Source organism: Argopecten irradians, chromosome 15, assembly GCF_041381155.1.
Source record: "Argopecten irradians isolate NY chromosome 15, Ai_NY, whole genome shotgun sequence".
NCBI lineage: Eukaryota > Metazoa > Mollusca > Bivalvia > Pectinida > Pectinidae > Argopecten > Argopecten irradians.
In genome coordinates, this window is record NC_091148.1 from 22,004,209 (window position 1) to 22,147,840 (window position 143,632).

General features: G+C 34.9%; 7 protein-coding genes across 13 annotated transcripts; 3 read left to right on the top strand and 4 right to left on the bottom strand.

Moving 5' to 3' along the window:
* Positions 1–16,141: 16,141 nt before the first annotated feature.
* Positions 16,142–18,997, top strand: LOC138309013 (uncharacterized). 2 transcript variants are annotated; one of them, XM_069250105.1, is made up of 2 exons: positions 16,142–16,373; positions 16,774–18,997. In XM_069250105.1, exon 2 carries the CDS (start codon positions 16,784–16,786, stop codon positions 18,611–18,613), a length of 1,830 nt encoding a protein of 609 aa, XP_069106206.1. In that variant the 5' UTR covers positions 16,142–16,373; positions 16,774–16,783; the 3' UTR covers positions 18,614–18,997. The 2 variants fall into 2 exon arrangements, with proteins under 2 accessions (XP_069106206.1, XP_069106207.1); XM_069250106.1 differs by having other exon boundaries at positions 16,142–16,299.
* Positions 18,998–24,071: 5,074 nt separating this feature from the next.
* Positions 24,072–39,405, top strand: LOC138309814 (uncharacterized). Of its 3 annotated transcripts, XR_011206328.1 has the most exons (3): positions 24,072–24,364; positions 38,557–38,807; positions 39,267–39,405. XR_011206328.1 is itself a non-coding variant. In XM_069251039.1 (2 exons), exon 2 carries the CDS (start codon positions 28,175–28,177, stop codon positions 30,656–30,658), a length of 2,484 nt encoding a protein of 827 aa, XP_069107140.1. In that variant the 5' UTR covers positions 24,072–24,368; positions 28,097–28,174; the 3' UTR covers positions 30,659–32,284. The 3 variants fall into 3 exon arrangements, 2 of the variants coding, with proteins under 2 accessions (XP_069107140.1, XP_069107138.1); XM_069251039.1 differs by lacking the exons at positions 38,557–38,807; positions 39,267–39,405 and adding an exon at positions 28,097–32,284 and having other exon boundaries at positions 24,072–24,368; XM_069251037.1 differs by lacking the exons at positions 38,557–38,807; positions 39,267–39,405 and adding an exon at positions 28,097–32,284.
* On the bottom strand, positions 36,163–51,220 carry LOC138309815 (peroxisomal acyl-coenzyme A oxidase 1-like). The gene is made up of 14 exons (XM_069251040.1): positions 51,063–51,220; positions 49,100–49,259; positions 45,147–45,307; positions 44,206–44,313; positions 43,448–43,567; positions 42,540–42,655; positions 42,281–42,450; positions 41,072–41,234; positions 40,274–40,464; positions 39,846–39,998; positions 39,265–39,370; positions 38,649–38,795; positions 38,023–38,229; positions 36,163–37,573 (listed from the first exon to the last, which is right to left on the bottom strand). Exons 1-14 carry the CDS (start codon positions 51,193–51,195, stop codon positions 37,499–37,501), a joined length of 2,010 nt encoding a protein of 669 aa, XP_069107141.1. The 5' UTR covers positions 51,196–51,220; the 3' UTR covers positions 36,163–37,498.
* Positions 51,221–58,025: 6,805 nt separating this feature from the next.
* LOC138309823 (peroxisomal acyl-coenzyme A oxidase 1-like) lies at positions 58,026–74,588 on the bottom strand. 2 transcript variants are annotated; one of them, XR_011206332.1, is made up of 13 exons: positions 74,397–74,588; positions 71,470–71,632; positions 68,156–68,316; positions 67,458–67,565; positions 66,970–67,089; positions 66,069–66,184; positions 63,978–64,147; positions 63,239–63,401; positions 62,507–62,697; positions 61,100–61,505; positions 59,253–59,459; positions 58,728–58,871; positions 58,026–58,686 (listed from the first exon to the last, which is right to left on the bottom strand). XR_011206332.1 is itself a non-coding variant. In XM_069251052.1 (12 exons), exons 1-12 carry the CDS (start codon positions 74,533–74,535, stop codon positions 58,794–58,796), a joined length of 2,022 nt encoding a protein of 673 aa, XP_069107153.1. In that variant the 5' UTR covers positions 74,536–74,588; the 3' UTR covers positions 58,026–58,793. The 2 variants fall into 2 exon arrangements, 1 of the variants encoding a protein (XP_069107153.1); XM_069251052.1 differs by having other exon boundaries at positions 58,026–58,871.
* A 47-nt stretch (positions 74,589–74,635) lies between these two features.
* Positions 74,636–90,723, top strand: LOC138309824 (NXPE family member 4-like). The gene is made up of 6 exons (XM_069251053.1): positions 74,636–74,852; positions 81,042–81,237; positions 81,783–81,863; positions 83,944–84,684; positions 87,704–87,750; positions 89,054–90,723. The coding sequence occupies exons 2-6, from the start codon at positions 81,176–81,178 to the stop codon at positions 89,854–89,856; spliced, it is 1,734 nt and encodes a 577-aa protein (XP_069107154.1). The 5' UTR covers positions 74,636–74,852; positions 81,042–81,175; the 3' UTR covers positions 89,857–90,723.
* On the bottom strand, positions 90,695–120,107 carry LOC138308670 (peroxisomal acyl-coenzyme A oxidase 1-like). The gene is made up of 7 exons (XM_069249706.1): positions 119,918–120,107; positions 94,499–94,567; positions 93,870–94,249; positions 92,566–92,721; positions 92,089–92,279; positions 91,294–91,699; positions 90,695–90,904 (listed from the first exon to the last, which is right to left on the bottom strand). Exons 1-7 carry the CDS (start codon positions 120,105–120,107, stop codon positions 90,695–90,697), a joined length of 1,602 nt encoding a protein of 533 aa, XP_069105807.1.
* A 10,374-nt stretch (positions 120,108–130,481) lies between these two features.
* On the bottom strand, positions 130,482–133,709 carry LOC138309447 (von Willebrand factor A domain-containing protein 5A-like). 3 transcript variants are annotated; one of them, XM_069250645.1, is made up of 3 exons: positions 133,630–133,701; positions 132,371–132,536; positions 130,482–131,531 (listed from the first exon to the last, which is right to left on the bottom strand). In XM_069250645.1, exons 2-3 carry the CDS (start codon positions 132,482–132,484, stop codon positions 131,346–131,348), a joined length of 300 nt encoding a protein of 99 aa, XP_069106746.1. In that variant the 5' UTR covers positions 132,485–132,536; positions 133,630–133,701; the 3' UTR covers positions 130,482–131,345. The 3 variants fall into 3 exon arrangements, with proteins under 3 accessions (XP_069106746.1, XP_069106744.1, XP_069106745.1); XM_069250644.1 differs by having other exon boundaries at positions 130,483–131,531; positions 132,371–132,546; positions 133,630–133,709; XM_069250643.1 differs by lacking the exon at positions 133,630–133,701 and having other exon boundaries at positions 132,371–133,090.
* Positions 133,710–143,632: the final 9,923 nt, after the last annotated feature.

Genomic DNA, 143,632 nt, shown 5'->3' on the forward strand with positions numbered 1-143,632 from the left:
CGGACGAAGGACAGCGGACGATTCGCAATGAACACAGACGACAGACGATAAACGAATTACAACACACGTACAAGTCCAGACGACGGACGTGGCACAGACAACTCACTTATACCAGTATACCACAATATATGGCGATCGCGGTGTTGTAGGACGACGATCTCGCCTAAATGGCTAGATCGGCGCCCTCCCAAACACCAATCGGATACAAAGCTGTCGTGCTGACCACTGGTCAACAAAACAATGACCAATTGGGTAGTGGTATTTCTTCTTTTCTCCATCGGGCGATGAGGCGTCTGATAAAGCTGTGACCGAGGATGCAGGTCTTCTTAGTGTCGCTGGACAGGTATCGGTAGGTTGCTTCTTGAAAGGTATTCATGTTGTATGATACAATAAGGATTGTGTGAGGGAGTATTTATAGCCTTGGCCACTGATATATTTTTTGTCGGAATGACAAAGACTATAAAATCAAAACAAGATTCCGGCAATTAAGAAGTTTAATTGGTCATTAAAAGGATCACTCTTTCTCACAATTGTTTTTTTTTATTTGATATTACATAATTACATGTTTGACTTAAATAAACAATGGTGATATACTGTCTTTGCTAATTAGTCAGTGTTATGGTAAAGGTTTTTACTACTACCCTAATTACGAGGCCATGCCCAGGCCTATGTTATTACAACGAAGCGAACTTAGCTTGGTCATGTATGATTTCTTTTGTGTCGTCAAAGAGAGGTACTCTGGATACGACCATAAGGAGAGTAGTATAGGGAGCTGTATTCATCGATTGGTTAAATGATAAAACGTGTACATTTCTTCATATTCCAGTTTACACGTAATGGTAGTGAGGTTTCAACGAATTTTTTAAAATCATTATTTCTTTGTCGATTAACTTATTGAATCTGAAACTTAACGACATACATTAATTTTTTATACGTTTCTGATTCAGTATGCATTTTTATACTCGTGACGTCGTTACACACCCTAAAAATATCTTTAAAAGGGTTTTTTCCTAATATTACTATCACTGGACAATATTAAAAACGTCTTTAAAAGCAACTGGTTAGCTGGGGATATTTGTTAGATCTATGTACAACTCGTTATAGGAAATGACATCGGGATATACCGGTGTCTGTATTAATCATCATATCTTATTTCTAAAAATGAGACACAAAAGTGAAAATAATATTGGTTTGAATAGATATCCTGATGAACCGTCATGGCAAGAATCGAATAAAGCACTAATAAGAAGGTCACATACAAGGACGTATATGAATTATAAATCCTTGGTCACATAATAACAGAATTTTCATACAATTTACAGTTTAAGAGCACACCTTTCGAAACCCAGTTACTGGGAGTTATCATAGCTGGCATGTTATTTATTACACCATAAAATACACATTTACATGGAATATTGTGTCAACACAAACCGACCAACGGCTAGCAATTTTTTCAAGGCTATATTTAGTGCGTGACGTAATCGATACACAACGTCACTATGATAAACATAAAATATCATATGAACGATCACTGTGCTATACATTTGTTAAAAATTATATACTCAAAATGCTAATCAACGAAAGACAGAGACTAGATTGTCAGTGAAGTTCGGGAAGACCCTTTTTAACCCAGTACACTTTAATGGGGGTTTACAAAGAATGAACTTTACAAAAAAAAAAAAAAACTTATTGCCAGTATATGTTCTTCTCTCTCTGTCAGGTGTCAGCTGGGATAAACGAGTGGAATCCATGTTAAATATACGGAACTTGAACTCTCTATTAGAACCTACCCCTTGTTATATATCAGGTCTCAATAATGCAAAACTAGTATTCAAACAGGAGGATGTAACTAACTGGTATAGACAAATGTGGAACGACTCCGGTCAAGACAACAGAAATAAGCTTAGGACCTACCGAACGTATAAAAATAATCTTGCTCCGGAACCATATGTGACGTTAATAATGAACTATAAACATCGACAAACCTTAGCCAAATTTCGCTGTGGAACTTGAAACTTAAAGTAGAGACGGGACGGTATTCTCATCCTGTTATACCTTTACAGGAGAGAAAATGTACTTTGTGCAATTCAGGCTCTATAGAAGATGAGACTCATTTTCTGATAGATTGTGACTTTTACTCAGATTTGAAACTTTCTCTATACAACAAAGCATCTTTTTATTTACCAAACTTCACAAACCTTGATTCTTCTCTTAAATTACAATTTCTTATGCAGAATACGAACCTTCAATCCACGTTAGCGGCCACATTATATAACATGTACAGACGAAGATTATGTTTTGATTTTGTTTAATAATAATATGTACTAGTACATGCTTTTAAGAATCCCAACCTATATAATGATACTGATCAGGTATCTCCTTACCGATATACGATAGAACAGGCACCATTTTACGATCGTGACGAATTTTTTAACTGGATAATTTGATACTTTTTAAATATATATATATTCTTTTAAGTGTCTCGTAAGTCAGATCTGGCTGGGCATTTTTATTCTAATTGGTAAATTATTTATCATGGCTGTTTTTTACCCTGTTGTAAAAATGTGTGACACTCTAATAAATAAAATATTGTATTGTATTGTATTGGTGAATTATATTACCTGTACATTTACTTATATGTTGTCGCTATAGATACACCTCTCAGGTGTACTGTGTACCGCACACGTGTCATCCGACTAATTAACTCCACAGATAACGGACGCCGTGGACAAATTTAGCTATATTGCTTGGGGCCATCCTGACACCACGGGTAGGAGCTAGCTAGCGGTACCCTGCGGGGTTACGAAGGGGATGCGTATGCATTTTGGGGAGCTCGAAGTGAGAAAAATGGCCGACGATAGTTGTATACACTTTTTCAATGCGATCATATGTGTATGATTTTTAACACCAGAAACACAGTCATACAGCTACCTAATAATTTAATGAGACCATAGTATATATAGTGTCATATGTAGTGTATGTCTAATTTCTGTGAGCACTTTTTCACACCGCGGTCGCTTATAATAAGATGATAATATGATACTAAGGATTTTTGTCTAAAATACATCCTTGATGATACCAAGGACGTATGTGAGGTGAATAAGTCACGCTGGGTTTTGGGCAAGTACGACGTAAGAGCTTTTGCGTTTGTGTACTGACCGTGACGTTGGGCGACGACTGATTTTCCGTTAATATCCGCCGGCGCAGCCTTTGATGTAGCTTGTGGGTGCGAGGGTTACCGTCTTACTTTCTGAAGCGTCATTTCATGAGTTGTTTTTTTTAACAAAAATTTAAGACATATCTTCTAAATCTTCCGTCCTTAAAGCAAGTACTAAACGTTGTGAAATTTTATTAACTTTACATTGGTGTTTCGTTGGACTCGATTTCCCGGTTCGTCTAGCCAAGGATTTTTAAGTGAGACTCATATACGTCCTTGGTCTAGCGTTACGCGTGGTGTTTAGTAGGGTAAAGAGACAGTTCTCACTTATAAATCCTTGATGATACTTTTGACGATGTTGGGATACAAAATGGGGGTGGTTTCAGTACCAAGTATTTATGAATTGGCATATATAATACATTCACTTGACTTTATATATATATAATCATTGACACACACGCCATATTGCAAGTCAGCACTTTTAGGAGATTCATGTAACAGTACATCCGGGTACTCGGTAATCTGTACACATTTACATTTTTGTTATGATAAAATGGTGCGTTAGTCCGATAACTATTAGGCCTAAATCAAGTTCAAAAAGTGTTAATAAAATACGGAACACGATTACATATATACAAGGATTTATAAGCATTTATAATTCCGTGATATATTTAAAGGATTTGTGTAGTCAAAAATGATAATTTTTTAGTTTATGCTGGAAATGGCTTTATTAGACCGTGTAGAAACCTCTCCGTGTCGCGCGCGACCGGATTAACCTGTAAACCGCCGATATCGAGGTCAAATTTTCTGACCGCCCGATTATGCATATTTTCTAGCCCTAAACCGTGTGACGTCACAATAGTCCGTGGCTTATTGCTGTACTTTAACTGATGTGCTATCACTTACATCGACGGTCACAGGAAAAGCCGATCAAAGATTTTTTTATGATTACTTTTGAGTGAAGTTAATCGTACAATAACTTTGTCTCGAATATACTCTAATTTATGCTCTAATAGCAGGTATCTTCGTGTAATTATCAAAGAAAATCCACACAGAAATAAAAGTTTCCGATTTTTTGTCGAGGAGTTCAGCAACGAATTCGCTTTAATTAAATAATATTTTCCTGTAATCTGTATCTTTGATACATTGTGAATTGCAAAGTTTGTGACTGTAGAATGAAATTTTACGTAACAGTTGAAGAAATTCTTGATTAAAGAATCAAGGATATGATGCTTGACATACGTACACACCGATGATTTATCATTACAAACATTGTGTTGTGTGTTGCTAACCGAATAAATCGAGATACATTTATTACAATACCGTAAAACGTTTCAACATGTGGTAGAAAGAATTTACTTTCGATATTATAAAAGATCTAAATATTGATATTAAGCAAAACAAACTATTTTTTCAGACCGTGCGGTCGCTTTCAATTTTTAATCGATATACTAGTAGATACACCGACATTATAGATATATAATTAGCCATGCCTTTGGTTTGATGGTTATGTAATACCTTGACCAGGATGTTATTTACCTGTACACAACGCCATTCATCGAACTCACCTGTAATTACCTGGCCGCGGGCAATTTGCTATTCGGTGGACTATATCGGGTATTTGCTATTGTCTTACTGTCAATCAGGTTAGGACATCCGTTAATTGGATTGTGATTTGAATTATGGAAACCCCGTACATCTATGCTAAAGGTTTTTTTATTGTCACCTCCATTTTTAGAATGAAGATGTAAAAGCAAATGGAAATAAAATATACCTGATCATACCTAGGAATATATATTACATATATATATGTCGTACACAGGTAAAACAAAAATGGAAGGTGACTTATTCAGAAACAAAAATGGTTCTAAGAACTAGCTCAACTAAAGGTTTAACCTTAAAAATTATTCCAGTCTAGACTGTAATTACGGAATCGTGGCATATAGCAATCTCCAGTAATTTTAAAGTATTAGTAAAAATTCTAAGCATGTATTTTCACCGTTTCGAATCTTAATGTACATGTATAGTCATACAAGAAGGGTTACAACATTATCACACTAAATATACTTATTTAAAGATCACTTAGTATATTTTTAAAAAGATACAAGATATTATATCTATTTTTAACGCCTGTATACGAATAATTTCAATTTTCATTTGAACACTGTATGTGGTTACTTTTTGGATTATACGATAAATGTTCATATATCATACTATTAAATCTCGGTATGATATACAAAACGGTCGACAATGAATATACTATTAAGGATTTAGTATAATTTTGAAATAATGAATTTAAATCTACACTTAAACTGTAATAAAGGAACATATATCAGAAATACCATTGATGTATTTCTGCTTTTTAGTAAAACGTTATGGATAAAGTTTCAAAGGCAACAATATAGATATACATATTATTTTCGGTATAAGTTCGGTACTGTAACTCCAAGGATTTATACGTCCTTGTGTAACTCCAATATCACATTTACTCAAAAACGGTGCCGTGTTTGCATCATATCATTATAGCAGAAGTTTGAATGAAATAAAAACACGGATTCTAGATATATTCATGCTAAATTTTGGGATTTTACTAGTAAAAAAGATAGTGTTACATTATACTTTTTTTTATTACACTGAAATTTACATCATATGCTATCTAAATCTCAGTCCAGACTGATCCGAACATCATTTTGATATCGCTATCAAATTGGACTGATTATCTAATCTAAAGTTAAATATATGCTTGTTTGAATTTTTGAAGTGGTGTAAATGGAATGTTTTGAAACTGAAAATATCTACATCATAAAGCTAGAATAACCATTTACTCGAAAAACTCAAATTGTAGATCTAACGTATACGTATTTATGCTGTATACATGTATAGTACTAGGCTTACCTTGCGTCACGGCTCGGCGCGCCCGCTCGATGTAAGCGACGAAATGTGTTGATATAAACGCAGAAACATTGAATATAAACGCAGAAATAAATAAATACTGGAATTACATGCAACAAAGTACATCAAATATTACCAGAATATGATATCAGTCGTTTTATGTATATCAAATCTATTCAGCAAACCTGAAAAGCAGATCATTATGTATAACACTTAATCAGCATTTTACAATTAAAGGCAACAGCAAAATATCTTTCAAAAATTTTATTATAGTCTCCCAGACACATTTAAATGTGTTACATGGATTATAAAAATACAAGTTACATTTTTAACTGCACGTGGCAGGATGGACAATATATGTATCATTACCAATTACTAAAATATGGACAATTAATTTGGAAATTAATACTTATACCGTACTACTATCATAGCTTTTATTCACATCTACAAAAATACCATCATTTTTCTAATGAATAGAGACACCTTCTTCAATAATTGGATATTACAAATACCTATAAGGCCACCCATTTTATGAAGACTGGGATTACTAGAATAATGCTGTGGGATATATTTAATACGTATATTTTTTATTTCTTCGTGTTTACATACAAAAAGATAGTGAAATTCATCCCCGATATTTTCATTGCATAAATGGCATATTCTTTCACGTTTCTCAACATTACACCATCTTCCAGTCTCAATTGGAATTTTTAAATTTGATGTACGGAATTTAGTTATATATACATTTCCGATAATTTTATAGATACTTTTCAAATCCAAATTTTTTTTTATATATTAGATAAGTTTGCCCTCTTGAGGAATTTTCCACATCTGAGAACCATTTTTGTGTGAACTGATCTTGAAGGCGCTGTTTCATAAAACTTTTATAAAAAACTATTAATCATTTGTATTTCATTGAGGAAGATATTTGACTGACCAGATTCATCAAAAATATTTTTAATGAAAGATCATGAAAAAAATGATGATCTTAATGAAAAAACTATCTTTAATATCGTCAACAATTCAAATTTGTGAGAAGAATATACATACATGTAATTGCACATAATCAAACACATAATTTGTTTGTCATAGTTAATCCCCGTGTATATACACATATTTTACACATAACCTAGACAGTTATTCATTTGTTACCGCTCGTATCGGAACTCATTCCGAAAAAAGGTGCAAAATGCATAGCTCAAATGACGAGACGCGGGAAAGAAAACAACAAAAGATAGTAGAATAGGATAATGAGGATATATGTATTTTTAAAGGGGAAAAGAGAATTGTAAACATAATTATTTTACAGGTACAATCGGCTGTACGTACTGTAAGTCTCGTTTCACAAGGTAAAGTTTACCTGTGTAAGCCGTGTGCTCGGCCGTCACGGCTCGGCGCGCCCGCTCGATGTAAGCGACGAAATGTGTTAATATTAGCGCAGAAACATTGAATATAAACGCAGAAACACTGAATATAAACGCAGAAACTCTTAATTCTATCGCCGAATCTGTTAATTTTACGTCGCAATCGAAAAGTTTGTCGATTCCCAACCTCCGTCAATGTAGCAATAAATAGCGTAACGAAGTTGGGTATATTGTGACTGAACCACGGGCAACGATTACGTTATTTACGGCAAGATTAAATACAGTTAAATCGAATTGGAATCTCTGAGAATAATGTCTTAATTAAAAGGGTTAATGCTCTTTTTCTAATCAGCAAAACAAGCCGAACATACTTATTCCTGCCGAAAACTATAAAACTAAAAAGTAAAAACATTTTATATTGTAAAAATAATAAGAATATAATAGTAGACACTGTGTATTTGAGTAAGTAAAAACGAATAACAATTATACAATAATATAACAATTTTATATAGAATAGCATACATACCAGATAAAAATATCAATACAATAAATATGACTTTGCACTAACACGTTTCATCACAAATTAAAAATGTAGGCAAGAACCAGTGTATTTGGCAGTAAAATAAATCTAACTTGTACAAGGTTTATCTAAATTCTATAATAAAAGATATATTGTTAGGATTATTACTGGGGTAGAAATTCAGTCCCTGATCTGTGCATAGTACATAAACTTGTATGGTATTATTTTATGAAAATGTTTAAATATCTCGTTAGCATGATGACATGGTTACTGTACATCTACCAATATTTAAGCAACAATCCTAACTGAAATTAAGTTTTAGAGAATAATTTGGCATACCATAAAAAAGACAATGAATGCCTCTAAACTCTGAGATCTAAAAAAAAAATCTGTCGAAAGTTCTAACCTTCTTTCGGAAGATCTTCCAAAATCCGGAAAATGAGTTTACGGAGAGTATCGAATAGGCTTCCCACATTCGGCAAACGAATATACGTAATGAATCGAAGGTCATACATTACATGTAATTAATAATTGCTAGAGATATATCTTGAATTTAGTTGATGACGACCATCTGTCAGAAATACTACGTCTGTCGTCCAGAGCTACGTCATCGCAGCTAGAAAATTATATGATTGATACAATCTACTGCTGTACAAACATTTGTAAATCTATGGTATTAATTACACAAAATATGTAATAAAATACAAATTTACACATTTAAAAGAAATTGATAGGAATTACAGGCATACGGAATGTAAGTAATTATACGGAATGCAATAATAAACTGTAAATTCGACAATTCTAGTACAGATGTTTTACAAAGTGTATATTAATCTAAATCTGAAAACTAAATTAAGTCAGAAAGTATAAGAAAATGATGAAATTGAATGATCTAGAATAGTATTTCTATAAAATATTTACACTTATAAAGCTTGAAAGTGTACAAATACAGGTCAAGTTGGTAATTTAACGTTCTATTCAAATATCATGGCAAGTATGATTTTTTCTGAAGTATGCCTCTGCAGCATCTTGAAAATAACAGTTACTGATTTGCTGATCACCTACCAGGTGAGTTGATTTACCTGAGATTTACCTGTGAACTTGCACTGAGAACAATTCTGAGATTGACTATAACTCCCTATCAACACACCTTAACCCCTATGAAAACACCCCACCCTACCCAGAGAGTTGGTGTTCGGGGAAGACCCCCTTGTCATCCATGACTGTCCGGTGTGTTCTCCATTTGCCCACTTTTTAGAGAACAAAGAAAAGTGTTGGTATAGGAGAACAATAAAAAACCAATTATAGTCAGTTTCAAAATAATTTTTACCTGTGCTTACCTGTATTCGTTTATCTGAGCTACCTATAGTTTGTCAAAAGTGGGGAAATAGAGAGATATCCATATATCCATAAGTGGGCATTTTGACAGATAATCATGCATAATATTTTATATGTTACATCTTTATAAATTTAAACATTGAGATAAGAATAAAGAACAAAATTGCAATTAAGTTTAAGGAGAAGTGGCACAGGAGGAGCAAATTGTTTTTTACTAACTGTTTCAATTTCAAGAATATTAGTTAAAATCATAAAAACTTATACATCTGTCATTTGTTATGAGAAACCAATCAAGACAACAATGCTTGTGATGCTGGCATGTGTACTTATGTAGCTATATAGAGAATAGGTCACAAGAAACTGTTCAATTCTATAGGATGATACATGTAACAATACACATGTAAATATGAATGTATCTGATTAATTTTATCATATACAGTTGTATTCCATATAGTACATTGTATATCAAACTTTACTGATGTCCCGACATTCCAATTCTACAGTAACAAGAAAGTCAAACATACATGTACTGTATATATTTGTATGTTAGACATTGAGAAAATCCAGCTATTTTTTCATCAGGATGATATTTTGACAATTTTTTGGAAACATCTAGATGGTCGCTAAAATATCCTTCATGAAATAATTACTAAGTATGAAATATTAATAAATTAAATATACATTTCAGTCAGAATGTAATATTTGGATTAATCAAGATATATTTTGTTTACAGTAACCTGCAACTTGAACTTAGTAAATTTGCATAATTTGATAATACATGTTATTGTATTATATATATATCAATGCGTATCACTTTTATCACACTATAACAAACCTAAGCATTTCTACAGAAGATAGACTTCTGCGGACTGCAAATTGTTTGAGAGAATGCGAATGTTATACTATAACCGAAGAACAATGAGAAATTGGTCAAAGTTTTGCTGATTTTGAAATTTCGTTAACTTATATACAGTAAACCTCCGGATAGTTTGAACACGCAATTTCCCCAGAAAAACATTAATTTCATAGCTAGTGATGACTTATGTAAATATATTCTACTTTGGATAGTTCGTACTTGTCCAATTATGAACGAAAAAGTAAGACTTTTGTCGGCAAATCGGCACAATGGGGTCCTAAAAATGACAATATATTGCACTATATTTCAGTAAAATTGCCAAAAAGGTGATTTCTAATGAAAAGAGGTTATATATATATGTTATAAAATGTATAATACATATTACCATAAACTATTTTTGTAGTTAGCATTGATGTGTATAAGTAGATGAAGTTTAATGTAGTTGTATTTATGTATATATATATATGTTTGTCAAAAAGATAGAATGAACTTTTGAAGTTAGTACCAAATATCAATTCTATGATTGATGTGTCCAATTAACATAAAATATCAAGAACGTAACTGAGATTACAAAAAGAGTAACATTTTATAAGGTGTTTCCATGTAATAAAATTTTCATACATGTACATGTTATGCATAAATGATACCCTTATGGAATAAGAAGCACAGGTGAAATTCACAGGTAAAACACAGGTAAATCCAGGTTAACTTCTCTGAAATAGATTATAATCCTTGTCATAACATTCTGCTAATTATCAGATTATAAAAAGTGGGCAAATGGAGATACAGCCGACTGTCCCTCCCCTAATCCTGTAATTAGCTATGAAGCCAGTTCAATTAACACAAAACTTACCTGAAAATACAGGTGAACAGGTGCCCTATGAGTTTTGATTTTTGAAAAGTTACAGAACTTTGTATTTTGTCTAGAGTCAACATTTTAACTGAAAAAAAAATAAGTTGAAATTTATTAAAGGGACATGAACCTTAAATAAGTTGTTCTGTATGCTTAGATATGGTTTTCAGTTGTCTATTGAATATTTTATTACAATGATTGCTATCTAAAACGACAGGAAAACGTGGGGAATACCTATCCCAAAAATGATAAAATTAGAACGTCATATTCTATTTTTGGAACACAAAACGAAAGCCAGGTTATAATGAACAACAAACTTGCTGATATAACAAGGAATATTAGTAGTTTTCCACATTTTAAGATTATTTTCTTATTCACGATGGTTGACAAATGAAGTTTAAGCCATATTTGTTAATATTTGTTATAAAACAATTTGTATTTAGCGTAAGAACGATAAGTCAAAAGTCAAACGAGACTTTTCATTCGACGGGGCATCGCGAAGGGAGGTTCTTGACTTATTGCACATATGTACATCACGCAAGTATAAAGTGGGACAGCGATCCATCCATATTTACCTACTTTCCCAATCGCGCACGTTACTGACTTTTTACGTACTCTGTTTATCGGAATTCGTTTGTGTTCACTTCGCCCAATTCGACCGAGCCGGTTAAAAATACAGAATGATGGAATTTCCATTATAATTATTTAATTTGACACATTTGCACAATATCTGATATATATTACTTAGTAAGGTACCTGTCACGTCTTAAATATGTATTTTACTCAAATTTACATGGTTTATTTAGGTTCATGTCCCTTTAAAAGATTCTTATTATTAGCTTCCTTTGTACCCAAATAACTCTGTCAGAGACATACAAATATAGATTTTATATGTCTCTAACTCTGTTTCTAGCAAGAAATGTATATGGTTATTCAAGGAGGTATATAAATCCTTGGGTTATTTAACAGCTGTGCGATTGGGACGATCAGTCAATCGAATTTGCGAAATCATTCCATATGATAATTAAACGGACCACGTTGATGAGTCTAATCATTCAAATCAAATCCTTATTTCTGTTTAAACTTATATTTCTACACATGTAATATTACATCATAATATTTGAAATATATTTTGATTGATATATTGAATTTTGACGTGTACATATTAATAATTTAATTGTTATCATATTTAATTGATGTGTAATTGGCACAAAAGTCTGTCACATACACTGATATACATGTAATGTACATTGTACACGAGGATACAGGTATACACTGTACCCGCATAAATGACTTGTTAGTGACGTAGGAAGATGAAACGTAATGGGGGGGGGGGGGGGGGGCAAAGGTCCTCAATATTTTGTAACTCCCCCCCCCCCCCGCCACACCTACAGGAGGAGATTAATTCAACTCCCAACCATATAATACATACTTAATATACATTTTTCACATATCACTAAATTTAATCCTTGTACACATTTATAGACAGTGGGGTCGGTAAAAGGAAATTAACGAATACGCAAATTGGCCAAATTAGCGTGTGAGCGTCGAAGGCGCGAGATTTTGGTGTTTTATGAGGGGTCTGAGGGTGACCCCCGGGATGAGTTTTATGTATTTTGATGATTTTGCGATCGCCCGAAAGCGCGAGATTTTGGTGCTCGGGGGGTCCGCGGGTCTCCCCCGGGAAAAAAAATTACGATTTAGAATGGCTTAGATGAGTTTTACGATAAAGTTTGATGATTATAAAGCGTTCTTAACATGGTAATTTTTCGATTTAAAGCTACCTGCATTTAGAAATGATAATTGTGTCGTCATAACATTATGCAACCCTACTCGATCTGAATATACCGGCTTCACACCATCGGCACATTGTTGTGTAACATAAAAAAAAAAATTAATTGTCTCGCTAAGACATAAACAAATTGATCTTTTAAGAGACATTTTTTTAAATAGTACATAGAATCCGTTAATGGGCATTTTTAGTCTAGTTTGTGTGTATTGAATATTTACTATTTAAGGTTTGACATTATGTGCTGGAACGTTTTAGGAAATGCGCCGCGCAGCGGAAAATTTTCTAGAATGAAGTACGAAAAATGTGCAGGAGAACCCTTTTTTCTTTCAAATAAGCATTTTTAGAAAATTTCAGTCGGCGAAAATGGGGGGGGGGCAAAAAGACATGTTTGCCCCCCCCCCCCCCCCCCGCTTCCTACGCCCCTGCTTGTATACTGTAAACTCTAGACACACAGGTCTGTCGTTTTGGTCACTAGGCCTAGGGCCCTTTAATTTTCTCCCTATTTCCCCATCCGACCACCAGAAGTGACACCTTACCGGAGATCAGTCGGGCGTCACAGGTAAGGTACACCTATTTTCTTTAACCCCAGGGGGTCCATTATGGCATTCAATTCAATAGATTTATATATAGCATGCTGTGACAGTCTCTGTACCTGATTAGTTTAGTAAAGTCTAACTGTCTACTTGACCCCATGTGGTTTTGTTTCATATAATAAAAATAAACTTATAGCTACTTTTTATCAAAATACGCCTATTCTTTCAATTGAGAATAATTGTTATAATATTGTTTTTTCCCTCAAAATGAAGATAATGTATTGTTTTGTATCTTGTTTTTATTTTATTTATATTTTTTGAGATGGAAAGGGGTTTTATTTATTATGTACTATATAGTTAAATTTATACTACATGTGTACATGGACATGTACATGTATATATGTGTATTCCAAACATGCTTCGGGACAATACCCCTTTAGCTCCTTTATACCCCAGCCCCACCCCAAACCTACCTACAATGTAGCTGTATTTCGCTACTCTGACACTTATTCTGCCCTCTGGACATGAATTGTTTTACCTGAAATTTAACTAACATGCTGGCTCAGGTATACAAACGACCAGCATTACATATACTAGTCCAAGAAAAGGATGTGATTACGTGAATGAACGTATGTAAAATCAGATATTTAGATAATATACTGTATAAATTTCTGGTAAAACCTATAATCTAGCTAGAATAAATGTAGCTTCATGAACACGGTATCTAAAAATGCAAGTTATTTAATTGACAATTTTTTATTGTCCATGCACACTGTTGGGATTACTTTCATCCCCCATTACAATATTTAATTTTTATAATTGTAAGGATCCATATGGTATCCGGAAAATTCTTTCATTTATTTATTTCAAAATGAATATAAGTTATACCACAAATTCGAATATACTTGTATTTGTAAGGTTAAACTGGAACATGTGTGTATCACGTACAGTCACTGCAAAACTGAAGTGCACTACGTAGTGCACTAGAGTTAATACTGTAGTGAACTGGAGTTCACATCGTGGTGCATTCTAGTGCATTCTACAATGTTTAGTCTAGTGCACTAAGTTGTTCACTACGTGTGCACTACAAGCCAAGTTTAGTTTGCTCCCAACTGTAGATCTACATTGTATGTTTTTGTTCAGACAAAAACAAAATTATTGAAATTTTAATAATACTGATACATGCATTGATTTATTCAATGGATGTTATTTAGAGCGTACATTATATATATTTTTTTACTTGGATGGATAACGCTCATCCGGAAACTATTAGAGAATACATGTACATGATCAGTGTCTTATATATAAGCTGTAAATATTCCGCCGGAGGCTCGCCATTTTTGTCTTTCTTAACCATCGCCAAAATACTACTTTTGAATTTCCGTGGTTTGCGTGAAGCGAAAAAGACGCAAATTATTTCGACGAAACGAAATAAAATAAGTGTGATGCATGTCATGATCAGTCAGGAGGCTTCGTAACAATTAAGACAGTGTATTATTGAAAGTTGAAATTTAAACATTTTTTATCAACCAAGGTACATTATAGCATTATAACACAAACAATGATTAAAATGTTAAAATTACATTTAGAAGTTACTTCTCTTGGTACACAAATTCAACGTCCCTTGGTCGAAAAGAAACCAGAATTACACACAGGATAAGTCCGCTAAACCTTCCTATAATATAAGGGTTTGGAAAAAAAACCATTTTGACAAGTAGGTAATAAATAAATAAATAAATAAATGAATGAATGAATGAATGAATGAATGAATGAATGAATGAGAATTCTATCCTCAGAAAAATCACTCGGCCGTATTGTTGTTGTAGGTTCCCATATTATTTTAAGCGTTTGCATGCATTTATATATTATTTATGTCTAAAACAAACATAACGACCATTCTTAATATCTGCTATACCGCTAACAATACATTATATAAGCTCCAATTACATAATATGTATGTAGACTTGCCGTAAACATGTAAAAAAATAATACCTTGCTGTGAATTTGATATTTTATAAGGTTCAGTTTTATTGCCTTGTATGTGAAAGATATGAAACAAGTACGATAAAATGCGTACAGACGTTTTGATACTGGTTTACACGATCATAACTCTGCTCCATATCAGTGATAGACAACAATGTAGCTCTAAAGACGACACCATTTTTGTTTAAAAGTCCGATTTCATAGCTACAATACTGCAGCACAAGGGGCCAACTCAATGAAAATGGATGTTGTCATACATTTTTTGTATTTGGAGGATGGACTGATGAGTATTCCTAATTTGCATATTACAGAGTTATCTGCACTTGCGGGTAGGTATTGATTGTGACGTCATGTGTTTGCGATCATAACGTCATACGTTTTAGAGAAAACGACGTGAATTGCGCTCACAAAATAATGACGTAAAAATCAATACCTACCCGCATGGGAGTTAACTCTGTAGTATGCAAATCGGGGTATTTACTGTTTTATAGTAAATATCCCGATTTTTTAATCGCTGCATTCAAGATTGTTTTATCGGAAATCGAGACTCTAAATGATTTTTGGTTGTCAAAAAAGTCACCACATTTTATCTATATATGAATGGATTACTACAAGCAAAGTTTAAACTTACTGAAACGGTATTGTTTTTTATTCAAACGGTTATATTTTACTGTGGGAGAAATTAAAATAAATAAAAATAAAAAACTAAATTAAAATACTGTAAACTGTACATATAGTATTTGTTTTACTAAATTGTACGTAATGTACACAGAACATTGTTGTATTTACATTTTTATTTCATGATCATTTCACCTAATAATGATCTGGGTTAGGGTGGTGCGTACAACTTTTTACCCTGGTTCGACGAAGAAAACTTACTTCCGGATAACAAGTAAACAAAATGTTTATGGTGTAAACATTATACATACACATTGAAGCTAGCTATAAACACTTTACTATAGCCAGTGGGATTAAAAGACGAACGTTTGGAGAGATGTAATGCTAATACAGGTTTATGTGGGAACATACATCTGTACAGTGTAATCGGAAACGAGAGAAGAATTTCAAGTCAAAAGATATTGGACGTAGGTTGTGATAACTTGCATTATGTTTGCTTTGAAGAAGAAGCTAATATCGGCTTGCTCGAGTCGTGCTATATCTGGCTCTTGCGGCAATATATAGACCTATATCAGTGTGTTGTTAAAGTAGATCGGCTGAGACCAAATTGGAATTTTGCGAGTAGGCATTTCATATGTTGAGTTAGATGTTTAAAGGGAAGTAACTGCTATAAAAAGTTGTAAATTTTTATGATACTACAATGATATTCCAAACCCCGGAGTACAATAAATTAATTACGTATTCCAAAATCTCTTCAAATCTCAAAAACTCGAATTCGAATTATTGCGATATCCTTACCAAATGCTTCTATACATTAAAATTTTGATGGTTGTATTTTTCTCTGTTACCAAATATTTTATGTTTCAGATACGGTTTAATGATGATAAGCGGGGCTGAATACGACAACTGTAAGCGATGGCAGCATTTTTTGTCAAGTCTTCAGAAATCACTCAAGGATTATAGATCAGAGAAGACAAATGACGTGTTTCTGGGTAGTATTGATTGTTTCTCGACCAATCTCAGCAGACGACTCTTGGCGAGGAGTGGTGAGGCCATAGCAGCAAAACTTCCGCATTCATCTATAAAAAAGATCAAAAGCACACCTGCATATATTAAGTATAGCGCTTTAGAGCGTTCCCTGAAAACCGAAGAAGAAGAAAAAGTCACCGGATCGACAGAGACAATATATAAACACGAATCTACGAAATCACGCGGAACGAAACTGAAAGAGGAATCCGAGGACAATGAAGCTTCAGATGATACAGATGGTGATGTACCCGATGCTCAATTTTCTTGGAAAGTGAAGAAAAAAGTTGTGAAATTGGAAGAGCGGGAGATGATTGATACGGAACAAATTTCGGATGATGATGCTACTGATGATGATGCTACTGATGATGATGCTACTGATGATGATGAATCACTTGCATTCTTTTGTGTGCCTGGGAAGAAGACGGTTACCAATTCTTCAAATGCATCGCAGGACACCAGGAATGAAGACACGAAATTTTCTTGGATGGCAAAGAAAAAAGTTGTGAAACCTTCAAATACGTCACAAAGTTCGAATAATGATGGTGATGATGATGATGAATCATTTGCATTCTTTTCTGCGACAGGTAAGAAAATGGTTACCAGTTCTTCAAGTGCATCGCAGGATACCAGCAGGAAAGACTTGGAATCAATACAGTCTATGGACACACCAGTTCCGAAAATAAATGAAGCATGTGCCACGCTGCCGTCAGGGGTATTCCCTTTTCTCAATGAAAATGTTAAGACAACTCGTCCTCGCAAACGCAACATATTCCCCAAATCAATTAAAAAGGATGTTGATATTCCAAGTTCAGAATGGACGGTGAAGATGCTTTCAGACTACGTGGACTTTGAAACATCAGTTGGCGAAATAAGATTTGAACAAAGGGTTGGAGGTTTGCCGGATGGCATTGAAAAAATTGTATCGCGAGCCTTAAAGCAAATAAAGTCTGTCCAGCGGGTGATTTTCCGCGGAAATACACCATGTCCTGAGACTGAGAGGAGCGATGTCTACAATTTGAGTCGGATCAGAGGCACCGAAGCAGATATCCGTATTCTGTTGGACGCTATTCTGATTCCTTTCGCAGAAGAAATGAAACTGACTATAAAAACAGAGAAATCGTACAAGAATAGCAATTTACCGGGTTGTAAATTTGATTATCGTCTGCATTACAGAGAAGATGTTGTTGGTTTGGTTGAAGCCAAAAGCAGGCTCCATGGAAATGGATTAGGACCAGAATCAGTTGTACAAGGGATTCTGCAACTAGCCGCGCTCCAAACAGAGGTCTACGGAAAGATGATCAAAACACGTGCCAAAGAGAAACTTAATCCTTTACCATTTTTCAACATAATTTCTGATGGATATCAATATGTCTTTGTTCAACTTGATCATCAGAAATTGCTTTTTGACCACCAGCCAGGAAGAACAGTGTACGGGGACGATTTGTCAGTCTTAAAATTTCACGTGATGGACAGCAAGGAATCGACAAGGAACATTTTGGAGCAAATGGCAAAACTTTTGTTTCAAACAGTACACAGCATGGACGTCCTAGACAAAAACAACGGAGAAGACCAAGATGAGGATGGCGATAAAGACGATGAAGAAAATGACGATGAAGACGATGAAGAGATGATAGAAATATACAAGACAGATGAAAATGGAACTATCATACTAGAATGAAGATAAATATCTTATTCTGTGATAACACGGTATACAATGTAACTTCAAAGGGGCCAAGTCATAATGACAGCGAGGTTAAGATGTGACGTTACTTTACGTCTAGTAGTAAATCCAGGCATAATATTCCTATAGTTAGAATTATTATTTTACTAATTGTAACCAAAGATTTACATATATAGGGATTGGCTGCTCCTCAGTCCTTCAAATATATCTTATTTATTTTGAAATAAAACTAACATTGTGCAGCTTATCAATGCAAGAAGGAATATGTTTTCCTTACCGAATCAAATGAAATGTTCAATAATCAAGTATCTGCTAATTGTTGACTGTTATACGTAAACAATATGTGATATTTTTAAAAGTTTGATAACGTAACAATAAATTTTTTTTGGATGTGTGGTGTTCTTTTTTTTATTTTTTTTTTAAAGATTTGATAACTTAAGTTAATCGTAAATTATATTTTCAAAAGTTTGATAACGTAACAATAAATTGTATTTTTTTATATGTTTAGCTTTTTGTTATTATTTCTGTAACAAAAATATTTTATATTTTTAATATCGAGATTTATTCGATATCTGATTGGTTTTGCCGAAATGATGTTCGGTGATTGATTAAATCAAAATATTTTCGGAGACGATCAAGAGGTTCAATTCCATGGACATATCAATGTGGTAGACTTTATTCAGAAACATTGCTAAACATTTCGTTTCAAGGATTTCTTTGGTTTTTATTTGTGTGCCACAAGGGTCAGTTCTTGGACCTTTGTTTTTAAAGGTTTGGTTTTGGTTTTATTACTCATTGTTGAAATTTTAATCACATTTAATTATGCATGACAATCTTGATATAGTCTCATGTAACAATAATCGAAATATACTGTCGCATTGAATACAATGTATTATTGTTTTAATGCTTATGCATTTACTTGAATGTAATATTCAAAACATTATACATTTGCAGTAACGTCGGCAATATTTGAGAGTGTACATTCAGTACTTAGATAAAACAGCATGTAGACGAAAATAAACTAAACAAGAGGCCCATCGGATTTAACAGTCACCTGACTATTGGCACAATACAACACCTCAAATAATATAGAAGTGATGCACAATAAGGCAATTCAAATGATATCTTTTTATAGAAGAAGTTCAGGCTCGGATATATTTGACGAATTATACCTTGAATGAAGGTCATTCGTTTTAATAAATATGGTGTTCCTTCATGAAAATATGTATCTAGGCCTATTAAACAATCTTTCTTCCGCAAAGACTTCTCTTTTAGTATATGAATTATTCATCCCCGACAGTTCATTGACATAATTGAACTGCCATATTCGAAGATATTTTCCCTAAATTTAAAATTGGGTTTTATTTTTACCATCAATACAATATTAATATATTCAACAATATTTGTCTTACACATGTTACATTAACAGCACAAAAGAGTCTTGAAAAAATGGCTTTACACTCAACACATTGAAAATACATATAACATAAAAAATGCAATGCTTCCCATTTCAGTCATTTTTGGTATTCTCTGCAGATTGGTGCCACAGCCCTCTGATCATCATGCCAATATATTTTTTAATACATCTACATTTACAGATGCTTATATGGCATTGGAGTATTGCATATATTTTTAATTGATATCGCATCAAACCTAACAAAAGTTCTATATAAATCCACAAAATAAAGAAGCTGCATTTTACAGAGCCACGTTGGTTTACTAACATTATACTAGGGATCTCTGAGACTAGCAATTTGTTGTTCTGTGAAGAGCAATATTAATTTTCATCTTTTGGATTTCAAATCAGGAGATATCCGTAACCAATCCAATTAAAGTAACACCGCATTACATATTTATTAAAAGTACCGGTACAGGAATTTTAAGTACTAGCTGAATTAATTCCACCAAAGCATATTTTAGTTGCATGTACATTTTGTCTGGACTCTAAGATGGACTTCAATTCAAAATTACAATAGGCACAATTATGTCTAATATAACACAGGTTTCATTGCCATGGTATTAAATGTTTATACACAAGCAATTGTACCAAGTACAAGATGTGTTGGTCGTTGTGGAAAAATGTGTACCACATACCAATCTACCGTAAGAGTTTTAGGTATCTAACTCACTTACACAAATAAATATGCATTTAATTGATTTGCAGTCAGCAGTTTGTTAATTACCACTTGTATTTTCCCAACCAAACAAATAATAAAGAAAAATGAGGTTGGATTAAATATATAGTTCACCGTGTCCAACCGTACTTTGGAGATTGCGGTTGAAGTAACGCAGAGTTTGCGGTTATCACCGGAAGGTGATGGAAAATTGAGAGGGTAGGTCCACGAAATTGTCAAATAACGAAATTCTAGAGAATCTATCAAAAACCTGAGTCGCTCACGGATTGTAGCACATATTGAAGAATTCAAGGCATGTTTCGCATATTGTCGATGTTTTTTTGTGGAGTTCAAACACTCCACGACAAAAATCGAAACCGAATTTTTTTGTAAACAAATCAAAATTTCATAATGTTTTAAGCCATATTATTTTATCTAAACACTTTCCATTTGTGTGTTGATGTTCTAAAAAACACCCCGACTGAATGACATTTGTTTGTGTCAAGAAATTTCCATGAAATACTGAATTTAATTTTTGAAGGATGAGGTTGCGGTTGCATAAAGTAAAAAATGGGGGTTGCGGTTTTTGGTTATTCAATAGCTATAATGGGCGGATGATATTTGCCATTTTCCATGACCTCAGAGTGTTTCGGAGATGTTAGCGTTTAATGTTATTATCACTATGACAATCAATTAAGTTTCCGTTCCGTATTGATCAGTTTTAATATTAGCAATGGTATGTATATGTAAGAATGGTATGTCAGCTTTAACTCTTCATTTGTTATTATAAAACTGTGTAGCAACAAACAGGAAAATTATATAAAATTATCATGAAGATCATGAAGCATTTTTCACCCCACGAAACACACCCGTACCCGTTATAAAAATACATGATGTGTATTGTGTTACTCTGTAGTCTTCGTAATCATATAAAATTTGCGTTTAATGTTATTATCACTAAGACAATCAAGGGTCGCTTTGGAGCTGCAGCTTTTCCCACAGTGTTGACATACCTGTGCCACAGCCTTGTGGGTTCTTTTTATGTGATCAACTAAATATCTATTTGCTGCAAACGTTTTGCCACAAGTAGAACATTTATAGCCCTCCATTCTCTGCGTTACTTCAACCGCAATTTCCAAAGTACGGTTGGACACGGTGTATAACATGTCTTTACTCCTTTTGAACTTAATCTTGGCACGTAAGGGAGGTAACTCCTGTTAATATATGCTGAGTTTTAAACAGACTTAGATGCCCCACCGCCGGTAAATCATAATCGATACTCATCAAAAATAACTGATGTATTATCGTATTTATACGTGTCTAAATAACACGAAAATGTATATAAAATAATTTATTTTGCTTTTAGTGCATGCACAATAAGTATTTAAATCAATATAGGGCGTGGTGCAATGGATTTGTTTTAATTAAAGACATAATGAATATTTTTTAAATAAGTTTTATCTTGAATGGAAATAAGAAGCTCAAACTTGTCAATGGTCATTATGGTGTAAAAGTAAGTAACTTTTGTAACTAAAGAAAAATACCAATTCGTCTACTCCTGTTTCGATAGAGAAAAAAATAAATACTATTCGTGGGCGGTGGAACATCTTTAACTAAGTTTTGGATTTAATTGTGTGTAGGCTGAGCATGCATGTGTATACAACCTTTTAAGAGTATTGTTAGAGCATTTTGTTATTGTATGTAAATCAGACTGGCCCCAGATACAAAAAAAATTACATTGCAGCCAACTGTAAAATATTAACTTTAAGAATTATAATTATAGTAGGCCTATATCATCATGCAACCCTCCTTATTTACATTTAAGCTCCCGATTTTAAAAGCTTGCCGATTTTAAAAGCTTGCCGTGCTAACACCCCCCCCCCCCTCTTTGTTTTTGAGTACAAATCTGGCCTGGAACTTGATAATAGGATCAGACCCCCTCTACATTTCCGAGTCTCGTTCAAACGAACTAATCAATCTGATTAAAATATATATCCTTAAAACCACTCCGTTCAATAAATGATCTGACAATTCAACATCCCATAAAGGTTTATGTTCGGATGACATTTCTACCACCTGTACTTCATATCAAAGGCATTTCCACCTTTTACTACATCAATTGAAAACGCCATTTTGTCTCAGTATTCATATACAATTAGTTTTGCTGTGCTCTTTGGGCGAGATGACTCAGTACACGAAAATAATTTTGACAGCTTTTTAAAACTGTTTCGTCCCACGACACGATTCTGGCAGCAGCAATTTGATTCGCCATTCCCAAAGGTTACTAGAACGTGACCCCTAATGGGATGTTGTGAGATCCTCTTTGATAACAAGGATCTGTATTTTAATCTGATTGTTAGACGGTGCGCATTAGCCATTTGTAGGTCGGCACCTAAACCAAATTCGTCTGAAAATATTTTTTTTTATTATCGTTAAAACATCTTGCAATTGTTTGCTTTCCTGATCGACAACGTACAGTTAGAGGTTGTGTATTTACTTTCATTTCTGTAGTTAGTTTACAATCAAGTTTTTCGAACTCTCTTCAATTACAAGCATAAGTTTTTTCAGCTCTTTGTTCGACACGTTACCGTCCGTCATTTTGTTTTCTAATCCCGTCTTTTTCGTTGATCTTGTCAGGTAGCCCTCGCGTTCGACAAAAATATCAGAAAGCCGCTGCACCTGAAATTTTAGCCCGTCATTATGTCCGTGACGTCATCGGAAGTCCATTGAATCGAATGATGTTCGTATCAATTTGAAATGAAAATTTTCTGTTTAAAATGTACCATATAGTTTTCGTGATGATCTAATAGCTTTTTCTAGTTTCGTTGTAAATTCACCCAACCAGCTGTTTACAGAAATGTACCAGTGCACATTCGTAGGCGCTCGCAGTTAACACACACTCGAGTTAAATGCCCTGACCTAGCTAGTACTGTATGTAAAGGAAAAGGCCTTTATACGACAACAAAGGGCACTTGGCAATACAAGTACACGCGTGATACACACTTAATAATATATAAACGCTTTGTGAAAACCATGGCATGCTTAATAGATTAAAATAACAACTAATAAAACAGTTAAAATTGATCACTTTTATTAATTTTAACGTTAATCGATTTCTTGTCTAAGTGATGTAGGTAGTAAACAATGGGAATCAAAGTCTACATATGTTGTTAGTCATATTTCGAAATTATTTAAATTACATAGTGATACAAAGCTAAGCTTACATTTAATTCATAATTTACTGAAACGTTTTGAGTAAAAACCTCATTTCTGTTCCGTTTTACTAACAGCTTATTATGTCAATAGCGGTAACATAGTTATCTACATATTTAACTATTTTATAATTTTTACACTTGAATGAACGTGTTACGATATCAACTTACAAATTTATACCGTAGTACTTGACAAGGGACACGCTGATCCCGACATACGCTCCAGCGGATATTAAAATATCGATCTGAAAACAATACTGCGGTTGTGTCAGATGCATTCATCCAATACACCGATCTAAAATTAGCTACAATGGAATTCCCAGTATTGGCTGTTTTCTTCGAAAGACAAGGATAAACAGCATATCAGAGCAAACATGAAAAGACGAAGGCAGTATTTCGAGGATTGATTTTCGTATCATGAGGTAGGTAAATATAAACAGTTTATCAAATACTGAGGTAGATATGGCGATAGGTTGGGGAGATACACTAATAATAATAATATGCATTCAAGACATGATATTAAATGCTAAAATATTTTGTTGACAATTGTACCATATCGGAATTGTTTAGAGATGGGTAATATAGGCTTTGCCTGATGCCAAATCCTTAAATCTAAAATATTAGTGTTAATACGTTTTGCGTATCAAATATTGAGGTAGATATTACAAGTGTTGATATGTTCTGCCTAAATATAGCATTGCTGTTATAGCGTGTTGCAATGCTGCATGCTTAATCGGGATACTTTTATCTGGACAGTAATAATATATCTATCAATGTGTATTTACAAACGAGGCAAACTTCGGTGTATTTCTTTGGCCTTACGACCAAGCATAAATATCAACATAACACGTGTATTTATAATTTACCAACTAACATAACTATGAAGAATTATTCTTTATTTACACAGGACTGCACACATTAAATAATAACTCAATTCATTGGGAACATTGCAAAACCCTCAACTCCCGTTTATGTTAGGGTTCTGTGTACCAAATTTTATTAAAATCTGTCCAGTAGTTTGCCGGACAAAGTTGTGTCTACAGAAACGGACGAACAGGACAACCCGATTCCAGTATACACCCATCTTAATTACGTCCCGGGGATATACATATTATTTTACTTTTACAATATACCACAAACAGACGTTCACCGCATTGCACAGCGTCCTTAAATGACACTGGCTGATAATGGAGCGTTTATCTGATAAAACAAACCAAATTTGAAGCTGTTGTATTTTCTAAATGTCTGAAAGATAATTAAATTCACGAACTTTGTTAAAAAGACAAAATATATTTCATAATTAAAGATATTGAAAGTTAATATTCTATGTTGCATATGGCGCGTTTAAAGAAATGACAGCAAAACTAAAAATTTGCTTTGATCGTAAAATCTATAGCAATGTTGGTTGCAACGATCCAAGCAAACAATCTCAAAATAACCAGAATGGGATTCCCAGTATTGAATATTACGACATCGAAAGCAGAGTAACGACCATACCTTAAATAAACATTTACTAAATCCGAGAGCTGGAAAATGACGTTTAAAGTCAATTTACGAAAATCAATAACCCGTATTGCTTAAGGGCCATGTATGTATGGAATAAGATTTTTAAATGAAATAAAAGGAGTGAATAAAACACTAAGAGGGCGGTAGTTAGCTAGCTGAGGCCATATCGAATGAATCGATATGTTCAATCAATCGTATAAATGACACAATGGCCGTATACTTGGGTGAAGGAGCGCTATTAAAATAAGGTTATATATTATTTAAAGAGGATATTGACATAGTTATCGCCGAAGCAGCATTGTAATGATAACTAACACACGCGCCCGTACAATGTATGTACAAATGTAAGCATAGTTGTAGACAGAGCGTTTAAGAAATGGCTGATAAAATATAATCGTTAAGTATATTATACTGTTAAGACATTATTATTATGATACAGCCCGTATAAAACTCAGATTTCATTTGATAAACACGGGCGATAAAACCTGCTATGAAACAACTAAAGGGCGTATATAAAGTTAACGATGCGAGACGGGGTTTCTGTCAATGGGTTTTATCAAGTGATGAATCAGTCCTTTAAGTACTCTGTAATCGTACATATCCGATAATACAACAACATAAATGCTTCAAAACGCAATTACCGTGAACGGTTTTTAATGAATACGCCGAATACCATATATATAATCCACGCATGGCGTTAAAAACGTGCCATATTTTCAACGGTGCAACATCTAGTACATTTCGTAATAACACAATGACCTAATACCCTTAAAGATGCTCCACAACCGACAGAGCATAAATGATATTCACCCTTCAATAAATGGTGTTTAATCATGTATATATATGCCTAATTAACACAAAAATAACATAAAATAATCTATTTCGCCTTTGGTGCATGCGCAATCATTACTTCATTTCATATAGGATATAGTACAACGGATTTTTTTCGGGATGCAATTAATTATTTTTCATATCTTTAACTTGAAGTAAAATTAGAAGCTCAAACTTTTCAATGGTGGTAATGGTGTAAAATAAGTAACTTTTGTAACTGAAGAAAAATACTAAATCGTCTGCTCCTGTTTTTGATAGAGAACAAATACCATTTGTCAGCGGTGGAGCATCTTTAAAAATAATTCACACGTAATATTGGATATACAGAACGAAACTAAAGTGATAAACTTTTTGGTGTGTATATCTATCCATCTTATACTTAACTTTATCATGACCTGTCGAAATACAATGACAAATTGAGGGTACAACACCCAATATTCATATATCGAGTTGTGTTGTAAATACTGAAAATATTGTTTGAATAACAAAACATGTAATTGCGTGCTGCAACTAATAAAATCGATTAATCAACCATATGTCAATACCTGTATCTTTGGTTTGCTCGACTATTACTGATTGCAGTGGAGTAAACAGAAAATAGGAGATAAATATTAATCGTTAGAAGCTTGGTTATTTCTTTTTAAAATATTGGGGAAAAATAGAAAAATGAATATGGCTGCAATGTATTACCATTTACAATAAATCGATGATAAATTACACATTTTTTTTTAAATTTATTTTAGATGGAAATGTTTTTTTATTTGCTGTTCATAATTTCTTGAACCAGATTGTTACATGTAGTAGGACGCAAATAGGATAAACCTAACCTAACCTGTTAGTGTCTTTAGAGAATAATTTTTATTATTTCTTATTATAAATATAACCTAAACAGTTGTAACGGGGATAGAGGTCCGTCAATCGCGGTCAAACACCACCCTACATAATAACAGACCCATTTCCAACATTTACCACCAATAAATTGATTTGAGAATATGACGATTTCGGTACATTGTGATTTCTGTAACAAACCAATGTAACTCATGTTCATGGGGTGTTACGCTGATCAACTGAAATAAGCCAAGCAGACTGAATATTTTAATAACCCAATATATTGTACAGATAACTTTAATATTCATATCACATTATAATAACGACCAATCGGCAAGTAAAATACAAAAACCACTCAACATAATAATAAACCCGTACTTAATATATTTACTACCAATAAATACCCAAACCAAACGGATGGTCTTTACTAAACGTGAGCCAAGGAAGCCAATAAATCGCTCTGCAACCTACTATACTTGCACTATAAATATCAAACGAATAAGCCGAGTAATTCGCCTGCAATATAAATAACGAATAAGGACTGGCTAGACTGCCATTATAGTTTCAATACATCGTCTGTTTTTGGTGTTTTACTTGTCAACTTTTCTAAATGATTGGTCGAATAATCAAGAAAACATTTATATGATTGGGGTCAATGCCCCTCTAGCAAATTTTGTTTGAGATTGCTTTGGTTTTACGTTAACATGATTTGTTGCGCGTTTCAACCTTTTATACATGTGACTTAATATTTATTTGAAATACTAACCACTATAAGGAGTTCGATCGATTTGGTTATAAAATTAAAGAAGACACAACAAGAATATACCGCAGTCTCCCACAACACGCACAACATACTTCTTACACGCAATGTACCGCATACACGGAAGATCGCCTTACATGACCCTGACTGTTAGTATGACACTGTTTTAATCGAACAAACAAATACAATTTAGTATAACATACGCTAATGAGTTTTTCTTCCATTTCAGAATAAGGCTCTGATGTAATAGGAGAGAAAGCGATATCAATAACAAAATATAACGCTTGGGACGTTAACCTTATCAACAATGGATGCGGACGAGATATCGCTGTTACAGGATTATAAGTCATATTTTGAAAATAACGTAGATCCCATCACCATTGTGAATGCATTACGAATGCGTGGTCACGTGGATGCTTCAAGTGTCAAGCACGTGTACGATATCTACAGGAACAGTTTTGAGGATCGAATGGCAGTATGGAAAGAAGTCACAAAGTGCATTTCAATAAAATGTTCCTTTCCTTCTTTCCTGAGTGTGTTAGATACCACAGGCTACACGAATCTGTCGCTAGAGCTCTCTGTTCATATTCGGAGCATCAAAGGCCGCTTGAATGACGTCGTGAGGCTCCAAAGGGGGAACTGTCGTGGAGCAAACCATAAGTTTGCACAAGAATTGTTTGTGTCGCTCAAAATAAACACTCATAATAATACATTTAAGAATCCTAGGGAAAATCTCCATGAATTATCTCAACGATTCAGAGTCAGATTTTTAAGTGAAGTGGACTCCGAGAAAAAGATGGTGATCGCAGATAAATACGCGGCCTCTCTCTGTGCGGAAATAGATTCACACACGATGCTATATGTGAGAAAATTCCCTACACACAATCTGTTCAAAGAGCTTGAAGATCTGATACCCGAAACTTCCAACACTCATGTTACGGAAGTTGCGTATAAATCAAGAATGGCGATTGCCTGTGCTATAGCCGATGACATGGAGAGAGGCGAGGAGTTCCTAACTGACGCACGGGTAGCTTCATATCACATTGGTCCATGCGTTCAACTCGACAACATGTTGTATATTCAAGTTTTCAACTATCTTTGTAAATTCGAGAGCAACCCCACGGACGATCTGCGTGATACGATTATCAACCTTGCTGGTGTAAGTCTGCAAGCTCTCGAAGACGAGGATGATGTGACGCGTTTATTCTGGAAGCGAATGTTTTTGCTGCGGATGGTGTATTGTCTTCTGGGTATCAGTAACAGGTGTGATTTAATACCGCGTTGTGTTACCAGACAGAAATACGTGACGAGAGCGAGACAATTGATGGCCGAGATCGATAAGATATGGGATGGAATAGAATCCAGGAGACGAATGTTTTATCACGTAGCCAGAGCACGTCTGCACGAAATTGACAGCAATTGTTGTTTAAAACAAGGACTATCTGAAATGGCTCGCAAACGAAGTGTAGAAGAAGCAATGATGAATATAGAGGCAGCTATTTTTCGGATTGAAACAGCAATAACTCTTGGTGAGGAGGGAAATTTTGGTGAAACAAAATATGTAAAACTGTACGCATCTGAATTACAAGAGAGAAAGTTTCAGTTGGTGTTACAACAGACGGGTCGACCTGGACGCGAGGGACATGAACACATGGATAATAGTAAGATATTTCTGCCTTCTGAACAAGAATCACCAAACCACAAAAGAGTTGCCGCAGGGGCTTGTGAGAACGCCGACTTGACATCGTACCATTCGCATAGCTACCAACCACAGTGCAACTCTGACGATGAAATTCCGGATAAGAATAAACGAACAGAATGCGATAAATCTGCCATTTGTAACAATGCCACGTCTGTAAACCAGCATAATCGAACAGGTAACCAACGACAGCGACATAACGGTAATTCCAATCATGAGATATTGGTATCACAACAAATGAAATTCCGTCCTTCTGGTGTTCAATACCAGCCGAGTGAAAATGTTCGGTTCCCTCATCCAACAGAAAATATCAAACGAGAATCTTGTCATCTTTCCACCCAACAAATATCATTTCGGAATGAATTTCGTGTAGATACTAGAGAAACGTGTGGTTTTCAACCGCAAAGTGGCGCTTGTCGGCATATAGATAGACAAGTTAATACCGAAGACCTTCGACAGCCGGAAAGTGCCACGTATCGGCATATAGATATACAAGTTGATACCGAAGACCTTCGACAGCCGGAAAGTGCCACGTGTCGGCATATAGACAGACAAGTTGATACCGAAGACCTTCGACAGCCGGAAAGTGCTAAGTGTCAGCATTTAGGTAGACAAATTAAAACAGAAAACCTCTGTCTCCCTCAAAGTATATCTTACCAAGATTTCAAAGAACTTCAGTCTCCTCAAGTGCGCAGTAATACATGTCAACAATCACCACACTGTATTTGCCGACCAGAAAATACATTACTTGGACAAGTTCCCTCTTCCAAGGAAAGTACTTTACTTACAAACCAAAAAGGTCATCAAGATGGAACCCAGAATAAGCAACCAACTGTTCAAGCCACTGTCAAAGGCAACAACCATGGATGTTATCAGCCAGAAGGCGATGAACACCAGCAGACTGTTCACCCACCTGAAAATATGAACTCCACATACCAACATGCAAATCCTCAGGATATCGATCACAATTACGTTAGCTTATGTCAAGCAACAGTAGGGCAACCGGAGAGTGACGATAATCCCTATATCAGTTACGGATTCCACACTACCACTCAGAAACCCACAAACCAAACAACGCCAAATGATTTATGACAGGCACTCAGTACGATCATTAACAAACAATCGGTAAAAGCTCTGTCAAACAGACAATAACACACAATCTGTAGATCTCTGTCAAAAAGACAATAACACACAATCGGTAAAACCCCTGTCAAACAGACAATAACACACAATCTGTAGATCTCTGTCAAACAGACAACAACACACAATCGGTAAAACCTCTGTCAAACAGACAATAACACACAATCTGTGAGATCTCTGTCAAACAGACAATAACACACAATCGGTGAGATCTCTGTCAAACAGACAATAACACACAATCAATGAGATCTCTGTCAAACAGACAATAACACATAATCGGTGAGATTTCTGTCAAACAGACAATAACACACAATCAGTGAGATTTCTGTCAAACAGACAATAACACACAATCAGTGAGATCTCTGTCAAACAGAAAATAACACACAATCAGTGAGATCTCTGTCAAACAGACAATAACACACAATCAGTAAGATCTCTGTCAAACAGAAAATAACACACAATCAGTAAGATCTGTGTCAAACAGACAATAATAAACAATCAGTGAGATCTCTGCCAAACAGACAATAACACACATTCAGTGAGATCTCTGTCAAACAGAAAATAACACACAATTAGTAATATCTCTGTCAAACAGACAATGATAAACAATCAGTAAGATCTCTGTCAAACAGAAAGTAACACACAATCAGTAAGATCTCTGTCAAACAGACAATAATAAACAATCAGTGAGATCTCTGTCAAACAGAAAATAACACACAATCAGTAATATCTCTGTCAAACAGACAATAATAAACAATCAGTAAGATCTCTGTCAAACAGAAAATAACACACAATCAGTAAGATCTCTGTCAAACAGACAATAATAAACAATCAGTGAGATCTCTGTCAAACAGAAAATAACACACAATCAGTAATATCTCTGTCAAACAGACAATAATAAACAATCAGTAAGATCTCTGTCAAACAGAAAATAACACACAATCAGTAAGATCTCTGTCAAACAGACAGTAATAAACAATCAGTGAGATCTCTGTAAAACAGACAATAATAAACAATCAGTAAAACATTCAGTGAGATCTCTTTCAAACAGAAAATACACTATCAATTAAAACAAAATCTGAATAAAAATATAAAAATATTACAATCAATTATGTGATTCTCGATCAAACAGACAATAACACAAACACCCGTTACCATCTCTGTCAAACAGAACGTAACACACTACCACTCAATAATACTTGTACGATATTTATCGAAGAAAAAATAACACATAATCATTTAGTTAGATATCTCTATCAGAAATTGTCACACAACCACGCGGTATGGTCTATGTGACCAAATATTCTTAACGAATATGGAAAACAATTATTATTTTTGTAAATGCCAAAGGCTTTATTAGACATTTCCCATTTTGCCCGACACGGAGTACGGACAACGACACCGACACGGACTTCCAAATTCGGGGGTTGTCTCAAAAACAAATTCAACAAATTAAACTCACGCCTTACTTTTTCATGTTCATTCTATGTTTAATATCCGAACAAAATGCATATGTAATAGAATGATGATTATAATTTTATTCAGATAACTCAATCAGAATAAATTTAGCATAAATTTTCATGATTTTACTTACTTTTAAAAATCTAATTGTGGCGCGTTGATATCTTTTCCAATAATTCAGTTTGGCCAATGACTGCGCCGCTTTTAAAATTCCCTGCGAAAATGTTCTGTATAAGGAAGTCATAATACTTGACGTACAATTCTTTCGGTCGATGGAAAATGAGTGTAACATATATAATTAACGTATAAGGAAATGAAAAAAAAATACGTACCTATCTATTTATCCATAATGCATTGCGTAACTCGTCCAATCGTCTAAATGAAATGTGCGCACATGGTCACCTTTAATACGTATTTTTACTATGCGAAAGCACGTGTTATGTGTTCAATTATTTCTTTTTATTTTGGGTAATTCATTAAAGATGCTCCACCGCTGACAAATAGTATTTTTCACTATCAAAATCAACAGCAGACCATTTAGTATTTTTCTTCAGTTACAAAAGTTACTTACTTTACACCCTTACCACCATTGAAAAGTTTGAGCTTCTAATTTTACTTTAAGTTAAAACTATGAAAAATAATTAATTGCATTCCGAAAAAAATCCGTGCTAGTATATACTATATAGAATGAAGTACTGATTGCTCACGCACAAAAGGCAAAATAATTTTTTTTATATTATTTTTTTTTGTGTTAATTAGACATATACATACACCATTAAACGCCAATTATTGTTCAAATGATGAATATCATTTATGTCCTCTCGGCGGTGGAGCATATTTAATAATTAACTATAAAATTATAATCAAGAATGTCAAACACCTGGGGACCTTTGCCCCTCATTACGTTTTATCTTCCTAGGCCACTGATCAAATTCACCTTTGGAAAATTTATGTATTTAAACCAAACAAATAAGATATATCAGAAATTGTTAACGGTCATGCACTGTCAATATTGATAAACAGGCTTTCGCCTCTGTAGATATACGGACATCTCTATGTGTAATACTGGGTACAGAAATAGAGGTCGTCCGTCATAGTCAAATGCCTGTGTATCAAATGAACTATAAACGATATCGGTCTGGATATACACTCATGCAATCGTATCAGAAATGTATAATAAATAAACTTAAGCAATGAACACAATTAACAAATATGAAAGTAATCACACGTTTAAAGTTATATAGATGTTGCAAGCAGTATTCAATTCATTTCAAAATATTACGAACGTACATATTTTGTATATATTATCTACATTGTACGTCCTTGAAATATATCAACAAAAATGTACCGAATTATACCTGAAGTATGTTTTAAAGACACAAAAATTTGATTGCACCCCTGATTTTAAGCGGAGCCAATCAAATGACCAGGTATTGTGTAATGAATATGTATAATTCGTACCGCCTATATTAATTGATGTACCATTTAACTTAAAACTACTTCCAGCAATAATGTCTAACTTTAAAAGATACGACACGACAAGTATATTCTATTCATAACGTATTTGTTACAAGTTTGAAATTTTTACATTTCGTGACGGCCCCCAAATTTCGGAAGTCCGTGCCGGTGTCATTGCCCGTACTCCGTGTCGGGCAAATCAATTACATACTGTTTTGTCGGTTTTTTGTTCTGTTTTATGAGATATTTCTATTTAATCTATGTGTATTTATTCGGCAGCTTTGTTTGAAATAAATATGATAACAGTGATCAGTTATGGTTTATATTCAAGTTTTTATCATTTGCATCAAACGAAATCCATCTTGATTGTAGGGTTCTACGAATTTGACCACTCATTCCTATATTAATTGCTTGCTGTGACCCACTGTATTCTCGCGTAAACAATACTTCGTAGTTTCAAAATATTCGTGGCCAAGGGGTCTTGCTGACCATCGTTAATTTATATACATGTATTATACTATTAATCGTGACACGTTTCAATATCCGTTCGAAATCTCGCGGAATTTAGCGAAAATTGTGTATCATGTGAAAATGACGTGGTGTACAATATTCCGCCAGTCGTTTTGTCTTTATGTATTAGCTTTGTTCGTGTATTTGCGTTCTTAGTTCTTGGTTGATAATGCCTATCGAGTTCTCACAAGAAATCGAACCCATATCTATACATTTATATGACAATCATTTTCCTTACTCTGTAAATTTAATTGATATAGCAGTGTTATTTTTATTCATAACGCTGTGTACGATAATTAAAGTTACGATAATAGATCAATTTGATTAAATTACAGATCCTTATTATCACATAAATTGATAAGAATATCTGACAACATCCCGTCAGAGGTCCTGTTCTGGTTCAATTGATAGAGCAAGGTGAGAAATATATATTTGATCTAAGTGCTATTATTAATAATTATTATGGGATGTTGTAAGATCCTCTATCTAACGGAGTGGTTATAAGGATCTGTATTTCAATCAGATTGTTAAAGGATGTATAGAACACTTGATTATGTCTATCTGTATAACGCCTGACATTTTTTTAGCGTTCATGTATTTCACATTCACGTACTCATTCCTTGTTTGCTAGAGCTATCCTCGACATTCCAGGGGTTGCTGTCACCATCGTAATATATACCCCTGGGTTATATCAAATCCGAAGGCATTTCAAAAGAGAAAAACAATCACAGGCCTACAAAGTCTTCATTTCAAGATTATAGTACTCAAAACCATACAGTCAAACACCACTTTCATATATGCAATTATTTTGATGTACAACAAAGGTGACATTGTCGATGGGCGGATATAGCGATAGTGATGATAACCCATGGTGTATCGATGATGTGCCGGATAGACAAAAATATACATTATATGAGCTATTACTTCGATCCGCCTTAGGTAAATCACGCATTTTGTGAACTGGAAACAAGGGCCCAATTGGCCCGAATCGCTTACCTGCTACCTGCTATTTTCAGTTCATGCTATAGACTAAGAATAAGATCCAAGATATTTCGTCAATCTCTAAAAGCCCAGAAATACATTAACATAACTGTGCCATCACTATTTGCCTTCAAAAAGAATGTTAAAACTTATTTTTTAACAATGTATTTATCAAACTGATTTTTTTTGCATTCTCGTTTACATGTAATTTTTATCTATATACATGTATATTATTAACACCACATAGGCTGCTGTCTCCCTAGATACAATATCGTGTTTTAGTTTTTTTAAATGATTGATAAATCATTTTTATGTTTCAATGCAATGGAAATACCGGGTGTGTTTGATATTTATCAACAAAAGTTTATTTGTTTCAAAACAAAATCTGTATTTGAATAAATGTGAATTTGAGTGAAAAAAAAATTGACTGAAAGTTTACAATATAATAATGTTTATTCCTGTCAATATGAATGTGATTACATGTTTGTTCTTGTTTTCGTCGTATTGTTGTGAGGGCCATATGTAAGATTAGTACTGTACTAAATATGTAACCCTCGTGAAATAAAGTTTTTATTATTATATTATTATCATTATACTACATTCTTTAGAACAAATTCAAATGCAATAAGTCCCAGCATGACGCAAGCTTAAGTTTATCAGCCTTTTAATTATTCACAAATCTTTTCATGCTTTTAGCGGATTACATCCCATGTGGCCATAAATGAAGATCAAAGTCCTTCATTTGAACAAACTTTATAAGTCCATCACCCCGGCATTCCACAGATCCAATATTAGATCATTGGGCCTTTTATTAAGAAATCGTTTGAATTAAAAGTTAACGAACTGCGGACGAAACACAATGATTATAGATAATCCTGACCCTTCGCTGTACAACTTTCGAAGCAAAAAGAGTTTTTTGATGTAATATGTCCTATTGAACCCAACAGTGTCGGCTGAAACACAGAATGTTCGATACCAGGCAGGATCTCAATCAATTTACCTCCATTTCTTTATAAATTCTACTACACAATTGAGCAAAACAACCGTAATAATAATACTTTATTTTATTGAAAATTTTATTAATGCACTTTTCAGGTTTTGGGACAAGGCCTTTCAACCAGGAAAGATTTAATCGTCTTTAACCATGTAATATACATTTGCAAATGCACGAATAAATAATTTAGTCGTCGCCATTTGTGATGTCATTTTAATACATAAATTTTGCTTATATGATAGTCCACCAAATAATGTAGATTTTACTTGTGAATGAATAATCACAAAACAGACTCATTTCGGGAACGCCCAATGATAACAAGATATAGTTATTTAAAGATGCTACGCCGCTAACGAATGGTATTTTTCCTATCGAAAACAGGAGCGGACGAATTAGCTTCTTTCTTCAGTTACAAAAATTACATACATTACACCATTACCACCATTGAAAAGTTTTAGCATCTTAAATATTAATATTGAAAATAATTAACTGAGTCCCGAAAAAATCAACGGCACTATGCCCTATTTGGAATAAAGTACTGATTAGTACTGATTGTGCATGTACCAAAAGCAACATAAATTAATTTTATTTATTTTTGTGTTACTTAGACACAGCTATACGCGATTAAACATCTTTGTCTGCTGTTAAAGATGCTCCACCGCTGACAAATGGTATTTTTCACCATCAAAAACAGGAGCAGACGATTTAGTTTTTTTTCTTCAGTTATAAAAGTTACTTACTTTACACCATTACCACCATTGAAAAGATTGAGCTTCTAATTTTACTTCAAGTTAAAAATATGAAAAAAATAATCAAATGCATCCCGAAAAAATTCCTCTGCACTATACATGTATCCTATATGGAATGAAGTAATGACTGCGCATGCACCAAAGGCGAAATAAATTATGTTATTTTTTGTGTTAATTAGGCATATATATATACACTATTAAACACCAATTATTGTTCAAATGATGAATATCATTTATGTTCTGTCGGCAGTGGAGCATTTTTAAAATGATGGGTATCGTTTATGCTCTGTCGGCGGTGGAACATCTTTAAACATCTTTTCATATAAATAATGTGATGTACGCGACATGACTGTAGCGTTATTTGATAAAACTTATTTAACAGTTTTCTACCTATTGAAAAAATGTTATCTAATAAACATAACAATAATACATATAATGATTGAACAGAAAATGTATATAGAATCACCGCAGTAATTGTCTTGAACTGATGATTGGTAAATAGGGATAAACGTCCTATTAAAAACTAGGGTAATTGTAGGGGACTGCCTCCCCTATATGGTATGTGGTTCGTGTGTAAATGTCTTATGTTTTGGGAGTTTGGTGTATCATCGTTTGATGATTGATTGTAATGGTCAAAGATCACAACTTTGAGCTGGACACTCCGCTTTTGCTGTCTCTCATTGGTTTGATATACTTATGAAAGGAATCCGTCACCTGCAATGAAATAAGTATGAAATATAACAGTGTCTGTGATTCGTTGAAAAACACATCACATGACAGGGAAATAAAACGTCGTATTTCCCCGGGACGCGTGCCCCTATGGTGACCACCTGTCTTTCACACGGACACGGAATTATCTCCCATTCCGATTGTACAACAAAGAAAGACGACGCGCAAAACGTCAAGTTTTACTCATTATTTAAGTAATGATTAACCCAGAGTAACGAATCGCGAATTTTCGGTATAATAACCAATTTATGTCCCCGATGGCAGTGTGATATGAAGGTTTATTTACGCAAAGTTATACTATTTCCCGAGGACTTGCCCGAGGGAAATATAACATCTGTTATAGGAACCTTGACAAGGAATAAAACTCTACGTGAATTCGTTGTAATCATGGTCGTTATATACGGAATAAACAATCAAAGTATAACATCCCTTACATCTTTCTGGTTGAACGGTGACGCTTTGGCGTACTCGTACAAAGCCTGGTATACGTTTCCATCGTAACGACCCAGACAACTGTCCAGCTGAGAGTCTGAAAACTCAAAGGCATCCACCAGGGACACGGCGTTAGGTCGGATGTCCGCCAGGACGGACATCATCTTCGTGGTCAGTGTGGTCACTTGTTTTGAGTTGAAAAATCCATCCTGTGGCAGGACAAAAAAAATCATTAGGCCTATATTCTAATATTTTTTTCGGGTACGTATTTATTTGGGTATAAACATTATTTATTTCACAACTATTTGTTTCGAAACAACCTCGTATACAAATAAATTTTAATGAAACCGAGGTGAGCATGCGAGAAGTCGTTAGTGGAAGAAATCTCACGATGATTCACGACCTTTAAACCTACAGTAACTACTCCCGTGATATCATTATCTATTCCGTATTTGCAAACTATAGAGTTGTGTGCCCATAAAGATAAATATTTACTATGATTTCATTTGTTAACAAGCACAACGTCATTTTTTCAGAGAAAACGGCGTGATTTTTTTCACGAAATAATGACGTCACAATGGATACCTACCTGCATGGATAGATTACTCTGTAATACGAACAGACTCACCTGTATAAATTCACCAAGGTTCTCACGGATCCCATGTAAACAGTACAGCAGACAGAGTGACGTCATTACTGCCCTCACACCGGTGTCAAGGTTATCCTTTGTTACCTTGGAAACGAACGTCTTGACGACGTATGCGTGACTATGTGCCTTGAATAGATGGTATGGAATTGTGTTAACTGTGATGATAGAATCGTCTGTGATGTTTACCGATGTCATATTAATAGTGGTTTGTTCAAATTGTTGTTCCTTTCACATATATTCGGTTTCTTTTAACATTTATGTTAATACTTTCCCGGCATGGATGTTTTGACAACAACAAAAATGTAATATATATGCGTAAAAAACATCAATTTGGTTGCCATCCTTACGGTTTTGAGAGATTTTGACTGCTTAATCCACTTAATCTTTCATTATATCAAAAATGCTTGATTGGTGCAACCAACTTGAAGCTATTTTTGTGGGTTTCTTTTTTATTTTAACACATCTTTAAATTACGGTGTAATCGAAAGATCGGTAATAGTTCTAATAATTCGAGATATAAAGGTGGGTGTCATTGAGCAATACAGTACTATTTGTATATTATTCATTTTTTAAAATCTGTATTATTATGACTTACAGATGCGGCCCATGTCAGCTGTGTAGCAGTACGGTTCCATGCTTCCTCAGGGCTAATTCCTGATTTCTGATGCATCTCGAGAATTCCTGCGGTTTCCTTTATTAACCTTTATCATACATATGTTGAATATATTACAAAACACCCTGTATGAAGGCCTGGTGATTCATAAATTTGAGTTTTGGGCAAAGAATATGAATATCAGGTATTTGGAAGTATTACCTGAATTTATTCAAAGCTTTCAATAGTATTATAAATTACCAACTGTTGAATCGAGTGTGTTAAGATCAAAATGCATGACTGCAAGTATACACTCTATATAGCTAGAAAATACGTTTAGAATGCGACAGAATCATAAACTAATAATACCACATAATTTATAATTTTAGTCCGACATGATATTCTCCTAATTTTCCTGGATATTGTTATGTTCTTAAAAACTTGAACCTAATTAATGAAATATTGAATTATTGATATAGACATATTTAGCTAGCGAAATTAAAATATTTTGTTAAACTGCAAATATTTTGAACCCGTAAAATGACCGGTTTTGCAGTAACTTTGAATTTGTTTGTCATTTTCACCTTGCTGCCCTGTGTTCGTATGCCTCCTGCAGACACTGTAAAGTGACGTCGGTGGTCATGGAAGACCTTGCTGGTTGTCTGTTTCCTAGATATGCCACGAAGCCTTGTAACTGCTTCCCACTTCTCATTTGTTTATAAGACTTGATAAGGAATCTGATGACAAACAAATCCGATAAAGGATTGATATACAGTCAAACCTGTGTATAAAGGACACCCAGGGGACAACGTTAAAGTGTCCTTTATAGAGAGGTGTCCTTTATATAAAGGTCAGTGTTTTGACGAGTTATGTCCCCTGAGCGGTTCAACCTACGCAATCTTTCCATACACAAATACATGTATTTGTCTCATTTTCTTTTATATAGAAAACACAATCGAGACATAAAACAACTGATAACAAAAGCAACATACAGCTGTTTTATGTGTCTTACCTTGCCATTTGTAACATCATTACGGTGTTTTCACCTTCTACTGTGCAAAATACGGTAACGCTGGTATACATCTTCGGAATACCACTAGCATGAGAGTAACCATGGCCACCACAGGCCAATCGGCACACCTCAATACCCGTCGCAGCCTCATCCGTTAACATGCCTTTCAGACCAGCACACAAGGCGTGCAACTAACACAAAACATTATTAAATTATTTTATGAAAACTATGTTTTTTCCCTTTTATTTAAGAAAAAAAAGAAGGTATATCACGTTATTTAGGCTGATATTGTTGATAAATGTCTTCAGGTAACATTTACTTTACTCATTAAGGAAACAAAACATCAAAATTAGTTTTAAAAAGATGCTACTTTGAACATTTAAGTTTCTCGTTATAACATGACCGCGCACGGATATATCGTTAAAAGATTGGCAAGAATTACAGTACAGATACAACATGAACATATCACAGTCTCCAAAACCACGCACTAATCACACACGAAATATCACATAAAGTGAAGGCCATTATTTAACGACTTTGGCTGCTGATAGGACGGTAAGATTATTAAAAGTAGATTCCGGAAAATCTTTGCTCAGTTATCATTCTTTTCAAACATTTGCCCTTTTTGTTGTATTGATCTGGATTGTATTAGTTTTAAGTAAATACAAATGTTTTAGTATTTTAAATTAGCAGTTCAAGTAACTTGTTCTCGATTAATAACATTAGATAAGTGTTTCTAACATATACAAACTAGTTTATGATCAACGGCACTTGAGTAGCCAATGAAATTTTTAATACCTCTGTCATATGGTCCAAGTTTCCCGCCTCAATCTGAGCGTTTATTCGGTTGAATGTTTCTAATACCGCACGTGCTGCAAACGTGAATGCGTAAGCCTTGGCCAGGAGTGGAAACAACTTGTTTTGTTGGGTCTGGTAGTCTATAACCTGCGCCTCGGGTCCTCTGTTAATGATAAATCGTTCATAAGGATCTAGTATATAAGCATAATAGACCCACAGTTTAGGTTGAAAGGCGTATTACACATAATTATTCTCCTGTGTTAACCATTTATATTAATGTATTATTCGCAAAGAAAACCAATATGACGTATGTTTACTTGATATGAGAAATAAGATTTATTCTGGTTCAGGAGACTTCCTTTAGTCCGTCCTCTCTACCAGACTCGCATAGATACATATTTTATAATTACTTAAAGGGACAATTCAGTTTAAGAGAACATTAAAATTTGTATATATATCAGATAAAACAAGTTCTAATGGAAATAAGATCAGTCAGTTTTACTGTGATATGCCTGAAACGCCTATGGTGGTGACATGTGTGTGAAATATTCAAACTTGCTCGCTGTCCGCCATTACACACTGTGGTCGAACTTCTTGTATGCCGAACCCTGTCCCTTGCTCGTAAAGTAATGCAACTTTTGGCAAGAATGCTCAAATCGCTCTGACAGTAGTGTGTTTAACTTATTAGGTGAATTGTCTTGCCTAAAAATCATTTTATCACCTTCTCAGTGGTTATGTAGTTCATTTGTTTAACGTGCGTGACTTTGGCTCGGGTATGGGTACAGAGTTAATATTGTAGCTGCTTAATCGTATTGATCAACGATTTGATATTTCAACGATATTAATTAAAATACTTAACATGTCGTGGAATTTGTCAATGTTTTACATCATATGTTTCATAAGAAATGTAAAACAATACATTTATGCTATATTTTGCTTATTGGTTATGTAAAAGAATTTGCCTGAGTGAATTGTCTCTTTAAGTAAAATACATTAATAATCTATACACATTATAACCAAATTGTATTTTCTATTATACTGTAGCTTCATTGTTGTCATTATTGGGCAGTGCGGGATCACATGTTAAACCTGGGAAAGCTATGGTAATGTTATTACATTAGATACTGTCGACACGACAATTTATTATTTCAGTACATGAAATGTTTTATCATGGTGTCAGTCGATACCTTGCACTGCAACGTGACTTACCCCGGGGAGACCTCCGTTTGGCGGCGAACACTACTATACCGGATAGCTATGGTACAAGCCTGGGCAAGATACGTACCAGACCAATTGATCAGGGCAGTCCGAGAAAGGACCAGTGTCCCGTAAGTAATCTTGCTGTTTTTGGGTTCGATGTATGTGCCGTCCTCCAAAACCTGTCAACGTGAATACATACATTTGTTATTGATCTGAAAACGGAATGTAAATAGATGTACAATTTTTAGCGACACATCGGTTACTATACCTTGGCATATCTCATCAACATGTAGTCACGTGGTATTCTGACATTGTCCACTCTCAGATAACCGTTGTCATTTTCCCCGAATCCAAATTTCGGTCCAATATCGCCCACCTCGATACCTGTCAATACACAAAGATAAGGGACGACTGTGTATTGTTAACCAACTTATTTTCGCGAGCGATAGGAAATCACGAAAATGAATCACTGCTAACACATCAAGCTTACAGTAACTGTTGCAAGCAACACACGTCCCCTGCCGTTTATTTCATTTTTTAATATATTATTATTGCTTAGTTATGCTATCATTGAATGGAGTTTGAAAGAAAATATGTTGATGCGTTCTCAAGTTATCGTCTGGAAACTAAGAATTTTTAAACAATCTATTTTAGTAACATTGACCTTTGTAGTTGACCTTTTGACCCCAAATTCAATCCCAAGCTATTTTATCTCCTATGTTGTCATTGTATGAAGTTTGAACAAATCCTGTTGTCTGTTGATGTTTTCTCAAATTATCACCCGGAAACTAATATTTTGTGACACAATCTATTTATAGCAGCAGTGACCATTGTAATTGATCTTCTGACCCCAAATTCAATCCCAAGCTGTGTCACCTCTATGATATCATTGTATGAATTTTTAACAAATTCAGTTGATTTGTTCTAATTTATTTTAATAAGTTATTATTATTACTACCATTGTGTGAAGTTTGATCAAAATCCATCAATTCGTTCTCAAGTTATCATCTGGAAAACAAATCCGGACAAACGGACAGACAGACAAACGGAAACAAACACTCTAGTCCCCTCCGGTTTCACCGTCAGGGGACTAATGAATTAATACGCCGTGAAAAAGCCATTATACGTAAAAACGTGAAAATAAGTTGATTTATAGACATTTGGCAGTATTCTTACCTGGGAGTGATTTATGCGTGTCAATGTCCCTGAGTGGGAGTAGGAAGGCGTGGATCCCGTGACATTTCCCTTTGGTATACAACTGGGCCAGGAAAACACAGAAGTTCACAGTTTTGCCGACTAAGAAGGAAAATCAAAATGGTCAAACGAAATCAACACGTCGAAAGAAAAACAAACTATTCAAACAAAATCAATTCATTGTGTTGTCTTATAGATTGCTAACGTCATTAAAGATCTTGCTAGAATGTAACAACTCTTAATATTGTAAATATGTATATGTTTGCCAATTTTGTGTTCTTTGTCATATAATTGATTATAATTCTGTAGGGAGAGGGCTTCGTATAAGTTAGAAAACTTGTGCCCAGTCCCACTGTATATAAAATTACTCAATATTTTTTTAAATCGAAATGTAACAACTCTTTACCGGTGTAAATCTAGGGTCACAAGTATTGGTTCTTTGTATGTTGGCTATCCGAACAAAACCCTCTTATACCCTCTATTTTACACTAGCATACAAAGCAGGGAATAATCGTGGAATCATTTTTTTTTAAATCTGATAAAAGTACAAAAATTGTTAGAAAATGTTCCTTTTATGAATATTGACTTTTATTCGCAGTGCTCAAATCTTGCATCAATTTCCCCTGACGTATTCAAACTATCGTTATACCAATCTCTGTACCGGTGACGGACGTTAAAAACTTATGTACTATCAGAACTTCTGTGGAGATAATCAAGAAATAGCTTCCGATAAAGCTTACGATCTCCAGGCCAGAACTTCATTGATGTTATTGTCGGTGTATTCAGTATAAACTCTTTTGTTTTGGGGTCATAGGTTGCCGTTGATTCCAATCCACGGATAAATGTACCTGTTCAAAACAAAATGTTCATTTTTATTTTTATTTTAGGCGAAATTCTCGGGAGTTTTCATCTGTGAACACGGGTATACAGCTATACGGTATTTCAGACGTATTTAATATCTGAACCTACATTTTAATAGATTTGTATACCAGCAAGAGACCCATGGGCCATAACGGTCACCTGATACAAATTAGTTGTGTTATCTACTAGCAAACTGATGTTTTTTTGTTCACGAAATTTGAACACACATGTACATCTAATAGGTCTACATACAAAATTTCATTAAGCTGGGTGCATATTTACTCACATTACCGTTGTTACATTTTCACAAGGAAATGTTAACGAACGTTGCACGACACAAGAATAAAAGACTAGTGCAATAGGTCACCATTACCATTGGTCAGGTGACGTAAAAATCTTTGACCGGTGTCTCTGATGGTGTGCTTCAATGTGATAGCACTATATACTGATGTTCCACTATTGCAAAGCGACACAAGTTATTAAATATACACAAACAAACACATCATGCAGCCGTCCTTTGATCACCCTATCTGTTACTAGGTCGACCAACCAGTTATTCCGTCTTTGCATATTACAGAGTTAGCTCCCTTGCGGGTAGGTATCGATTGTTACGTCATTATTTTGTCAGCACAAATCACGTCGTTTTCTCCGAAAAGTATGACGTTACGCTCGCAAACACATGACGTCACAATCAATACCTACCCGCAAGGGAAGATAACTCTGTGATATGCAAATACAGAATAAAACAATTTTATGATCTGCGTAGTTTCGATGTAAAATCAGTCGTTAAACAACTTTAATCTGTGTAGTATCTACCTACCGTGTCCCATTTCCGTTTGGGCGTAACAGCCAATTACGGTCATGTTTTTGATAAGAGGAAGGAACTTTTCCTTTTGTTCCTGGGTGGCCTGTTTCTCTATGGTGGGCGGGAACATGCCATTCCTCGGACCAATTCGGTTGTTTTCGTGAGGCTGGAATGTGCTATAGGTAGATAAAATGGTAATTTATTTCTCAATATAAGAATCTCAAGAATCATTTAACACGAAATCGACGGAACCATATAAATCGAGTTACCAAAGTTTCTATGTACTTGTTATAGAGACATAGTGAGATGTTTAGTCTGGGTCGCGAGAATGCTTCCAATGAAATTTCGTATTGGAGATACATGTATATGAAGTCGAAATGATGAGATCCAATTTACCAACTTGGTTACTAGAACAATAACCAAATTACATTACATTTCATCCTTGACATTGTAGCTCTATATCTTAAACTGTATACACTTGATAGTTTCTACTCCTTCTAAGACTGCCTCAGACTAAAGAAATTGCTTTGTCTGGCAGTATAATTCAGTAGGTTAACACTATCACTAACGAAATTGCTTTGTCTGGCAGTATAATTCAGTAAGTAAATACTATCACTAAAGAAATTGCTTTGTCTGGCAGTATAATTCAGTAGGTTAATACTATCACTAAAGAAATTGTTTTGTCTGGCAGTATAATTCAGTAGGTTATTACTATCACTAAAGAAATTGCTTTGTCTGGCAGTATAATTCAGTAGGTTAATACTATCACTAACGGAATTGCTTTGTCTGGCAGTATAATTCAGTAGGTTAACACTATCACTAAAGAAATTGTTTTGTCTGGCAGTATAATTCAGCAGGTTAATACTATCACTAACGAAATTACATTGTCTGGCAGTATAATTCAGTAAGTAAATACTATCACTAAAGAAATTGCTTTGTCTGGTAGTATAATTCAGTAGGTTAATACCATCACTAACGAAATTGCTTTGTCTGGCAGTATAATTCAGTAGGTTAATACTATCACTAAAGAAATTGCTTTGTCTGGCAGTATAATTCAGTAGGTTATTACTCTCACTAACGAAATTACTTTGTCTGGCAGTATAATTCAGTAGGTTAATACTATCACTAACGAAATTGCTTTGTCTGGCAGTATAATTCAGTAGGTTAATACTATCACTAACGAAATTGCTTTGTCTGGCAGTATAATTCAGTAGGTTAATACTATCACTAACGAAATTGCTTTGTCTGGCAATATAATTCAGTAGGTAAACATTATCACTAACGAAATTGTTTTGTCTGGCAGTATAATTCAGTAGGTTAATACTATCACTAAAGAAATTGCTTTGTCTGTCAGTATAATTCAGTAGGTTATTACTATCACTAACGAAATTACTTTGTCTGGCAATATAATTCAGTAGGTAAACATTATCACTAACGAAATTGCTTTGTCTGGCAATATAATTCAGTAGGTAAACATTATCACTAACGAAATTGCTTTGTCTGGCAATATAATTCAGCAGGTTAATACTATCACTAACGAAATTGCTTTGTCTGGCAGTATAATTCAGCAGGTTAACATTATAACTAAAGAAATTGCTTTGTCTGTCAGTATAATTCAGTAGGTTAATACTATCACTAACGAAATTACTTTGTATGGCAGTATAATTCAGTAGGGTAATACTATCACTAAAGAAATTGCTTTGTCTGGCAGTATAATTCAGTAGGTTAATACTATCACTAACGAAATTGCTTTGTCTGGCAGTATAATTCAGTAGGTTAACACTATCACTAACGAAATTGCTTTGTCTGGCAGTATAATTCAGTAGGTTATTACTATCACTAAAGAAATTGCTTTGTCTGGCAGTATAATTCAGTAGGTTAATACTATCACTAACGGAATTGCTTTGTCTGGCAGTATAATTCAGTAGGTTAACACTATCACTAACGAAATTGCTTTGTCTGGCAGTTTAATTCAGTAGGTTAACACTATCACTAACGAAATTGCTTTGTCTGGCAGTATAATTCAGTAGGTTAATACTATCACTAACGAAATTGCTTTGTCTGGCAGTATAATTCAGTAGGTTAATACTATCACTAAAGAAATTGCTTTGTATGGCAGTATAATTCAGTAGGTTAATACTATCACTAACGAAATTACTTTGTATGGCAGTATAATTCAGTAGGGTAATACTATCACTAAAGAAATTGCTTTGTCTGGCAGTATAATTCAGTAGGTTAATACTATCACTAACGAAATTGCTTTGTCTGGCAGTATAATTCAGTAGGTTAACACTATCACTAACGAAATTGCTTTGTCTGGCAGTATAATTCAGTAGGTTATTACTATCACTAAAGAAATTGCTTTGTCTGGCAGTATAATTCAGTAGGTTAATACTATCACTAACGGAATTGCTTTGTCTGGCAGTATAATTCAGTAGGTTAACACTATCACTAACGAAATTGCTTTGTCTGGCAGTTTAATTCAGTAGGTTAACACTATCACTAACGAAATTGCTTTGTCTGGCAGTATAATTCAGTAGGTTAATACTATCACTAAAGAAATTGCTTTGTATGGCAGTATAATTCAGTAGGTTAATACTATCACTAACGAAATTGCTTTGTCTGGCAGTATAATTCAGTAGGTTAATACTATCACTAACGAAATTGCTTTGTCTGGCAGTATAATTCAGTAGGTTAATACTATCACTAAAGAAATTGCTTTGTATGGCAGTATAATTCAGTAGGTTAATACTATCACTAACGGAATTGCTTTGTCTGGCAGTATAATTCAGTAGGTTAACACTATCACTTAAGAAATTGCTTTGTCTCGCAGTATAATTCAGTAGCTAAACATTATCACTAACGAAATTGCTTTGTGTTGCAGTATAATTCAGTAGGTTAATACTATCACTAACGAAATTGCTTTGTCTGGCAGTATAATTCAGTAGGTTAACACTATCACTTACGAAATTGCTTTATCTGGCAGTATAATTCAGTAGGTTAACACTATCACTAAAGAAATTGCTTTGTCCGGCAGTATAATTCAGTAGATTAATACTATCACTAACGAAATTGCTTTGTCTGGCAGTATAATTCAGCAGGTTAATACTGTCACTAACGAAATTGCTTTGTATGGCATTATAATTCAGTAGGTTAATACTATCACTAACGAAATTGTTTTGTCTGGCAGTATAATTCAGTAGGTTAACACTATCACTAAAGAAATTCCTTTGTCTGTCAGTATAATTCAGTAGGTTGAATACTATCAGTTACCGATACCACACATAGAGTTAGGTACTGATCAATTACCAATGTGACAAACGTGTGGGACTAAAGCTTTTATTACTCGAGTTATTAAAGATGCTCCACTGCCGACAGAGCATAAATGATATTCATCACTTGAACAGTAATTAGTGTTTTAATATATATGTTAACTAGCACAAAAAATGTAATTAAATAATTCATTTTGCCTTTGGTGCATGCGTAATCAATATTTCATTCCATATAGGATATAGTGACATGGAATTTTTTCGGGATGCAAGTAATGATTTTTTTTATATTTTTAACTTAAAATAAAATAAGAAACTCAAACTTTTTCAATGGTGGTAATGGTGTAAAGTAAGTAACTTTTTTTAACTGAAGAAAAATACTAAATCGTCTGCTCAAGTTTTTATAGTGAAAAATAACGTTTTTCAGCGCTGGAGCATCTTTAAGAGAACATGAGTAAAATAAAGTTAGTCAATTTGTATTAATCAACATGTTTTATATTATACAGTTGGCTATATAGTTTGTTACAATTGGCCATCTGGAACCGCAACAAAGTGGTCGTTATTCACAAATACCGACATGTTTCTTTATCATCACTCGCCTATTACACAAAGTGATTACTGGTAGCTGTATTTTAATCAGATTGTGTTAGTGTAATTGCTATTTTATGTTATCCTGTATGTTTTCAATGAAAGCCTTACTCCTCATAGATGTTGATCTCCTGAGTTGTAAGTCCGAGCTCCTGACTACGTTTCACCACGTGAACCTGTTTTCTTATTGTGGTATCATACTGCTCCTCACGTGTACGGAACGCCCACGGCTTCAAATTCATCGACTTCAAATCTTTTATGGCCATATTTTCTGTAAATAAAATATTTATGGTTTTTTCCCCTTTGGTTAAGGGCAAAATGGAATAATGATAAATGCACAAACGTAAATCATGTGGTCCTGGCGATCCATTACATGTGACTCCATCACCCCTAATAATGGCGTCATGTCACAAACACCTACAAAAACAAATTGTTCCGTAACATTTTGCAGTGATCATGATATTTTCAAGAGAATGGCTATTGAGACATGTCAGTGAACTGTGAGCAGGAATTTAGATATTTCGAAAATAATATTGTCAACCATCAGTACGATACATAATCCTTAATTAAAACGACACCTTATTCTAAATAAATAAATATAAATTAATTGATAAATGAATAGATAAAAAATAAATAAATAAATAAAGAAATAAATAAAAAGAAATAAAGAAATAAAGAAATAATAAATTAAAAAATAAATAACTAAATGGGACAATATTTGTCCACAACACCAAAGTACTGTAAAACAACTGACAACTCGCCGTCATCTCAGCCATTCAGAAGCAGAAGCAGCGTTACAAACGGCGACGCCATTTTTCCTTTATAGGCTGATAAACTAAATTCTTTAAACCCATGAAATCCTCGTAACAAGTAAAATTGAATTATAACTTGACATTTTCATATTTTTTCGGCTAATATGAGTGTGTCGATGTACTATACTTGTTTGATTATTTTTGTTCGTTGAAAAAATTCATATTTCCGTTATTATGACGGCATGATAAAAGAAAAAAATATACATTAATTTTAATCGTAATAACAAGAGATTGTGTTGCACTTGATGATATGCCTTATCGCTGTCGTCGGTGATGTATTAACGTCCTAGATGTTGACCGTAAAGACACTGTCAAGTGTCCTAGATTTTAACCTTTGATCTTACTGTGTTGACAGATATACCTTGTCTCAGAACAGGTACTGTAAATATTAAAACTAAACAAGTGTAATGTTTAACAAGAGACGTTTACAGTCAAATGTTTTATACAAGCATCTGACGTGTTATATTCTGTACAATTACAAAAAGGCACAAAGGAATACTGAAATATATTACACATTCTTATAGCACACATAAGGGACCGCTCTCAGACAGCATCCATTGAAATTCAAAAACAACAAAAATATATTTTTAAGTATTCCCAAATGCATACAGATAACACGAATGTTTGCTGTGTAGAAAGTTCATTGTCTTCGTGGTAGCAATTTAACCATAATTATAAGAATGAGTTTTGTTGATACATTTTTAGAATCAAGGTCCTATGGACAACAAAGTCCTTTCAACGATTCAAACCCCGAAAGGAAATACACATGAACATATTACGTTAAACTGTTTAAAGTTATATGTGCCGTATTTTTCATACTCACAGATCGAAATGAGCTTTTGATATGTTATTCACCATAAAAAAATAACCACATTTTGAGAATTAAAGTACTTGCTATGTTTTTGGTCTATAATTTCATTTAGCATTTGTTTCGTGTTATTAGTAATTGTAAAGTGATTTATGCACGTATGTTTCTATATAAATATACAAAAGGCATAAAACACCAGTTTTACAGTACATAATTTCTGTGTTTTAGCTAAAATTTATAAGGCATCTGTAGCCATTTGAATGATTTTCACAACACAAATCATCAAACATGTGGTTTCCAATAGATTAACGAAGAAAAAATATTTTCGATAAGTTACGGCACATATTACTTTAAAGGATTCAATACCGACCGTATATTATTCATTGCTTTGAAAACTAATGTCCTGAAATTCATTGCTTTTTAATGACTATGGTTAACATGATATAAATCTTACGTAGGTATCGTCTGCGTGCGGTGGCCTTTGGTCCGCCATCTATAAAATGGGTCAATTTCTCTACATCAAATGTCCCCCTGTCCCTTTCCTTCTGCAGATCTGGGTTGACGGTCATGGTGCTAGCAGACGCCATTTCGTGTGTGTAGTTATCGGGTATCTGTCTACTATTTATAGCCTTACGTCAGGGGATATCTCAAAACCATTTCAATTTGACATTGTAAATACAAATGTATAATGAAAGTCATTCTATATTTTTAAAGTACATACATGGTTTCTCATCTGTCAATATGCACGCTTCCATGGAAACGTTATATATTACACGTCTTTGCCGTTGTTATCTAACGTTGAAAACAACTAAGACTTCCGAGAAGTAAGTAACGTAATAATGACGTCATAGATGCTCAATTTCACACCAGACGTCATCGTTACCGCTGTTTGTGGCAAAATGGGAGCAGCAGACGACCGTGTGGATAATATCGAAATATCTTAACTTTTAGATTATGCAATAAAACAAATATTTCACGGGTTGCTGTGCTTTTGTTCAAAATATTTATCGCTCGGTGGTAGTAATCAACAAGTGTTTAACCTGATCTTCTGTCCGTTGTAAGCAAATTGTGTTTGTAGACCACCATGACTGTCATCACTGGTGTCATACCGGGTTACGTTCTATACACTGATGGACTAAGAGGTCATTGACTCCTGTATTGATTTTGTTATATTGCACTCGGCAAAAAACATAATTGTTGATTACCACCACTATAGTATGAACTAGAGCATAGTTTCCCGTTAAGTATAATTTGTGTATTATTTGTGTAATATCTGCCAATCAATAATTACAAGTTTCCAAGATGGCCGACAGCGGACTGTCAAAACCTCGAAAATATCCCTTCATTGATTTTTTTCGGTACAAAATTTTGCTCGGCATTTTCGATTCATACCACACAACGCATAATGAATGCAATTGTGCATGCTACACTTTTAAATTTCAAAGTCAGTATTTTATGTACATATTTTGTGAATCCACGCAATCACTGTTCAAACAATCAAATCTTGGCTAGAACCTTAAGCCAATGACTAACCAATCTGATTAAAATACATATCCTTATAACCACTCCGTTCAATAGAAGATCTGGCAACACCCTATAAGGGGTCATTTACCTTTTCTACACATTGCTACGTCATTTCGTCCAATTTTACAAATACATTTAGCTTTGTTGTGCTTTTTGGGCGAGATGACTAAAGGATTATATGTTATACTTGATCATGTATGTGTCCATGTATGTGTCAGTATGTCACCAATTATCATTGTCAAGATCTTATTTACTTTGTGTGTCTTTTCATACCGTGTTCATTGCTAAAAAACACCTTATGACGTAAACGGACCTGAGTCCCATTTATGAACACGATGAGATATCTACAGTTCATCCTACGGCACTCATCACGGCTCACTCCGCTGTGCAGTAGCAAAAGTTGAGAAAGTCAAGCGACCAACGCTCAGCGCCGCAGGAACTAGTGAAGAGTAGGACTACTTTGAATCCCGCTGGCCTGGTTACGTTAGTGCCACGAAATTAACGGGACGCGATAAAGTAGTTCAGCTACTTGAATGTTGTGACGAACCACTCCGCAAGGATTTAACTCGATCTGCTGGTGGTAGTCTCGCGGACAAACCTGTTGAAGAGGTTTTAACCGCCATTAAAAAGCTAGCAGTGCGCGAGGAAAACACAATGGTCGCAAGAGGAACGTAATAAACATGCGACAGGATCGCGATGAAACCGGTGTCTGCAAGTTTGTAATGAAACGTCCTGGATGTGCGAACGACGTCAATTACACTGATGCTATCATGTGCGATGTCCTAACACGCGGGATTTCTGACCCGGAAATACAGCTCGATCTGCTCGGACACAAGAATCAGGACATGACTCTCGAGGAAGTATTCCGATTCGTAGAGGCAAAGGAAGCCGGTAAACGTTCTGCTTCTAGACTATCCGACTCCCACCCGGTTGAGGCTGCCAACAGTTCATACAGGAGAGGCAAGTTTGACAGATCAACACCAAAGGACACATCTAACAAGACAGATCTATGTGCGTATCGTGGAAAGAAGGGTCACAGCAAATCGGCCCCAGCTCGAATTCGCAAAACCGAGTGTACAGCGTATTGACACACATGTGAGCATTGTCATCGACAACATCATTTTGAAATTGTGTGCAGAAGCACGAAAATAATTCTAACCGCTTTTTCAAACTATTTCGCCACCTGAAATTCACATGCAAGATTCGGATGATAGCAATTGGATTTGGAATTTCCAAACGTCACCTAGACATGACCTCTAATGGGATGTTGTCAGATCCTCTTATCAAACGTAATGATAATAAGGATATGTATTTTGATCAGATTGATGAATACCTAATACCCAATCCCTCGCTACCCCTTATTTCAGTCTATAGCAACCAAATATTCATCCATTATGTCTCAATGGTAACCTATTTTACCAAACCTATGTATAGTGACATGGTCACCATGGCAAACAAAGTTTTGTCGAACCAAAACCTACATGCACGTCTACCCATGATCGTCAACGTTGCTGCAAAATTTCATTGAAATTGATTCAGTAGTTTAGGAGGCGTTATATATTATGCTGCGTTAACGCGCACAGCTGGATATACTACAAAACCCAATGTACGCTACACACTAATGCTTTTAAAAATAGGTTGAATATTTTATGCCCAAAACTTACTATAGGTCGGTTAAAGACTGTATGGTTTATACCCTTTTGGGTCCCTAAATTAACCATTTTTTTAATATTTTTTATTTATATTCAGGATGATTACAATATAATATATATCTATACAACATTTACAAAAATATAACACAGTCTAATAATACATGCAAACATGGGGACGGTCGTCCTCAAATAAACCTGTCTGTTAATCGGACATTAAGGCCGAAAAATTCCTGCAATGTTCGTGCTGTATTATGACATATTAACTACTGCACTTTTCCCTCTGACTGTCCGGATAAGATATGTACCATTCGATGAATCCTGGGTCACAACAGGTATTTAGACTTAACATGAATATTTCTACATATCGTAAAACAGCTGATAGGACGGTGTTACAATGATAAAGATTTACATTTAATGAGGTCAGAAATTAGATCGTTTATCACACACCTATTTGTGTTATCAACAACATATCTCGATAATGACAGTATTCTTCACGTACATTGTAGTCATCTTAACATAACGCCATTTAATCAAAACAAGAGCCCCTTGGGCCTTAACAGTCACCTGAGTTCGGATATAAAATGAAACAAAGGCATTATATACTGGTCCTTGAAGTCGGTCAGTAATTGAAGAGTGTTTGCTTCCATCAAACCTGTGAACTCAGAAGAAGATTTTTTTGAAAGTTTAGTCATTTTGACCCTGTTTGGCCCTCTGGTCACCCAGGGGTTCGGTCGGGACCAAAATGGATATGAGTTTAAATGTTTTCTCAGACTAATAATTCTAACACAGTTTTACTCATTTCCTATTAAAATTGAACAAAAAAATGCTCATAAAGTGTTTTCTCTATATAAACTATAGTAAACTTGACCCCCTCCCCAGGCCCCGCCACTTAGGCCGCTGGGGGTCAGTCATGAAAAATTTGTTAAAAGGAGTTAATGGCCATCTCATAGGGATAATTCTGACAATGTTTGACTAATTTCCTATTACAAATGACCAAATAATGCTCAAAAATCTGTTTTCCCTATATAGACTATAGTAACCTTAACCCCCTCCCCAACGGAAAACCCGAGACCCCAGGGTCATATAATTTACAATTTTTTGTAGAGGGCCTTGAGATCTTTATACCTATGAAGAGTATTTGATTCTACCTCATCTGTGAATGGAAAAGAAGATTTTTGAAATTTTAGTCAATTTTACCCCTTTTGGTCCCTCCCACAGCTCCCTTAGGGATGGAGGTCATATAATTCACAATTTTGATTGGCCTTATGCCTTAGAAGGTTTGTGCAAAAATTAATTGAAATTGTTTGGCGGTTTTGGAGAAGAAGTCTAAAAAGTAAATTGTTTATCGTCGCACGACAGACAACAGACAAAAGGCGACACCATGAGACTTCGTCTTCGTGACATAAAAATCATCTATAATGAATTAATCATTCGTTATCGTCAAGGATAGAACAGCCATTTGACCAGCCGTTTTCTGTGAGCACTGGCACGACAGTTGTGACGTCACAATGATAACGACATCATAATAAGCTATTGAAGTTCATAGACTAAATGAATGTCAACTACGCTTGGTAAGGTTACATAGTTGGACTGCAGTGAAAATGTAAATATGTAGATATATTCAAAGTCAATAGCCTATAACTGCCATATAAAACTATTTCAATGCATAGAATAATACTGAAACAGAGTTTATATACTAAATTATGAGGATGTGATATATTTGTAATTCTATATTACATATATTATAAAAATTATAACAACACTGAATTATATGCTTTGTATGATTTTTAATTAAACAATATTATGATATATGTAATACAATGCAATACTTCATAACATAAAATATTCATGGGTACTTACTTTTGTGGTTACATGTAAGAGGTTTAAAAAATATTCCACGTGTAGAGATATTTTTTGGTAAACTAAGCAGTAATATCATAATATATAAAACAGCTTTCGTTGTTTTTATATTCGTGGTTTCACAGCACCTAAGAAAACTTTCTACACAATGAATATTTCATGTTATATACAGTACAATGTCATCTATAACACAGTTATAAATCTCATTCTCAAACATCTTGTGGGCTTTTTATCATAATATAGGTGTGCATGTACTATAAACCAACTTGCTTTCCTGGCTACTAAATTTGGTGATTTTCCATTTCCGTGTTCGTGAGAATTAGCATTCACGGATTTAAAAATTGAAAACTAATTCAATATAGATAATGTTGATATTGATTTGCATAGATGAACTTACGCGAATTTACTTGGATCACAAAATTTGGTAAAGTAAATCGCACACGAAAGAAAGTTTACATGATGTTTGGTTGATGTAAGAAACCTTCTGGGCCCAGTTGTTCAAAACTATTATTAAGCTTACGACATCGTTAAATTTTAATGACTCGCTAACTGTGGTTAAAAGATTTTGTTAGCTTAACGTTAAATTTGATCAACCGGACCCTGGAATGAAAAAATATTAAATATTGAAACCAGATTATATAGAATCGTTTCTCTGGAATGATAAAAATTTACATATATATCTTGAAATTGCTATGAAGCCTGACTATATGGCTTGAATTCTTTTTTCTGGAATGATAAAGAAATTTTGATTTTCCCTTTTGATTTAGGAGTAAAGAGAGTAAATACACTGTAGTTTGTATACTTTTGTACAACAAGCAATATAACAACCTTTGTAAGGAATTCAAAGTGAATGAAAATTACTTTATGCTGTCTTCTTCACCCCTGTGCTGCATTTGAACTCTTCTCGTTCTTCGGCTATACCACTTCATTACAGATTTTAGGGTTGAAGAAGTTAGCATAAATTAAATACATTTATGTCACTTTTACACAGGCAAAATATATATCTTCAGGTGAATTTGGTATGAAAGAGTTTGATCTGAAATTCACATGAAACATAAAACTTCAGGGCAATTTCAAGTCAAATTGACGTGAACAGTAGTTGAAAAAAACTGGCTTGAAAAATTCCACTTCGTTTTGACCTGAATTTAACTGAGGTACTTTGGTGTATAACAGTCCTGTGGACACAATGGAGATAAGTAGAATCACATTTTAATAACATGCATTATCAATAAAAAGGTAAATCATTAAATACACAAAGAAAGTTGTGACAAAATCCTCTAATATTGTAAACAACGTATTTGGTGTGTGATCAAATACGCATATAAATCGCTGTAAAAATTTTCAAACACGGATACAACAAAAAATATAGGTCAAGATCGTAGAAGTGATGAATTAGCCATTAGATTTGAAAATACAAAATTTAATCTTCGTGAAAAGAAGTTGGTGTATGGTAGTCAAGCTAATTGTTATTAATGATTGGTTGCACAATCAAATTCCCTTTACTAATGTGAACATACTTATTTTTGTACAATCCAATTTTACCACAGGAATGGTTTTGAACAGGTTTTGTCGAATGATGACTTAGCATGTTTTTTTGCCAACATCGGAAACATAACGAAAATGTCATTCTTGCAACCACAGCTTTCTAGTGTCAAAAGTGCTATAATATAATTATATATGTATGTCAACAGTGTATAAATAACAGTTCACAGCCATAGTGTCGGCATATCACAGTCAATACCAGTAATCAAATTTATCAAAATATGTACATTTGTAGTTGAATATATGTACAAAACATTAGATATGGATATAAAATTTGAGCTTTGTTTTTATTAGTTTAACGTCGTATTAACAGCCAGGGTCATTTTAAGGATGTGCCTGGTTTGTTAGTGGTGGAAAGTCAGAGTACATGGCAACTGTCTCTCATGGGATTCAAACTCTCAACCCAGAGGTAGAGGGCTTGTGGTAATATGCCGGGACATCTTAACCACTCTGTCACCATGGCCCCACAATATAAAAAAAAATCATTATTTCCAACCATGATTAATTGAGGAACCAGGATGCTTGTAAGGCCAAACAAAATTAATACTTGTCTCAGGCCACTTTTTTCAAATTAGATGAGGGGGAGGGCTTTTTTTTTCTTTTATTGTAGAAAAAAAAGACGAGGATTTTCTTTTTTTTTAATTTATAAAACATGAGTTTTAATTTTGAGGAACCAGAAACGTTTGTTGTTGACAAATCATGACAGTTTCCGAGCAGCCGCGAAAAGCACATCAAAGCATTTCGTTAAAAAGATTATTCAGTTATTCAACCACTAAATTTTGAAAATGAACTGTCGCAACCCAATCAAAAGCTCAAATGTTTCTTAGGGATGAAGTCAACCAAAATACATTGCATATTGTGGGAGTAGAGTTTTCATTTAAAACAATACTATTGAATAAATCCAAAAGGATTGGGGCAACAGATATAACCCCTCTCCTAGTGTCATCTTTGATGGTAAATCACATATCTTTGTTTACCACACAGAAGAACAAAAGAATAATTTTAAAACTGTGAAAATACATATCATCAATTTATAATGCTGATTGAGAAATTGTGAAAAAATAAATCATCACAATTGATTGATTTATGAAGAACAAAAATATTCACTATCAAATATTTATAGAAGGATGCATGATTATTTTATCAATAAAAATAATATTTGATTCTACTGAATGAATTAAGTTATATCAAAAATTATTTTCCACTCATGATATTCACATTTAATTGCACTCACAACATTGGAGTAAAACGTCATCATTTCGTTACATGCAAGCTTTCAAACGAAATGATATTTTTCGCTGCATTTGTTGTTGAACAAATGGTGTCTAACAACGCTTTCTAACACGAACCATTGTATAAGAATAGCACCTTTCTATATAAGTAAAAGTTATTTAAAGTCTAACAACCAATAACTCCTCACAACTCCGACAGAGTTATCTCCTCGTCCTTTTGATAATATTGTTCGGAATTATTGCTTGAGGTCTTATAACCCTTTCCCACCTAAAGTCCTGTAACATGTATCTCTCTAGAGTCTTTCCCACCTAAAGTCCTGTAACATGTATCTCTCTAGAGTCGTTCCCACCTAAAGTCCTGTAACCTGTATCTCTCTAGAGTCGTGCTTGGGCTGGAGAACTGGCCTGACCCTCCCTCATAGGCTGAATATACTTGTGGAATGAGTCCAGCACCTATGAAAATGGATTTTTGTTTTAATTCTTAATCTTTAGAAAGGATAAAAACATTATTCTTGAGTAATATCTATATAACTTTATATATTTGTGTCCATTGAATTACAGTTTTAAAAAGGAAGATGAATGAAGAGTTAATTATCATATTAATATAATATTGACAAATATTGGTAATGAATATTAATCTATTCATAAAATGATTATTCTTAACGAAAATATATTGAAACTGAAAACTAATTTAGCAATACATTCCGCAAAATCAATATGAAATGTAAAGAATTTTCTCACATCTTCTATTTTCTTCACTTTTACATGATGAAGAAAAAACTTCTATCGATGCATATGGTTTGTTAGGAATGATTTAATCATTGATAGACTTACATCTTGTTCATTGAGCGGTGATGACTTAGCATACTGGTATAGAGCGTAGTACACATTTCCATCGTATCGTCCCAGGCAGGACTCCAGGACACTATCCGGGAAGTCAAACGCGTCCACCAATGCCACGGCATCGGGTCGTACCTCTGCCAGTAAGGTCATCAGTTTTCTGGTGAGGATATCCACCTGATCACAGCTGAAAAACTGGTCCTAAAACAGAATTAATATTTCTCTAAACCTCGACAGAGATACACACACTTCCGGTGTGGGGAAGATCATGGCAAAGCTTGTTGATGTGATAACAGTAAATACAGTTACCGACAGTAAATACAGCGTGTGTTGGTAGTAGTAGATACAGGTACATCGGAAAATGAAGAGAAAAATATCATTCAACCCATTGAGAACAAAACAAGGTAAATTTCAACCCTTGGGATAAGATTCTAAAGTATTCAAATGCTTGGCAAGTTGAGATGAAAGGAGGTGAAAGATTATATTCGTCTTAAAATACGGTGTAAGCATATACATGTTTAAATGAGGAAAAGGGAAGAAGACTGATAGACATCATTTGTTATATGGATTCCTGTTATTGCACCATTAAATTGTCAAAGGTGGATAAGACTTAAGGGAGTCCTAAAATCAAGGGATAACTGGCATGGCCCTCTGATCCCTCAAATATACTATAAACTATCATTTATGGTACATGTGATATATCTTCTCTAACTGTAATTTTTTTTTCTAACTGTGAATGATCTTAACTGTGAATTATCTTCGCTAATTTTGAAGTATCTTCTCTCAATGTGAATCATATTTTTCTGTGAATGATCTTAACTGTAAATTATCTTTGATATCTGTGACTTTTAATTATCTTCTCTATCTGTGTATTATCTGACTGTTATCTTAACTGTGACTTATCTTCTCTAACTGTGACTTATCTTTTCTAACAGTGAATCATCTTTTTCTGTGAATGATCTTTAACTGTGAATTGTCTTCTTTAACTGTCAATTATCTTCTACTGTCAAGTATCTTCTCTAACTGTGAAGTATCTTCTCTCAATGCGACTCTTCTTCTCTAACTGTGAATCATCTTTTTCTAACTGTGAATGATCTAAACTGTGAATTGTCTTCTCTAACAGTGAATCATCTTTTTCTGTGAATGATCTTAACTGTGAATAATCTTCTCTAACTGAATTATCTTCTCAAACTGTGAATCATTTTCTCTTGATGTGAAGTGTCTTCTCTTACTGTGAATTATCTTTTCTCAAAGTGAGTTAACTTCTCTTACTTTGAATTGTCATTACTGTGAATTATCTTCTTTTACTGGGAATAATTTTCCAACTCTAACTCTTCTTCTTGAATTTACATTCAATTTGCTAAGGTTATGCAGGACATGTAAGTCCTAGAGGACTTGGAGCATCACAAGAAAGTCTATTTGGTATGCAATATCAGTTTAGAAATAATGGCCTAACAGGTTCAAATTGGTCATAGTTATACTTCCAAGCGGCTCTATTTTTTACACATTTATATGATTAATGCTACACTTTAGATTTATGGACCTCCTGTTACATCTAATGACATTAGCAATCATATATGAATGTCAAGGTCATTCATATAAACATGCTGCTAGCTTGTCATTATACCAAGCAAGGGTATGAATGTCAAGGTCATTCATATAAACATGCTGCTAGCTTGTCATTATACCAAGCAAGGGTATGAATGTAGGTATCAATATGTGTTCCTGAGAAGAGGTTACTGAGAAGATCTAAAGGAAAGTTTAGCTTGACAGTCACAGAGAAAAGGTATAAAGGTAACTTGTCCTTTTGGCAATGATAAACACATTGAACAAAAATTTACCTGTAAGAATTCGCCGAGGTTTTCTAGGATCCCGTTGACAGCGTACAGTTTACACAGAGTGGTCAGTACCGCCCCTGTGTTTTTGTCCACCTTGGCCTTAGTAACAGTATTTACAAACACATTGACCACGTACTGGTGACAGTGAGCCTTGGCCGCCCAGATCAACTGTGTAGACGCCATATTGAACGCCTCTGCAGGACTCTGGCCGTCGTTCATGTACCGCTGAATGGCTGCTGCGGCAGCCTTGGTCAGTCTTGCAGCCCTGTGTTGATATGCCTTGACCAAGCAGTCAAATGTGACATCTGCGGTCATGCATGACTTTTTCGTAAGGTCGGTGCTGAGGTATGATACAAGTCCGGGGAGTTTTTCACCCTTTTGGACCTTCATTGCACACTTGGATAGAAATCTGTGAAGCAAATAAGATACCAAATTAATTTTAAAAGCAATCATTAACCTCGACATGAAAGGCAATTAGATATCAAGGGGAGGCAATTCTGTCACTGCTTAGACAATAGGAACTACTCTAATATAACATGTGTAAGAATATGTAAGAACATTTTCCCTGCCAGAAAACCTAATTACACCCTAAGTGTGAATAAAAAATGAACAGTTATCGATATGATGAACAATTATAGCATTAATTTAAGAAATCAAATGCAACCTTTTCTGCATCAAGACAGACAATACACAGCATTGATGGACAAATACCTTTAGAGAGGTTGTGACCTCGTTGGCAACCAGTAATTATGAAAAATAGTTCCTTAGTTTTAAAATGGATGTTCTTGTATCACATCTGAGATCAATATACATTGTACATAGTTCTGATTGCTGCTTTAGATACAGTTTAAGAAGGTTGAGCTCTCCCTGTCCAAGTGACAAACCCACGTTTTGATTCTTTTTTACCCCTACTTTAACGGAACATTATGAAAAAGCAGTCATACAGAAACATTTCCAAAGCACCGCCATCATAGGAACATCGCAATGTGTCAAAATCAATGATGTCGTTGACATTAGATACTGCATGTAATGATGACATTGATGTCATTGTCTAGCCCGTGTGCGCTGTCTTTTCCCTACCCAGGAAAAGACAGTGTTATATTTTCCCTAGCAACCGCGGGATAACCTTGTCACGTATGGGAGAAAATTTAGTGATCATGACAAAAGAGGGCATCAATTTCCCATTGAGTAAGACCAACACTGTTGTCTCCTATCTTAGGGCAGAGTGTTCTTCTACTCTTGTCTTCTATAAATACTACCACGTAAGTTATTTTTGTTTCCCTCACCAAGTTAATGGCGACGTCATGGCACACTCCCCCTACCCCCTCCTAACCCCCTCCCCCCCCTCTGATCTTTACTCTTCTGAGATGTACTGACATTAAGCAGTAACAAATGATCTGCCACCCCTACCTGGCGGTCTGAAGCATCATGACGGTGTTCTCTCCCTCATATGTACAGGATGGTGTTATGTTTGTGTAAATCTTCGGTAATCCACTCGCCAGTGAGTAGCCATGACCACCACATGACATACGACACACTTCAACGCCTGCTGAACAGGTCCAGGAACTGAACGCCTTTAGTCCAGCTGCCAGAGCGTGAAGCTATGACCAAAAAAAAAAAATTTGTATCAAGAAAAATTAACAGACAGGCATTATTAAATCTTATTTTGATGCATAACACATCCAAAAAATACAGTTCCACTTTGTACCTCCAAAATAATCATCAAATACTGTGAAATTTTTAAATGCTTAAGTCCCAATATCCATATCTGTCTGTAGAACTAGTCTGTAGAACTAGAATTATGTCTGTAATGATTCGGCTACAAAGTGTAAACATGGAAGTTTACACAACGGGGAAATCTATGATAATAACATGGAGGGCATTTACCATGGAAATTCCCCTGTGCTTAATATTTTGTGTGTATTTTTATATATGATGTACATGAAACTTTACTACTGCAAGCTGAAAAGAACAAGTCGCAAATATGTCCATGTGTACAAGATAAAAACAATGAAGTGAGTGTGATAGGAGACAGAACTGGACTGTATATGACGTACAACAGTAAATGATCTGTCATTTCATGGAGATGGCATAAAATTTCAAAATATGTATTCATAAGGAAACAAACCCTAGGGTATTTACCACAGGCATCTGTTGAAGATTGCCAGCCTCTATCTCCTTCGAGATCTGTAGGAAACTGGCCTGTACTGCTTGTCCAGCGAAGGTGAAAGCGTAAGCTGAGGCCAACAGGGGGAATAACTTGTATTGTTGTGTCTGGTAGTCCAGGATCTGGGCCTCAGGACCTCTGTGTAAACAGCACAGACATTAAACATCACATGGTGTATAATATCAATATTAACATTTTCAATGCAGCTCAATTATCACAATTATTATGGGAGCGATCACTGAAGAGGCTCTTTAAATGGTTGTGCCATCTTTGATGATAATGAAATGTTTATTCATCATAGGTGCAAAATCTCTTGAAATTTTATCATAAAATTGTTATCGCTGTCCAGTTGGCATTCACACTCCCATCATTGCCAACTGAATGCAGTTCAATTCTTAAATACATGTATATAAATTATTCCCTGTAATTAGAGCCAAGAAAATTATTTTAATGAGAAACAAAAAACCATGAAAAAAGTTATGGACAAACATTACGTTCCTAGCAAAGAAAGAAAAAAACAGACACGAAAATATAAGAAATCCTTGCGTTGATAAAAGAAGAGTTGATGTCTTTCAACATTTAATGATGTACTACCAATTTGATAGATATGGAGGGACGGGCAGAAGGACCAACAGAAGAAGGACAAGCGGTAATTTGAATAGCCCACTATATAGATATCTGATTGTGGATTGAAAAAAAAGGAATTCTCCTTACCCAGGTGATACTTCTGTCTGCCTCCTGACAGCGCTGTATCTGATGGCAATAACACAGGCCTGAGAAAGGGCACGGGCTGTCATGCCGACGATGGAAGCACGGATCATCACCATAGAACCATATGATAATTTGGTGTTCTCTGGCTTTATGTATGTCCCATCCTTCAATACCTACAAAAATCAAGTAAACCTTAAATCTGTGATTAAAACAGAAACTCAATGACCAAACATGGCTTTGTAATATCCCACAAATGCCTTTATCTCCATAGTGATCCACTTTCCTCCTCTGTCCTTTTCAAGGTTATAAACATTATACTGATTCATAGTTTCACTATGGGAGGGGGCACAAAGTCCTAGAAATTGGAAAACTTTACGAAAACCTTGATGGAACTGGCCCTGGAAGTAAATGAATACAAAGGCCTCACTAGGGATCAAAGTATATACATAACAAGGACATAGTCATTCAGATCCCCCGCCAATGGAGATATCAAAGCTGAAGTAAGTTTGATTGTGGAGACTTATGTGTATGAAAAAAAAACAGGAAAAAGGAAGTTGAGCTAAAGAAAGATGGAGTATAATTCAAGTAGAGCGGGGCTGCAATTGTTGAATCAGGTATACAGCCTTGACATTTATATTAGACTATATACACAAAGATGGTTGGAGTTTTGCAAAGTAACATTTACCATTTACCATGATATTTTCAGCAATGTTTCCATGGTAACGGAAAAAGTGCAAAAAATGAAAATCTAAAAATAGCAAAAGGTACTACTAGACCATAAAAAGAATGTGTCTATGAAGTTTCGTGGAAATATCTCTGCTGGTTTTTAAGTTATGCTCCGGAAATGAACCTGCTACAAAAATATGAAATTTTCAGCAATGTTTCTATGGTTACAGAAAAAAGCACAAAAAGTGAAAACCTTAAAATAGCAAAAGGCACTACTAGACCATAAGACCAATGCGTCTATGAAGTTTCGTGGAAATATTTCTTCTGGTTTTAGAGTTGTGCTCCGGAAACGAACCTGGTACAAAAATATGTTATTTTCACCAATGTTTCCATGGTTACGGAAAAAATGGAAAAAATGAAAACCTAAAAATAGCAAAAGGCACTACTAGACCATAAGACCAATGTGTGTATGAAGTTTCGTGGAAATATCTCTTCTGGTTTTAGAGTTATGCTCCGGAAACCATTTGTGCGGACGGACAGACGGACAGACGGGGACGGACGGACGGACTGACGGGGACAGACGACGGACGGACAGACGGAACCCATTTGTATATCCCCTCCCCCAACTTCGTTGGGCGGGAGATAAAAATAGTCCAACACAGAAGTTATTTCAAGTTTCTAGTTTGTTCCTTTCAAAAGTTAAATCTTTTGTGATTAGGTCATGTTTTATAGCTTTTCATACAAGTGACTTTCACTTAAAATAATTTTTTTTTATATTTATGAAGAACAATCTTTAAAGCAAATACACAAAATTTGAGACCAAAGAAGACATACTGGTACAATAAACATGTACCATGTTTTTCAATGGTATTAGACCATTAGAGTTTTTAGATTGATTTAAATAAACAATATTTGAACAGGACCATTCCTGGCTCCGTTCTCTTGAAACAAACTTAAGTGAAAAACTGACTTAGGTCAAAATATTTCACATACGGGTACATAAAGAGAAAAAGATTTCAGTTTTTACAAAAGCCTGCACATTTTTTTTGAGAAATCGGAGCCAGACAAGTTAATGGTCACACTCTGCACCAGTGGAACATGAGATGTATACTTGAAATGTGAAATATTTACAGGAAACAACCACTGACAAAGCATGGTTATAGATTCTCCTGATCGTCCAGGTTGGATGACCTCATAGACTCATACTCAATCATTTCAGGGGCCTGCACCTTTCGCATGTATGAAAATACCCTTTCTTCTTCCTTTAGTAAAATTATGTATTTTGTACAGGTTTTTTTTCTTAATTTGCGAGAAATGAAAATAGGAAAATACAGTACACTTTTACTACAAGAAAGGAAACTTCAAGTGTCCCTAAATTCACCTTAAAATTGTCACTAGATCTAAACAGAATAGCATATATCTACCCACCTTTGAATATCTCATCAACATGTGATCATGAGGAATCCTGAAGTTGTTCAGGCGTAGGAAGCCATTGTCGTTTCCTCTGTATCCAAACTTTGGTCCAATGTCACCCAGTTCTACTCCTAAAAATACAATAAGTTTTACTTTTTACTACATGAAAAGAATATTAAAAGGTTATTACAGGGCATCACCATCAAAATATTATCTTCCCTCGTCCTGAAACTTTTAAACAAATCATTTGTACAGTATTCCGTCTTTGCATATTACAGAGTTAGCTCCCTTGTGGGTAGGTATCAATTGTTACGTCATTATTTTGTGAGCGCAATTAAAACGTATGACGTTGCGCTCCCAAACACATGACGTCACAATCAATACCTACCCGCAAGTGCAGATAACTCTGTAATATGCAAATTCGGAATAAACCTGTCTATAAAACCGCCCCAGTCTTTATAGCTAGATGGTCTCTGTACACAGGTCACATTGTGTTGGAACAGGCAATTCATGACTAAATGAAAATGCTCAGAGCTGGGCCGTTTTTGTTTATTCGGAACTACAGGTTCGACCATTTGTTTAAGTCATAATTTCTGGTATAAATGATGACAGACCTGCAGTTTTTGATACAGGCCTGTGAGGACTTTGTCAAAGCTTGTCTGAAAACAATATGAAATCACCAGATCCGTCTTTAATTCATAAACGAACAACTTGGTCCAACCTGTCAAACTTAAAATCCAAAACGGCCCAGGTTGAACAGGTGGCTGTATACTTATGTTCTTCATTTTACTTTCAAATGTTTTTTATCGCTATAGTTAGTTAAAAAGGATATGGTGATACAGCATTAACACAAACCATTGCCTGGTGAAGATATTTTCTTCAGGAAAAGTTCCTTAATACCCATATAGACACTTACCTGGGAGCGACTGATGCGTGACAAGGTCCCGGAGAGGACACAAAAACATGTGTGGCCCATGACATTTGCCCTGGGTGTATAGCTGGGCCATGAGGACACAGTAGTTGACAGTCTTTCCCACTAAAGGATAAAATAAAATGCCTTCATAAAAATGAATAGACAATTTATATAACAGTGATATAACAAGTATTATTTTTAACAGAAAAATGATCAGAAGACACAGTTATGTCTGATAGAGTCAGGGAAGATTCTGCTTCAAAGAAAACATATTAACTTTTGACATAAATGGCTAAATCCTAAAAATTAATACCTTTTGAATAATTCAAGCAATTCAACATCAATACTTAGATTTCAATATGAAAATAGCTTACCTGAAAAAAAGTCTGAATGTAGACAATATACAAAGATTCTACTGTTGAATAATTGAGAAAATTATATAATATATGTCAATGGTTGTTTCAACACAAACTACAGTGAACCACACTTACAGTTGCCTGGCCAGTACTTGGTGGAGGACAGTGTAGGGGAGTTCATCACAAACTCCTGAGTTTTTTGGTCAAAGGTTGCAGTTGTCTCCAAACCTCTGATAAAGGTGCCTGCCAATAATAGAATGATCATGAATCAATTATTGACGTTATTAGTTAAAGGTCTTTGTGCTGTATGTACTCAATGATACTTTTTCCATGTTTGTAGCAGAAAAAGAAAATTCAAAACCTTTCTCTCAGCACACTTTTGAATAATTCACGTGCTCAATACAAATTTCACAAAAACTTAGCTTCATGCAAGTTTGACAAATATTTTATGTCAATTATGAGGAGAATGAAACCTCCTTAACTATCAGAATGGCTGGATTCTGTTCATAATCAAATCAATTCCCTGATATTTCTATCTGAATTTTGAGTTTTCTAAGAATCAGTGTCAATAAGTTTGAGTATTAATTGCTTAGATATTCCATCTTTGAATATTACAGATTATTATGTGCATACCATCCCTTGCGGATAGGTATCGATTGTTACGTCATTATTTTGTGAGGGCAATTCATGTCGTTTTCTCCGAAAAGCATGATGTTACCATCGCAAACACATGATGTCACAATCAATACCTACCAGCAAGGGCAGATAACTCTGTAATATGAAAATACAGAATAATGACATTTTAATAGACCAGCTACATAATGAGACTATACCGTGTCCAAGCTCTGTCTGCACGTATGTCCCTATGATTTTCATCCCCTTTGCCAGTGGGAGAAACTTCTCCTTCTGCTCCGGTGTGCCATGTTTTTCGATGGTTGGAATGACCATACCGAAGTGCAAACCCATAGGGTTATTCTCATTTGGTAACATAGCTCTGTCAATAAGAAACATGTATTGTGAGATATCATTATGATCTAGGTACATGAACAGAAAGTCAATTTGATGTGAGATATACTATTATAGGTTGAATACTTAAACTCATTCAATCCCTGAAATTTTATAATGAACTGCTCCAGTTTTAGACATCAAATAAGTATTCAGGGGTGAATGAAATAAACTGAGACTCAGAAAGTGTATGATACATGTCATTGTGGTATTTGTGTATTACTGACAAAACTAATAAAAGTATATATGTTTTATTTTAGTCTTTTTCTTTATACTCATTATCTAAGGTTCAATTTTATGTACTTAAGCATCATTTTAAATATCTTTTGGGGTTATGAAGTCATAGAACAGAACAACATTCTTCATAGATGCGATGTGTCTATGAAAAAGAATATCTGTCCGTTTTTTGTCTATGACTTCATAACTCCAAAAGTATAATGAGAATAATGCTTCTAATTTAATTCAGATAACTCAATCAGGTACTAATTAGTCATACATTTCCGTGATTTTACTTACTTTTACAATAAAACAAATTGAGTTGTGACACATTAATATTTTATCCAATAATTCAGTTTGGCCAATGACTGTGGTGCTTTTAAAACTCCCCCCGAAAACGCTCTGACGTCATAATATGAGACATACAATTCTTTTGGTCTATGGAAAAATAACCTCAAAGATCTAACCAATAGAAATGATTGTAGCATATGAAATTAAATTATATGTATTCCTGTATATAGTCTGGTAATTGATAGCTTAATAAGCAAAATGGTTTATGACAGAGATACACAAAATCTCAGTGCTATGATCACCATCTAAATAGTAAGTTCAAGACAAAGTACAAACTTCTGATTGAGGAACTATCCTATCATACAAGACAATGTACAAACTTCTGATTGAGGAACTATCCTATCATACAAGACAGTGTACAAACTTCTGATTGAGGAACTATCCTATCATACAAGACAATGTACAAACTTCTGATTGAGGAACTATCCTATCATACAAGACAATGTACAAACTTCTGATTGAGGAACTATCCTATCATACAAGACAATGTACAAACTTCTGATTGAGGAACTATCCTATCATACAAGACAATGTACAAACTTCTGATTGAGGAACTAACCTATCATACAAGACAATGTACAAACTTCTGATTGAGGAACTATCCTATCATACAAGACAATGTACAAACTTCTGATTGAGGAACTATCCTATCATACAAGACAATGTACAAACTTCTGATTGAGGAACTATCTATCATACAAGACAATGTACAAACTTCTGATTGAGGAACTATCCTATCATACAAGACAATGTACAAACTTCTGATTGAGGAACTATCCTATCATACAAGACAATGTACAAACTTCTGATTGAGGAACTATCCTATCATACAAGACAATGTACAAACTTCTGATTGAGGAACTATCCTATCATACAAGACAATGTACAAACTTCTGATTGAGGAACTATCCTATCATACAAGACAATGTACAAACTTCTGATTGAGGAACTAACCTATCATACCACAATGTACAAACTTCTGATTGAGGAACTATCCTATCATACAAGACAATGTACAAACTTCTGATTGAGGAACTATCCTATCATACAAGACAATGTACAAACTTCTGATTGAGGAACTATCCTATCATACAAGACAATGTACAAACTTCTGATTGAGGAACTATCCTATCATACAAGACAATGTACAAACTTCTGATTGAGGAACTATCCTATCATACAAGACAATGTACAAACTTCTGATTGAGGAACTATCCTATCATACAAGACAATGTACAAACTTCTGATTGAGGAACTATCCTATCATACCACAATGTACAAACTTCTGATTGAGGAACTATCCTATCATACAAGACAATGTACAAACTTCTGATTGAGGAACTATCCTATCATACAAGACAATGTACAAACTTCTGATTGAGGAACTATCCTATCATACAAGACAATGTACAAACTTCTGATTGAGGAACTATCCTATCATACAAGACAATGTACAAACTTCTGATTGAGGAACTAACCTATCATACCACAATGTACAAACTTCTGATTGAGGAACTATCCTATCATACAAGACAATGTACAAACTTCTGATTGAGGAACTATCCTATCATACAAGACAATGTACAAACTTCTGATTGAGGAACTATCCTATCATACAAGACAATGTACAAACTTCTGATTGAGGAACTATCCTATCATACAAACAATGTACAAACTTCTGATTGAGGAACTATCCTATCATACAAGACAATGTACAAACTTCTGATTGAGGAACTAACCTATCATACAAGACAATGTACAAACTTCTGATTGAGGAACTATCCTATCATACCACAATGTATCTACAAGCTCAATCATACAAGACAATGTACAAACTTCTGATTGAGGAACTAACCTATCATACCACAATGTACAAACTTCTGATTGAGGAACTAACCTATCATACAAGACAATGTACAAACTTCTGATTGAGGAACTATCCTATCATACAAGACAATGTACAAACTTCTGATTGAGGAACTATCCTATCATACAATACAAGACAATGTACAAACTTCTGATTGAGGAACTATCCTATCATACAAGACAATGTACAAACTTCTGATTGAGGAACTAATCCTATCATAAACAAGACAATGTACAAACTTCTGATTGAGGAACTATCCTATCATACAAGACAATGTACAAACTTCTGATTGAGGAACTAACCTATCATACAGGACAATCTATCAAAATCTGACAAATTCTGATTGAGGAACTAACCTATCATACTACAATGTATCTACAAGCTCAATAATGCTATCTCAGGCATCAGAATACTACACGTATTAGACATTTATTTCCGTGGCTAAAAATTTTCGTGGGTTGGACTTCAAACATTTGATTTTACCAGTTTAATTTTTGCTATTTTTGCTATAATGGTATATAATACTTCAACTATTTTACAATTTTTTTGTAACCATAGCAATATACCAACCACCAACTCACCCACCCCACCCCTCTTTATAGGGCTAATAGAGAGCTCCTGTTGTCATCCGACATCCACCTGTCAAAATGTCTGAGATCGGCATCAGGACAAGAGAGACGAATGAATGGTAATGACAACCAAACTTACTCATTAAAGTAAAACTTATCAACTTCATCAGTCATACTAAGTTCTTTCTGGCGTTTCAGAATGTGGTTGGCTTTATTGAGGGAGAGTTCATATTCTTCCTGTCGAGTCCTGAATGCCCATGGCTTACTGTTCTTTATACAGTCCTCCTGCTGGGCGATATTCTCTATAAAATAACAAAAAAGCTTTGGTGAATTTTCAACATCTATGAAGCATGCAGTTGATGTTTCTTAGGAGGGGAATAAACTGATAACAGATGTAATAGGAGAGGAGAAAATGCTGTGGCCAGGCCAGGATTTGAACCCCAGACCTCAGAACACTAGCCGGATGCTCTACCAAGTGAGTTACCTGGTCTCCGATAATTGACCATCAGGCTACATTCCTCCGTCCTTTTTAAAAGTCTCTGGCCTCTAAGACACACACAAACTGTTATACCATCAACATATGTATTTTGTTGAGCACTAAATTTGTAAAAGCTCAAGGTGAGGAGAAAATGTAGCGGCCAGACCAGGATTTTAACCCCAGCCCTTCGAACATCATCCTCAATACTCATGGGGGTTTCTATCACTGACAATATATACATCCCTGCACCATCTCATAGTAAAACTGGAGGCAACAAAAGACACAAGTTATTTGATCTTTTGATGTTTATCAACGGAAATTCATAATGGTACACTTTGATTGACTGTGTTGCTCTGATTTGGGTGTTACTCACTCTGTTTTCTCCAACCAAAGCCTTTGAAGGCCTGAGATTGGCCAGGGTTTTTTTCTCCTGAGCTACCTCTAGTCTAACTCTGAGATTGTCCAGGGGTGTATATAATGTCAGTGATAGTAACCCCTGAGTATTGATGATGTCCGATAAATAGCAGGAATTCTACTGATTGAGCTTCCTGGTCGCTGATGATCGACCCAGTCAGATAAAGCTACACAGATAAAAAGTCTACCTGTAGTATATATATATATATTACCATTATCCTAAAAAGGGCGCAGGGCGCGGGTAACTGCCAATGGGGGACCCTTATTAAGTCCAATATTTCTAAAGCTTTTTGAAAGAGACTATAGCCCAAAAGCTTCCAGCTAGACAGTTGTCACTTCAAACAGAACTGCCACAAACTTTATCTGAAAGCAGCAATCTAACAGTGATTATGGATGATATGGCTGACGACTACTACAACTGTGCCAGTCCAGGTCATTGACATTCAAATTATCTAATATCGGATATATATGTGGCTGTTATTTTATTCTGTAAATTGATAGGAAATAAAATTCTAAAGAAAGGTTAGTGTGTTGTTTATAAAAAAAAAAAATGATACAAGATAGCCGGACAATGCAGCATTTTATTCTTTTTAAGAAAAAAGGGCAGGGGCGCCCTTATTACAGCAGACATCCTCTTTAGGTAAATACAGTATATTGTATCTGTAACATTGCTTTTTTTATTATTAGGTTCAGTGTCCAGTCTGCGACTTTAAACACTAGTCCGATGCCCATGACCAGTAATTTTTACGGCTGGACTAGTACCAATTGTAATGAACTAGTCCGATTGGACTAGTGGCTCACTAGTCCACTAAACCTGCTTATATTATAAGGCTTATTTTTTTTTTTTTATTTTTTTTTTTTGTGTCTTATATATCAGGAAAAACATAAATAAAAAAGCTTAATAATATAGCCAGGTTTACAATATTATTGGTAGACTATTGGCTCACCATCCGCTTAAAATCAGTAAATACACTATATCTACAATAGCGTCTGTCAATTTTGTTTTTTAACACATTTTGAGTGCATTCTGTATGCGATCAATTTTATGCAGATGTATCATTTTGTAAGATTTTGCGTTTACTAACACATCCAGACTTTAATTTTGGTCAAAAACTTATGCATGACTGGAGTGCTGAAGAAAAACGAGTGTATATTTAATTTGGGCTCTAGTGATTAAATAGTTGGACTAGTAAAATTTTGAGGTTTACTTGTCCACATGCATATGACTAGCAGCGAAAAAAATTAATGTCACAGACTGAGTGTAGACTATATTTTTGACCCTGATGTAGAGACTGATATGCACTACTTGGTTGCAGGCTAAATAAAAAGAAAATGAACTTCATGTGATACTGCATGGTCAACCTACTGTGTAAAGATGCTTCACCGCTGACGAATGGTATATTTTCACTATCAAAAACAGAAACAGACGATTTAGTATTTTTCTTCAGTTACAAAAGTTACTTACTTTACACCATTACCACCGTTGAAAAGTTTGATCTTCTAATTTTACTTCAAGTATAAAATATGAAGAATAATAAATTGCATCCCGAAAAAAAATCTGTGGCACTATATCCTATATGGTCTTTGGAATGATGTACTGATGGCGCATGCACCAAAGGAAAACAAATTAATTTTTTGTGTGTTTTTTTTTGGTGTTAATTAGACATATATATATACACGATTAAACACCAATTATTGTTGAAATAATCATTTATGCTCTGTTGGAGCATCTTTAAAAGTAATGTATGCTTCTCCTAAACATTGCTTACAGTACATGTATTGATTTACATACTACATGTAGAAGTTATTTAGAAAAAATCCTAATCGAATATTGATTGTATTAAGATGGGTAGACCCTTTCTATACGGATATAAATGCAGTTAAATGATCAATCACAGAGTCACAACTTGGAGATTAATTCAATAAGTTGACAATGTTTTTAAAACTAAAGACTAACACATAACGATTATATTACATTTGCATTTAGTGTATGCCTAGTACATAAAAACCAAGGCCCAGTAAACAAACTGTCGGTGTATCGAAATGGGTACAGATTTGGTGTATGTAGTTTATTTTTATCACCAGTGGTGTCCTAGATATTGACACGTTTGTTGTGAAACTTGTAATCGAGGCCAAATGAACGGACGTGACACTTGGGATGTTATTAAACTTACGTATATATCGCTTTCTCTTCACTCTCTCTGTTCCATGGTATATGTAGTTCGTTAGATTCTCCACGTGGAAGCTGGCATTTCGACGTTCTTTGGCTAGATCGGGGTTCATAGCCATTTTTTGTATACTGGCAGACGCCATTTCCCGTCAGTAAACTTGATCGCGATCTGTTCTGTTATCACCACGTAAAGTCCAAAGGTATTCCGGATATCGCTCTTTTTATCTCGCTACACAAAAGAGCTCCATAATTTTCGTAAGTTTCCTCTACATATTTTTTAAATGTCGCAGTAGCATTTTCGATAACAGATATTTGAATTCATGTTTAATTTGTTAATTTCTGACTAAAACGTCCGTCCAGCTAGATCTAAGTAGGCCTACATGTGGTTTAAAATCTTTGGATGAAGCCAAGAAGCAGGTGTTAACTGACGCTAGGCCTAACGTTACAGTACAATTAACTGGTAAGTCAAAGAGTAATAGGCTAAACGTTAATGATCTTGGCCAGTAGGCCTATATATTTTACAGAATAATAACACAATCATATTGTACCATTTCATAAACTATGAAAGAAAAAGGCAAAAAACAGTGTATGCCTACTGAGCCTAAATCTTAAAACATCTTAGTGGAGCGGATTTATAACGGTGTACTGGGGAATGGGGATGGGGGTTGACATTTCCAGTGAATAGGATTTATGGTGAAACCGAATGCAGTAATTTTCCACCGAAGTGAAAATGCACTCTACATTGACCAGAACGCAGCGTTGAACATTTCCAGTTAATATATCGTTTTGGTTGGAATACAATTTTTTTTTAAATATCGAACAAAAAATAAAATATTAACGTGCATCTTCATTTTCAGTTGTTGAACATAAGTATGTTGCATAAGATTATCTTGTAACTTGTTATGTGGTTTTCCCTTGAAATCTGCCTAATGCGCGGAACTAAATCAGTAAACGGTAAAATCACGTCTGGTTGAAATAAAAGGTACTAGACTCTACTACATGTGAGGTTATCAACAATACCATTGATACTCATTTTGGTGGAATCTTTTTAAATAAAACTTGTTGATTAAATTAAGGTTTTAAAAGTAAAACATTTTACTTTCACTACCTGAGATAACATGGTTGCTCAAAGTTTGTCTTTTGGCCTTTTTCAAGGACATTTTGAAGTCTAAATTGAATAATTAGTCTTTTACATTCAAGAATTATTCAGTAAGTACCCTCTCAAGTGTTTAGATAGTTATTAATTCAGATTCTATGTAGGCTATACTCACCTAAAAGAGACTACTATATCAAGATATCCCCAAATATAAAAGACGTGAGGTTGATCAAATCTTCATAAAGTGCCAATTTGACAAAACTTCTCTCATCGGTTATGTCTTTAAGTTGAAATGTCAAAAATGTGAATATCTATTTTGTGACTAATCAGATTGCAAAATCCTTTGGCAGATATTGCCACCATAATGAAGCGCAAGTGAGGTCAGTTTTTCATTTTTCCATAATGGAACTGGATGGGGGTTATATAATTTTCAATGAGATAAAGGAATAAAATAAAAGTTCAAGTTCAATTTTATAGCTGAAAATCATCACAGTTCTGATTTATTTACTGGTAAAATTTCATGACAAACGAATAAAGCATATTCGAAAAATTAAGATTTTTGTATTGCAGATTTATGGACTTAGACATATTTTGGTATTCAACCAAATTAACGTGATAGGATGTTTTTACTACTAAATGAAATGTGCATATTTATACCGTTTTTACAACAAAAGATAAAAATAACAAGTACAAAATATACAAAAAAGGATATAAAATATTTAGAAGCATTTGATTTTTGATTTTCTGAAATATCAACTACCAAAATGGGTGTTTTGCCAAAATTCTAAGTATAAAAACACTTCAAATTGGCACGATCAATCAACTTGACATGTTAATGTTTAGGTTTTTTCTAGCTAATGTATTATCGATCATGCATTGATATCAAAGAAAACGTAATTCTTTAAGGCATAAAACATAAACTGATATAGTTCGGGGTAAGATTTTATAAATGTTTGCATCTAAAAAGAACAAAAACGATAATGCTAGCTAAATTCAAAAGGTTTTGAGCCGTTTTCATCCTTCTTTATTTCTTGGATTGACTGAAATTATTGTATCATTTCAACTTATTTGTACTAACCTAATGTTTGTCTTACTATCTACCCGATTTCATATTTCAAGTATTGCAAATATAGCATATATTGTACTTTAAAGTGGTCAAAATTGTAATTTCTATATATTTTCTTATTTTTCGGGTGTTGAAAAAACGACTATCCGAACATGTGATTTTTGTCGACTTTTTTCATGGTAAAATACTAAGATCCTCCAACCCAAAAAACAGAAAACAAATTCTGTTGCCATTATTTGGAGGTTAGGCCTCTAATTTTCGTATTTTTACTGGGCTATAGCTTTAGCGACTAAAAGAACACATTTCTAGCGCGTCTTCATAAACGGTTACTACCTAGGCTGGATATCCGGAGATATGCAGGGTGATTGGAGTAAAGAGTAAATCAACGTAGGTAGGTAACAATCTCAACAGGTCAAGGAGACACCTCAACCAATGGGATCTCCTTTGCCTGTTATGATTACCTACCTACCTTAAAAATTAAATCTGGTAAGCATTAGAATAGGTATGTGCGTGTGCATCCTCGATACTCTAGTGGTTTCGATCACTTATGATCTCTACACCCCTGGTCTATCTCATAGTAAAACTGAAAGTAGCTCAGAGGAAAAAAATTGAACCAATCACAGGCCAGCAAAAATTTCCTTTAAAGACTACAGAAAGAGCGAGGCCCAACTGCAAATTCACTCAGTTAACCACAGTGTACCGTTATACAGCACTTTTGATTTGCATCAAAGGACTAAATTACATGTTCTGTTCTGTTGCCTCATTTTTTACTACGAGATAGTTCATGGTGTGTGTGTTGTCCGATCTTTACCTATTTGTACTCACGTTATAATCTGAGTAATATACCTTTTAAACTACACTGTCAAATAATGGTTGATTTTTATCTTTGTATATTACAACCTACATTCAATAACCCGAATCCCTGATTACTATCACATAACAGACTAAATAAGTTGTACTTAACGAATCTGTGTATCTGTTAGTGTAAGGGCTATTTTAATGTAGTTGTTGTATTTTTCTCCATTGTTGCATGGAAATTATAATTAAGTGTGCCAATCAATCGCTGAAATACATGCGCGTACTATTTATGTTTTCGTAAAGTTGATACGATAATTAGACAGTTTTAGGTTTGTGATTTGCTCTGTAGATGACTTCTTCTTACAGGAAAAGAAAAAAATCATCTACTTCCAATAGGTCAGGTATACGAGTAAAATAACGGTGTGTTCCATTCATTAAGATATGGCCTAGATTCAATGGACTAAATACCAGATTACAATATAAAAACTATGAGCTTGCTTCAATGGTTTGTTGAATGAACTTTGTATCTGTGATTTAAGTTGCCAAAAGGAGAATTTTTGGAGTTGCCTGTTATTCTTCACTGTTGGATGACAATTAAAATTACTTCTGTGTCAATCATAGATTTTTTAGTTAAAAAGTTTGGCAGGTAAATGTTCTCTTAAAACTGATCACTCTAAAAAGATAAACAATAATTAGACCGTGTTAGATTTGTGATCTGTTCGTATTAGAGCCAATAAATAACTTTAAATAGGCCCTGTAAGTTTGTAACTTTAAAGTTGAACGTATTTGCACTCAATTTTTACCCTCCACGATCATTTATCATTATTATTTTTTTCTTAAGTTGTAACTGGGTTTTTGTAAATTATAAGTTTTCTGTTAATACTGAACTGGGACAAAGTAACTTGCAATTCAAGTATAAAATTAATGATTTAATTACTAAACTAATGATTTACTGGTTTTTTTTTTAAATTTTATAAGTTTAAATAATTCCGGCAAAGAAATGTATCTATTTATTAAAAAAATAATAATAACATTTATTTCAAGTTACTTGAAAAGAGTCTCAAAAGTTATTAGTTTACAGTTTTGTTTCGGAAACAAAGTCGAAATTTAACTTGCCGAAAACTGCCCCAGAGGGTACAATATGTTGAGAACATAATGTCTCATATTTCAAATATTCGGCTACGTAGCCTTTGACGAGGATACAGTTCACAAAACACAAAGTAAAACTATGCCATATACACTGGTAGTCCTAGACAACCAATGGATACACTGGTCTTGATTTAAAGTTATTTTAAAATCGCTATTGTGCTGCTTCATGGAACATTAGAATAATAAATAAAATAGGAACAAGTTGCTACTGATATATTTCTAATTACAGCCGTGCTACCCCAACTAAGAACGATGCGTGTATATAAACCCCTACCGCGCTGTATCAATGTATTGAATGAGTGTACTCAGACTGTAGCCGTGTTTAGACTGGACAATGGAGGATTTCATATTGAGACGTCTGGGTTTTTTTACTCTAGCATGAATAAAGATAACTCCTCTTGATAAGTCCACGTTAAAAGTTTAAAATGTTTGCATTCTGTAACAATGACCGCCTGTGACGTCATATGGGTATTTGGCGATCTGCTCCATTTACTGCCCACTTTGTAGTTCAGATACATGATTAAATCTGATCCGATACAATTAGTCAGGCAACCTAATTCTGACAGGAATTACTCGTTATATCTAGTAGTTGTTAGAATTACTTTGAATATAGTTCTACACATTTTAAGGTTAGAGTTTTGGATATGGTCGTTTAGAGTTACAACATATTTTACAGGTATGTACATTAGTTTATTATCATTATTAATGTTGGTGAATTAATAATCTGACACGGTTATGGCTTGACCGAGTCATTGATTTGTTTCACGTCTAAATCATATCTACTAACATTTACATTTTTATTATGATTTATAAAATATAGTGAAAAATTTTGGAGAATTAATTATAAATTAAAAATGTATTGAAAAGTGATCAGCAATGCGTATTGTAGATGAAATAGTTTTGAGGTTATAAAGTGTAATTACCGACAGACCTTACTGGTAAAACGTAACCATTGAATCAAGTGTCTTGTTCATGGAGAATGAGTTCGGACCCTATGACACATTTAGTTCTACAATGTTCATATACCTCTGAGTTGAGAGACCAACTTTGGTGTTGCATAATTAATATCAGTGATATTTTGTTTAGTGTATATTTACACTCGCTTACAGATGTACAGATATTTCATATATTGATTGGAGGGAATGTTTCCTTCACTATTAGTGAAGAAGAACTGAATGATTTCAGAATAAAATCTGTCGTCTATGTGTACAAGATGTGTAAATCATATTATGCTTAATCATGTATTAACTGAAAAAAGAGGAGTTGATATATTTTTAAAGTATAACACTTTAATGTGAATTACATGCTGTATCCTTAAAATTATAGAATAGATGTGCGAGCCCGTAACGCCTCGCTGGTACTTGTAGGGCTCTGCCCACCCCTACTGTTAGTTGTATGATTTTGTTATAAATTTCATATAACAAAAGAATAATGGGTAATGAATAATAAATAAGATAATAAAAAGCATCGGGTTGCACACTTTGTTATGCCATCCTATATTTAACGTATAAATGAATATTCATAAGATATTTTGTATATACTTATACTTGTACTTATCTTATTTAACACATAACTATTTATTAATGTAATATTTACTTTGTATTACTCTTATATTTAAAAATACTTTGTATATTTGTGTTTATTATTCATGCTTTTGTAATCTTCAAATTTGGAGGCAATAAAGAGAATAATAATAGTAGTAGCACTTATTGACTTTGCCACAAGTTTCATTTATCAACAAAGAACCCCCAAGCACGTATACCTACATTATATTACATAACTGTTTGAATTTTCGAGATCCGAAAACTACGTAGATGAAGTACAATTTACCGTCGATTAGTCCCACAATCGGGTGATTATCATGTCATCATTTGACATGATTTTTTCGACATCATAATCATAGGAAGGTGGGACTAGTCGACAGTAAATTGTACTTTACCCACGTCGTTTTCGGATCTCGAAAGCCAAGTATTCCGTCTTTGCATATGACAGAGTTAGGTCCCTTGCGGGTAGGTATCCATTGTGATGACATTATTTTGTGAGCGCAATTCACGTCGTGTTCTCCAAAAAGAATGACGTTACGCTCACAAACATATAACGTCACAATCAACACCTACCGCATGGGCAGATAAGCTCTACTGTATAAATTTGATGAACAATCTGCACAGATGAGTAGACTTATGTATCCATTCATTCTGAAAGCTGGTACTGGAAGCAGAGTCTAACAATGCTTCTAAGTACTCAGGTATTGGCTAATCGCAGATAGGCTAATCATAATGGTAGTGTTCAGGTTATATGTTTTCTTCTGTTTTTCTTGTTATAGTATCAACATAATAAAAGATGTAATCGGTTGAATATTGTTGTAAAATATTCGATACTTCAGTATCGTTTGTAACATTAAAGATTTCAGTATATATCAATTCGGTTACTGTACTAGTTTATTGAGGCATTTGTGTAACAATTTAGACAAAGAACCCAGCATACAGTTTTATCATAGGATATGACTATTACTTCGTCTGATGTTTTTTTTTTCAATTTAGATATACAATGACCATCAAGGATATGAAATTGGTAGGATTCACGCCTAAATACACATGCCACAAAGCTGTTTAAAGCACAAGATCCCGAACGACTACTGGATAGAAAACCAATTTCCTTGGGTAGGAGTGTCACGATGTATAAACCGCCTCTAGCCAAGGTGTTGATTGGTCTGGCCATTGTAACGGCCCTCATCACGTATGTATAACGTAATACCGTACCGTATACCCGATTATTACCATGATCCCGAACATTTATTTGATCCGCGAAATAATGAGAAATGGTTGTCTCGCGAAATTTTAAAACCGTCATAAATGTTCACGTTGTTATCTAACATTCTGACTCAAAACTAACCGGCTGTACGGTAATTGACATATATTCCACTTTTCTCAGCTAACATGTGGTCATGGTTCTTATTTCGGTTACCTGTCTGTCACAACAAGTATACAAATGTATTTGTCCCGTTTTAAATATGGACGCTTACGGTACTAAAACATAGTCTAACAACTGTCTTTATAATAATAAGTGATCGAGCATATTACCAAGACTTCTGGTACATTACACATTTCCTAAAACTCTTGTTAGTGTTGATTACGGTCGTAATACTACGTCATTCTTACTTGGATATTCCATTTTTTCTTTCTTAGGTAATTAGGTATACGCTTTGAATATAATTTGATATTTTGTATATTTTTATCTAGTATTCCTCTTGAATATAATTTCATTTTAATATTTCTATCTAGTATACAGTACTGTGATGTGATTCCTGTACATATCAAGTTCCAATTAAGACGCTTTGCGACAGGTACCAACGCTACACAATGGTAAAGTATTTTTCTCCATTAACATTATAATGTTGCTGTAATTTATGTTATGAAAGAGAATTATTGGATAAATGATTGCGCCATTTTGAAAATTTTGATAATACAATATAAGGGTCAAAGAAGTAATATCAACAGGATTTTCCAGATGACACGGGATCCAATCAAACGGAAGTCTGTTGGATACGAATTACTTCAAATGGTAAACATGGGACAAGGAAGTAATTACAACCGTGTAGACAAAACAAAATTGTCAAATTTTCGAGGCGATCTGCCCCTTTATCAAGACATACAAAACGAACACGATTACATAATAGGATACGAACAGTAATGCGGGACAAAGTAGACAAATTGGAAATGATTTTCCACTGGTTCTTAAGGATAGAAGAGAGATGTGGTAAGTTAGGATGGAATGTTACCACACAGGGAACACGTTGAGTGGCAGTTCTGATTTGGTATATGAGGAGATTGGCATGATGTGTCCATACACAGCATCCACAGACACATTTGAATGTGCTATCAACAGCAGAGCATACAACATCCGACAGAACCTGACGTGCAAATCCAGCAATGTCATCTACCTCCTTTCGTGTAGGAAAGGCACCATGAAATACGTTGGGGAAACCGGTGGTCCACTCAACGTCAGAATCAACAATCACCGCTGATCTATCAAACAGTACCTAACTTACCCATTTATAGTTGGAAAGACATGCAGGTGATTGCAATTGAACACTGTTCCTACTGGAAACAAGGGTAAATTGCGCTCCATCTGTTCCTACTGGAAACAAGGGTAAATTGCGCTCCATTGTGCTGTATAGTTTAATATTTGTCTACTTTGTCCCGCATTACTGTTCGTATCCTAATATGTAATCGTGTTCGTTTTGTATGTCTCGATAAAGGGGCAGATCGCCTCGAAAATTTGACAGTTTTGTTTTGTCCACACGGTTGGAATAACTTTCTTGTCCGGTAATACAATATACAAATATATAAATCTTGTTCAATTAAGACGAAAACTTTTTGTGTTCGACATAATGATCACGTCGATAAATAAATTTAAAGTATTTAGATAATATGCGTTTAAAGATGCTTGATTCCTTGTGGTATTCATGTATATCTGATGCAGCTTTTCTGAATTTATTAAGTTGCATGATTTTCAACCTTAAATAATTTAACTCATTCATCCCTTAAATTCTATATTGGACCGTTCCAGCTTTTGAAATAGAAGATTTTTAATGTGTCTTCAGGGGTAAATGAGTTAAAACACAAGGATTTGCTTTGTTGTCTAATGCTTATTTTTCGTTGGTACCAGCTGTAGAAAGATGTTTAGTATTTAACCTACACACATGACTAATCACAATAATTTATGATACACAATTTCTGGTTTTATATTCATGTGCCATCAACGAAACAAAAGTTTGCATTTTCATGCTTAACGCCCGTTTCACTTCGATTTCATTTCGCGATTAACAGTCAGACGATACAACTTTACCTACGCTCAAACGTTTTTAGTGGTGATAAGTTTTCGCGATATCTGATCGCTCGTTAAAAGCGCGAAATTTGGTCGCTCACGATTATCATTTTGTTTTATTAGTTCATATACATTTGGTAAAACATGGTAAACTAGGATATATAAGTGAGAAGGATTTGTCACACTGTCTTTCTACACTACTAAACACAACGCGAGACGCCTATGCACTGAGAATTAAAACCATTTTTCTCAACAAATACTTGTCATATCGAGTCAAAAGAAACACCAGTTTAAAGCTTAATAAATTTCACAATGTCTTGTCCTTGTTTTAAGGACGGAAGATTTAGAAGTAATGTCTTGAATTTTCATTAAAAAATACGACAGCTCATGAAATGACAACCCGCTTCAGAATGTAAAACGGTAAGTCTGGAACTCGCAAGCTACATCAAAAGTTGCGCCGGCGGATATCAAAGAAAAATCAGTCGTCGCCAATGTCACGGTCAGTACACAAACACAAAACCGTTCGCGACTTTTTCCTCCAAAACCTTGAGTGACAAGTCCTTCTCTCTTATAAATCCTTGATGGTAAGTAAACTGTCTGTTGTTAATTTTCCAGTCGTTTTACGTTATTTCGGTCTTTACTGGACTGTATCCCTGGACGCACAGTAACAGTTAGTGATGTGGACATCATAAACGTCACACAGACAGTGTTAAGATCTCCAATGTCGACCATATCTAGAAACATCCTAGAACGTTATGCTGAGTATCGTAGTATACAGCGTCTGGATGATTTTAAACAACTACATGATTCCCGCTTTTCTGTAGTAGAGCTAGAAGGTAATCAAGATAACTTTACAGCCGGTGCCGTGATCAAGGTGAGAATTTCTTTGTTTAACGGATACAATCAACCGATCACCCGGGGAGAGGACCTACTTAATATTTGGCTACGAAACGACGCGGGTACATCCTCTGTCGCCGGTTACGTAGTGGACCATATGAACGGTACGTACACTGGACACGTGATGGCGTTCTGGGCCGGAAACGTGACCATCAAAGTGACCGTCACCAACACAAAAGAGGGCATTGGCTTGTATACAAACTACGTACATGAACACGGTTCTTATAAATTCGTAAACGCCACGTTTTCTGAGAAAAGGAGATTGGAAATGACACAATGTGCTCCAAAACCATCTAAATGGTTGGAAAAGACATACGGAGGATTGTGTAACTTAACTAAGGAAAATTACAACATTTCACTGTTCTGTGGGAAACCAAAGTATGCCTCGTGTTCCAAGTGGGTTAAATACGGCTGGGACGACACATTGTATTATGGGAAAGACACAAAGAAAATACTTCAGTAAGTATACGAAGTTATCAGTGTGAACTACTCCCTAAGAAACCCTAGTCAAATTGCAGAATACAGCAAACCAACTTTTTTTCGCGGTAATTGAATTTCGCGATTATTATCTCCTTATCTTAAAGGTTCTAGAACGTTTGTAGAATAAAAAAATATGAATAATAATTCCTTTCAATATAAATGGTGTAGATATTAATTCATCGAAATAAAAACGCACACGAAAGACAATTGTTTTACAGTAAATTTTAGTAGTTGCCTTGTTTGAGTTGTGCGAATTCGTCACTGTCCTTCCGTTTTAAAATGCAGTTTTTGCTCAAGATAGATTAATAGTACTGACATAAGTAAGTTCAGAATGTTTTTGTTTTGTGTCCTATTAACAGCTAAGGTCATGTAACTGAGGTGCCTACCATGTATGCGGTGTGTTGCGTGTATGTTGTGCGAGGTGCATGTTTTGGGAGAAACTGCGGTATATTCATGTTTGTGTCTTCTTGTATAGTGGAACTGTTTGCCCTTTTTATAGTGCTTTATCACTGAAGCATGCCGCCGAAGACACTGACATAAGTAAGTTCAGAATGTTATTGTTTTGTGTCTCTGTATTACCGTGGCGTCATACCATGTAAATACTGATGGCGCTCTACCGTTGTCTGCGCAATCAGTACCTCATTCCATATAGGGCATAGTGTCGTGCATTTATTTTATATGAAATCATTTAAATACTTTAATTCTGAATTAAGCTCTAACTTTTCAACAGAATAAAGTAACTTTTGCTACTGAAGAAAAAAATCCAATTCTACTGCTTTTCGTAGGAATAGACGAATTATATTTTTTCGTCTGCTCCTTTTTAGTAGGAACAGACAAATTAGTATCCAGTTTTTAGTAGGAATAGACGAATTAGTATCCATATTTTAGTAGAAACAGATGAATTAGTATCCTGTTTTTAGTAGGAACAGACAAATTAGTATCCTGTTTTTAGTAGGAACAGACAAATAAGTATCATGTTTTTAGTAGAAACAGACAAATTAGTATCGATATTATAGTAGGAACAGACAAATTAGTATCCTGTTATAGTAGGAACAGACAAATAAGTATCCTGTTTTTAGTAGGAACAGACAAATAAGTATCCTGTTTTTAGTAGAAACAGACAAATTAGTATCCATATTTTAGTAGGAACAGACAAATAAGTATCCTGTTTTTAGTAGAAACAGACAAATTAGTATCCACATATTTTAGTAGGAACAGACAAATTAGTATCCTGTTTTTAGTAGAAACAGACAAATTAGTATCCATATTTTAAAGGAACATATGAATTAGTATCCTGTTTTTAGTAGGAACAGACAAATTAGTATCTTGTTTTTAGTAGGAACAGACAAATAAGTATCTTGTTTTTAGTAGGAACAGACAAATAAGTATCCTGTTTTTAGTAGAAACAGATAAATTAGTATCCATATTTTAAAGGAACATATGAATTAGTATCCTGTTTTTAGTAGGAACAGACAAATTAGTATCTTGTTTTTAGTAGGAACAGACAAATAAGTATCATGTTTTTAGTAGAAACAGACAAATAAGTATCCTGTTATAGTAGGAACAGACAAATAAGTATCTTGTTTTTAGTAGGAACAGACAAATAAGTATCCTGTTTTTAGTAGAAACAGACAAATTAGTATCCATATTTTAGTAGGAACAGATGAATTAGTATCCTGTTTTTAGTAAGAACAGACAAATTAGTATCTTGTTTTTTGTTGGAACATAGAAATACGTATCCTGTTTTAGTAGGAACGGACAAATTAGTATCCTATTTTTAGTAGAACAGATGAATTAGTATCCTGTTTTTAGTAGGAACAGACAAATCAGTGTCCTGTTTTTAGTAGGCACAGACAAATTAGTATCCTGTTGTAAGTATGAATGAAAATATTAGTATCCTGTTTTTAGTAGGAATAGACAAATTAGTATCCTGTTTTTAGTAGGAACAGACGAATTAGTATCCTGTTTTTAGTAGGAACAGACAAATTAGTATCCTGTTTTTAGTAGGAACAGACAAATTAGTATTCTGTTTTAAGTAGGAACAGACAAAATGCAAAATGCATTAATATATTAATATACATACATGTACTGAGAATGGAAACCAAAATGACTTAAAACGATTTTCACCTCATTGAAGACTCGAATGCGTTGTCATGATCCATTTCTTTTAAATAATCCTAAATAAGTGTTGCCGATTTCGGTTTGCTTTCAAAATGGTCATCTTCGCTATCATTCAATCATTTTGTCTCCATCTCTTTGAGTGCCGTCGTCGCGAACTAGTTACTTGACCGCCATCTTGTTGCTAATGACGTTAGGGGGCAAAGAACGATAACTCTATCGTCCAAACCTGATGCGATTTCTACTAACCTGATAAGACTATATATTGGATATCACGTGACGTCGTTTTAACCAATAGGAATGCAAGATTCTTGTCTAAGGCGGGATAAAAAATTAGTATTCTGTTTTTAGTAGGAATGAATAACCTTTACCTTCATTCAAAGTCACATGGGTCAAATAGGCTTAAGTCTTTAAACGACTTCTTCTGATGAACCAAAAGGCCCAGGATGCTCATATTGGGCTTGCAGCATGCTGGGATGAAGGGCTACCAAGTTTGTTCAAATGAATGACCTTGAACTTCATTCAAGGTCACAGGCGTCAAATAGGCTTAAATCTTTAAACGACTTCTTTAGAATAACTAGGAGACCTAGAGACCTGATATTGGGTCTGTAACACGCTGGGATGAAAGGCTACCATGTTTGTTCAAATTAATGACCTTGATCTTCATTGAAGGTCACAGAGGTCAAATATGCCAAAATATGTAAACGACTACGTTGTATTGTGCTGATAGTCAGATGACCGTTATGGCCCATGGGCCTCTTGTTTACAGATAAAACTTCGTCAGCGGTGTAGATAAATAAAGCGCGTGTTTGTGTGTTTACCATGTAAAATAAAACCATGTAAAATTGAATCAATTTATCTACGAATGTCTCGTTTTTAGATACAAGGACGTTCTATTGAAGAAAATCAAACTGACAATTTATCCAAGTAAGTGTTTATCTTATTGCTACGTTATTTCAGTTTCTTCTTGTACATTTAAAAACCTTTCTTAGCAATGGCATGACAACAAACTGATAAATATTTTTCTCAAACAAAAGCATATTTTACGCCGATTTATTTTCGCGTTTTAAATTTGCCCAATATCATTTTCACAGTGATTTAAAGATGCTCCACCGCCGACAGAGCATAAATGATATTCATCATTTGAACAATAATTGATGCTTAATCGCGTATATATATGTCTAATTAAAACAAAAATAATATAAAATTATTTATTTTGCCTTTGGTACATGCCCAATCAGTACTTCCTTCCATATAGGATATAGTGCCACGGATTTTTTCCAGGATGCAATTAATTATTTTTCTATATTTTTAATTGAAGTAAAATTAGAAGCTCAAACTTTTCAATGGTGGTAATGGTGTAAAGTAACTTTTGTAACTGAAGAAAAGTATTAAATCATCTGCTCCTGTTTTTGATAGTGAAGAAATAGTATTTGTCAGCGGTGGAGCATCTTTAATCTTGCGAATTAAATTGTTTCGAGAATAATTGAATGCAATTGTCAGTAAGAGCTCTTAGTCGCAAATTTTTGATAATAGTGATGGTGCTCGACGACGCTAAATATTGTATATGCGAAAATAAAGAGGTTTCCATCATTTACAACAAATCGTATTCAAAGAGATGTTGATATGATACCAAGGGGTCACGTTCTGGTGGCCTTGATGTAGTTGAAGTTGGAGGGTTCAAATGTTATTCAGTTGTATTTTGCTCACTCAGTAGGCAGTATATATCTTTATATGTTCCATGGTTCACAATTCGATTTCACTGGCTGTGAATCATTCGAATCATTTTATCACACATGTTGCCGAACGAATAAAACAATACGAATGCATTGACGAAATGTCTTTTGCATGTGACAAAGACTACATTGGCTTCCAGTTACACGAGCATACATTGACTTTAAGGAATTTCTTTAACTTTCAAGAGAAAGGCGTTGCAAAGTTAAGGAAAACGTCTGATGTTAAGAACTTTCCTTAACGTATGTAATGCTTTTATATTGAGAATTTCAGCTAAGGAATTCCTTAAAGTTACGGAATATTCGTAATGTATAAAATATTTACACTGTAATATATTGATTTAATTAATTTGTGAGAAAAGGCTTTCTGCGATCCGACAACTTGTGCCTAATACTCGTTGTCAACATTGAACTAAATGCCCATGAAAGTGAGCCATACTTTCCTCGCTTGTTGCTATAGAGACAATATTATAAAATTCATTCATTTATTGTTTTAGGTTTAAAAGGTGATATCGACTACCCTGTACCGAAAACAGCATGCAAGTTTTTGCCCCCTTATTCAACATGGAACAGCACGGTTCCATCTGGCTTCCTCTACAAAGGAGTGTACACCAATCTTCTCTGTCGATCAACAGTCACAACTAGTCGAGGGGAGTACCGGGCGTGTCTAAAGCACCGCCCTCTTATATCGATCGGCGACTCAACAACTCGACAATGGTTTCTACATCTGGTCGACATTTTGGCAATACGAAAATCGTCTCGCATTCCTTCTCATGCTGCCTTTCATAAGTTCGCTATTGCTGAAAACAAAACATTAGGACTGCATCTTGAATGGCAGCCACATGAACTTCCGTTCTACGGAAGTCCCGGCTCTAACAGAAGAGAAATTAAATCGGTAGCCTATCGAATAGATCAGATTCCGGAAAACAGCTCTGCCATCGTAGTCATCCATTGGTACGCCCATATCGCCAGGTGTTGTGATCACATGACCTTTCGTGAACACGTGCGCAAAGCAAAAGAGGCCGTCTTGAGACTTCTTATGAGGTCACAGGAAGTTCAAGTTTTTATCAAAGGTCCACATCTCATAACATATCCTAATGCTTTAAAGCCGTATGCATATATCGGTATGTTTGTGGAGCAAATCTTACTGGAGGAGTTTTATAATTTAACGTATAGAGTTATCTACCTTGATCAGTGGGATATGTCGGTGGCGATGGAAAACGTTGATATACATCCAAATAAACTGTTGGACGAAATCTCACTGAATAACCTAATCAATTTGGCATGTAACAATATTTAAATTTTACTGAATTCGTGACATTACCATCCCTATGATGAACTAGAAAATCTTGGATAAAAGTTTATCTTGGAAATCAAACGTAATTGCATCGGGTCGTAAAGTAACTAAAAATTGACAGTACTTTCTTTCATTCAACTCATGACATTGACATCCGTAGAGCATTCCTATTTGGTAATGGCTTAGATATCTACAAACGGGACGGCATAATGTCTTGTCCTTCTCGCATGGGTTTGATGAACTTGTAGTAGGAATCTTGGACCTTGTGAACAAATAAAAACACCGGATATCTTTAATAAGGAAAATTGGTTTTGTCTTTTGCAGTATTATGATTTAGCTAAAGGATCAATTCTTCGTTTGAAACGATTGTATCGAAATTAAAAAACAGTTTCACAGAACAGCAAATTTTTTACCTTGTACATGAAATCTACATTACATGTTTTCAAGAGCTTCATTTGATACGAGGGACCACAAATAACCTGAATTATACTGCATAGTTCTTGAATTTCACGGGTGTAAACTGTCGTAATTTACTGTTTGCAACTTACTCGCGATGGTTATTTTCACGAATCACCATTCTAGCCTTTACAAACGTCATTCAAGTGTAAAACCATGATTATTATTTAATCGCGAGTTAGGGTTAATCTGCGTATAAAGCAAAACTTAATCCATGCGAATATTTGCAACTGTACCGTTCATCATGTAAGTTTAATTTTTGCGAATACTTTGACAATAACGAAGACGCGAGATATTATATACGAGAGCATGTAATAATATTAGTGTTCTATAGTTGTTTAGAGATGTGTCTACTAGTGTCAAACTTCTGTAAACTATTTAGCACTTAATCTTTTTCATTAAGGGGAGACGACTTGGCGAACTGGTAGAGGGCGTGGTAAACGTTTCCGTCATACCGTCCGAGACAGGAGTCTAAAAGTTCATCGTGAAAGTCAAACGCATCTACCAAGGCAACTGCGTCAGGCCGTACAGCTGTCAGTAGCGTCGTCAGCTGATCAGTTAGAATGTCGACCTGTTCGGCGGTGAAATACTGGTCCTATATAGGATATAAATGGTTCATATAAATGCCATTGCTAAGTAGAGGTAACTTCTGTAAGCGTGAAATATTTTGTCAGTTTTAACAACGTTTTTCTCTCCAGAACTTTTGAGCTGAAATATGACTGCGTTAGGCTTAATTGCATTTTCTCTATTTTGTTATTGTAGTTACCATTGTAAATGGGCGAATTCGTCGTTGCGCTAATCTGTTCAAAGTTAAGTTTATGCTTAAAATAAATACGTTAACAGTTGTTTATTCTGTTTGGTTTCATTATATAGATATGAAATGCTCATCAATGTTTTCAGGAATATCAGGACCATGTCTTGTACCGGAAAATCGAATACACGAAAATGTAACAGCGAAGAAATAGCTTATTGTTATGAGTTTACCTGTAAGAATTCGCCGAGGTTTTCTAGGATCCCGTTGACGGCGTACAGTTTACACAGAGTGGTCAGTACCGCCCGTGTGTTATTGTCCACCTTGGCCTCAGTAACAGTATTTACAAACACATTGACCTCGTACTGGTGACAGTGGGCCTTGGCCGCCCAGACCAACTGTGTAGACGCCATATTGAACGCCTCTGTAGGACTCCTACCATCATTCATTAACATCTGAGCGGCTGTCGTGGCAGCTTTGGTCAGTCTTGCAGCCCTGTGTTGATATGCAGTGACCACAATTGGAAGGTCTACGTCAGAGGACATAGAAGAATTTCCTGACAGGTCCATGCTGAGGTAAAGGACCAGATCTGGTAGTTTTTCTCCACTTTGCATTTTCTTCATGCACTTCATCAGATATCTGTGGAGAGAATATACCAGTGTTAAGAACAGTTGTTTTTTTTTTAATCTTGCTCTATATTTCTGCACTTTGCTCTAGAATGGAATATCTTACCTATTACAATATCATATTTATTCCCTATCTGGTTGATATTTTCGGTGGCATGCTTCAGTGATGAAGCACTATAAAAACGGCAATAGTTCCACTATACAATAAGGCACAACACGAATATACCGCTGTCCCTCAAAACGCACAACACGCACCTCATACACACTACACGTCGAATACATGGTAGGCCGTTCTTACAAGGCCCTGACTGTTAATAGGACTAAGTAATTAAACATCACGGAAGAGTTATCTTACCTAACTAAAAACGTATTTAGAAAACATCGTAGAGTTAACTCCCTTACCTGGTTGTCTGCAACATCATCACAGTGTTCTCGCCGTCCAATGTACAGGTCGGAGTAGTTCTAGTGTATATTTTGGGGAAACCGCTGGCTTGCGAGTAACCATGACCACCACAGGCCATTTGGCACACCCCAATACCTACGGAAGCACCCCATGTCCCGAACGCCTTCAGGCCAGCCGATAACGCATGTAACTAGAGGATTAAATATGTTATTTAGAAATAAACAAAATATTTACGTACAATATCATTCAGCAGACTGCGATTTTGGCAAACAATTCTCCAAAAGAAAGTAAGATTAGAGGAGATAAGTTAAGAAACTATTGACGCAATGCTTTTTATGGAGACTTTTAAGTCAAGGAAATTTCTGAAGTTGAGGACTATTGTTGGAACTGGGCTCGGAAGATATACATTTGTACTCCTGTTTTAGTAATGAACAATATCAACAAAATAACCACACAGTGTAACGGCCGTAACTTACCACGGGGAGCAGCTGTAGATCCCCAGCCTCTATCGCCTTGGACATCTGTAGATAGCTGTTCTGTACTGCGTCTCCGGCGAAGTGGTAAGCGTACGCTTCGGTCAACAGAGGGAATAACTTGTGCTGTTGTGTCTGGTAGTCCAGGATCTGGGCTTCCTGTCTGAATCCACAGTAGGGTATTGTATGTCACAAACGTTACAAATATCGCAATAGCTGATCAGGGACTCGATGTCCTCTCTACCTTGTCTAAATTTTCTTATACTAAGTGGTATTGCTCAATATTTGGTAAAATGAGACCAAAAAAGAATTTGAAATGATTTGAACCCATTTGGAACGATAAAGAACTCAGGAATTAACTTTTTGTATTACCGCTTGCTTGTCCTAACGAAAGCAACGTCAAAGTGCGAGACACTAATCGCATATATAAAAGCAAGCAGCACATTCTGCAAAAAACTACTGAACAGCCGATGAATTTTTGATGCATCAAAAATCCTTATGTAAAAGTTATTTGAAAAGCAATTGAATATTGGTGAGAACCCGGATCAATCATTGAGGTGTTAATTGATGGAATACCGCCATCCCATTGGTTCAACAAGTGATGGGATACCGCCATCCCATTGGTTCAACAAGTGATGGGATACAGCCATTCCATTGGTTCAACAAGTGATGGGATACAGCCATTCCATTGGTTCAACAAGTGATGGGATACCGCCATCCCATTAGTTCAACAACTGATGGGATACCGCCATCCCATTGGTTCAGCAAGTAGGTACCATGGTGTTCAAAGAGAAAATGTAAGTATAGCTACATTAAATCATACATCCAGGTATGGCCTTATCTTTACCCCATTTAACATCGAAACTGGAGACATCTCACACCACGTTATTTTTCCTTCGTATATTTCGTTGTTAAAACCAAAACTGCCGATATCATAGCTTTACAATAACGTACACGTATATATCCATAATTTTTTTTAAATCAATCCCCTGTTTTGCTATTTCGCTTATCAGTTGATCGTCGCACAAAAAGCCTCCAGTTTTGTTATGACTAACATAGTCCAGGTGTGGTGAATATAACAGCAGAGATAGTAAGCGCTGCAGTATCGAGGATGTGTACATATTGATAATTGATATAACGACACTGATAGTAACCCATTGAGCATCGAGGATTGGTATAACGACGGTGATAGTAACATCTGGAGGATGGATACTTTAACAGTGATAGTAACCTCTGGAGTATCGATGATGGATATAACGACAGTGATAGTAACCCCTGGAGTATCGAGGATATATATAACAACTGACACCTAGAGTATCGAGGGTGGTTATAACGACAGTGATAGTAACCCCTTGAACAATGAGGATGGATAATTTAACAATAATAGTAACCTCTGGAGTATCGAGGATAGATACAATGACAGTGATAGTAACCCCTGGAGTATCGAGGATATATATAACGACGATGATAGTGACACCTAGAGTATCGAGGGTGGATATAACGACAGTGATAGTAACCCCTTGAACATTGAGGATGGATACTTTAACAGTAATAGTAACCTCTTGAGTATCGAGGGTAGATACAATGACAGTGATAGTAACTCCTGGAGTATCGAGGATGGATATAACGACAGTGATAGTAATCCCTGGAGTATCGATGATGGATATAACGACAGTGATAGTAACCCCTGTAACACCAAGGATAAATACAATGAGAGTGACTTCATGTGTTTCTATCACAATATGTAACACATAATCAACTAATTCAATTGGGGTCTATTTAATGATATTAAACTAGAGATCTGGTCAATTCTGCGGGGTTTGAGTGTAATTCGTCGTGACAACAGCTCATTTCTTTATCATAACCTGATCAGTGTAATAAAGGATTACCTTGGAGTAGCGCATCAACATATGGTCACGTGATATTCTCACATTACTAAGTCGTAGGAAGCCATTGTTTATTTCATTTACTCCAAACTTAGGTCCAATAACACCGAGCTCAACTCCTACAATGCAAAAACAAATTGGTGAAAATGTTTATTTTCATCTATAAAGCTAATACCTAGAGGTAGCTGGTATGATTAGAAAACTTTGAAAAATTGAAGAAAATTGAGTCAAGAAAGAACTTTTAACACTATATCGACCATATTATTCAATAATATACAATATATGGACACAGAGGCAACCCTGCCTGCGTCCATCAGCTAACTATAACTATGGCTGCTAGGAACGCATCACAAATGCAGGATACTGAACAGCTGTTTCTTGGATAATATCCTAGGTATCTATATTGATTCTTTTCTTTCACTAAATGTCGTTCTGTCGTCGGTAATATATTGAAGACCATAAAGTTATTAAAGTGAACAGTCGGGCAAGGATGGCTTAAGTCTGTAAAAATGGTGTGAATGTACCCAGTATAATTTCTTATGAAATGGAAAAATAAAATCTCTCGTCAAAATCTGTCTGCGTACGAAGAAATTGATTTAAAGTTTGGGAATTCTAAAACGTCCTCCCGGCTCACTATGTCCGTGGTTACATTTCCACGCAGCCTCGCTTTCAATGCTTTCAACTTTTCTTTACTTTAATGGTCAGAACTGGGAAACTAAGCAGAACTTGACCGTCGTATTAATATGTGAGAACTTTTGGAAGGCCAATGAACGCATTTAGACTGGTTTTCTTTGCCCGACTATTCACTTTAAAAACAATTAATCACATATAAGTTATATCTGTTGTATACGGGTACTGTTTGTTTGATTAATTAACGTCCTATTAACAGCTATGGTCATGTAAGGACGGCCTCCCATGTATGTGGTGTGTTGCGTGTATGTTGTGCGAGGTGCGTGTTTTGGGAGACTGCAGTATGTTAATGTTGTGTCTTCTTGTATAATGGAAATGTTGCCCTTTTTATAGTGCTATATCACTGAAGCATGCCGTCGAAGACACCAAGCAACACACCCCACCCGGTCACATTATACTGACAACCGGCGAACCAGTCGTCCCAATCCCTGTATGCTGAGCGCTAAGCAGGAGCAGAAACTACCACTTTTATAGACTTTGGTGTGTCTCGGCCAGGGGACAGAACCCAGAGCCTTCCTCACAGGGGCGAACGCTCAACTCAAGGCCAAAAGTGAGGCGGTGCCATGGGAGGCATTAGGGAAGATAAAGTCAGTTAGGAAGAAGAGAAAAGATAAGATCCTAGATTTAGTCGCCTTTTACGGTCATGCAATAGGGGCAGCAGGTACAATTCTAACGCCCTACCTGCAGGGCCAGTATACGGGTACAGTCAGAGATGTAAGTTATATACGTTATATAGTACGGGTACAGTCAGGGATGTAAATTATATACGTTGTATAGTACGGGTACAGTCAGGGATGTAAACTATATACGTTATATAGCACGGGGACAGTCAGGGATGTAAGTTATACATGCTATATGTGACGGTACAGTCAGGGATATCAGTTGTATTATTATGTTTTAAGTTACGGATACAGCCAGGATTGTTTTTTGTATATTTTATAACATTGTTATATGGAAGTAGTTTTCCTGCGACTGATATCGACAATGATGAATATCTATACCTACCAAGTAGTAGAATCTAATCATTTTTTTCATCGTACAAGTAGTACATTTATGTCAAATTCGCGTGAAAGTAGATGGAAAGTTAAGTTTTAGGCGTTTTATTACATTCTACAATAGCTAACCCCTTTCTAGAAGCTCTATTTTAAAACAGGATCGACGATGCAGGCGTATTAGAGACGGATAATAAATCAAATACATTATGTGCGTTGTTATTCTGACGTTCGAACGGACCGAAACATTTATAGATAACAGGCTATATATACATCCGGTACGATTACAGCCTTCCGGTACGTACGTGGGCGGGTACAGTCAGGGATGTAGCTGACAGCCCCTGTTGCATCTAGACGGCAGGACATATTTTTACTACATATACATATGTATGTAGACTCTATTTCATGAATTTCAAAGAAGAAAAAAAAACAATAAAATTATCACGACTATTTTTAGCCCACCGTCATCAGATGGTGGGCTATTCAAATCGCTTTTTGTCCGTGGTCCGTGGTCCGTCCTTCCGCCCGTCCGTGCCAGCATCCGGCAATTAAGGGTTAATCTATACGTCAGGGACAGACTAAGGAGTTAATGTAAAATTAAGTCGTTAACACCTAATTCTGTTCCCAAAATTTGCCCACTGACTCCTTAGGTTTAAATCTATCGATCTACAAATTAAGTCTTAATTCCAATGGACAACATTTTGTCCGTCCTATGGTGGCTGATTACGGCCATCTCGTGTTGTTGTGTTGTCGCCTTGTCGAGTTGTCGCGGTCTCAAACTGCGACAACCCGAGATTTAACAGTTGAAATGTCGACTTGTCGCGTTTTCGAACCGCGAAAGTCGACAACACGACAAGACGACAAGTCGACAACACGACAAGTCGACATTTCAAACACGCTAATTAGCGCGTACAGAATCTCGTGTTGTCGCGGTAAAATGTCGACTTGTCGTGTTGTCGACTTGTCGTGATGTCGAGTTGTCGACTTGTCGCCTTCCTGTTACACATGCGCAACTCATATGAAATAGCCACTATCTTTGAAAATAGAAAACTGAAGTCAGTGCTTGTACCATAGTATGGTGGCATATTTCTGCCATGGAGTTGCCGACTTACGACTTAATGATGTCGACATAATTAAGGCATTAAGTCGACATCATATCGGAAGATGTCGACATAAACAGAAGAATATGTCGACTTACCACATGAACCTGCCCACATAATGATTCCAAGATAATTATGTAGAAAGTCGGTAACTCGGCGATTAATCGTGTTTTTGCTCGGGTGTGACACCGACTTGTCTGAGTTATTGATGTCGACATCTAAACTAAAAGATGTCGACATCTGGTCTTGAAAGTGGAATTCAAAGGCCACCCTTTCATAGGGCACTGTTTATATGCAGCAAGGCACCATACAGCAGAGTTCGACGTTGATTTTGTTAATTCAGAAGTTTTTTTATTCATTTGATTTCAAAATTAAAAATTGTGATCCTGCACATCCCGGTCATGCAGCTGTAGTCTGCGTGTACGTACACATTGTAGCTGTTAGTCCGAGCTGAGGAAGTTAGAGTGCAAAAGGACTCTGCTTTGTACAACGAATTTCCATCCTCTTGGCCATAATCATTTATTAATATATATAACCGTGGGTTGAAAATTCGTTTAAAAGCTGTGTGTGTGCTTTGTGGATGAGCATTCGTACGAAGTTCATGTGGTACATTCCGTACTATACTATATTACAATAATTTTTTCATTTTTTGCGAATCACGAAAAATACCAGTTACGTAATTTAAAAGCCAAAAAGGTCACAGTACAGATACACAATACCCATTTGGAAACCAGCTTTACTTGTTAGCTTGCCCTGTCCATATATGTATATACATAAATATTTACATCCCTCGATACACTTAAATAAAGGCACAACGATTTTTTGTTACGGTCTTAATGGCCAGATTCAACCTTTGGGCTAAAAATCCTCCCGCGGGACGCGGTTTTAGCTCCAAACTCGGGATATATCTGCATCTATTTTTTGTAGTAAAAACGTAGTAAAAAAATCACGTGCTTATACCTCATTCATGCCATTGGCCGGAATATACAATTGTATTATGGGTAACTAGTGATCACGTGATTGTGTGTTTACTTCCAAATATGGTGATAGTTTGCTTGCCATTTCTTCGGAGAAATTGATTTATTTGAAAATATTTAGACTCCAAAATGTTATTAATATTGCATGCATATCATTTTGACTTGCACATATGCACTGTTTTACTATAAATAATGAACTGAAATGAGTTGTAAAACTGCCATTTTCACGTTTTGTAAATAAATGATATAATACGAATTGACCAATTCAATAGGTCTAACCGTCTAATCTAAAATCAGCGAAGATCGGCTACTCCCGGCTAAATTCGTAGAACTCTAAATTTATATTTATATATATTATTACCTGCTTTACGGTTCAGAACATATACATATAACACAGAGAAAATAAGGCCAAATTATGTATAAATACCAGGTCAGAGAAATCACTCTATTTGGAAGTAAACACACACTCATGTGATCACTAGTTACCCATAGTACAATTCCATATTTATTTCGGCCAATGGCATGAATGAGGTATAATCACGTGACTTGTTTTACTACTTTTGACTACAAAGAACGCATGTTTTGTATCATTATTGGGAAATTATTGGGATCGTGATTTCATTTCCACCATTTGAAACAGAAGGCTTGGAGTAGACTTTGATTGTGAAACATTGATAAATTGAAGATTACATGTTGTGCCATGGCAGATGTCAAAGTTCATGTATACATCTAATAAATCTGTGTTGAAATTATAATTGATGTTGGCCAGGAAATGTACCAGGCTAAATTTTGGTTGAATAATGCATGGAAAGTGGATTAATCTTAACTTTTCCACTTTGTGGAAAATCCTTCAAAACGGATTTATCTCCCTTGATCAAAATGACAAACCATGTTTGTTTGTTTGTTTGTTTGATTAATTAACGTCCTATACCATGTACCTTTGCTATGATATAAAGTTTTTTTTTCATTTTTTTTTTAAATTCAATAATGAATGCAGATCACATATATTAATCAAATATGTGTATTAATTTAATTTGAAACATGTTTGTTTTGCTGAGAATTTGCAAAAAAATTCATATCAATACAAAATATTCATGATTGTAATTTGATTGTTGTTGTTTTTGTACTTGCTGTAAAATGAGAAAAACCGTGTTGTGGAGAAGAAGTTTGTTAAAATTTGAATTGTTTACAAACGGATGAGAGTTGAGAATGAGCAGAAGGCAATAAGGATATATATGTCTAACAGTCACCTGAATTCCGATATGCACAGTTATAAATAATGTTTTGCTTTTAAACAAACAAATAAATATGTCTCAGCCCTGTGACTTGGCACATAGGTCAAGATCATTGATTTGAACAAACTTTGTATCCCTTCATCCCAGCATGCTATGGCCCAGTAACATGTCCATGTATGAGGTTCTTGGTTATTAAGAAGATTGTAAATTGTTTACAACAGACACTGGATGATGCCGGCCAAAAGACAATTGCAATAGGTCACACAGGAGGAAATTAATTCAACACACAACGATATATACTTTACATACTTTTTCTCATAAATCATTACATATAATCCTTGTACACATCCATATCAGTGGCGACGCTAACAGGAAATTAATGAATATGCAAAATGGCGTGCGAGCGTCGAAGGGTCGAGAATTTGGTGTTTGGAGATCCGGGAGTCTCTCCCGGAAAAAATATTACGATTTAGAATGGCTGAGATAATTTTTACGATGTATTTTGATGATTTTGCGAACGCCGAATGCGCGAGATTTTGGTGTTTGGGGGGTCCGGGGGTCTCACCCGGAAAAAAATATTACGATTTTGATGATTTTGCGAGCGCCGAATGCGCGATACTTTGGTGTTTTGGGGGTCCGGGGGTCTCCCCCGCGAAAAATATTACGATTTGGAATGGCCAAGGTTTTACGGTGTATTTTGAGGATTTTAATGCGTTCTTAACGTGGTAATTTTTCGATTTACATTTACCTGCATTTAGAAATTATAATTGTGAATGTCGTCATATCATTATGCAACCGTGCTCGATCTGAACAGTTGTTTAAGTAAAAAAACATAATGAATTGATTTAATTGTCTTGCTTAGACATATAAACAATTTAATATTTTAAGAAACATTTTTGAAATAGTTGAATCCCTTGATGGACAGTTTTAGTCTAGTTGATGTGTATTGAATTTTTATTATTAAAGGTTTGAACATTACGTGCTTGAACTTTTAGGAAATGCGCCGCAAAGCGGCAAAATTTTCTAAAATGAAGTACGAAAAATGTGCAGGAGGACCCTTTTCTTCCTACGCCCCTGCAGTTGCACATTTAAAAAGTTTAATGAACTTTGTACCCACTACTGACTGATGTAAATCATGCCAATAAAAGATGGATCTTTTCTCTATTTCTGTAATTCTTTACCTTTTTCTTTCCTCTTGAAAATGTTTTACAACATGGGAAAACTAAAAAAGAAGTCTATATAGCAGGAATAACAAAACACATAGCCACCTGTCAGCCATGTTTTTTGTCTGATTGGTCACCCGAGTTCGGATACAGAATGAAACAAATACATACACTGTATATAAGCACCATATATTGGCCTACCAGGCCCATGAAATCAGCCAGTGATGATATCCATTTAACCTTTTAAAATATGAAGAGTATCTGATTCCATTACATCTGTTTCCTATGAAAATTGAGCAAATAATGCTCATAAATGTGTTTCCCTATATAAACTATGGTAAAGACCCTATCCCCTGGGGAAAATTCCGAGACCCCAGGGCCATGAAATTCACAATATTGGTAGAGGGCCTTGAGACCTTTCAATCTATGAAGAGTAATTCTGACAAACAAAATGATACATTTTCGTACGGAACCTACCGAAGCATAATGAGTTAGGTCCTAGGTCCCAATTTACCAGTCGGGAAGCTGCCATGTACATAAGCACATAAGCCCGTGTTTCTTAGTATATGTGTACATACATGTATGTATTAGATTCCCAAAGAGCTAAGTGGGCTATGCGGAAGCTTATAACTATTTGTTTGGAAATACTATGGAAAATAAACTATGATATGATAGTATTGCTAACAATTTCAAATGGTGGAAATGAAACCACGATCCGCGGAGGATTTTCCCCATAATGGTACAAAACACGCGTTCTTTGTTGTAAAACGTAGTAAAACAAGTCACGTGATTATACCTCATTCATACCATTGGCCGAAATAAATAATGAATTGTATTAGTGGGTAACTAGTGATCACATGAGTGTGTGTTTACTTCCAAATAGAGTGATTTCTCTGACCTGGTATTTATACATAATTTGGCCTTATTTTCTCTGTGTTATATGTATACTGTATGCTCTGAACCGTAAAGCAGGTAATAATATATATAAATATAAATTTAGAATTCTACGAATTTAGCCGGGAGTAGCCGATCTTCGCTGATTTTAGATTAGACGGTTAGACCTATTGAATTGGTCAATTCGTATTATATCATTTATTTACAAAACGTGAAAATGGCAGTTTTACAACTCATTTCAGTTCATTATTTATAGTAAAACAGTGCATATGTGCAAGTCAAAATGATATGCATGCAATATTAATAACATTTTGGAGTCTAAATATTTTCAAATAAATCAATTTCTCCGAAGAAATGGCAAGCAAACTATCACCATATTTGGAAGTAAACACACAATCACGTGATCACTAGTTACCCATAATACAATTGTATATTCCGGCCAATGGCATGAATGAGGTATAAGCACGTGACTTTTTTTACTACGTTTGACTAAAAAGAACGCATGTTTTTACTACGAAAAATAGATGCAGATGTATCGCGAGTTGGGAGTTTAGAACCGCGTCCCTGGAGGATTTTTAGCCCAAAGGTTGAATCTGACCATTAAGACCGTAACAAAAATTCGTTGTGCCTTTATATAAGTGTATCGAGGGATGTAGATATTTTTGTATACATGTATATATATATGGACAGGCCAAGCTAACAAGTAAAGCTGGTTTCCCAATGTGTATTGTGTACCTGTACTGTGACCTTTATGTATTGAAAGCCATAGCTGCCTTATATTATAAATATCCATTATATGATACGATTTCCTCGTTATATGATACAAAATCATCATTATATGATACGATATCATCATTATATGTTACGATATTGTCATTATATGATATGACTTACCATTATATGATACGATTTCATCATTATATGATGCGATATCGGCATTATATGATACGACATTGTCATTATATGATACGATATCATCATTATATGTTACGATATCGGCATTATATGATATAACTTATCATTATATGATACGAATTTATCATTATATGATACGAGTTCATCATTATATGATGCGATATTGGCATTATATGGTACAAGTTGTAATTATATAATACGAATTCACCATTATATGATACGCATTCACCATTATATGATACGATATTGTCATTATATGATACGAATTCACCATTATATGATACGAATTCACTATTATATGATACGAATTCACCCTTATATGATACGAATTCACCATTATATGATACGACATTGTCATTATATGACGGGATTTCGTCATTCTGATAAACTGACATTATATGTCGGGATTTCATCATTATATGATACCATTTCACCATTATATGCTAGCAAAATATGCTAATGAGAAGCGTTCACGTGACCAGGGCCGGTACAATTTTTCGGGATAAATTCACCTGTGCACCTGCATCAGCGTCCGGAGACAGAGGCGGCTCGCCTGACAACTGAAGTTAGTAAGTTTAGTTGTGATTCTCGGCCTTCAACTTTTTTTAAGATGATCATCATAAATTTGTTAAAGTACTTAAAAAATCTTTGACCTATGACCTTGATAATGAATAGATGTCATTAAGGCTATTGCGTTAATATTAACTTTGAATTAATTTTGAATGGAAATCTTTGGCATAAATTTGCGAATTGAATTCACACAAAACTTACAAAAAACTGAACTTTAGAGTCAAGTTTTGATGACTTATAATGTATCATAAGTTATATTGCAATAAAAATTCAGCTTTAGCAACCTTCTTCCTTTTTGTGATTTGCACTTTTCCCGTAAAATCCGACTCTTTGATTTGACTAATTCGTTAATTTATGCCAAAGATTTCCATTCAAAATTGATGTTGTTAATATTAACATGGAATTTAATTTAATATTTTGAATGGTATAAACATATTTATCAAGTTAATTGAGAAAAAAATTCCTCTGCAATAGCCTTAATGGCATCTATTCATTATCAAGGTCATAGGTCAAAGATTTTTTAAGTACTTTAACAAATTTATGATTATCATTTAAAAAAAAAAAAGTTGAAGACCGAGAACTTCAGTTGTCAGGCGAGCAACCTCTGTCTCCGGACGCTGATGCAGGTGCACAGGTGAATTTATCCCGAAAAATTGTACCGGCCCTGGTCACGTGAACGCTTCTCATTAGCATATTTTGCCAGCATATAATGGTGAAATGGTATCATATAATGATGAAATCCCGTCATATAATGATGATATCGTATCATATAACGCTAAATTCGCATCATATAATGATGATATCACATCATATAATGGTGAATTCGTATCATATAATGACAATGTCGTATCATATAATGACAATGTCGTATCATATAATGGTGAATTCGTATCATATAATGACAATGTCGTATCATATAATAGTGAATTCGTATCATATAATGACAATGTCGTATCATATAATGACAATGTCGTATCATATAATGGTGAATTCGTATCATATAATGGTGAATCCGTATCATATAATGACAATGTCGTATCATATAATAGTGAATTCGTATCATATAATGACAATTTCGTATCATATAATGACAATGTCGTATCATATAATGGTGAATTCGTATCAAATAATGACAATGTCGTATCATATAATAGTGAATTCGTATTATATAACGACAATGTCGTAGCATATAATGGTGAATCCGTATCATATAATGACAATGTCGTATCATATAATAGTGAATTCGTATCATATAATGACAATGTCGTATCATATAATAGTGAAATCGTATCATATAATGAGAATGTCGTATCATATAATGGTGAATCCGTATCATATAATGACAATGTCGTATCATATAATAGTGAATTTGTATCATATAATGACAATGTCGTATCATATAATGGTGAATTCGTATCATATAATGGTGAATCCGTATCATATAATGACAATGTCGTATCATATAATAGTGAATTCGTATCATATAATGACAATGTCGTATCATATAATGGTGAATTCGTATCATATAATAGTGAATTCGTATCATATAATGACAATGTCGTATCATATAATGGTGAATCCGTATCATATAATGGTGAATTCGTATCATATAATAGTGAATTCGTATCATATAATGACAATGTCGTATCATATAATGGTGAATCCGTATCATATAATGACAATGTCGTATCATATAATGGTGAATTCGTATCATATAGTGACAATGTCGTATCATATAATGATGAATTCGTATCATATAATGACAATGTCGTATCATATAATGGTGAATTCGTATCATATAATAGTGAATTCGTATCATATAATAGTGAATTCGTATCATATAATGACAATGTCGTATCATATAATGGTGAATTCGTATCATATAATAGTGAATTCGTATCATATAATGACAATGTCGTATCATATAATAGTGAATTCGTATCATATAATGACAATGTCGTATCATATAATGGTGAATCCGTATCATATAATGACAATGTCGTATCATATAATGACAATGTCGTATCATATAATAGTGAATTCGTATCATATAATGACAATGTCGTATCATATAATGGTGAATCCGTATCATATAATGACAATGTCGTATCATATAATAGTGAATTCGTATCATATAATGACAATGTCGTATCATATAATAGTGAATTCGTATCATATAATGACAATGTCGTATCATATAATGGTGAATTCGTATCATATAATGGTGAATCCGTATCATATAATGACAATGTCGTATCATATAATAGTGAATTCGTATCATATAATGACAATGTCGTATCATATAATGGTGAATTCGTATCATATAATGGTGAATTCGTATCATATAATGACAATGTCGTATCATATAATAGTGAATCCGTATCATATAATGGTGAATTCGTATCATATAATGGTGAATTCGTATCATATAATGACAATGTCGTATCATATAATGGTGAGTCCGTATCATATAATGACAATGTCGTATCATATAATAGTGAATTCGTATCATATAATGACAATATCGTATCATATAATGGTGAATTCGTATCATATAATGACAATGTCGTATCATATAATAGTGAATTCGTATCATATAATGACAATGTCGTATCATATAATAGTGAATTCGTATCATATAATGACAATGTCGTATCATATAATAGTGAATTCGTATCATATAATGACAATGTCGTATCATATAATGGTGAATTCGTATCATATAATGGTGAATCCGTATCATATAATGGTGAATTCGTATCATATAATAGTGAATTCGTATCATATAATGACAATGTCGTATCATATAATGGTGAATTCGTATCATATAATAGTGAATTCGTATCATATAATGACAATGTCGTATCATATAATAGTGAATCCGTATCATATAATGGTGAATTCGTATCATATAATAGTGAATTCATATCATATAATGACAATGTCGTATCATATAATGGTGAATCCGTATCATATAATGACAATGTCGTATCATATAATAGTGAATTCGTATCATATAATGACAATATCGTATCATATAATGGTGAATTCGTATCATATAATGACAATGTCGTATCATATAATAGTGAATTCGTATCATATAATGACAATGTCGTATCATATAATAGTGAATTCGTATCATATAATGACAATGTCGTATCATATAATAGTGAATTCGTATCATATAATGACAATGTCGTATCATATAATGGTGAATTCGTATCATATAATGGTGAATCCGTATCATATTATGACAATGTCGTATCATATAATAGTGAATTCGTATCATATAATGACAATGTCGTATCATATAATGGTGAATTCGTATCATATAATAGTGAACTCGTATCATATAATGACAATGTCGTATCATATAATGGTGAATCCGTATCATATAATGACAATGTCGTATCATATAATGGTGAATTCGTATCATATAATGACAATGTCGTATCATATAATAGTGAAATCGTATCATATAATGAGAATGTCGTATCATATAATGGTGAATCCGTATCATATAATGACAATGTCGTATCATATAATAGTGAATTCGTATCATATAATGACAATGTCGTATCATATAATGGTGAATCCGTATCATATAATGACAATGTCGTATCATATAATGGTGAATTCGTATCATATAATGGTGAATTCGTATCATATAGTGACAGTATCCTATCATATAATTACAACTTGTACCATATAATGCCAATATCGCATCATATAATGATAAATTCGTATCATATAATGATAAGTTATATCATATAATGCCGATATCGTATCATATAATGATAAATTCGTATCATATAATGATAAGTCATATCATATAATGACAATATCGTATCATATAATGATGAAAACGTATCATATAATGGACATTTATAATATAAGGCAGCTATGGCTTTCCATATTTATAGCTTTTAAATTACGTAACTGGTATTTTTCGGGATTCACAAGAAAATACAACATAAAAACTTTTTTTTTCATTCTTTTATTATATTATAGTACGGTATGTACTACATTCTGCTCCTGCTTAGCGTTCAGCATACAGGGAGTGGGACGACTGGTTCGCCCGTTGTCAGTATAATGTGACCGGGTGGGGTGTGTTGCTTGGTGTCTTCGGCAGCATGCTTCAGTGATATAGCACTATAAAAAGGGCAACAGTTCCACTATACAAGGAGACACAACACGAACACACCGCAGTCTCCCAGTACACTCACCTCGCACAACATACACTCAAGACACCGCATACATGGGAGACCGTCCTTACATGACCATAGCTGTTAATAGGACGTAAATAAATCAAACAAACAAACAAACATGGACTTGGTACGAATGCCAATCAACAAAACACACACACAGCTTTGAAACGAATTTTCAACCCACGGTTATATATATTAATAATTCGTTGTACACTTCCTTAGCTCGGGCTAACAGCTACGTACACGCAGGCTACAGTTTCATGGCCGGGATGTGCAGGATCACAATTTTTAATTTTGAAATCAAATAAATAAAAACTTGAATTAACAAAATCAACGTCGATCTCTGCTGAATGGCTTTTGCTGCATATACACAGTGCTCTATGAAAGGGTGGCCTTTGAATTCCACTTTCAAGACCAGATGTCGACATCAATAACTGACAAGTCGGTGTCACACCCGAGCATAAACACATTAATCGCCGAGTTACCGACTGTCTACATAAATATCTTGGAATCATTATGTGAGCATGTACATGTGGTAAGTCGACATATTCTTCTGTTTATGTCGACATCTTCCGATATGATGTCGACTAGCTGTTCAAGTGACCTTAAAATTAACAGATGACGATTACAGTGTACTAATCAGACGGCGTGACTAGACCATTATTACACGATTATCATATAATAAACAAATTATTGAAATTCATAGTTCAGAGAAAAATACTTTGACAACTCTCGGTAAAGAAATTGCTATCAAATATCTTCATCTAGCTACAAACACATGCACACAATTATTTTCATTATCAATCCAATATGGCGAGTGTTATCCATTGTTTGCGCATGTGTAACGGGAAGGCGACAAGTCGACAACTCGACAACACGACAAGTCGACAACACGACAAGGCGACAACACGACAAGTCGACAACACGACAAGTCGACATTTTACCGCGACAACACGAGATTCTGTACGCGCTAATTAGCGTGTTTGAAATGTCGACTTGTCGTGTCGACTTGTCGTCTTGTCGTGTTGTCGACTTGTCGCGGTTCGAAAACGCGACAAGTCGACATTTTAACTGTTAAATCTCGGGTTGTCGCAGTTTGAGACCGCGACAACTCGACAAGGCGACAACACAACAACACGAGATGGCCGTAATCAGCCACCATACCGTCCCGACGGACTCGCCACTTGAGTTACTTCCCTTCCCACAGTTCGTTGATATGTCGATCTAGTATCGTTCAACTAGACGCTTGGTACTATGTATTCAAGTCTGCGTGGTCAACAAGAGTTTAATTGACCGAGATCATGAGTTTTCCCGCGAAAAACGATTAGCGTCTGCGCAGTGGAACTTCCGGCATAACAGTACAAGATGGAGGTGATGCGAAGCGGCTGTGGCCCGGATAGGTCTTATCGTACAAGTAAGTGCATCTTTAGCCTATGCTAAACGTTATACATGCCTCTTATATTGTGATTTTAATCTAATTGCGTGTATAAAGGGTAACCTATATTTTATACTCGTGTAATAGTAATTTTAACCGCACATTTCATGATCTTGTTTCTGCCGATCTAAATGGTGCATTCTTCCAGCCAAAATCAGAGATGGACCAATATATTTTTATTTTCATTTCATAACTTTAAACAGATGTCCATTTGTCTGTCATCAAAATGCTGACCAACCTGTGCTAGACTAGACTTAATCAGCGAATCATACAGTCGTTTTTAACTTTGCAAAGTAGGATGTTTATTGTTTGTATAAGTGATAATTGATATAATTGTCAGTCTTTATGAAAGTCTTCACATATTCTTACAAAATTCAATTGCTCTCAAAAGTATGAATACTCTGTTTTTTGTTGTTGTTGTTTTTTTTTTTTTTTTTTTTTTTTTTTTTTTTTTGTATGAAGGGGGTAGCAATACCTCACGATCTCGGGTAGAGGGTACGTAATTTCGCACAGAACGTAATTTCGCACACCTGACGATTTTTCGCGATTTTCCTTTAAATGTCAGAAAGATTTGCTCTGTTGTTTATGTTGTGACTAAAGGCGACCTCTCACTGTGATTTTGTCATATTTCGCTAAACTTTTCAGGATACGAAATCGGAATAATACGGCCCATCTCAGTAAAGAAATTTAAAGAAAATAAATCACTTGATATAAAATAATTCTGGGTGATAAATAACTGACTCACGTACAAATATGTAGAGAAATGATCCCTTTTTAGAATATAACGAAAACCAATGAAAATCCATCAAGTATAAGCGGAAAACAGATATGTTCTGTGGATACCTTATGATTTTCTTGACCTCGTTTATAGGGGAGCTGTCATTTTTTGTAACAAAAATGGCGGCGAGATGTCACTTTTTTATTTCGAAATATAAGTGGGTTTTGATGTCATTTCAAGATTGGAACTATACTTAATCTTTGTTTATGATGTTGTTGGTCTATGAAATGTTTGAAAATAATCATTTTCTCCAAAAACAAGAAAATTTGAGGGGTGTGCGAAATTACGTCCCCCAAACCCGTTAAACCACAGGTTTAACCTCAAGTTAATAACAGCTCCCATGCGCAGTGATACGTCTGCGCATATCTGGTTACATACTCGTGTTTTGTGAAGCACTTGTACACCTGCCGATGTAAGTCGAGTCTTTTTGATTCGGAATGAAAATATTTTAAATTCATTAAAATCAATGCTAAAAGTGTGCGAAATTACGTACCCCCACTCTATAATTTTTCAGTAGATTACATTCTTTTCGCCATATTAGTAAACAAAGATATTACTTACACATTACAAAAACATTGCACTGTTTGTCTACAATCCAAAATGGAAGCTTAATTCACCATCCTGAAAAATGAGTTTAAATCTTTGCAAATTGACTAGTGTCAAGATATAGTCAGATGGGCCTTGGGGCCTTTTGTTCAATTATTGAGTTTGTTTATAAATTCCGTAATCACACAAACAATATAATTCCTTTGTATGTGATATTTGAACAAGAACATAAAACCATTATTACAATGCTTTCATTTTAGTGAACTAGGCTCAGGTGTTGTAAGAGTAGGAGACAGTTTGAATGAATCAAAGAACGACTTGGATCTAAGCTGAAGTATCCAAAAAGGATTTAAGCAACAAACCTGAGGAAACAGACTGCAGCTATTGCACAGGTAACGAAACCCCATCATTTAACAGTGATACAATGGCACAACTGACTTTAATGACCATTATCTTTCACAATAAAATCCTACATTATTCAACAGAATATGTCATATAATTTACTGTCATTTTCGATATTTTTTATATTGACATCGTCATATGCACATTAATTCCTCGCATTCAGTCACATAGTGTTACTAATGTTTATATTAATGTACATGTACCTCGATAATGTTTTTGCCACCTGAGATTAGCAAGAAAATTAAAGTTAGTGCATCACTATATATATGGATGAGGATAGTAGTGTCAGTGATAAGTCATTTGTTGAATGTCTAAATCAGAAATGAACTGATTGTGGACACATGATATTTTATGTGTTCTTTATATTCCAGGTGTTAAGTTTGAAGGAACAAGATTAAATGGTTATGTATCCATTTAGGGCATACTAGGCATGTCCATTACCAAGACAGACCTCTGGACTTATAGAGAGAATCGACATCACAAAGCTGGTGCTGATGCAAGAGCACAACCTGGTTGGGAAGTATAACATGAGCCTTAGGGAAATTCAATTTGATGGTAAGAATATATACTTTTGATGTCTCCTGTGACTTGGTGAAGGTGTCTGTATTTCTATTTATTTGGAGAGGTTATGACCATTTGTATCTTTTTTCTTTAGTGTATACTTTTCTAGCTGTCAATATCATAATTTTTGTATTTAACCATATGCTTCAAAATTACAAGTCTCTTTTTATCATGGTCCCTTCAACTGCGACTCATTAAGGTTTTTACTGTAGTTAGATAACACTTGCCACCTAAACACAACATTAATTATAAAATATCTAAATTTTATGATCGGCTTATCAAGATTTTGTGATTGTGATTATAAGTGGACTGAAGAAAGCAGAAACAAAAACAAAAATTTGACTTTTTTTGATGAGTTCCACAGTTAAGTGCAAGCAGAGAATGGTCAGACAGGTTGGTTTATAAATCGTGCTATTTATTTCAGAGCTTCTTCAAGATCAAAGTACTAGCAATGACCTGAATGCAGAGCCAGAGGAAATCATCCAGGAATATGATACATTTGAAGAAATCCTCCAAATGACGGAAGCGTCAATAAAAGGTGAAAATCGACTAACAGGGTGAAATGGTCAAAGATGAAGAAAACGAAATACATCAATATTTGGCTAAGTACTTTAGTGATGACATAACGAAAATATGTCCTAGTCAGATTGACTGCAAGGCAGCTATTGTCCATTTGAGAAGGTGTTAATACAGTCCAAGAAGTGAGTGGTAATATTGCATATCATTAGCTCTTAATTATATGGGCAAATTGTTAACCCTCTGTTCCTGGACAAGTGTGTAGTCCATTCGATAAGGTGTTAATACAGTCCAAGAAGTGAGTGGTAATATTGCATATCATTAGCTCTTAATTATATGGACAGAAAGTTAACCCTCTGTTCCTGGACAAGTGTGTAGTCCACTTATTAATGTTTCAACACAGTCAAAGAAGTGAGAGTGATAGCCAATATTTCATATCATTAACTCTTAATTATATGGACAGAATGTTAATCCTCTTTTCTTGGACAAATGTAAAGTCCATTTGATAAGATGGTAATATAGTCCAAGAAGTGAGTGGTAATATTGCATATCATTAGCTCTTAATTATATGGACAGAAAGTTAACCCTCTGTTCTTGGACAAGTGTGTAATCCATTTGATAAGGTGTTAATACAGTCCAAGAAGTGAGTGGTAATATTGCATATCATTAGCTCTTGATTATATGGACAGAAAGTTAACCCTCTGTTCCTGGACAAGTGTGTAGTCCATTTGATAAGGTGTTAATACAGTCCAAGAAGTGAGTGGTAATATTGCATATCATTAGCTCTTAATTATATGACAGAATGTTAACCCTCTGTTCCTGGACAAGTGTGTAGTCCATTTGATAAGGTGTTAATACAGTCCAAGAAGTGAGTGGTAATATTGCATATCATTAGCTCTTGATTATATGGACAGAAAGTTAACCCTCTGTTCCTGGACAAGTGTGTAGTCCATTTGATAAGGTGTTAATACCGTCCAACAAGTGAGTGGTAATATTGCATATCATTAGCTCTTGATTACATGGACAGAAAGTTAACCCTCTGTTCCTGGACAAGTGTGTAGTTCATTTGATAAGGTGTTAATACCGTCCAAGAAGTGAGTGGTAATATTGCATATCACTAGATCTTAATTATATGGACAGAATATTAACTCTCTGCTCCTGGACAAATTTGTAGTCCATGTGATAAGGTGTTAATACAGTCCAAGAAGTGAGTGTTAATATTGCATATAATTAGCTCTTAATTATATGGACAGAATGTTAAACCTCTGTTCCTGGACAAGTGTGTAGTCCATTTGATAAAGTGTTAATACAGTCCAAGAAGTGAGTGTTAATATTGCATATAATTAGATCTTAATTATATGGACAGAATGTTAACCCTCTGTTCCTGGACAAGTGTGTAGTCCATATGATAAGGTGTTAATACATTCCAAGTGAGTGGTAATATTGCATATCATTAGCTCTTGATTATATGGACAGAATATTAACTCTCTGCTCCTGGACAAGTGTGTAGTCCATTTGATAAGGTGTTAATACAGTCCAAGAAGTGAGTGGTAATATTGCATATCATTAGCTAGCTATGTTTTGGGCAGAAAGATCTTGTATTAAGAAAGATAATGAAACTGGAATTTTATCAAGCAATTATTTTGTTGAAAACAGCGGTGTAAGTGATGTACATGTTCATATATGAAACACTTCGATAATTCAATGAATGGATTATACAAGTTGAAGTGTGTGTGTTTTAAGCGATCAAATTTTATTTACTGTCTTAATACATAAATTAAGATATATACTGTAAAGTGTCTGGGATAAAGTTGTATCAATCAAGTGTTCAGTATTAAGTAACATGTTTGATATTGAAAATTAAGACATATCCGTTCCACTATTATACATTTATCTATCCTCCTCTACAGTAGTTCGTCGGATAGGAGCCCAATATGGACATAATGTTCACTCTTAGTTTCTTGGACCAGACCTTAAATCTTTCTTAGAAGCGAAAGTACCAAAATCAGTCACTAAAAGATAGTATTTCAGAGGGAAAATAAAGATACTGAAAGTAATTTTACATTCTATTTAAACTCAAAGATTTTTTCTCGTGTATTTGTCACACACTAAAAAATGAATCAAAAGACATTAGCCATTAGATATAAAATGATAAAATATTTACCATTGTTAGCTTTGAAAAAGATAAATTTCTTGTCTTTAATATTAAGATTTTTTATGTTCATTTGTTTATAGTAATTAAGTGTTACTGAAGAATACTGACATTAACATCTATAGCATACAGTTGTTTACATCTAGAACATAAAGTTCTGATACCCTTAAAGAACACCTCATTTTAACAGACGGTACATATTGTAGCTACATACTCAAGTAATTTTGTAGGATACTAAATTTCACTCAGTGTTCTGATAAAGCAACTTGCAAATTAACTCGTTGTTATTGGACAGAATAATTAATATTCTACCCCTTAAATCAATGGACATATTAACACACAAGGGCTCAAATATTAGAACGCTTTTTTTGGAGGCCCATGATTAGGAGTTAATTAACCCTTAATACCACTTAGCACCTTATTCTCAAATGGTTGTACGTCTGTCCTTCCGTCCGTCCTTCCGTCAGTCCGTCCGTTAACAATTCTTGTTATTGCTATTTCTCAGAAAGTACTGAAGGGATTTGTCTCAAAATTTATATGAAGGTTCCCCTAGGGCCCTAGTTGGCAGCCATCTTGGATTTTGATAGTTAAAGTTTGTTATCGCTATTTCTAAGAAAGTGCTGAAGGGATCTGTCTCAAATTTCATATGTAGGTTTCCCTATGGACCTTGTTATGCATATTGCGTTTTGGGACCGATCGGTGAACAAGATGGCCGCCAGGCAGCCATCTTGGATTTTGATATCTAAAGTTTGTTATCGCTATTTCTCAGAAAGTACTGAAGGGATCTGTCTCAAATTTCATATGTAGGATCCCCTAGGGCCCTTGTTGTGCACATTGCATTTTCGGACCGATCTGTGAACAAGAAGCCATCTTGGATTTTGATATCTAAAGTTTGTTATCGCTATTTCTCAGAAAGTGCTGAAGGGATCTGTCTCAAATTTCATATGTAGGTTTCCCTAGGGACCTAGTTGTGCATATTGCATTATGGGACCGATCTGTGAACAAGATGGCCGCCAGGCAGCCATCTTGGATTTTGATAGCTTGAGTTTGTTATCGCTATTTCTCAGAAAGTACCGAAGGAATCTGTCTCAAATTTCATATGTAGGTTCCCCTAGGGACCTAGTTGTGCATATTGCATTTTGGGACCGATCTGTGAACAAGATGGCCGCCAGGCAGCCATCTTGGATTTTGATAGCTTGAGTTTGTTATCGCTATTTCTCAGAAAGTACTGAAGGGATCTGTGTCAAATTTCATATGTAGGTTCCCCTAGGGACCTAGTTGTGCATATTGCATTATGGGACCGATCTGTGAACAAGATGGCCGCCAGGCAGCCATCTTGGATTTTGATAGCTTGAGTTTGTTATCGCTATTTCTCAGAAAGTGCTGAAGGGATCTGTCTCAAATTCCATATGTAGAATCCTTAAAACTCAAACAAACCCTAGGGACCTAGTTATGCATATTGCGTTTTGGGACCGATCTGTGAACAAGATGGCCGCCAGGCAGTCATCTTGGATTTTGCTATCTAAAGTTTGTTATCGCTATTTCTCAGAAATTACTGAAGGGATCTGTCTCAAATTTCATATGTAGGTTCCCCGAGGGACCTAGTTGTGCATATTGCATTTTGGGACCGATCAGTCAACAAGATGGCCGCTAGGAAGCCATCTTGGATTTTGATATTTAAAGTTTGTTATCGCTATTTCTCAGAAAGTATTGAATGGATCATTCTCGAATTTCACATGTAGGTTCCCCTAGGGCTCTAGATGTGCATATTGCGATTTGGAACCGATCATCAACAAGGTGACCCCCAAGGAACCATCTTGGATTTTGATAGTTGAAGTTTGTTACTGCTATTTCTCAGAAAGTACTGAAGCGATCTGTTTCAATTTGTATGTGTAGTATATGTTTGAAAAAGTTTAAAAATTAGAGAAAAGATCCATCTTTCCATTGTCAGACATAGATCATTCTTTGGTGGGCGCCAAGATCCCTCTGGGATCTCTTGTTTAATCTCATTGACACTTTTTAAAAAGGCTTAAAGAGTCTGAAATGATGTTTTACAATACTCTGGGTATGTGACAAAGGGACCTCCTGTGTCCATCTAAACATATATTTTATTATTTCCTTTATTGCTAATGAAAAAGGCTTCTTTTTACTTATTTACTTATTAGTTTTAATACAAATTGATTTTTTTTAAACATCAAATTATTGACAGGATAAATATAAATAGGTTTTGGGTATTTGGCATGTTATCGATTGCATCAACAATTTTAAATCAATGTAAAACATTCCTTATGTACATGTATATATGTTTGCATATTTTTCAGCAAAATTGAAATACGAGAAAATAGCTTTTAAACGGCTGAAATGCAGCTATAATTTAATTTTTGAAAATAATAGTAACAGTGTACATCATTTCATATAAACATAATCACTGCCTCTACCAGGACTCGAACTCAGAAACTCTGGGTTCATTTCATTTCAACAAATTTCATTGCATCAAAATACATATAAATGGAAGAGATAACAGGCTAAGCCTATATAAATCTTCTCCATGATAGCGTAGATAATTATAGAAAGATATAAAAAAATATTATTTTAGTTTATTTAACTGCACACACACATTCATTCTCCTTTCATTCCAGTAGGATATTGCTATTGACGTAGATCTAGACAGAATTTTTAAATCATAATTAGAATTGTGATGTAGACTAAATTTGTATATATGTATATGTATCTATACATGAATTATCGTAGATAACACTAGATAACAAATTGATTAAACTGTACAAGTATTTTGATAAATTGATAGGGGGATTGAAGGTATCATCAAAAAAACGTTTTAGTTGCTGAAATATATTGAGTGACTTTTGATACAATAAAATCATTTGTATCTACAGACAAATCAATATTTCCAGAAGTGAGTAAATATGTACCTAAAAACCCAACTTTGGTGTGAATATCATTAATTAAACTTCTAAAGTTTATATAAATGGGACAGAAGAAAAAGAAATTGGTAGAGTCTTCAATATGGTAGCCACTTGAACGTGATGGATCAAGAATTAGGTGATCAGTAAATTTATCATAGTGTGATAGTTAGACTAAAAAATGAGTGGTTGTTGAATATTGAATTTATTCCACACGAGTGAGTTATTTTTTAAAAGTTACAAAAGACACGAGCTTTAGCGAGGTCAACTTCGTTTTATACACGTTAAATCTACGAAACAATCATCAGTATAAAATTTTTGTCCGTCAAGATGTATACACGTTATTAGTTGTAAAGGTCAATTTAACATGTATGAAAACGTCACGTATTTTGACAAAACGACCATAACGCATACGCTTTCCAACATGCAGTTTTGGACGTCAAGCGGCGATCATAACATAGAATGACGTTATTTGATTATTGATGACGTTGACAATGATGACGTGACACTGAGAAATAAGTAGTTCGGTCAAAGTTCACCGTGTCAACCAATCAGAATGCGTACAGAGTTTACACCACGTGTGGTATTTTCAACAGCTGCAGTGTTTATTCAATGTCTTGAGAGTTGAATAACACCGCCTATTGTGGTAGAAACAGTATTTTATTCATATAATTATACATATAATACAGTACATAAACACATCTCGGTATCGGAAAACAAGCTTAAAGCTTATATTAATATCTTTCCATGAAATATCAAGCCAGAGGAAAGTTCGGCACCGGAAACACCTTTTACAAGATATGTATAAAGAAAGTTTAACGCAGAAAAATATTAAATTTAGAAACATACGCGTACATAGTAACATGTGTTGAATACAAAATAAATACATACAATGAATATACATGTGGTGATTACAATATAAGAAATGGATTCATAGTTCTATAAAAGATGCTCCACCGCCGACAGAGCATAAATGATATTCATCATTTGAACAATAATTGGTGTTTAATGATGTATACATATGTCTAATTAATACAATAAAAATATAAAATATTTTTTTTTTGCCTTTGGTGCATGGGCAATAAGTACTTCATTCCATATAGGATATAGTGCCACGGAATTTTTTCGTGATGCAATTAATTATTTATTATATTTTTAACTTAAATACAATTAGAAGCTCAAACATTTCAATGGTGGTAATGGTGTAAAGTTAGTAACTTTTGTAACTGAAGAAAAATGCTAAATCGTCTATTCCTGTTTTTAATAGTGAAAAAATACCATTTGTCACCGGTGGAGAATCTTTAAAATTTGGTGTAAAGTATTATTAATAAACAGTCAGTTTAACAACACTGATGAAATTACACTTCAACAAAATCGTTTACTTAATTTGATATAGGTATGTACTGCTAGAAATATTTCTTCGGTTTTTTTTTTTTTTGTATTGAATAGCTATCATCTCCCCAAAGTAAAGTTTTTCGGTAAAAATTATATATAATTGATGCAGTGTATATTGTCTAATTATAGTATAGTTAGAACATAATAATAAACAATGATGATTAGTTTCGACTAAACCACAGGTACAAAGTGGACTATCTTCTAAGTTTCTTATATATAAATATTGTTTGAGATTACTACATTTTAGTCTTAAACGAGTGTGTAAAATTTAAAGATTTCTTTCTCCTGAGTTAAAATATGAGGGTGGAGGGGTGGGGGGTTATTGCGTTTTTGCAAAAAGCGTTTATTTATGCCAATAGACGGATTTTCACGAATTTCTACTGGTAATGAGTTCCATAACTTAATTGAAAAATTTAAAAAAGAATCTTTATAAAATTGTGTTTTGCAATTTAGTAGCTGTAAATTGTCTGAATGTCTAGTACTATACATATGATGACCTTCTGATACCTTATTTGGAATTAGACGTGATAGATAATTTGGAGTTTTCCCATGATACATTTTGTGAAACTGCAAACTTTTATGATTTTCTCTTCTTTTAGATAATTTTTCACAGCCTAAATCTTTACATAATAGACTTATACTTGATAATTAAGTAGCACCTGTTACTATTCTTGCTGTCTCCAATTGTATATTTTCTAAATATTGGCATATATACTTTGGAAGGATGTCCCATACAAAATCAGAACATTCTAGAATCGGTCTTATAAATGAAAAATATATAGTATGGAGAGAATTCCTATCTAGAGTATATCTTAAACTTCTTAAGACAGCTATCCTTGGAGAAACTTTTTAAGAAAAATATAATCTATGTGATTTTCCATGTACCATCTTCATTTCATACAACTCCTTAATGTTTGTGGGAGTTTACATTTGATACATTAGTATTATACATAGTTATGGGGTCGTAGTGTCTATGTGTTGTTTTCCTGGTTATTAATAATGATTCTGGTTTTTTTCTGAATTAAAACGTACTAAGCATTGGTTTGCCCATGCATGTATCTTTAAAAGGTCATAATTCATGGTATAAACAGCAAATGTAGGATTATCAACTGATATATACAAGGCAGTGTCATCAGCAAACAATTTAATTTTACAATTGATATCTTTCACTATATCATTAATATAAACAAGAAAGAAGAGTGGACCTAAGATTGAACCTTGAGGTGCACCTGCCTTAATAGTATATGTCTCAGAAGAAGAACAGTTAAAGACAACTTTTTGATGTCTATCAGATAAATAGTTTTCACACCAAGATACTAATTTCCCAGAGACACCAGATTGTTTAATTTAAATATTTAACTCCTATGCCAAACTCGATCGAATATCACAGAATACAGCTATAATTTCCTTCCCCGAATCTCAAGCCCTCCCAATTTCGTTTATAATGTCTAATACGTAAAACCTGACTGCCTTTTAGTGAAAAAATCTATGTCCCTAAAAAATTGAAAATTTGTTTAAAAATGCACCTTTCCATTAATATCTTAAAAAACTAGTTCAGTTTTTATTGTAAATATAATTTACAGTAGTATAAAGTAATTTCCAAAAACAAAACCACTATTAGATTAAAACTTAGAATATTGCCTTGTATAAAAAAATGTTTGACGTTTTGATCAGTCAGTGATGCACTGATCACATAATTTTATATGACTTTTTAGATACTCAGAAGTAGGTTTAGCAAGCAGTATTATGCATTAAACACAATTTTCACCTTGAAAAGGGAAAGGGAATGAAACTAAAGGATGACAACAAAAATAAACAATAATTAGATAAGCTAGTTAGACGTACATATTTTACGTATTGATACTGAACAGTTCCTATGATCTTTCATTAGTGAGTTGGTCACTAGGTAATGGACGCGGCTCATTGGGATTTCTTGACATTGCGTGACCAAACCTACACAAGTCCTTCTCCTGAAAATCTGATGAGTCCGTTTCGAGCGATCTTTCACCATCACTTTACCATCCCATGTCCAGGTCTGGACCACGGAGCTTTGCGGGTTCTTCGCTAATTGTCGACAAATGAATGCCAGTCGGTCGCGATATTTGGTCAGATTCTCGTTAACTGATATAGCCTTGGTAGCTGAACAATCTCTGAACTCTTTACTATGTTTTAATAATGTTCGTTTAGCCTCGTAGGTTCGGAGTCTCATAATGATTTGACGATGTTTACCCCCGCCGGGTGTCCCACGCGATGTGACCTCTCGATATCCTCGACAGAAACAGAAATGCCAGCTTTGTCTAAGGCATCCAGGACCTGGGTAAGTACTTAGTTCTGTTCTCTGACGGGGACTCGGGGATCCCCGAAATTCTTACCAATGGCCTACGGCTATATTGCTCTAAATCGTCAGTCTGTCACCATCAGCACCCGATTTGGAGACAGACCCTTCAGAATTCCAGTCTGTAGATATCGACAACATCCTTGAAGAACACAGCTGTTTTGGAGTGAGGGAACCACCAAACAGGACTTGGAGAACAGCCAGTGTGGTGCAACATCCACTGCAGCGATTGACAAGGACATGCTGGTAGATATTAGTTTTCTTTTGGGCCGGGTAGCCCCAAAGAGCAGCCGTCTGATTGGCAACTTCACTAGTAACCTCGCCGAAAGTTGGATGTCGATAAGGATGAAATTTGACGGTGGCAAAGTGTTCAACAGTCTGAAATCCCCAAAAGAATATGGACAGTCGTCATTGGAAGTCAGAGATGATGTTATCCCATTGGTATTACAGCAGAAATGTGACCACTTCCTAAACAACTCGATTGCAGTGTCAGTGATCAGCAGTGCAGGCAGATCCAGCTGGATACCAAGATGCAGAGTTATTGTCTGGCATGGAAAGAAGAACGTAAGGTGAAACTGACCGCGTCTAAGATGCGATGAAGATGTGATGCAACGACATCCAAACAAAGCCACCAGTCCATTGGTAAGACGTCTACTGTATTCTTCTTTCCATGGCACACAGTACACTAGGTATGGACTACTGGCTGAACCAGATACAGTCAGAGAGTATGTCCAAAAGAAGGCAGAGTGTTAGGAAACAGTATCGGTATGGGACTGTCCATAGACATGGAGAACAAATTCCTGGCTGCCAGCTGTGATGGGAAGGTAGTTCGATCGGATGGTTCGTGCGGTCTCATCGAAATAAAAAAATCTCCTTCAACGAAGCAAACACCTGTTTACTGAGGCCGCCAAAAAGATGAGAAGCTTTTGTTGTGAAGTTGTAAATGGATCTCTACGGCTGAAGAGGAACCATAAGTACTTTTTTTCAAGTCCAGGGTCAGCTCAACATCACCAACATGCCGTGGTGTCATCAGACGCACACAGCCGTACCAGATCCATGTGGAGAGGATTTATAAAGACGATTCCTTGTGGGCCAATGATGTTGCCAAAGTTGTCGGCATTCTACCATAAGTGTCTTTTGCCGGAGATTGTCCTACCCCGTCTAAACATCAGCACAGGGATCCGGGAGCCCAAACTACCATGGGTGTGTAAATTATTTGATGTCTCAGGTTGTGTGTAAATACTTCACTGTCAAACCTCAAAGTACAGGTTTTATTGTTGTAAGGAACCGGAGTAAACCCAAAATATGTGCAAGATATATCATAAATCATAAAATTGTTCTTGGATTGTGTACAATAATTTTTTCATATTTAATTGTGATTACTCGTTAAAATAATGTTGATTAGTTTTCAAAACTAATAAAACCAGTATATGAACAAAACCACTTAAACAAAATGTTCCTTCTCTGCTTGCAGTTTGTTTGTCTTTGGTGTAATTTTTATCAAGAGTTGTCTCCCCTAGTTCACTTTCTCACTACATCTGTAGGAAGGGAAATAACTCTTGATATATCTTTTTTTGTGAATGGTAGTATGTGTGTATTTGTTACGTTAATAAGTTACTTGTAAATATATGTATGTACATACGTTAAAAATATTCAATTTGAAATAACTCTACAAATGTAACTTCTATTGTACTTGTGTTTCATGTATCTTCTGTATATTTTTTGAAAAAAATGGTTAAAAAAAATAATTTAAAAAAATATACAATGTAACTAGCCTAAAGGAACTTGTAATTGTAATTATAATTGTTTATTGGTGCAAAGTGAAGCATTTCAAAATTATTAAAAGTCTAAATTTCATCAATATACAGATTTCATAAAATAAAGGCAAAGAAATTGTATGACAAACTCATAAAATCAATAACATGATAAATGGGTGGTTTTGGAATAATGATTCTTGGTTTATTATGATTTATTCAACAAATAAAACTAGTGAAATTCCTATGTTACTTTCATGTATGTGAATAACACTTAACCATGAAGCATGTATCAACAGGTGAAACACTTGAAGATCCAGTTGCAGGACCAAGTAAACCAACAGCTAGGGGTAGGAGAACCTGCACTAAGTTTGTTGGTAGGCGCATCCAGCACGAGTGGTGTGTCGACGAAGATACAGGTCAAACACAGTGGTGCTCTGGGACCGTTTTAGACGTGTTAGAGGAAGGGACGGCCATCCGTCTGCTGTCTATGAAATCATCTACGAGGGAGAAGATGAACCCCATGAAGTTGACAAACTACAGGAAGATTTAAAGGCAGGATCTGTGAAGTTTCTTGACCTTTAATAACAGATTTTAAGGTAACTTATAATTTTGAAATCCATGACACTTTTATGACTACCTGATTGCGATGGTCATGAGGTCAAAGTTCAGAACGCGCGTGAATACGAGTTGGGGGTCAAAGGTGATATGAATTGTCCAATGGACTGCACAGGTTAATGTTTAATTGCATATGACGTTTTACAATTTCCAGTTTATCACGCGAATATGTTCTGCAAATGCAGACTGCTTACCTTATCAGCAATGCAGATATCTCTGTCCGATAGGGTAGAAAACAGGGACATGCCACAGTATTTATATCATCAAATGAATTAAATAGCTGACCAGGAGTTACTATTACTGTCGTTATATCCACATCCTCGATACTCAAGGGGTTACTATCACTGTCGTTATATCCACATCATCGATACCCCATGGGTTACTATTACTGTCGTTATATCCACACCATCGATACCCCAGGGGTTACTATCACTGTCGTTATATCTACATCAATGATACTCACGGGGTTACTATCACTTTCGTTATATCCACATCCTGGATACTCAAGGGGTTACTATCACTGTCGTTATAACCGCATCCTCGATACTCAAGGGGTTAACTATTTGGTGTTATATGCAACAATGAACGATGCCATAACACAACTGAAGGCTTGGTAAGCAACAACGGATGAGACAGGTACATTGTACTTAAAGTTTGCATCAAAAGAATGGAATAATGGTACATTGTATTGTTTTCAAGTTGAACATAACTCTGTAATGTTCAAAGTATGACTCAGTAGGCATGTGATTGGTAAGCTTTGTTTCTGCTGAACTGACGTCAGTTCTGGGGTTGATAAGACAACAGTGATAGTAACCACTGGGATATAGAGGCTGTGTACTGTCGGCAATATGCCATACAAAAACAAAAGTCTCTATCAAGGGTACAATGTTATTTAATATAATCTGTCTACATACAATCTTACAATATATAAGCCTGGTTGGTATCTGATATTAGTACACAACTGGATGTAAATTATCAAAATGCTTTACAAAAAGGTTGAGCTATTTCGGAAATAATCACAAAAAATGAAAGCATACATAGTGGTTCTTACATGAGTGGTTATGTGATATGAAATTTATCAAACGAGTTTAATAACTTGATGGTTAGACTCGTGGCATATCAAATTATTTAACGAGTTTGATAAATTGCATATCACATAGTCACGAGTGTAAGATTCTATTCATCACATTACTTTTTTTAATAGAAATATAAGAGAAACTCTTTTATTTTGTCTCTATATATAACAGCAGAAATCCGGTTCGGATGTGACGTTTCCGTCTACTGAGACAATCATGCGACGTCATATATATATTATGACGTAAAATATATATATGGCGTCATAAAAGTGTTATTACACTTGTGTCTTATGATATTTATGACATGGGTGGACGTACCAGTTACGTGATAAACATTATCTTGTCAGTGGTTGATAAGTTGCTTTACAAATTCTTCGTTCTCTAACATATCACCAAAATTTAACATACGAAAGCACATCAAATATTAGTTTCAATTGTTGTGATTTAACATGAACATATATTCACGTGTATACGTACATATGAATGGGACAGGTATATTTAACATTTAAGAACATTAAAAACAGCACACCCGTTCTGCGTGTAGCACATTATTCATAATACCATTGTCTTGCGAGATATTATCAATAAATCCTACTTCTATAAAACCTCTTATGGCATAAAGATAAGGTTTTAATATCAAACAACTACAACACACGACATTTCCAATAATCGTAACGTCAAAATGTGCCATTTTGTCCTAACCTCAGGTCATTGTTTGCTGACGTCATGCCATAACGTTACAACGCATTTCCAGCCAATGAACACAGGGTTCGGGTTATATTACACTAGTAATATATACAGACATATTACATGGGCGAAGTCAACTAACACAGTCTCCAGGTTATATTACACTAGTAGCATATTACACTAGTAACATATACAGACATATTACATGGGCGAAGTCAACTAACACAGGCTCCGGGTTATATTACACTAGTAGCATATTACACTAGTAATATATACAGACATATTACATGGGCGAAGTCAACTAACACAGTCTCCAGGTTATATTACACTAGTAGCATATTACACTAGTAACATATACAGACATATTACATGGGCGAAGTCAACTAACACAGGCTCCGGGTTATATTACACTAGTAACATATACAGACATATTACATGGGCGAAGTCAACTAACACAGGCTCCGGGTTATATTACACTAGTAACATATACACACATATTACAAGGGCGAAGTCAACTAACAGAGGCCCCGGGTTATATTACACTAGTAACATATACAGACATATTACATGGGCGAAGTCAACTAACACAGGCTCCGCGTTATATTACACCAGTAACGCAATCTGATTGAAACACAGATCCATATAACCACTCCGTTCAATTTAGGATCTGACAATATCCGATATGCGGTCACGTTCGGATGACCTTTTACCACGTGTTCTCTCGATTAAATACATTTTGTACACATTTGTACGTAAATTGTTAACGCCACTTCGTCCCAGTAAGCATATACATTTAGCATTCTTGTGCAATTTGGGCGAGATGATTACGTGCACGAAAATAATTCGGACAGCTTTTTCAAACTAGTTCGTCCCAGTCAAGATTCTGGCAGTGCCAATTTGATTGGCCATTTCCAAAGGTCATCCTGACGCTACCCCTAATGGGATGTTGTCAGATCCTCCTATCAAACGTAGTGATAATAAGTAACATGTACAGACATATTACATTGGCGAAGTCAACTAACACAGGCCCCGGGTTATATTACACTAGTCACATATACAGACATATTACATGGGCGAAGTCAACTAACACAGGCTCCGGGTTATATTACACTAGTTACATATACAGATATATTACACGGGCGAAGTCAACCATACAGGCTCCGGGTTATATTACACTAGTAACATATACATACATATTACATGGGCGAAGTTAACTAGCACAGGCCCCGGGTTATATTACACTAGTAACATATACAGACATATTACATGGGCGAAGTCCACTAACACAGGCTCCAGATTATATTACACTAGTAACATATACAGACATATTACAAGGGCGAAGTCAACTAACACAGGCTCCGGGTTATTACATCAGTTACATATACAGACATATTACATAGGCGAAGTCAACTAACACAGGCTCCGGGTTATATTACACTAGTAACATATACAGACATATTACATAGGCGAAGTCAACTAACACAGGCTCCGGGTTATATTACGCTAGTAAAATATACAGACATATTACATTGGCGAAGTCAATGGCAGATTATATGATAAATGCACATCATAAAACTATGTTTACACTTGCTATGCTTGTTCACTATACGCAAGTACTAGCCGATTTTGTTAACTATAACTGCATGGTAACACTGAACTTTGAACTCGCGTATGAAAATGTTCTATGCAACGTAAAGGGGCTACTTTTTTAAAGAAACACATGGCTTTGTTTACATTTTGTGTGTATATTATAGTTTTTCATAGAATTTTGGAAAAATGTAAACAATACATATGTTTTATATCTAAATATGATATTAACAGTTTTTTTAAATGAACAATTGTATAAAGAAACGGGAAAAAATATCCCGACCGGGGCGACGTGCATTGCTTTCATTTTTGTAAAAAAGATGGATGTCAAATGTAAACATTACCTCTGTGTCTGTGTTCGTCCTACGATCGAGTCTTTGGGGTTTACGGGCGTGAGACCCTCTGACAGAGCTAGGTCAGTTATAAACATATCCTCTTGTCTTTGTTCTTTGAGAATTTAATCGTGTGTATTATAAAACATGCAACACTAGTAACCCACGTGTTAGCAGTAACGCGTCACCACAAATACATTGTATCCATTGAACACAAGTGAAGTTGTTCAATCAATTGATGGCGATGGATCTAAGCGTAGAATATATAATCACATGGCTCCCAAGGATATAATATCGTCAAGTCAGACGACAATCTCAAACACATTGAGCTACTTGAACACTGGTGTTTTGACAACTTCGGCAAACTCCAGTGTGTAAGCATGCGTCAGCTTCGCCTCGCTGCACAATAACGGTCACCGATTCACACATGTGACCGAGTACAAATACTTTATGTTATTACGCTAAATATTAACTTTTAGCAAAATTAAATACATCTTTAAAGTTCCGATCCGATTAAACAAAATTATCTCTGAAATTTACTTTGTTTGCCATGTTTATTTTACACTTTTGGCACAAAATATTGAACTTTTTAGTCGTCGCGGATGAATAATTCTATCTTACGTGAAGAGTCATCTTTCGCTGTTCAATTGAGTAAGCTCCTCCCACTTTTGACCGACTTTTATTGAATAATTACGTCACTTTCAAATGACGATTTTATTGCATAAAATATAAATAAAAAGTCGTGTGAGTGTAAATATAGGGATTGGATTTCGCTTTTATGTAAACCATGCTTGTATGGAGCAATTCCTCTAAGAATATATTCAATATGGGGCGCTAACGCTAACGCTAATCTATGTAAAGGGCATTATGACCTTCCAATCTATGAAGATTATCTGGTTCGATTAAATCTGTAAATTCAGAAGAAGTTTTTTGAATTTTTAGCCCATTTGACCTCTTTTGGCCCCGCCCCTAACGCCCCTGGAGGTCGGCCAGGACCAATATGGATATGACGATAAAATGCTATCTCAGGCTAAAAATTCTAATTTCCTATGAAAAAATAAGCAAAATGACATTTATAAATGTATTTCCCTATATAAACTATAGTCAACTTGACCCCCTCCCAAGAGGGAAACATGAAACCCCAGGGTCATATAATTCACAATTTTTGTAAAGGACATTAAGACATCTCCATCTATGAAAAGTATTTGATTCTACCAGTCCAGAATTTCAGAAGACAATGTTTGAAGTTTTAGCCTATTTGACCCCTTTTGGCCCCGCCCCTAAGGCCCCTGGGAGTCAGCCATGGAAAATTTGTTAATAGGATTCAATTCCCATTTCATAGGGATAATTCTGACAACATTTAACTAATTTTCAATTATAAATGACCAAATAATGCTCCAAAATGTGTTTTCACTATATAAACTATAGTAAACTTAACCCCATCCCCAGGGGGAAACCTGAGACGCCAGGGTCATATAATTCACATATTTTGTAGAGTGCCTTGGGACCTTTCTATCTATGAAGAGTATTTGATCTGTGAGTGGAGAAGAAGATTTTTGAAAGGACTAGGTATGGTAAGGGTCTTTTGTGGCCCCAAATTCCGCTATTTTTCAAAGTCTGGTATTCTTGCATCTCAAATATTAACTACATACCTGACATATTTGATAGTACTATTAGGTAATATAGCAGTTCTAATACCATTTTTATTATACAAAAAAAAATATGCGAAAATTTCATAAAAATTGGCCTTTTTTTATACAGTTTTTCATCTAGTTAACATTCTAGAACATACTTTATATTTCTTAAACTGATAAATATAGAGTTTGTTCTAGGTTGTGCTCTATTGCTTTTAAAAGAAAAACTATAAAAAAAATATGCTAAAATTGACAAAATTTTCAAATTTGCATAATTTATGCAAAGATACCATGGTTATAAAGCAAAAACATTATTTCTGTCAACAAAAATATCATTAAGTTTTTATCACGGGCGTATTCAATATTTCAAACGCAGCAACTTACTTTCTAAATACTTAATTTGAAATTTGGTAGATTTAGGGGCCAAAAAGAGTGATTACCACATCTAGTCCTTTTAGTCAATTTTACCCCTTTTGGCCCCTCCCACAGCCCCTGGGGGATGGGGGTCATATAATTCACAATTTTGATTGGCCTTATGCCTTAGAAGGTTTGTGAAAATTTTCATTGAAATTGCTTCAGCGGTTTTGGAGAAGAAATAGAAAATCTAAATTGTTGACGAACATACGACGCACGACGCACGACGGACAAAAGGCGATTAGAATAGGTCACTTGAGACTCCATCTCAGGTGACCTAATAAATCAAATGTCGCTACTCTAAATTCGAAGGAACTTGGCATTTGGCAACATTTCACAGGGGGTCGAACGTGTCTTGGTATGCGAATGTGTAATTTGGTATGCAAAGCAAATATGGCGTCGAAAGCTCCGATTCGAGTGTCAACAGTGACTCGGAAATCACTCATATCTCTTCTATGCTTCATGCAACACTCTTATAGATATTGCGTTTCGGTGACAAAATGATTGCAGTTTCTAAAAATGCAACATATAATTACTGTCCTCACTTAAACAAAAACCTATTGAAGAAAAACCACGCGATTTTCACGCTAAAAACAGCACCTGGGCATGGTACAGGACTTTGTTTGGCTGAATGTGAAATTGTAGTTCGTTAGAACAGCCGTATGATAGACAGAATCCTGTAAAATAACCTATCAAACAATGTTTGCCCTGTTTCCACTGTGAGAAATGACTGAATTCACAGAACCGAGCGTTTTATTTCGGTGTACGCAATCATTGGTATGCGCAGTCGTGGACACCACCGGTTTTGGTATGATGTGGTCTGTTTACATACAAGTGATGTAGATATTTGGAAAGTGGTATAACTGCTTAAATATGTGATGTAGGTACATTGTATTTTAGAGTGTGCAACAATGTTTTTGTGTCAAACATTCTATAATGGACTAAACATCAAATTTATTAGTGAGCCCTTTTTGTCAGGCATACTCAAGAAAAATCCATAATAAAAGGTAAAATTGCTCGAAACGCAAAAAAATACAAATATGTTCTTTGCCAACTGTAACACCATAAATTATGATTTTCCGTTCACATTATATTGCTCCATGATCACCGAAACTGAATTAAATATTAACACAAAAAAACTTCAATATTTTGAAATATGCGATTTTCGACCTGTACATCCGTTCAGTGTGAAAATAGAAATGTCAAAGACACAACGTAAATGTTTGACTCGAGGTGGAACAGGATCGGACGGGAAGGAACGAACATACACGTGGAGGATGTGTGTGTGTGTGGGGGGGGGGGGGGGGGGGGGGGGGGGGGGTACCTGCAATATTGTAGACTAGACAGCAAATTGTGTTGTCTTTAGCCTAAATAGTAGGCCGGGTATGTATATTCGTTCTCGTTCGTTGAAACACGCAATTGTAAATAGTAATATTGATTTTTTTTTATTTTATTGATTTTATGTGCCCCTGTGATCAATGCCCCAATGCAGCCTTCATTGTAACAAACCCCTGTGGTCTTAGCCATGTTCCATACCCTACATCTATGTACGGACGGAGGTTGATAACCAAATATTAACTCGCGTACGTGCTCGAAACAGGTTAGTATTCAAATACTTATAATTATCTGTGCTCATTCATTCAATAATAACCCCAATCAAACAAAGGAGCTATGCGGTAAGTTCAAGTTATCCGCACCCCTTGTGTAAGCAAAACCAACAAAAAACTATACAATCTCGGTCGAGACACAGGGCCTCCTAACATTATATATGTAATATTATGTAAATAGATGCCATCTATCTTAAATATATATCCTCAATTAGGAACGAGGCCCTGTAGGCGGGATATGCACTCAAGCATGACACAGGTATAAGTCATCCTTCACGTGCACAGAGACGGGTGTGTGATGATTCCAAAAATGGAACATACTATAAGTATCTGCTACAGATAGGTTCATTGTTTGTTGGACCAAAACTAGTTTTACCCATCTTACCCATCTGTTATAATAATAGCATTAGTTCCTGGTAAATAACATGTTAGTAAAAATAATAGAAAATACTAGTTTAGTGGTCAAACACTAAAATTCAACATACCAAAAACTGGTGGTGTCCACGTCTACGCATACCAATGATTACGTACACACCGAAATAAAGTGATCGGTACTGTAAATTCAGCCATTTTTCACAGTGGAAACAGGGTAAACAATGTTTGATATGCTATTTTACAGGATTCTGTCTATCATACGTCTGTTCTAACGAACTACAATTTCACATTCAGCCAAACGAAGGCCTTTACCATGCCCAGGTGCTGTTTTTAGCGTGAAAATCGCGTGGTTTTTCTTCAATAGATTTTTATTTAAGTAACGACAGTAATTATATGGGTTTTTTTTTTAGAAACTGCAATCCTTTTGTCACCGAAACGCAACATCTATAAGAGTGTTGCATGAAGCATAGAACAGATATGAGTGATTTCCGAGTCACTGTTGACACTCGAAGCGGAGCTTTCGACGCCATATTTGCTTCGCATACCAAATTACACCTTCGCATACCAAGACACGTTCGACCCCCTGATTTCAAGTATCCGAGTGTTAAGAGTTACGTTTGCTTGGATATGTTGCACTTATTTCTATTGTTTAGAAATTTGAGACTATATTTGGATAGATTTAAAGAATTGTACGTGGCATATTATGACGTCATATAAGAAGATCGTTTTCGCAGGAAATTTTAAAAGCGGCACATTCATTGACCATTGACTAAGATGTCAGTAAGTTACATATGATGAATTTGTTTTATTGTAAATAATAAGTAATTAGTTCCTCACTGAGTTATTCAAATTGCTTAGATAGCATGAATCATTTTCAAAAGCAATAAAATACTTCGAAATATGGCATTCGACTTATAGATATAGATTTCAGTTAACGAGTTCAACTCTGTCAACGTTTTCACTCAAACATACTGAAATATTTCCGATACGAAACATTTTGTTCTCCCTCACCTCCCTCCCGGCAATATTCATGGAGGCGATGACAGGACATCGCGGGCGAGAATGACAAGTTCACTAACGGTTTTTCCCGCCAGATTCTGGGAGGACAGCCATGCCAGGGCCTTCTTCTCTATAAGTTCCCAAAGAGTCTTTTCAGAAGCAAACTTCTTCTGTAGACAAGCCACACCTAAAGCTGTCGCCCAGACTGATGTATCCTGTAAGAATAAAGTAATTATATATAGACAGGCCACATATAAAGCTGTCGCCCAGACTGATGTATCCTGTAAGAATGGAGTAATCATATATAGACAGGTCACACCTAAAGCTGTCGCCCAGACTGATGTATCCTGTAAGAATAGAGTAATTATATATAGACAGGCCACACCTAAATCTGTCGCCCAGACTGATGTATCCTGTAAGAATGGAGTAATTATATATCAATCATAATATCAAACGGTAACGACCTACTGTCAAGTAACCAGACAGTTTCACAAAGTAGACGATACCCTGATCAAATGAGTTGATTTGATTGCGCGAGTCCGAGCTAAAGGTTAAAATGCATGCCCTGTGAAGCATAAACGTATTCAGCGTTTTGATAGAGTGATATGTATTTAACAGGACATGCATACAATTTTGACAACCATTTCTTCTCGATGATTGCATCATGGGTTTTTTTTATTTATTAACATGATCACATTTTAGTGTTTGTTTTTTTTTGATTGATTAACGTCCTATTAACAGCCAGTGTTGTTTAAGGACCGTGTCCCATGTATGCAGTGTATAGCATTTATGTAGAGCGAGGTGTGCATTTTGGGAGATTGTGGTGTTGTGTCTTGTTGTATAGTGGGACTCGTGTCCTTTTTATAGTACTACATCACTGTTCAAAGCATGCCGCCGAAGACACCAAGCAACACACTTAACCCGGTCACGTTATACTGATAACGTGCGAACAAGTCGTCCTACTCTTTGTATGCTGAGCGCTAAGCAGGAGTAGAAACTACCACTAATGAAGATTTTTCTCGGCCAGGATACAAAACTATTAAGTCGTACTTACAAGATTATCTGGAAGTATTGATTTTAGGAAATCTTCACTTTTGATGAAGTGCTCCAGCAAGATCTTGATCCAGTACCCAACTCCGTCAAATTTCTGTAGATCTATCAGCGTCATAACATCTGATGTTCCGTCATGTTCAATGGAGTTCAATGTGTGGATATGATATCTGGAATATACTATCATGTAATTCGATAAAATATTTCGGTATAAAGTTTTGAAAGCTGAATTTTCAGGAAAAGAGTATATAGAATGTCAATCTTTAAATAAGATTTACAAATAATGAGCTAACAAGTAACAATTGTAAGACCGTTCGGATTTATGACTCATTATAACATTAGTCATATATAAAATTGATCATTTCTCATGTAAAAAAGGAACACATTATTTGTGATAATAAAAATAATATAAATATTCACTGTATTTGCAGGTGTTTTATTTGCTTAAAGTCAGCTTAGCCAATCATTATGTTATTATCATATATAGATATAGGCATATTTAGTCAATTTGGCGGCCATCTTGGAATGCAAAATTGCGGTCCTTCTACTTGAAGTTAAACACTACCAGAATGATCCAAAATATCAATAATACTAAGTACCAATAATACGGATGTAGACGTTTAAAAATGTTAATTTGATTTTTTGCTCGATAATTTACAGATTGAAATTAGGAAACAACTTTAATTTAAACGGCCATCTTGGATTTTTAAAATGGCAGTCATGTTGAAATTAAAATAAGAATCAAATTATTTATGTATCAAACACTACACAAATATAAGTACTCTCACTATATTTGCCAATTTATTTTAAATACATTTATATATAAAGATATAGCTCGCAAAGTTGGCAGCCATCTTGAAATACAAAATGGCGGTCCTTCTACATGAAGTTTAACACTACCAGAATGTTCCTAAGTATCAATAATATGGGGTGTAGACGTTTAAAGTTTGGATTTAGCTGGTATAGAACGTGAGTTATGGGTAACAGAAGGTGGTTTTGGACGGCCATTTTGAAAAACCAATATGGCCGGCCGCTAGGGGCAATGATTTATTTGGGGTCCATTTTTTTCTGAAAAAACCATATGTCCCAAAGAAGCCATATGCAAAGTTTCATGCTTTCTTAAAACTTTGAACGATTTTTGCCGGAAAATACAGGAATAATGTGCAAGAACAACCGTAATAATACATTTTTCTCCGCTTCCGTAAAATATCTCTCTTTGGGACACTAAATTATTTATTGTTATTATTATCATACAGGACGTACGTGATGAATGCCGTAGGAATGGACTACTAGAACCATATACAACGTCACAAAGTCCTTGTCTCTGCAAATATAATTAATTTAACATGTTTAACATATAAAATACTGCAGAATTGCTTTTATATTCGCAGAAAGTAAAAATTACGTACATCCGGAGCCAATCTTCCGAGAACTTTTAAAGATATCGATGAATACAACGGAATTAAGATTACATATACTTTTTCACACTCTATTTTATTTAGCTATGTTATGCTATTTGAGTGAGCTGACTTCACACATGAAAATAATTCTGACAGCTCTTGCAATCTATTTTGCCCCTTAAAATTCAAGGATCCTGGATGTATGGAATACTATTAGCCAATTCTAAAATCATCATCTGTACGTGCCCCCTTGTTGGATGGTGTCAGATCCTTAAGTGACAACGCAGTGAGAATAAGGATCGGTGTTTTAGTAAGGTTAAAAGGGACAATTCAGTGAGACTAATTCTTTATATAACCATGATGCAAACATATGCTACAATAAGATGTGTTAACGGTTGTTCTACATTACGTTATGAAAAATATGACAAGTAAATTGTGACCAATAACGTCCATCAACATTGTTTAAGCTATTTTGAGTTTACATACCACCTTGCAATGAATTACCGCAACATCAGGTGAATCAATACGGAGTACATACATGTTAAGCAGGTACCAAACATGTTCGCTGTACCCTTACCCCCGAGTGCAAAGTCACGCAACATGTTTAAACAAATTGCAATCCCATAGACACACTGTACGGGGTTGAGTAAAAATTACCCCTCCCCCCCCTTTTTAGATCCAAGAAGATCCGTGCATGCTAATTAATGTTAACACAACTGTAAGAGACGATTTGCAGTTGTTCTAGGCAAAAACACGTACTTTACTGTACTAGGCCATAGGGTCAGAGGTTCGGGGCAAACAATTCTAAAGGTATGCTGTAATGGCGATTGAACATTACGCATACATTTGACTAACTGTGGGCTTTTTCTGACAGATCACAGTTAATAACCAACGTAATCTAATTACCATTATGAACGCCTGGTTTGTTTCCGAAATATGCAGCAAGCATTTATGTACTCTTAGACCGAATTGTCCCCTACTTTACATATATCCAGCTTTTGTCATTTTCGCAAGCATTTGCACCATCATTTTTGTTATCCTATATCCTACCATCATTGATCCATTCATTTAATTATCCAAACAAGATTAATATTCGTTATAAAATTAAAGTGATACATATGGATATGAGATTTAATGAAACGATTTGTTTTACGCTAGCTTAAGCTGTCGCAAGAAAAAATTATCACATCTTTCTTCGATGTAAAACCCGCGTTTCGTTAAAATTATTAAAGGCTGGCAAAATGACACAACTTCTTTGTGGACATTTTGTGGCAGGAACCAATTATTACTGTAACTCAGGTATATTCCTCAGTTCTGTACGTGTTATTCAACAACAGTCAAGTTAGATTAATCACCCCTTGTTTACTCAGAGGAAGAAATATGTGACGGGCGACATGCGAAAATGGGTACAGATGCGGCAAGCATCATTCTGAGAAAAAAAGCCACCGTCTAATCAAATCTCCGAGAACATTTTTGCTGTATTTTTCTGTGACGTTGATCGAAGACTTTTTTATTATTTTTTCACACAATATATTGACTAGTCTAGCAACACATAAGCGTTGGGACACCCATGAAATGTACAATATAAATGTTTAAAGTCAATTTATTACTTTGTTTATCAACTGTAATTAATCAAACTGTTTGATCTCCGTTAAATTCTTTTATTCTTGTCGATCGGCATATCCAATTATCTTTGCTTCATTGCCGACAAAACTTGAGATAACCTGCTGTGAAGACATGATTGTGTTAAATAAAAATACGACACTTAAATTACAATGTGCTTACTTATTATATTTGGCTTTTGAGTTAATTGTTTTTGTTTCAAAATAATAAATGTGCATTGTTATATATACTGGAATACCCCAAAGACTGTACACAAGCTTACGCTTAATTGATTAGAAGCACGGATACCCGAACGCACATCACGGGTGTTTACGGGAGATCACTTCTAGTTAGTTTCTTAGTGGCGGAATGTTGACAACGAACAAAACGTTACGTTTTCATCTCGCCTGAATTGTCATAGTGTGTAATCTGCAATGTTGATTACTTGATCAATGGAAAACCAAGCCCGGTAGGTGAGATTTCGATGTTATATTAATGAAGGACGAGTTCAAACTGAGTAGTTAAAGTAGTATCCACTTTATACTTCGCGATGTTTGTGATACGCGTATCGTAGCGTAAGCTTATACGAGTATTTATTCTGGACTGTTTGATTAATGTACCATGGCACGAAATCATTTAATATGAGTCAACTATTCTACTGCAACGAACAATAGTTGTTGTAGCGGCATTCCAGCAGAAATTATTTTTGAATCAGGATAACAACCATTTATAGAGATGAAATAGAGACTGTTGATCAACTTTATTATTCAAGACTGTTCTACATCATCCGAGGGTAGCGCCGATGCCTTTCAGAGAACTTTCGTCAGATTCCAGTGAAGACGAGTGTAATTTACGAGTCTCGTATAAGTCATCAGATGATAATGATGTTGTATTTGTTTCAAACAGATACCACCTGAATGTGACACTATTGAATATATAGCACAGGCAAAAATTTCGTAATGACACATGTGGCTGTTAAAGTGTATGGTGGAGAAGCATTGTAGGTGTAAAAATATACTTAGAATCTCGGCATTTAGAATTTAATGAACATTTGTCACCAATTAACACAATGATGACTCGACTAGATATTACTGTTTAAGGACGTTAGCTATTTGCTCATCGTAAATCTGGCAGTCATACCCAATCTAAGAAATACAAGATAAAGGAACGAGAAAGCGATCCATCATCAGGGAGTTTTATTTCAATGGAATCCGTGGTTTGTAGAACATACATTTTGTTTTATTCATGGCAATCAGCAAGAACAAATTACAGGCAATTAGTAAGTCACTAGCTTCTGTTGTTGTGATGCCACGGAAAACACAGGAAAATTACTGGGAAAAGCTTCCGCTTAATGCTCTCTCTGTACTAAGCCAGGACAGATTATCAAGAGCGCATCTCCTTGTTAAAAATTATGCTAGAGGACAATGCAATTGCCAATTCCGGGGAAGATTTACCAATTTTACAGGTCTGTCTATGAAAAAGTGCTTCATTCTTACCTCAGGATACAACTGCCAATGGAACATTTTTGGCCAAAGGTTGGTAGTTCATAGGCCGGCAAAATGAAAGTTTATAGCATCGAGTGGTGTACTCCGCTCACCCTTCCAAAGAGTTATGGCATGGATCTATGTCCCATTATATCACAGTTCGCATTGAAACCATGTACTAGACTTGAGTGAAAACGTCCTTGCCAAAATTTTTCATTGAAATATCTGCTACTGTGTATCAAAATAAATGATGATGAAAAGAAACAAGTCTTGGAGGAATACTGTACGCACTCGATAAGATGATTAAGTCAAGGCATAAACAACAGAGAGATGTATACATGAAAGCAGTGCTACAGAGAGTAAAGAAGTAGTTCAAGTTATTGTCAGATAGCAGAGAAGATCAACAGGTAATTAATAATAATGAAATACAAATAATAATATGTTACATTTTTTGATCCTGAGCAATAGATTCTTCAGATAGACATCTTGAAATACAAAGCATTTCAGAATTATTCAAAGTTTATATTAGGATTATTAGTTTTAAATACAGGTTGCCAAGTCTGAATTATTACAGCTTTTCAGCCTCCTAGCTTTACAGTAGACTAGAATGTTAAGATAAAGACCACTCGTGCTATACATACTGGGGGTATATAATATTACATGAAATGCCTTTCAATTTTTTCTTACATAAAAAACCTTTTAACGATTTTTATTCATGAATTGGGAAAAAATATATGCGCAATGCTTCCATAATGAAATCTTATTTGATTTCAATTAAACTTAACCTACATGTACAATGTATTTGATTTTTAAAGAACAAATGTAGTTTATCAAATTAATTATATATACTAAAAAACCCAAAGCTATTATCTGCTTGACTGTACTATTATGCTCATGTTAGGATTGTAGAAATGTATACGGTTGTCTTTATTTCTTTGTAGGCATATTTAACCCTGTACATGTTGTGATGGCTGCGTTCCACTATTCCTGGGGAGTTTCGCACAAGTAAGCGTCATTTTCCCCATCATGCCTCAACACAGTTGGTCCAATCATTCTTTAAGACACCAAGTGAAGGAATGCAGTTTGTCTTTGGGAAATCTGCTCGTGAAGGTTGTCAGGTAATTAACACGCACACCGAGTTTTTACTTTAATAAGACTTAAGATAATCAATATATAACATTTAATTAATTGATCGTTTAAGATACGCATGCTGTTTTATGATTTCGCAAATTTAAATCAGTTATCAAACATTAATCGAACTGTATCTGCGTAGTTTAAATATACATAGATAATGATCATTTACCCGTTTAAAACCAACCTTTATTCATTGAAAAATGTTCCCTTGTAATGTATATGATGTAGTCAATTAAAAATTTGAGTGTAGTGACGCACGGTTGACTGATTTCCAGTGAGTACACATTTGTTGATATTTAGCCTATAGAACTGAAGACTGTGCTCTAGTCGATACTAGTAAACTACAGTATTTACATCATTTACATGTGATCAATACATGTGTAATTATTCAACAGGACAGCGAAGTTTTACTCATTTTGGTGCAGAGGCTGGAAATGTTGTCTAGTTGATATTGGATACTATGGAGACTAATCATGACAGTTACATCAGCATGATGTCGCTAATCACTATTCTATATATCACATCGATGGTACACTGTGCAGATTAGAGATCTGTTCTAGACTACTCCATTTTGACAATCATGCACTGATTGGTACAGAATAAAAATCAACATTGGTGTTGTGGTATGCCCTTTGGAGGGTGATAGTTGGTAAGTCCCCCTTCATTAGGTTTGTTAGGCTTGAACTTCAACCACAATTTTGTATGTATATATGCTGATCTTAAAATTTTCATTTCTCCATATATAGAATTATGACATTTTCCTGTTTTAATAAACCAAATTGTGCAATACAATGATGGAATTTCATATTTCAGACATTTGAGATTTAAAAGTCAATACCACATCATGACCTGATTAATTTGTAGCATTAGAACTACATGAATACCTTGAGATTGGGTGGGGAGGTTTAATATATGTATAAATTAGTCACTGACTTTCAGTTTTTACTATTTTAGTCATCAATCAGTCTACAATTTAAATAGTTTGTTTCTCAAAAGATCAAATTAAAATATTCAAATTTGGAACTTATTATAGATTTGCAACAATTAATTATAAATATTTTTTATTTTTTTTTTATATTGATATTGTACAGCAGTAGTACCTATAATATCCTTCTAATGGTAATTTTTAAAGTTTTTTGTAGAACAATGAACTCATTTTTTGTTTTATTGTATTACACAGGTCTTCATGTTGGTATCCAGTACTCGATGATGATTGCTGGCCATACAAAGTTTGATCCTGACTGGCATTTTGGTGTGTGGAAATTGCGCTGGAGATCTAGTAATGCTGAAAGTTTAGAGGAGGTTGCTCGCACAGTTACAACTTCATCACGGAGTGGACACAATATTCCACAGTTGGTTCAAGATGAGGAAAAAACCAGTCATCTTTAGGGACTGGAAGTGTTACCTGAAACAAATACTTCAAGCCATTGAAAAACCTGACAAAATACCACCATTTTCTTGTGGAATCTACAAAGCCAGGTGAAGTGTTGTGTAAGGAAGTCGGTGACTCACTTCCAGTGTCAGTCAATCTACTTAAGAGAAAGGAAATCCTTCCATCTGCAGAAGATTGAACCAGAGGAAATTAGTGTCAAAAAGGACTAGATCCTTCTAGACAATGGTACTTATATGACAATATTAGGGAAATTTTGTAAAAGTGAAAGTTCAAAAAACAATACCTGTCCAAAACCCCACTGTACCAAAGTCAGAAATGGATCTGACAGAAAGCAACCAAGTACCAAAATGTTTCCATGCAAACGGAAAGGTTTACTTTTACGATGAAAATGACTGCTATATTACATTGTTCACATTTGTAAGGCGTGTCTTGTCTTCAAAAAGATCTGTAGTGATGGAAATAAAAAACGTATTATTTTATGTAGGAATTTGTGAGCGGAATATTCCTTTTGACAACAGAACTTTGTCTTTAAATGTATATGTAATATATACACATGACCATTTGATTCTACCACCTAGTGTTGGACTGATTATTGTTTTTTTCCATTGATGATCGATCGATTATGATTTTCCTAAAGACTATCGATTATGAAATTCAATAATCAATTATTAAAATGGGAGATAACTTGTGCTTATTTTATATTGTTCTGAACCTTTATTCATTTGTATATTGGGTGTAAAACAAATTTTCCTCAAAATGTCTACTCAGTACATGTTAGATAAACAATAATTTGAATTAAAAAAAAAACCCCTTCGTTTGAACCGATGCCACAAGATATCTTTGAAACTAAAATTCTTCAGAGAAATAAAAGGTTGAATACATAAATATTAAAAAAAGTTTTCTGATAAATGTAATCCAAATTCTAAAATTGTAAATTTAGTATGTTGTCCTAAACCGATCATTTGAAATGGACCGTCGAAGGCTAAATTTACAAACCGATTATTAACACTAAGTAGCCCTTCACCTGTTATGTTTTTTTACAAGAAAAAGCTTTGCATTTCCAGTATTGGCTACTTAGGCCCCGTGATGACCTGACACTAATTTAAAATGCGAATGACCTCCTCAATTTGCATTGCGATTTTTTCTCCGCTTTTGCCTCTTCATAGAACAAAATAAATGCTGCCATAGTGGCAGTTAAAACGGTATCCAATGACAATCTCGGCACTTGGAGACCTCGTCACTTGGGCTTGTGAGTATTCACTTGATCGGCCTTACGGCACTTTCCGAGGCTCACCTCGTTCACTTTTTTGTCCATATATTTCCGGCACTTGTCGGTTTGGTACATTTTGTCGAACAATTCACAATAAAAAAAAGTTTCGCTAAAAGTCCTTGATATAAAAAATAATCCCTTCTTATGTATAACTTCTTAGGTTTATAAGACATGATTGACTAGAATACAAACATCAAATGATGGAATAAAAATAAGATTGTTAGTTTTTTTTTTATAGGATTTGAGTTTACACAAAATATAAGTAAATATACATGTACACAGATACTTTATAATTCTTAATTTTTTTATTCTAGTGAGCATCACTTGTTGTTTTCATACACACATACGTACCCGTAACTGGACAGATAAATAATGTAAGTTAAGGGTTCTATACTAAGTTCATAAGATCAACTGCGTTTTAATGTTACTATAGAGATCAGTGCCAGTTTGTCTCTCATATCAATATAAATAATTACTGCAATAAAACTCTTTATAACTATTTGCCAATATGTTTAATGGTAAAAGATGTGTCATTAAATTGTATTATGCTGTCGACAGACTTTTTTAAGAAGCGTGTAAATGATTAACTCAACTAAAAAAATATTGTCTAAATCGCGACAATCCCGTAAGAGCATTGCAAAATGCTCCATTTCTTAATATCAGCGTTTTTTAAAATAAATATAGTAAGACTATTCATAACTGGAATATTTTGCAGCATATTGATCATGCCCACTTATCGCTATACAGATAACCATGCTTTAACCAACAACATTAGATTAAACAGCGCAGTGAATGTTTGATGATACACTGCACTTGCAATTCCATGTAATCAAAAATCTTGTCACTGAAGTATGGTATTTTGCGAGACGGTCGCCGTAACGGGTATAAATTGACAAGCAACGCGACAACAGAGGCCCCGAACCCAATACATTATATACATCATTAGGCGTACAGCCTCGAATGTTCACGTGTCAGTCAATTATGTACCTGCAACTGATTGACGAGGCGTGTTTCACTTGATATAGGTTACTGAAAATCTGTGCTCCAGAAAGATCCGAAAATACGCGCAGATCTATTTTCTGTAACCAAAAGGAAGCATATGATATACAAATATTTTGCTATAAATAAATTCTTGAGTTAGTTTTCTGCCAATCATGCTCCATTTACGTTGTAGACTGTCCTTGTAAACTTTTTCGTCATACCGGTAACCAGAAATAAAATTTTATCTAACTTAAAACAATTTGAATAGTATATTTTTTCGTTACCATTCTAAATTTCCAATTATTAGTTCCACCATAAAATTTGTTATCAGGTAAAAGAAAAAATCAATTTAAATAAGGTTGTACAAAAACCTCGTATATCTGTCAATATGTTTGTAATCCAGTATTTTCAGTTAGACATAACTTATTAAGGTTTACTGTTACATGTTGAAATTTCCCGTAATATATTACTGATATTGAATTGAACCAAATTACTAAAAATACAAGTGCTAGCTCGTTGTCGAGCTAAATGCTCTAAATTATTCAATAAATAGGCACTGGAAAAATATACTCTGCGCAAAAAGTTTAATCTGTGACTCTATTAAAGAAGCAAAAGTAAACAGATCACATACAAGGCAACACTATAACAATAATCACAGATCCAGGAAAATTTACAAGTGATAGGGTCCACAGGACAAACCTATCAGCATTAAAGTATGCACCGACCTGAATGACAAACAGTGTAAGATTCAATCACCATCCAAACAGACAGCATACTGTTAATCAATGCACTTTTATATTCATTCCATGACCAGTACCGTGTCTTGTGAATACACCACAGTCAAAAGATGTTGAGCTTATATTTAATTCAAATATCGACGATTAATAATGTGTAATAGCATTCCGTAAAAAAATTCCATGGCACTATAGGTACCTCTAGATGATAAGAGACAGTACCTGAATTATCGCATGCAACATAATATACAGATGATTAAAATCAAATTTATCTATAACTTTTATGTGTGAAAAACATTAGACACCAATATACACAAATACAACACCAATTAAATTGGTTTACGTAAATTGGGTCCTGAAAATACAACGGTTTATGCAGGCTTTCGTTGATAAGGTTTAAATCAATTCTTTACATTGTCTTTAAAGGGTAAAGTAGAATTTCCCAACATTTTCTACTATATTTCATGAAATATACCATATTTTTAGTTAGATTGTCAACCCTTTTCGTTTTTTAAACAAATATACTTGTGATCGTATCAGTAATATTTAGCAGATTCCGTAATAGCTTTTAATGAAAACTTCTGCCGTCGTCCTTAATCAACGCGATATTAGTTTACATGTAATCATTAGTCGCCAGCGAAACTTGCAATATACACGTCAAGATTGACTCTGAAACACAGTATTCATGGGTGCACTTAATGTTACAGGTGAATGGTGGTTGTCATAAATGTCAACATATGGTGACAAACGTAACCGTTGATTTCAGTTCATCGGCAAGCATTATGCTACATGCAAATAATATTAAAACAGTTTGTTAAGAACGTATTTATAATATTTTCCACCCGTGAAAGGTAATGGTCCTAAATAAGATCTGGCTACAATTTCGATAGGCTAAATAAAAGGTATTATCATTCCATACAAACAATAAGTACATCAACAAAATATATACAAGAAATTGCCTAAGATGGCATGTTCATCATACACCAAATAGTTTGCAAAAAATTCTGCTTAAAAAATTAATATGAACTTGAAAGTTACAAAATATCTCGTATACAGTCGATAGCCTTAATAATATAACCAAAAACAGAATATAGCCGAAAATCTCTTCAAAAGTGCCGCACATACCAAAATTCCGAAAAGTAAACGATGCCGAGAAATACTCAATTGCCGGACATATCACAGTGCCGATGTTGGGCCCACGTGCCTGAGTACCTCCAATAGCCGAGACTTCTATGATTCCAGTATTCCTACAACTTCTAAGTTAAATT

What these genes read in the sequence shown, in the direction of transcription:
- LOC138309447 (XM_069250643.1), bottom strand. Translation starts at nt 132,553, where the DNA reads ATGATAGTATATTCCAGATATCATATCCACACATTGAACTCCATTGAA. An exon ending in CAATACTTCCAGATAATCTT is followed by an intron (nt 131,532 to 132,370) that starts GTAAGTACGACT and finishes TTATTCTTACAG; the next exon opens with GATACATCAGTCTGGGCGAC.
- LOC138309814 (XM_069251039.1), top strand. Translation starts at nt 28,175, where the DNA reads ATGGATGCGGACGAGATATCGCTGTTACAGGATTATAAGTCATATTTT.
- LOC138309824 (XM_069251053.1), top strand. Translation starts at nt 81,176, where the DNA reads ATGTATAAACCGCCTCTAGCCAAGGTGTTGATTGGTCTGGCCATTGTA. An exon ending in GGTACCAACGCTACACAATG is followed by an intron (nt 81,864 to 83,943) that starts GTAAAGTATTTT and finishes TTAATTTTCCAG; the next exon opens with TCGTTTTACGTTATTTCGGT. An exon ending in GACACAAAGAAAATACTTCA is followed by an intron (nt 84,685 to 87,703) that starts GTAAGTATACGA and finishes TCTCGTTTTTAG; the next exon opens with ATACAAGGACGTTCTATTGA.
- LOC138308670 (XM_069249706.1), bottom strand. Translation starts at nt 120,107, where the DNA reads ATGAGACTCCGAACCTACGAGGCTAAACGAACATTATTAAAACATAGT. An exon ending in CCACCCTCGATACTCTAGGT is followed by an intron (nt 92,722 to 93,869) that starts GTCAGTTGTTAT and finishes GGATTCAGACAG; the next exon opens with GAAGCCCAGATCCTGGACTA. An exon ending in ATGATGTTGCAGACAACCAG is followed by an intron (nt 91,700 to 92,088) that starts GTAAGGGAGTTA and finishes TTCTCTCCACAG; the next exon opens with ATATCTGATGAAGTGCATGA.
- LOC138309823 (XM_069251052.1), bottom strand. Translation starts at nt 74,535, where the DNA reads ATGGCGTCTGCCAGTATACAAAAAATGGCTATGAACCCCGATCTAGCC. An exon ending in TGTTGATGAGATATTCAAAG is followed by an intron (nt 64,148 to 66,068) that starts GTGGGTAGATAT and finishes TGATTTTTGTAG; the next exon opens with GTATTGAAGGATGGGACATA. An exon ending in ACCTCGGCGAATTCTTACAG is followed by an intron (nt 59,460 to 61,099) that starts GTAAATTTTTGT and finishes ATTCTGTTTTAG; the next exon opens with GACCAGTTTTTCAGCTGTGA.
- LOC138309815 (XM_069251040.1), bottom strand. Translation starts at nt 51,195, where the DNA reads ATGGCGTCTGCTAGCACCATGACCGTCAACCCAGATCTGCAGAAGGAA. An exon ending in TGTTGATGAGATATGCCAAG is followed by an intron (nt 42,451 to 42,539) that starts GTATAGTAACCG and finishes TCACGTTGACAG; the next exon opens with GTTTTGGAGGACGGCACATA. An exon ending in ACCTTGGTGAATTTATACAG is followed by an intron (nt 38,230 to 38,648) that starts GTGAGTCTGTTC and finishes GTCCTGCCACAG; the next exon opens with GATGGATTTTTCAACTCAAA.
- LOC138309013 (XM_069250105.1), top strand. Translation starts at nt 16,784, where the DNA reads ATGATGATAAGCGGGGCTGAATACGACAACTGTAAGCGATGGCAGCAT.